The sequence below is a fragment of the Carassius auratus genome, unplaced genomic scaffold (assembly GCF_003368295.1).
Source record: "Carassius auratus strain Wakin unplaced genomic scaffold, ASM336829v1 scaf_tig00027763, whole genome shotgun sequence".
NCBI classification, from domain to species: Eukaryota; Metazoa; Chordata; class Actinopteri; order Cypriniformes; family Cyprinidae; genus Carassius; species Carassius auratus.
In genome coordinates this window covers 1-144179 of record NW_020525621.1, presented here as the reverse complement: position 1 = coordinate 144179, position 144179 = coordinate 1, and the positions used below count along the sequence as shown (strand labels likewise).

The following is a 144179-nucleotide window of genomic DNA, read 5'->3' as shown; positions in this document are numbered from 1 at the left end:
AAAAAAAAAAAAAAACACTTTAATAACACTAAGTTTATTAATGTTTTAAGTCCACATTCGTGTAGTTTAAGGATCTATGATATTTTCTGGTTATCACCTCTTCAGACATTTTTTGACAAATGATGTAACAACAAAATCAACATTTTCATTTCAATTGATTGGTTTTTGCGAGTGTAATCATTCTGCTTTGTGAACATGTGGAAGGGTTGTCATTTAGATAAAGGGAACATTTGTTTTTATTTCAGCAAACATCATTTGGGGTCTCAAAAGATCTTGAACAGCACATAAGAGTTAAACAAAGTGATTTTCATAATTTTGATTCTTGTCTGTGAATGTTACTGACCTCAATCTCTCCAGTTTACAGCGTGAATCCTTCAGTACGTCACATAAGTGATTCAGTCCTGTGTTTTTTATTTGATTCCCGCTCAGGTTCAGTTCTCTCAGGTGTGATGGGTTTGATTTCAGAGCTGAAGTCAGGATGAGACACTGTTTCTCTGTAATACTGCAATAACTCAGACTGAAGACAGAAAGAGAAAACACAATGAATCAGGCACGTTATGTTCATGTGTGAATAATTCATCATGTGTTAACACCATACAGTGCAATAAATAAAAGAGCACATGTTCAGAGTATGGGACACTATATTTGGCCACACGTCACATCCTTTCCTTCTCTTTTCCTGAAAGTAAACAGTAATCTTTAATCTGAATGTAAGTGCTGTAGAGTATAATGATACTAACTCTAGTTTCTCCAGCTTGAATTGTGTGTTCATCAGTAGATCACTGAGGTGTTTCACTCCAGAGTCTCCTAGTAGTTTATTCCCGCTCAGGTTCAGTTCTCTCAGGTGTGATGGGTTTGATTTCAGAGCTGAAGTCAGTATGAGACACTGTTTCTCTGTAATACTGCATCCACACAGACTGAAGACAGAAAGAGAAAACACAATGAATCAGACACGTTATGTTCATGTGTGAGTTAAATTAATATTGAGTAAACATCATAAAGTGCAAAAAATAAAACATTGCCAAAAACCTTATTATATGACCATAAACAAAAACAGAAGAAAAAAGATGAACAAACTAGACAAGGATGAACTACAGAACTACTTTAACATTAAATTGTAAAAAATGAGTTTAAATGTGAGAAATCAAGAACATTCTGTTTCTGAATTACAATTTACTTTACAATTTTAAGACATTTTAAACTTTTTTTTGCAATTGTCATTCTTTACTGTACATGTCTGAGTGAATAAAAAATAATTATATAAAATAATAATTTGGTCCATTAATGAGCTGGATTGCTGTGATCTCCGGTGATTGACTGAGATGAGACCCTCAAGCAAGAACTGAACCCCAACTGTTCCTCAGCACTGCAGGTGTGTGTGTGTGTGTATGTGTGTGAGAGAGTGTGTGTGTGTATGTGTGAGAGAGAGTGTGTGTGTGTGTTCATGGTGTGTGTGTGTGTGTGTGTGAGAGAGAGTGTGCTTGTGTCTGTTCATGGTGTGTGTGTGTGTGTGTGTGTGTGTGTGTGTGTGTGTGAGAGAGAGTGTGCTTGTGTCTGTTCATGGTGTGTGTGTGTGTGTGTGTGTGTGAGAGAGAGTGTGCTTGTGTCTGTTCATGGTGTGTGTGTGTGTGTGTGTGTGTGTGTATGTGTGTGTGTGTGTGTGTGTGTGTGTGTGTGTGAGAGAGAGAGTGTGCTTGTGTCTGTTCATGGTGTGTGTGTGTGTGTGTGTGTTAAATGCAGAGCACATGTTCAGAGTATGGGACACTATATTTGGCCACACATCACATCCTTTCCTTTCCTTTTCCTGAAAGTAAACAGTAATATTTAATCTGACTGTAACTGCTGTAGAGTATAATGATACTAACTGTAGTTTCTCCAGCTTGAATTGTGTGTTCATCAGTAGATCACTGAGGTGTTTCACTCCAGAGTCTCCTAGTAGTTTATTCCAGCTCAGGTTCAGTTCTCTCAGGTGTGATGGGTTTGATTTCAGAGCTGAAGTCAGGATGAGACACTGTTTCTCTGTAATACTGCATCTACACAGACTGAAGACAGAAAGAGAAAACACAATGAATCAGACACGTTATGTTCATGTGTGAGTTAAATTAATATTGAGTAAACATCATAAAGTGCAATAAATAAAACATTGCCAAAAACCTTATTATATGACCATAAACAAAAACAGAAGAAAAAAGATGAACAAAGTAGACACAGGATGAACTACAGAACTACTTTAACATTAAATTGTAAAAAATGAGTTTAAATGTGAGAAATCAAGAACATTCTGTTTCTGAATTACAATTTACTTTACAATTTTAAGACATTTTAAACTTTTTTTTGCAATTGTCATTCTTTACTGTACATGTCTGAGTAAATAAAAAATAATTATATAAAATAATAATTTGGTCCATTAATGAGCTGGATTGCTGTGATCTCCGGTGATTGACTGAGATGAGACCCTCAAGCAAGAACTGAACCCCAACTGTTCCTCAGCACTGCAGGTGTGTGTGTGTGTGTATGTATGTGAGAGAGTGTGTGTGTGTATGTGTGAGAGAGAGTGTGTGTGTGTGTGTTCATGGTGTGTGTGTGTGTGTGTGTGAGAGAGAGAGTGTGCTTGTGTCTGTTCATGGTGTGTGTGTGTGACAGAGAGTGTGCTTGTGTCTGTTCATGGTGTGTGTGTGTGTGTGAGAGAGAGTGTGCTTGTGTCTGTTCATGGTGTGTGTGTGTGTGTGTGTGTGTGTGTGTGTGTGTGAGAGAGTGTGATTGTGTCTGTTCATGGTGTGTGTGTGTGTGTGTGTGTGTGTGAGAGTGTGCTTGTGTCTGTTCATGGTGTGTGTGTGTGTGTGTGTGTGTGTGTGTTAAATGCAGAGCACATGTTCAGAGTATGGGACACTATATTTGGCCACACATCACATCCTTTTCTTTCCTTTTCCTGAAAGTAAACAGTAATGTTTAATCTGACTGTAACTGCTGTAGAGTATAATGATACTAACTGTAGTTTCTCCAGCTTGAATTGTGTGTTCATCAGTAGATCACTGAGGTGTTTCACTCCAGAGTCTCCTAGTAGTTCATTCCCGTTCAGGTTCAGTTCTCTCAGGTGTGATGGGTTTGATTTCAGAGCTGAAGTCAGGATGAGACACTGTTTCTCTGTAATACTGCATCTACACAGACTGAAGACAGAAAGAGAAAACACAATGAATCAGACACGTTATGTTCATGTGTGAGTAATTCATCATGTGTTAACACCATACAGTGCAATAAATAAAACATTGCCAAAAACCTTATTATATGACCATAAACAAAAAAAGAAGAAAAAAGATGAACAAAGTAGACACAGGATGAACTACAGAACTACTTAAAATAACATTAAATGTGAAAATTGAGTTTAAATGTGAGAAATCAAGAAAAATTCTGTTTCTGAATTACAGTTTACTTTACAATTTTAAGACATTTTTAAACTTTTTTTTGCAATTGTCATTCTTTACTCTACATGTCTGAGTGAATAAAAAATAATTATATAAAATAATAATTTGGTCCATTAATGAGCTGGATTGCTGTGATCTCCGGTGATTGACTGAGATGAGACCCTCGAGCAAGAACTGAACCCCAACTGTTCCTCAGCACTGCAGGTGTGGTGTGTGTGTGTATGTATGTGAGAGAGTGTGTGTGTGTGTGTGTGTATGTGTGAGAGAGAGTGTGTGTGTGTGTGTTCATGGTGTGTGTGTGTGTGTGTGTGTGAGAGAGAGTGTGCTTGTGTCTGTTCATGGTGTGTGTGTGTGTGTGTGTGTGTGTGTGTGTGTGAGAGTGTGCTTGTGTCTGTTCATGGTGTGTGTGTGTGTGTGTGTGTGTGTGTGTGTGTTAAATGCAGAGCACATGTTCAGAGTATGGGACACTATATTTGGCCACACGTCACATCCTTTCCTTCTCTTTTCCTGAAAGTAAACAGAAATTTTTAATCTGACTGTAACTGCTGTAGAATATAATGATACTAACTGTAGTTTCTCCAGCTTGAATTGTGTGTTCTTCAGTAGATCACTGAGGTGTTTCACTCCAGAGTCTCCTAGTAGTTTATTCCCGCTCAGGTCCAGTTCTCTCAGGTGTGATGGGTTTGATTTCAGAGCTGAAGTCAGGATGAGACACTGTTTCTCTGTAATACTGCAATAACTCAGACTGAAGACAGAAAGAGAAAACACAATGAATCAGACACATTATGTTCATGTGTGAGTAATTCATCATGTGTTAACATCATACAGTGCAATAAATAAAACATTACCAAAAACCTTATTATATTATATTATTATATTATAATAAACTAATAATAAACTTATCATATTAACTTATTTAAATATGATTTTAGGTAGTTCAATAGTTGATCCTATATCTGACTATTTTGTTAATCTTGTTTCTTCTGTTTCTGTTTTATTGGGTCAGTCGAGGTCTAATGGTGAGAGAGTCAGGCTTGTAACCTGAAGGTTGTGGGTTCGAGTCTCAGGTCCAGCAGAGATTGTAGGTGGAGAGAGTGAATATCCAGTGCTCTCTTCTACCTTCAATACCACGACTGAGATGAGACCCTCGAGCAAGAACTGAACCCCAACTGTGTGTGTGTGTGTGTGTGTGTGTGTTTGTTCATGGTGTCTTTGTGTGTGTGTGTGTTAAATGCAGAGCACAAGTTCAGAGTATGGGACACTATACTTTGCCACACGTCACATCCTTTCCTTTAAACAGTAATCTTTAATCTGACTGTAAGTGCTGTAGAGTATAATGATACTAACTCTAGTTTCTCCAGCTTGAATTGTGTGTTCATCAGTAGATCATGGAGGTGTTTCACTCCAGAGTCTCCTAGTAGTTTATTCCCGCTCAGGTTCAGTTCTCTCAGGTGTGATGGGTTTGATTTCAGAGCTGAAGTCAGGATGAGACACTGTTTCTCTGTAATACTGCATCCACACAGACTGAAGACAGAAAAAGAAAACAATAAATCAGACACGTTATGTTCATGTGTGAGTAATTCATCATGTGTTAACGCCATACAGTGCAATAATTGAAATGTTGCTCTCAAACAGCTATAAACTAAAACAAAAACTAAACAGGATTTCAGGATATTAGTTACATTTCAAATCTGAAGAACCTTTAGTCAGACCAAAAAAATAAAAAATAAAAAAAGCTTGTGATTTTGTAATTTAATTAAGATACAGGATCAACAAGTTTAAAATGTAACAAATCAAGAAAACTGTTCACAAATCAAAATTTACTGCAAGACATTTTAGGATTGCAGTTTACAGTCAACAGGTAAATTTTGTGATCATATTTCATTCTTATTGTGATTCATGTCTGACTGAAACAGTTTTTTTTGTTTTTAACTGCAGGTTGGTTATTAATTTTTGCTGAAAAGCTGATAATTGTTTGCTATTGCTGTGATCTCATGTGACTGACAGGTTTTCCCTCCTTCACATCATCAGACGAGAGAAGATATGTGTTTATGAGAGAAAGAGATAGTTATTTTCATTAAAATTCACAAGGGTACATTCATTTTTGGAAATAGATTATGTATGATAAATCAATCTGACTGTAAGTGCTGTAGAGTATAATGATACTAACTGTAGTTTCTCCAGCTTGAATTGTGTGTTCATCAGTAGATCACTGAGGTGTTTCACTCCAGAGTCTCCTAGTAGTTCATTCCTGCTCAGGTTCAGTTCTCTCAGGTGTGATGGGTTTGATTTCAGAGCTGAAGTCAGGATGAGACACTGTTTCTCTGTAATACTGCATCTACACAGACTGAAGACAGAAAGAGAAAACACAATGAATCAGACACGTTATGTTCATGAAGTCACAGCAGAACAACCTTCATCTGTCAAATCACAGCATCTTAATCTACATTGAGAGAAAGAGAGAAGATAGAAGAAAACTATTTAATAAAGTCACAATATTTTGATAAAACAAAAATTTGGTCTTCAAAACAGAAAAACAAATAAGTTGTTCATTTAATCAAATAATTGACACTTCTCATGATTTATGTAAAATTTGTCCTGATTCTTCATAGAAATACAACAAAGTTTTTATTTCTGTCACATAATTCCTTTTCGTATGGTACAACCAAACAAGTAAAAGTAAAAGTATTTCTAGAAACATTTACTCAAGTAAAAGTACTAGTCTGAACAGTTACTTGAGTAAGAGTAAAAAAAGTATCGGATAAAAAACTACTCAAGTAGTTAGTTACTAGTTACTCTGGATCATATACTGTATATCTATAGTCTATTTTTATTTAGTTATATAGATACAATTTATGTTATGTGTGTGTGTGTGTGTGTGTGTGTGTGTGTGTGTGTGTGTGTGTATATATATATATATATATATATATATATATATATATATATATGTATATATATACACACATATACATACACAGTTGTTAAAGTGGGATTTGTCAGGTGGAGGAACCCTCAAATTTTGTGTAGGTGCAACAGGGAAAAATCACACGCCGTGGGACAACATATTGAGTATCGTGGTATAGAATTTTTTTGGGACAAGAGTGTCACTGTGGCACCAAATATCACAATACTTATTTACTTGATATTTTAATGGTTTTATTTTTGTCCATAAAATTGCTGAACACCACAATATGTAACACAGCCTTGTTTATCACAATGTACATTTAAACATACAAATGGGAAGTTCAAACCTGAATCAAATTTAACACACCAAATGGCTGAAGACAACTATAACAGAAATAAATCACAACCTTTTGCAGAGTCTTAGTCAAAATGCAGAATCAAAAGTTTTGTTGCATCAAAGCATAAGAAACAATAACAACAACAAACAACAATGTATGATGGATAGTTTATTTATATTTGTTTATTTTTTATTTTGCAAACACGTTTATATATAGTTTTTATTTTATTTAGATTTAGTAATTATATTATATTATTTTGTTAGTAATTATAGTTTAGCAGAGCAAACAGAACACTTCTAGTGAAGACCAAAGCAAGACATTTAATAAGTGTATTAAGTTTATTAAGTTTGTGTGTGTGTCTGTCTGTTTGTGCGTGTGTGTGTGTGTGTCTGTCTGTTTGTGTATGCCTGTTTGTGTGTGTGTGTGTGTGTCTGTCTGTTTGTGTATGCCTGTGTGTGTGTGTGTGTGTGTGTGTGTGTTTCTGTCTGTTTGTGTATGTGTGTGTCAGTGTGTGTGTGTGTGTGTGTGTGTCTGTTTGTGTATGCGTGTCTGTCTGTTTGTGTATGCGTGTGTGTGCAGTGTGTGTGTGTGTGTGTGTGTGTGTCTGTCTGTCTGTTTGTGTATGCGTGTGTGTGTCAGTGTGTGTGTGTGTGTCTGTCTGTCTGTTTGTGTATGCGTGTGTGTGTTAGTGTGTGTGTGTGTGTCTGTCTGTCTGTTTGTGTATGCGTGTGTGTGTTAGTGTGTGTGTGTGTGTCTGTCTGTCTGTTTGTGTATGCGTGTGTGTGTTAGTGTGTGTGTGTGTGTGTCTGTCTGTCTGTTTGTGTTAGTGTGTGTGTGTGTGTCTGTCTGTCTGTTTGTGTATGCGTGTGTGTGTTAGTGTGTGTGTGTGTGTGTCTGTCTGTCTGTTTGTGTATGCGTGTGTGTGTTAGTGTGTGTGTGTATGTCTGTCTGTCTGTTTGTGTATGCGTGTGTGTGTTAGTGTGTGTGTGTGTGTCTGTCTGTCTGTTTGTGTATGCGTGTGTGTGTTAGTGTGTGTGTGTGTGTGTGTCTGTCTGTCTGTTTGTGTATGCGTGTGTGTGTTAGTGTGTGTGTGTGTGTGTATGTCAGTCTGTCTGTTTGTGTATGCGTGTGTGTGTGTATGTCTGTCTGTCTGTTTGTGTATGCGTGTGTGTGTTAGTGTGTGTGTATGTCTGTCTGTCTGTTTGTGTATGCGTGTGTGTGTGTATGTCTGTCTGTCTGTTTGTGTATGCGTGTGTGTGTTAGTGTGTGTGTTTGTGTGTATGTCTGTCTGTCTGTTTGTGTATGCCGTGTGTGTGTGTATGTCTGTCTGTCTGTTTGTGTATGCGTGTGTGTGTTAGTGTGTGTGTATGTCTGTCTGTCTGTTTGTGTATGCGTGTGTGTGTGTATGTCTGTCTGTCTGTGTATGCGTGTGTGTGTTAGTGTGTGTGTGTGTGTGTCTGTCTGTGTGTGTATGCGTGTGTGTGTTAGTGTGTGTGTGTCTGTCTGTCTGTTTGTGTATGCGTGTGTGTGTTAGTGTGTGTGTATGTCTGTCTGTCTGTTTGTGTATGCGTGTGTGTGTGTATGTCTGTCTGTCTGTGTATGCGTGTGTGTGTTAGTGTGTGTGTGTGTGTGTCTGTCTGTGTGTGTATGCGTGTGTGTGTTAGTGTGTGTGTGTGTGTGTCTGTCTGTCTGTTTGTGTATGCTTGTGTGTGTGTATGTCTGTCTGTCTGTTTGTGTATGCGTGTGTGTGTTAGTGTGTGTGTATGTCTGTCTGTCTGTTTGTGTATGCGTGTGTGTGTGTATGTCTGTCTGTCTGTGTATGCGTGTGTGTGTCTGTCTGTGTGTGTATGCGTGTGTGTGTTAGTGTGTGTGTGTGTGTCTGTCTGTCTGTTTGTGTATGCGTGTGTGTGTTAGTGTGTGTGTGTGTGTATGTCTGTCTGTCTGTTTGTGTATGCGTGTGTGTGTGTATGTCTGTCTGTCTGTTTGTGTATGCGTGTGCGTGTTAGTGTGTGTGTGTGTGTCTGTCTGTCTGTTTGTGTATGTGTGTGTGTGTTAGTGTGTGTGTGTATGTCTGTCTGTCTGTTTGTGTATGCGTGTGTGTGTGTATGTCTGTTTGTCTGTTTGTGTATGCGTGTGTGTGTTAGTGTGTGTGTGTATGTCTGTCTGTCTGTTTGTATATGCGTGTGTGTGTTAGTGTGTGTGTGTATGTCTGTCTGTCTGTTTGTGTATGCGTGTGTGTGTAAGTGTGTGTGTGTGTGTCTGTCTGTTTGTGTTTGTGTTCTGTTTTTCTGCTACTAGTAGTAGGCTACAATAGTTTTTTTTTGTTTGTGCTTGACAGACTTTTTTTCTGTTGCACTCGCATCTCTCACAATAAACAAAAAGTGCAGCGCTCAAGTTTATAGTTTAACTTCGGTCTCATTCTGTCTGCCACAGACGCATCCTTTATGATCAGCCGCTTAGGACTTACAACGTTAAAGAGATGTGTTCAAAGTTACGGTCCTTCATTGAGCGGTTAATCGCCTCAGCAGCTTCACGCGCGAACAGGCATTTCTTTAAACAGCCACAGTAAAGAGCTTATTAATAATGAAAACATCTATTGATTATTGTTAATTAATATTTAATTAATAATTCATATTTTTGTTTTAATTAATTTATTATCCCAGTTTAAGAAAAAAAAAATTGACCGATAGTTTAAGTCTTCGTTTCAGTTTTTGTTTACGAAAATATCCTTGGTGAATTCCTCATTGACTGGCTGATGAACAGAGTAGGGCTGGGATAAACGATTATTTTTTTAAACGATTAATCTAGCGATTATTTTTTTCAGTGCATCGATTAATAGCGATTAATTTTTCCAGACCGATTTGATTTCGATTATCTCCCCATTAATTGACTACTAACAATTTATCCATGTTGATTTACATATCTGAATGAAAAAAAAAAACATGAATTCCTTAACATTGCAATATATGTTTATTGCTCTTAAAATTACAAAATAAAAGACTGACTAAGAATGCATTACTTTGCACTTGTATAGAGATAGCTTTCAATAAAACCATGAAGCCTTGAAAACACATAGCTTACTGAATACATTGGGCCTAGCTTACTGAAAAAAAGTTATTCTTTCAGATGAAAATAATAACTTCATATCTAGCATTCAATAAGAAAGGTCACCTAAAATACTTGTTTAGAGAAATTGAAAGAATACAGTAACCAATGTAAACTTGAGGTCTTTAAGCTAATACAGAGAGTGCTTTTCCCCAAAAAAAAATAATATAAATACATGCACACATTTATTTGACCTACACGGACCTGTTATGAAGCTGCAGTGTTATTCGATTTTTTTACATTTTTGTACCATGTCCTCTGGTGTGACACCATGTCCTTTGAACTTTTTCGGAACCACTACAATTTTTTATGCTTTGTTGTACATTAATATGACACCCCTAAATTATATATATTTTTTATTAAAAAGTGCATGTTAAGCTACATAATCCTAGAAAATTTTGCAAATGTGTCTTGCTTGCCACTAATGACAGGTTAGCTTGGAATAGCAAGGTCCTTTGGTGTGATTAAAAAAAAAAAAAAAAAAAGTCCTCCATTGTGACACCTGTACTGTCACACCACAGGACAAAGTTACTTAAAAAATCATTTTAATAATTAAATAATATTTGTTTAACTCCTTTTTTTATACTTTTTAATGCAATAATTACATTCATTAAATTAAGCTCTGATCATAAAAAAATGAATCTTTAGAATATATGAAAATTTCACTTTTTAATAAAAAAATGAACTTTTTTCATGATATTCACATTTCCTCAATATGCACCTTATACACACACACACACACACGCACACACACATACACACACACATATGCATACACACACACACACACACACACACACACACACACACACATATATATATGAGTGTTCGTAAAAGCAACAATACAAAATCTTAAACTATAAAAGTGCCACTTTGTCCCACTATTATGTGCAGGCCTGGCATTTTGCACTGGGCTATAGAACTACAAAATTAATTTTAAATTAGCACTATCATAATTGAATGACATTTTGAATTATGTAGTGATCTAATTCTATCCACCAAGCAATTGTATGTGAATGTGTGAGACTTATGGTCATGGCTATAGGGATATAACAAGAACAAAGTGCAGTAAACGGTAAAACTGTTTGCACTACAAACCAGTATGTTCATAATTAAGACAATACATTAAAAATAACATGGTAATACAGCAGTTTGCAACAGTAAACAGCAAAACAAGCTGTTTGTACAGCTAATATAGCTGGAATGACACCGAAAGCCAGACACATTAAATTTACAAATGGCCGCGCCCCCTCTTACAGAAAAAAATTACGGGCATATGTTTATTCATATGTTTATTTATGTAACGTAAGAGTGTGACTTTTAATTCGTGACGTGCTTTCATGGGCGTGCGCGCGGACCGGATGGAGTTGCCATGGAAACGGAGCGCAACACTGCAAATGTCACGAGGAAACACCCCGTTTCTCGCTGATTTCACTGTTTTCAGGTGAGTTAAGTCCATAAAATCACACAAATATTACTTATAACTGTTGTTGACACTTCTCTTACTTGTATTTGACTCGCTTCTGTTGTTTATTTACTTTATAGGAATGGTTTAATGTCTTCGAAAAGCCCGTTAGCATTTCTACCGTTTTAAGACGACGTATCGTCAGGTATGATAACTCTATTGTGCACTCTCTGTATTAGCTTAAAGACCTCAAGTTTACATTGGTTACTGTATTCTTTCAATTGCTCTAAACAAGTATTTTAGGTGACCTTTCTTATTGAATGCTAGATATGAAGTTATTATTTTCATCTGAAAGAATAACTTTTTTTCAGTAAGCTAGGCCCAATGTATTCAGTAAGCTATGTGTTTTCAAGGCTTCATGGTTTTATTGAAAGCTATCTCTATACAAGTGCAAAGTAATAGAGTTACAGATCTTGGTCCCCATTGACTTCCATAGTATATATTTTTTCCTACTATGGAAGTCAATGGGGACCAAGATCTGTTTGATTACAAACATTATCTGAAATATCTTCCTTAGTGTTCAGCAGAACAAAGAAACTCATACAGGTTTGGAACAACTAGAGAGTGAGTAAACTATGACAGAATTTTCATTTTGGGGGGAACTACAGGGAGTGCAGAATAACTAGGCAAGTTGTATTTTTGAGGAATAATTTTATTATTGAACAACAACCATGTTCTAAATGATTCCAAAAACTCATTAATATCGAAGCTGAATATTTTTGGAAGTAGTTTTTAGTTTGTTTTTAGTTGTAGCTATTTTAGGAGGATATCGGTATGTGCAGGTGACTATTACTGTGCATAATTATTAGGCAACTTAACAAAAAACAAATATATACCCATTTCAATTATTTATTTTCAGCAGTGAAACCAATATAACATCTCAACATTCACAAATATACATTTCTGACATTCAAAAACAAAACAGTGACCAATGTAGCCACCTTTCTTTGCAAGGACACTCAAAAGCCTGCTTCTGGATTCTGTCAGTGTTTTGATCTGTTCACCATCAACATTGCGTGCAGCAGCAACCACAGCCTCCCAGACACTGTTCAGAGAGGTGTACTGTTTTCCCTCCTTGTAAATCTCACATTTCATGATGGACCACAGGTTCTCTATGGGGTTCAGATCAGGTGAACAAGGAGGCCAAGTCATTAGTTTTTCTTCTTTTAGACCCTTTCTTGCCAGCCACGCTGTGGAGTACTTGGACGCGTGTGATGGTGCATTGTCCTGCATGAAAATCATGTTTTTCTTGAAGGATGCAGACTTCTTCCTGTACCACTGCTTGAAGAAGGTGTCTTCCAGAAACTGGCAGTAGGACTGGGAGTTGAGCTTGACTCCATCCTCAACCCGAAAAGGCCCCACAAGCTCATCTTTCATGATAGCAGCCCAAACCAGTACTCTACCTCCACCTTGCTGGCGTCTGAGTCGGACTGGAGCTCTCTGCGCTTTACCGATCCAGCCACGGGCCCATCCATCTGGCCCATCAAGACTCACTCTCATTTCATCAGTCCATAAAACCTTAGAAAAATCAGTCTTGAGATATTTCTTTGCCCAGTCTTGACGTTTCAGCATGTGTGTCTTGTTCAGTGGTGGTCGTTTTTCAGCCTTTCTTACCTTGGCCATGTCTCTGAGTATTGCACACCTTGTGCTTTTGGGCACTCCAGTGATGTTGCAGCTCTGAAATATGGCAAAACTGGTGGCAAGTGGCATCTTGGCAGCTGTACGCTTGACTTTTCTCAGTTCACGGGTAGTTATTTTGCGCCTTGGTTTTTCCACACGCTTCTTGCGACCCTGTTGGCTATTTTGAATGAAACGCTTGATTGTTCGATGATCACGCTTCAGAAGCTTGGCAATTTTAAGAGTGCTGCATCCCTCTGCAAGATATCTCACTATTTTTGACTTTTCAGAGCCTGTCAAGTCCTTCTTTTGACCCATTTTGCCAAAGGAAAGGAAGTTGCCTAATAATTATGCACACCTGATATAGGGTGTTGATGTCATTAAACCACACCCCTTCTCATTACTGAGATGCACATCACCTAATATGCTTAATTGGTAGTAGGCTTTCGAGCCTATACAGCTTGGAGTAAGACAACATGCATAAAGAGGATGATGTGGTCAAAATACTAATTTGCCTAATAATTCTGCACACAGGGTATCCCTTTAATAAAATATTAATACATAACTCGCATGCCTTGGCAAGGTACAGTGGATTTATAGTAAAGGTAATAGGTTATGGTTCAATTAAAGGACTGAGACAAAACACTTGACTCCTGCACTGTATGTTAGAAAAAATCATGTTAATATTGCATGTGACAAACTAAAAATAACATAGCTTATGTATGCTGTAGTTGTGCTTGGAATCAAATAGCAAACTCAAAACATGCAACCTCTGTGCACACAAACAGTGGTGGGGAATAAATTATTCACATTCTTATTCACTCAAACTATATATAAGCTGGAAAATAAAACTTTACAAAATAAAACATTTAAGTGCAAAAGAAGAAAAGAGGGGCATGCCACTGCTAACCAAGTCTACTTTTTCCATGGATATTTTTGGCTACCCTTGACGGATTCAAGCAGTCTTTTGTACTTTTGTGCAGCCAGAGAAAAGTCCTTACATGACAGGTCAAAGTTCACAGTTATTTGAAGTTCATTTTTGATGAGCTCTGTGCTGCATCTGTTTCTTGAGTCTGACCATTTAATGTTCATCAGAGAGAAAATCCTCTCTACAAAGGCATTTGAGCCTGGCACACTGAGGACGAATGAAACAATCCTGAACATGTTGATCAAGTTGGCTTTCCCTAGAATTTGGAAAACTGTGACCCACTTCTCACTGGTGGATTTTGTGGTATCCTGTGTGGCTTTCTTCATTTCGTCCTTACTAGCACAAAACTCTTCATAGAGTTGGTCCATACTCACGGTCTCTGTCATTTTGAGGGGCAACCACCACCTGCTCCAGGTCAGTGAAGGAAAGCTCCTTATGTAGGCCGATTGGTTTCAGTTTCATCATTACATTTTCTGATGAGAAATCAAACCATTTGTCAATATATGCAATGACATAGTCATAAAACTTCAGAAAGTAATTTATTTTGCTTTGATCTCTGTGCTGCTGACACTTGTTTGTCCATCAGCTGCTTGGTCTGGTATCCAAAAAAGCTGTCTTCTTTCCGCTGAAGCATCTTCACTTTGAATTTTCCCACCTCCTCGTAAACATCCGTAATGCAGAGATTTGTTTCCTCCAGCTTTCTAACAAGTGTGTCAAACACACACCCCACGTTGTGGCAAAAGCACAGATAAATCTCAGCAGCTGCAGTTTTTTCTTCGTCCTCAAAAGTCCTCCTCAGTGCCAAAGGACAGGTCTCTCCAAGAGACCTGAAGTATGAGGTGAGAGCTGGCCAGTTCTGCAGGAGACGATTAACAGCTGGATGAAGAGACAACCATCGTGTGCAAACATGACGCAGAATTTCACGCCACTCAATGTCAACAAAGGCAAAAATTGCACGCAGTTCCTCTCTTCTGGAAGCAGATACTGAGAAGGGGCTGTAGATCTTTAAAACAAGTGACTCAATGTCCACTGAGAGCTGATCACAGGCGTGCTTGCAGGTGTTATGAGCTATATGAGCCGGGCAATTTGCTTTCAAAATGCGACTGTTGGCACTGCTCAATAACTGGTAAACAGTGGTGTTTTCCAAAGTTAACATTCGCATTATCTGCCGCATAGGCTGTGATGTTTTTTATGTCCAGTTCATACATTTTCAGGCAGTTCATCAGAGCTCGATGAATACCATTTGCAGTTTCATTATTATCTTCGTAAAAGTCAAGTAACTTGCACTGCACTCCATCAGAGACAGAAAAATATCTCACGCACACTGGAAACATTTTTCTATTTCCCTTGTTTGAGGCATCGGTGGCGACTGAGTAAAACACAGGCTCACCTTCAGATGGAGATAGATCATTTAGGATATCCCGCACAGTCTTTGGTCCTAAAACATTCATTGTGATCATCTCTGTTTTTGTTTTCCCCAAGCGCATCTTCTTCACAACATTTGAGTCATGAAACAAAGCACCGTTTAGCTTAACAAGACAGTCGCTGCTGTTATAGCTGAGTCCATGTTTGACGGTGTGATACAGGTAATAGCTTGCCGCAATTTTGTCAGTTTCCACAGTAGTTCCCACGAAGAATCCATAGATATTGCTTGCACATTTAGCTAGTGTGGCCTTCTTCTGCATTTCTGTTGAAGCTTGTTTAGTCAAGTCATTCTCACCTCCATGGGCAACTGAAAATTCCCTGCGACATAAACTACAGAAGGCTTTTGTTGAGTCACCGCTGACGGGCTTAATCCATATATTTTTTACTTCCCAATTTTTATTGTAGCTGCACAGTCTTTTCTTTTTTGCAGGTTTGTCCATATTTGCAGTTTTACCCACATGCCAAATCGATTATCGACTTTGTTTGTGTGTGTGTGTGTGTGTGTGTGTGTGTGTGGAGGAATTGGCGCATTTACAACGTATACTGATGTGCGTGAGAGGAGGGGGGCTGTGATTGGGTGATAATGATAGGTCAGGTGTGTGTTGCCATGTCGGGACGTCCCGCCTAATTCGGGACAGTTGACAACCTTAGTTTATCGATGACGTCACGTTATCAAGGAGCGCGAAAATTGGCAGAAAACTAAAGTTGTTTTGATCTTTTATGGTAAACCTAAAACTGTTCTGCGATTTCAAGAGTGACAAAATAATCCTTCTACAACAGAAGGGAGTGTCAATATTTCTGAAGGGAGCTGCTGACAGAGAAGTAGGAAGCGCTGAAAAGGTTAAGTAACCTAATATGCATTTTTTCACAACATATATCGCAATGAATCTGTTATTTTATTTATTTATTTTTTGCATTTCACCTGCTCTAGCTTGTTTCCATCTAATAAAACTGGAACTGCAGACTAAATATTGTTGGCTCTGTGTCAAATTGCTTGTTTTGTTCCTAGATTCTTCAGTGCTGATGGCCTGCTGCATCCAGCAGAGTCGCAGTGAACCTACTGTAAGACAACATCTCCAAGATGCTATTGACCACAAGACTAGTACAGTAAGTCAAACCTCAAATATACTGTACACTAGTGTTCAAAAGCTTGAAGTTGATACAATTTGTAATAATTATCTTCTGCTCACCTCTGTAGTAATTATTTGATTAAAATATGTAAAAAGAGTAATATTGTGAAATATTATTACAATTTAAAATAGCTGTTTTCTATGTGAATACATTATAAACTAATTTATTCCTGTGATGTGCAGCTGTACTTTCAGCATCATTCCTCCAGTCTTCAGTCTCAAATGTTTGGAGTCTATGTAACAACGAATCCAACAAAAAAATCATAATCAGAAATGTTTCTTGAGCAGTAAATCATCATATTAGAATGATTTCTGAAGATGTATCACTGAAGACTGGAGTAATGATGCTGAAAATTCAGCTTTGATCAAAGGAATAAATGACATTTTAACATAATATTCACATAGAAAAGAGTTGTTTTGTATTGTAATAGTCACAGTGTTACTATTTTACTGTAATTTGATTCAATAAATGGAGCCGTGGTGAGCATAAGAGATTTTTTATAAAGGCATAAAATATCTTATAGACCCCAAACTCTTGAATGGTTGTGTAAATTACAGTTATGATGTTCAGTTAAATTTTATTAAAATGTATTAAATGTTACTCTGGCATATGCAGTCCATTCTATAGAGACTGTGTCTGTTCCCCAAAAACAGACAACAAATAATATGTTTATTAAGGGATCTAGAAAAATTATTTCAGTTTAAACCTACTAGATTAAAAATAGTACTCAATGTACTCCATTGATGAAATAGTTAAAATTGCACATTTCCTGAAATGAAATGAACAGCAGCTATGCTAATCTTTCTCCCTTTGCCTTCCTGTTTCTGCAAATGTCCATCCCAGGGTTATTAGAAACTGCACAGCACAGGACTTGCAGGACTTGTGAGGACTTCAGATGATAACAGTACTCAAAAGACCTTAGATGATGGCAACTATAGATGGACATAAAAACTACCGCCACTGCAAAAAAGGTAATGTTAATTTGAAAGAGCTGTGTCACAGTATCAAGGGCTCCCTTATCAGTTCTGCTTTCAGTACTGGAGAGTAAAAGATACATTTTTTTTGTTTGATGTTTTTATTAGTACATATACGTTATCTTGCACATTTTATCTCCCCAACAGATTCTAATTTGAAAGAAGTTTATAATGCATGTTCGCTATTCCCAATTCAGAAGACTGAATCAGCCTGTGTATCTGAATGTTTCTCATACTCACTCCTCTCTGCCGCGTCTGAATTTGGGATTTTCCTTAGCTGTCAGTTATAAACGTCAAAATTAAAAGAAATAAACATTTGAAATATATCAGTCTGTGTGTAATGAATAAATATAATATAAAAGTTTCACTTTTTGAATGGAATATGGATAGTGAATTGAATTTTGAATAGTGAAATAAATCAACTTTTTGATGATATTCTAATTATATGACCAGCACCTGTATATCATTGCTCTTTTGTTGATTTTGATTGCTTCCATTGTCCTCATTTGTAAGTTGCTTTGGATAAAAGTGTCTGCTAAATGTAAATGTAATGTTAATGTGTATTTAACTATATTTATAAATATTTATTTGTATTTTTTTATTTTGTAATAATGTAAATGTATTTGTTTTATATCTATACATGCAGTTGTATTCATGTATGTATATTTATTTGTTTAATTTTTATATTTTAATAAAGCAGTTTAGACTACATGAGTGTTTTCTTTATTCTGGATGAATTACAGATTTTGCTTCGACGTATTTTTTGCGTCGACATCATCGATGACCTCGACACGTTGTCCCAGCCCTAGAACAGAGCCTTACCGCCCTGCAAATAATAGTCTAACTCGGAGTCTTGCTCGTTCTTTAACTTGTGTATGTTGCCCTGTCTAAATTATGGAAATTTGACATTAGCCTACTTCACCTTAGACTTTTAACTCCACTGCAACATCCACTAGCTCTGGCTAAGTGCAATAGGCAGTAAGTACAGAATATACAAGGTCTACAATATGTACAATAACTATACAGATAAGGCAGTACTATGCACATAATTTACAGATTTTAAATACTATCAGCATGATATACAGATAGGTGTACTATGAATATACTATACAGATGTATGTACACTATAGGCAGAAACTATGAACATATGAACATCATTTACACTAGTGCAATGGACAGTAAAGTGCATAGAGAATAGTTCAGTGTGTAAATGGATTACTCAGTGTTTTGGATGAAGAGACAGAATCAAGTTTACAGTTTTTTGCTTGTTTGTAAATAAATAAATAATCAGATCTGATGCAGTGATGATGAGGGGTGAGGAGTCTGTGTGTCTGAGTGCGGGATGTATTGATCATAATTAATTAATTTATCAGGTGTAGGGACCCTGTTGAAAGACACAAATAAACCTGTGAATCACCACAAGATTTCCACCACTTTACATTTCAGAGACATCTAACGCTCCTCCCTCCTAACCATTTTGCAAGTTGTAATTTAACTAGGAAGCTCCAGGCCTCAAAAACAAGGATCAAAGATCAGCGATAGCGTTTTAAAAGAACAAAGATCATTGTATCTGGAGAGGTTCCAGCGACAGACACCTCAGGACTGTCCTCACTTCCCCGTCCTTTCTCTAAATTCCCAAAAAACACACACTTTTCCTTTCTACAAACAAAGGAACACAGAACTCATATGAGTTCAAAAGACAATCATTTAAAAGTATGAAAGGGCAACTATATTTAGAGTTGCACGATTAATCGTTAAAAGATCGCAATCTCGATTCAGACACCCTCTTGATCTCATCGATTCCCAGAGCAGGGAACTACACTGGTGGCACTTGCGCAACTCATGTTTTAAGTTACTGGCACAAAACATGATTTGGTCACACAAATTATTTATAGTAAACCCCTCTGGATAATAATGAACAATAATAATTTTTATTTTACTTGCCATCTTTTTTAACCCAGGGCCGTAGCTGCTGCAGGTTGTACAGTGGGACCTGTCTGAAATTGCTTAATATGTACTGTATGTTCGTTCAATTCATTTATTTGTGCTATTTACACGTTTATGTTTTTTGTTTTTTTTTACGTTTGTAGGTGTCCAGAAACTAATGTAAAATAGCACTGCATAGTCTTCACTGTAAAATAAAATACACAATCAAACCAAAATGTATTCAGACACCTTCAACATTTCTCACATTATCACAGTTTATTTGCTGTAGTTTAGAAATTGGTAATAAAATATGACAAGAACTCATTAATCAAGAACAAATTAATCTTGATAATGTTGGATAACTTTGATAGAAAGATATGTAATGGAATCAACCAAAACTTCAGACAGCTGTCAGTATGACAATATTTACACAACTATCAATACTTTGTTGAACAGTTACCAAGCAACCAATGCTTAATTTGGTTCAGTCTGTGGTGTGAAAAGGTTGCATAAGCAATTAAAGAAAGAAACACTTAAGCAAAACATGGGCAGGTCTGTAATTATATATATATATATATATATATATATATATATATATATATATATATATATATATATATATATATAAAGAGTTCAGATGCAAAAGCCTCTAAATGCCATCTGAAATTTTCATCTAAAATTAGGATTTTTATCAGGCTCCTATATTTGTGTTCAGTTATTTCACTTAATTTGCCTGGAAAAGGACCTGCACATTGCCATTAAAGTAAAATGACTCAGCCTAAGCAGGAGCTAGATAAAAATCCTAATTTTAAATGAAAATTTCAGATGGCACTTAGAGGCTTTTGCATCTGAACTCTTCATATATCAATTTCACTAGTAATCTACAGTATGAAGAATTTTTGGGCATAATATTTCACAGATCACTGTATTTTGTTATACTCACTTACATAAATTAACTTGTGTCCTTACACCCACGAGTAAAACAATATAATCAGTTATATCTGATTTTTGGTTTGACTGTGGATAAATTCTTGTTAAAAGTATAAAGTAATTCAGGTCAAGAACAGTGAGTGATTTACTTTCATTTTCATACATTAAAGACACTTGACAGCAGAGCTAGTAAATTAGGCGCGGTCCCTTTAAGAGACAAACGCATCCATTATAATGATACACATCCGATATTTTATGCAACTCTTTACTTTCACTTAAGACATAACCACAGACTTTTCGAACACACTTTCGAAGACAGGTATTTTGACATATTTTGTATGTATTTTTTGTCGGTACAAAAGCAAGAAGACTTTGAGACGCACCTCTGCTTGCTCCCTGAACACCAGAACACCGCGCTGCTGAATTGAGCTCTTTCACATCCTTTTTTGTTTACTTAAACTGCGATTTGTATTTGTTCATTCAGGTACAGGAGGACACAAACGTCCTGAAGGAGAGCTCGGTTCAGTGTTGCGCAAGTAACCACCTGCTCAGTTCAACTTTCCCGCATATTGGGGGCTGAAGCCAACTTGATGTGTTGAATGCTCGGAGCACGTTATAAAACGTATTCTTAAAATACACATTTCTGTTTTAATAATTCTCATAGTAAATCATAGCATATTGCCTAAGGTAGGTACAAAAATAATCAGTGATACATTTGCGACCTCATAAAAATTAGGGTTGCAATGTCATTTCAAAAGGTCACATATGTGACCATTTTGGTTATCTTCACAAACTGTCTTTTCAACTACACATTATTATTTATGTCTTCCAGTCATTTATATTATCACAGAAATACTGGGATAAAGTTTATAGTTCAGATATAAACATTGATGTCTATATGGCAGTGATCAAAATATAGCAAATCCCCTTTTGAAAGTACTGCGCTTCAAATAACGTTTGTGTCTGTTTCGATTGCATCTTAAAAATGTATTTGTCAATGAATTAGTTTTTCATTCAAGAGAATCGTTCAAAAACGCTGATTCATCCAGTAATGAAACAAGGGAAGCAGGTTTATGAGTGAGTGAAAGCGATTTAAACAACTTTTTCATAATGTTAATATGAAAAATTGGGGTATTCAATATATTATATATACACGACCAGTCAAAAGTTTTTGAACCGTAAGATGTGTAATGTTTTTCAAAGAAGTCTCTTCTGGTCACCAAACCTGCATTTATTGGATGCAAAGTACAGCAACAGTAACATTTAGACATATTTTTTCTATTTAAAACTGCTTTCTACTTGAATGTATTTTGCAAAGATTAATTTTCAGCATCATTACTCCAGTCTTCAGTGTCACATTATCTTCAGAAATCATTGTAATATTCTGATTTGCTGCTCAAAAAACTATTATTATTATTATTATTGTTGAAAACAGTTGAGTAGATTGTTTTTTTCAGGTTTCTTTGAAGAAAAGTTCAGAAGAACAAAGTTTATGTGAAATTGAAATCTTGTTATAAATGTCTGTCACTTTTGATCAGTGGTGGGAAGTAACAAATTACAACTACTCACGTTACTGTAATTAAGTGTTTTTTTTTTGGGCACCTGTACTTTTTTTTAGTATATTTTTAAAGCTGTACTTTTACTTGTACTTAAGTACAAATTTAGCAAAAAAAATAAATAAATACACCGTTACTTTCAAAACGTAGTTCGTTACTGAGTACGCCCACAATTTGAATTGATATTCAAACATTTGACAGCACTTCAGTCACCAATAAAAAAATCAGATCGTGAAGGGACCAATGGGCTAGTTGCATATCTCCGCCATCTTGGATTTACGGTTTTGCGAGTGTGTGCAAAGATACTTCCGGTTGTGCTAAAGGTCAGTGCAGAGAACCGGAGAAATCCAAATATTACAGGATTTATAATATCACTTCAAATGCAAATAAGATATACACTGCTAATATAAATGTTAACTGAGCCAGTTCATTGGAAACATATGTCTGGGTCTGGTGAATGAATTAAATACACTACTGTTCACGAAATCAGCGTTGAACTCATGGTGTGTATACACAGCTACATAATGTATTTTTATCTTACCAATTATGTAAATGTACAAATTACTAATTTCTCGACAGATTTTTTTTAAATGAAATATTTACCTCGTGAGATGTGGGCTGCAAATTATCTTCATAAGTATCCATTACTCAATTGTGCACATACATCAGTTTGTTTCATCATTATTTTCACAACATATTTTATTATTTTACACAGTACAGTAATACATGACTCATTTTAATATCTGTTTTATCTGATAATTAATGCAAAAGAATAACAATATGCATGTGCTGCTCATAGATAGATGATTAATGCTGCAGATCTTCCACAAAACAAATAAACATTGATAAAAACACACATAAATGCAAATAGAGATGTTTTAATTAATGCAAACCTACAATAATTGCATTACGTTTAATTTTATAGTTATAAATTATCTTATCAAATAAAGTTAATAAAACATGCTTTATCAGAAATCTCTGCGTCTCGTTTGACACCTTGATTTAACATAACAGTCAGAACAAAACCAGATCTTCGAAAATGTAAAGTATTGCATATTTGAGTGTTTTGTGTTTGAAAGAAGAAATCCCTGTGGACTGAATAACCTGACACTGATCTGCATAATCAACAGAAGAATAAAGCAATCTCTGCATTGTTTCCTGATGAATTTCCGAACACAGAGGTACGCAATAATGTAGTCATGTAATCACAGGAAACCTGGATGTGAGCTCTCAAATAGGCCTAACTTATACAAATGAACTGCTTGAGCGCAGACTGTGTGCAGTTGCGATCTCTCCGTGCTTTTAAAGTAGAAATATGACACAAATACACAGAAATGTTTTAGATTGTGATTTTTGTAATGGTTGGGGGCATAATATTTATACATGTAAATAAAACCTATGTAAAAGCTTGAGACAGATGTAAATGTAAAACACAGTGAGACAGATGACCAATCCCAACACACTAGGACAGCTAACAAATCACAACACATTTTGTTTTTCGGAAGGCAGGTCTTCATCAAACCCATAACTAATTTAGACATTTGTAACATGCTGGAGTGAAAGGTATTGTAATAATGTAAATTATGTGAAAAATAACCCACCACAGATTTCGGTGCCCCATTTCGGTGCCTCTTAAATGCCTGAGCGATCGATTGAAATATTGGTCTTGGTTCTCCAAAATGTACACACGAAGCACGGGCATCGCTAGGCTTTTTTAGCGGGGCTTCATAAACTACACAAATTCGCTATCGCCTCGGAGTTAGTCCTCTCAAATGTCATATGAAAATGCCGGCAGACCTGTCTCCTCTCAGTCTCTCAGCTCGCTCTTCAATCCGCAGAACAGAAACAGAGGTCACTAGGTATGTGTTTATCGATAGATTGTTAGAATATCTGTATCTGTGCAGTTCTTTGTCATAAATAGAGTTTACAAAAGGACACGAGGGAGCAGTCGGTTTCTCATCTACTGTAAAGTCTTCGCTGTTCACCGCTCATCACACCACAGCCGTTTCCCCCAGCGACAATCTAGCCCTTAACACGTATAAACGAACACATACTTTAATTACACTTATGTAAATATACTTATTCTGATTATATATGTACTTTATACATAACTACTGTGCACAAGTCTTAGGCAGTCTGTTGTCAGACTGCTTGTTCATTCAACAATCAGACTAGATTATTATTCAAATTAATGGCAAATTAATGTTTGGAAATGTAAACTGATATTTCCTACTGACACACTACAAAAAATATATAACTGGCTTAAAACCCTTTTTTGGGGTGAAAATACTAATGGGCCTAAGACTTTTGCACAGTACTGTACTTTACAAATGACATTGTTGCTACTTTTTAAAGAATAACCATACAGAAAATATCAGAGTGATTGACAGAGATACAGTAGAAACATCATGTGTGGTTTTGTATTAAATAATGACCCAGATCATGAAATACATTTATTAGCCTTCAAGTAAGGGAAGCTTGGGAAATGAGAGCATCCAAGGAGCGTGTGAATGTTATGGATTTATTTTAAAAAAATTTTAATGTTCTTTAATATTATCATTTTTAGGCTTTTTTGATTTTATTTATTAATTTTTATTATTATCAGTTCAGGCACCGTTTATGCAACAGTACCATTTTAAAAGTATCGAAATGGCACCAGTATCGAATAAAACCTAATCGATACCCAACCCTGGTCAGGAAGACCATCAGGGTCAGACACTTTATGTGCATTCACCTGCTGAGGTAGAAGCACACCTCACTGGTTAAAAAAGAGAGAGGCAGGATGTTGTGTCGTGTCATATGCTTCTGTGTTTATACGATCAAAGCAAGCATTAAAGGGCTTCAGTGCATTTGGCTCCCAAACTCTGGAATAGCCTTCCTGATAATGTTCGGTGTTCAGACACTCTCTCTGTTTAAATTTAGATTCAAAACATATCTTTTGCCAAGCATTTGACTTAAATTGTGACTGCAGTAATATCTGATCAAATGCGCATTCTTATTCTTTAGCTTGGGTTAAACTAATTAATTTTATTTTGTTGGATCAACAGCTATGCTAATGATGTCTCTATTTGTTTCTATGTTTCTGCTAGGATCTTCATCCCGTGGTAACTAGGATTACACAAGCTCCAGTCTGGATCCAGAACACCTGAGAAGAGATGATGCTGACCCTCAGAGAACCTCAGATGATGCTAACCCTGAATCAACAAACAGAAATGGAAGCTTTAGCCTAAGTTCTGCCAGGAAGACTCAATCACTTGGTCACTAATTACCTTCATCATTATCCAATCACGTCTTTATACTCCTGTATACAAGATCGTACTTACACATGTTTGAGTTCGCAGATGCCGACGCTACAACAACCGCAGATTCCTACGCGATTGTACTTGCTCAAGCTGTTGAGTTTATTCATCTACTTGCTGTAATTAAGTTTGTGCCCCGCAAACTATCTAGAGTTTGACATTCCTCTAAGATGCACACGGGATCGTTGGCTTAGCTCCGTGTCGCGGTGATTATCTGCAGTCGTTTGCGTTGGATGATTTACAAGCTTTTCTCGGCAGAGAAAATGTGAACATTGGCGGAGTTCCGTGTGCTTCCAGGCCAGGGTTTCCAGGTTCTCAAAACCACCAGTTACTAATATTTAAAAAAAAATAGCCCAATCGCGTTCAAAAGGGATTTATCGGTAGAATTCACATTCTAGTGGCTATATATGACACTATTGGGGTCACCTCAAACCCAGGACAGAAATGGCAACCCACAAAAAAACGGTCTTGGCAATGCTGGTGCTTTCCGAGATGTCGCGTCAGTGCTGCTTGGGTCTCAACACCTGACTTCATCCGATTTACCAAGCTGATGCGTATATGGACCCTTTCTTAGTCGTAGGTAAGATTCGGCTCAATGCTCAGTCAGCAGGCATATAACTCCACGTGACACAAGTTGCTGCTAACCTTATTTCAGAGTAGTGACATATCTCCAGTTTAAACCGAATATTAATTAGAAGGCATGGTTTGTTTGCACTCCTGGTCTCCATCTCAAGGCGCGGTAACACTAGACTTTAAACATGCGAAATTATTACTTGGCAACGCTGGTGCTTTCCGAGATGTCGCGTCAGTGCTGCTTGGGTCTCAACACCTGAAAAGACTTTGGTCTCAATCAACAAATATTCATCTGTACGCTCACGTGAACCTGCACGAATGAAGTCTCTCCAGACCAGCAGACAGAATTAAGGCTGCCGGTCTCTTCGGCATCTCGCGTCCATCACTTCACAAGTCGACAGCATTATAAGTATCATTTTGTTCTATGCACTTGCGGCGCCTGGGCATTTATTTATTCTCCGCAAGAATTTATACTCACACGTTCAAATAAAGCACTGGGCGTTTCGTGCTTGTTTATCTAGCAGACTTGCACAGCATAATTAAGATATTGATCATAGTGCATGCAATTTTCTGAATAACTTCTTCGTAATTAGGCACTGTAAGGCTCATCATAAACGCTACAATCTTTATACTGAAAGATTTTTCGCATTTATAAAAAAAAGGGCTCTGTCTAGCACACTTGAGATTCGCTGTTTTAATCCTATGCTTTAATCTTTGTTTATTCAGTCTTTTTCATTTGCGTTATTCCTGAAAAGTTCATACTCTAATGGGATTCTATGGTTGCAGATGCAGGGAACCGCTGCTCTCACCTCATCTTCACATGGCTTTCTCTTGGACTGCATTATAAACACTGGATTTACCAAGCTGATGCGTATATGGACTCTTTCTTTTGAGTCGTAGGTAAGATTCGGCTCAATGCTCAGTCAGCAGGCATATAACTCCACGTGACACGAGTTGCTGCTAACCTTATTTCAGAGTAGTGACATATCTCCAGTTTAAACTGAATATTAATTAGAAGGCATGGTTTGTTTGCACTCCTGGTCTCCGTCTCAAGGTGCGGTCACACTAGACTTTAAACATGCAAAATTATTTCAAACGCCACTGCGAATATGGGCGGGAGCAAGATTAAACTCCCCTCAATTATCACAAGATGATTAATATGTGCTTGCTAGCACTGTGTCTTTTGCGACGGCGTCGAAAGCGTTTTATTATATTGTAACGTTACTCTGTATCTCTCTCTACAAATATATACACCCTAAGGGGAGGAGGGGAAGAAAAATTTTTTTTTTATTAAACGTTGTCATTCCAATGTATCATCTGTTCCCGTCGACACTACAAACCATGCAGCTTCTTTTCTTTTATAAATCTTTTAATGTATTGTAAAATAGGACGCTGCGCAACAGCTAAAGTTATATAGCGCTTCCTTCCTTTTTTGAATTTTTGTACAGAGAGGTCATGCAGCAATGTATCGCTCTTCTACTGATCCACATCCTCACGTTATGCAATTCCCAGGTCAGAGTTCACCAAACTTGAACTTTGGAACACAGCGAAATGCGAAATTTTTCGCATAAGCTTGCGTTTCCGGTCCGACGCATTCGCATGCGTATGAATGGAAGTCAATGGAGAGAAAAGTGCAGTGCGACCGCCCATTACTCATAGCTAACTAACGGCTGGAGGCGCGCGTTAAGGAGGTTCTGCTCATGCTGTCAAACTGACGTCATCAGAAAAATTATTCGTTACAGAGTGGAAATGTTCAGAATTTGATAAGGTTACGAAGACAAACAATGTTTAATTGTTTCCATCAAGATTAGCAATGTGTGCTAGTAAGCTTAAGTCTATTCGATTTATGCGTATTTTAAACTTAACCCCTTAACTGTCACTCCCTAATTTTTGAAGTTGACGTATCAAAGGTTAAGCTACAATCAAGGCTTGTTTATTTCGCGCATCTACTGGTGTTGGTTCATCACTCTTACTCGGCTGTTGCGGCTTTCACTTACACTTTTAGACTTTCAGACAGCTGTGCCATCAGCCAACCCGGATTCTTCAGTCTGCCCTCCGTTAGCAGACATAATACTAAACGAAGTGCTTACGTCAGCTGGAAATCACATTTCTAAGGCGTCGCTTCCTCTACAATCAAGCCTACACGTTTGCATGGTCCGCTTCTAATGTTTTTCCTTCCAATTTTTGCGTTCCTATTCTAATTTCGACCGTTGCTCCTTTCTCGTCATATAAAAAAAAAAAAAAAAAAAAAAAAAAATCGCTATCTTAAAATTTCTCTATTCGCAGACTCCTTGCCAGCATCTAATCCACGCTAAATTTATTATCAAATTTCCAAGCCTTTTGGTTATTCAGTTCTATTACTACTTGAGGGGTTAGCTAAATCTTCCAACAAATTAAAGACAAATGTCTGCCTATTACCCTGCCCATATTGCAAAAATAATTACTTCCATCTGCTACGGCCTTCCTTCAAAGTACCTCTATATTCTTCTCGAGGCAGTGTTTATCTGCCTTCTACGGGTTATACTTCCAGGGGAATTCCTTTCAAACTAATCAATTTGATCCTGCTTGCGGCATTTCCTTCGGATCTATGATTCGGACCAAAAAAAAAAAATAATTCTTCACACTCTCCTCAAGCACTCAAAAACCGATGTGCAAGGTTCTGGTGTCACCTTAATTCTAAAATCAATAATTAATCCTGTCCCTTCTCTGCATGGTGAAATTTCTTAAAATCCGACCTATAACTTCTAAAACGCACCAGCTCTATTTTTCCTAACGGAGCACCCCTTTCCGAGGCTGTTTAGAACTCTCTTAACCACTGTTCTCAAAGCTGCGGTCTATCTACTGGCCATTCATTCAGAATTGGGGCAGCTACTTCAGCAGCTGAATGAGGGATCTCTACGTCAGCTGTTAAGATCATGGGCAGATGGTCTTCCTCAGCATTTGAATCATACACCAGACTTGATTCAAAACCATTATTGAAGCTCAGCAAGCTCTCCTGTAACTAATCAGGTAAATAAATGCAATTACTGGTGGTGGTGTTACTATATCTGTATGGTCTATCAAGGCCTGTACATGTCTGGCCTTTGTGGCTATTTCTGTATGGTCTTCGAGGCCTGTCTGTGTCTGCCTATCGTGACTATTTCTGTATGGTCTATCGAGGCCTATCAGTGTCCGGCTATCATGGCTATTTTTCTGTACGGTCTATCAAGGCCTGTCCCGTGTCTGCCTATTGTGGCTGTCTGTGTCTGGCCTATCGTGGCTATTTCTGTACGGTCTATCGAGGCCTATCTGTGTCTGGCTATAATGGCTATTTCTGTACGGCCTATCGAGGCCTGTCCGTGTCTGCCTATCGAGGCCTGTCCATGTCCGGCCATCATGGCTATTTTTCTGTACGGTCTATTGAGGCCTGTCCCGTGTCTGCGCTTTTGTGGCTATTTCTGTACGGCCTATTGAGGCCTGTCTGCGTCTGCCATTGTGGCTGTCTGCGTCTGGCCTATCGTGGCTATTTATGTATGGTCTATCGAGGCCTGTCTGCGTCTGCCTATCGTGGCTAATCATGGTCTATCGAGGCCTGTCTTGCGTCTGCCTATCGTGGCTGTCTGTGTCTGGCCTATTGAGGCTATTTCTGTGTGGTCTATCGAGGCCTATCCGTGTCTGACTATCGTGGCTATTTCTGTACGGTCTATCGAGGCCTGTCCGTGTCTGCCTATCATGGCTGTCTGCGTCTGGCCTATTATGGCTATTTCCGTTGGTCTATCAAGGCCTGTCCGTGTCTGGCTATCATGGCTATTTTTCTGTATGGTCTATCGAGGCCTATCTGTGTCTGGCCATCATGGCTATTTCTGTACGGTCTATCGAGGCCTGTCTGCGTCTGCCTATTGTGGCTGTCTGCGTCTGGCCTATCGTGGCTATTTATGTATGGTCTATCGAGGCCTGTCTGTGTCTGGCTATCATGGCTATTTTTCTGTACGGTCTATCGAGGCTGTCTGTGTCTGCCTATCTTGGCTTTTCTGTATGGTCTATCGAGGCCTGTCTGCGTCTGCCTATCGTGGCTGTCAGCGTCTGGCCTATCGTGGCTATTTCTGTTGGTCTATTGAGGCCTGTCTGTGTCTGCCTACCGTGGCTGTCTGCGTGTGGCCTATCGTGGCTATTTATGTTGGTCTATCGGGGCCTGTCTATGTCTGCCTATCGTGGCTGTCTGCGTCTGGCCTATCGTGGCTATTTCTGTTGGTCTATTGAGGCCTGTCTGTGTCTGCCTATCGTGGCTTTCTGCATCTGGCCTATCGTGGCTATTTATGTTCGGCCAATTGGGGCCTGTCCGCGTTTGCCTATCGTGGCTGTCTGCGTCTGGCCTATCGTGGCTATTTATGTTCGGCCTATCGGGGCCTGTCCGTGTCTGCCTGCGTCTGGCCTATCGTGGCTATTTCTGTTAGTCTATCGAGGCCTGTCTGTGTCTGCCTATCGTGGCTATTTCTGTTGGTCTATCGAGGCCTGTCTGTGCCTGCCTATCATGGCTGGCTGTGTCTGCCTATCGTGGCTATTATGCCGGTCTATCGAGGCCTGTCTGTGTCGGCCATTGTGGTTGTCTGTGTCTGCCTATTGTTGCTGTCTGTGTCTGGCTTATTGCGGCTATTTCTGTAAAAATTTAAGTGTAATCTAACGTCATTATACTGGTCATGCTAACTCTCTTTCTATATTTTCCAGGAACCTTAGGATTCACAACTGGTGGGTATACTTCATCTACTTTTGGGGGGAAGGCTGGCCCTGTCTGGAGGTCTCATAATCCACCTAATTTTGGGGGTTGGCTGCGCCCCTGCCTTCGTCTTCAGGCAGGAAATGCAGATTCACTACCCTCGGATTACGAACCATGGACGGGGCCTTCCGCCAAAGAAATGTATAATTGTGCTCGCTGAGCTGTCAATAAATGTATGCTTTGTACATCCATCTATCTCCCGAGTCTTTCTGGTAGAAATGGAAGCTTTAGCCTAAGTTCTGCCAGGAAGACTCAATCACTTGATCACTAATTAGCTTCATCACTATCCAATCACGTCTTTATACTCCTGTATAAAAGATCGTACTTACACATGTTTGAGTTTGCAGATGCCGACGCGACAACAACCTCCACCCTCCCCACCACCACCAGGATGGTCCTGTCCTTACCTTCCAGGGGGGTTGGCTGCGCCCCTGCCTTCGTCTTCATGCAGGAAATGCAGATTCACTACCCTCGGATTACGAACCATGGACGGGGCCTTCCGCCAAAGAAATGTATAATTGTGCTCGCTGAGCTTTCAATAAATGTATGCTTTGTACATCCTTCTATCTCCCGAGTCTTTCTGGTAGAACTAACAAATATTGCTACAAGTGTGACTGCATCATATAATAATTATTTATAATATTAATAATGTTCAACATCTGGCTGACTGCGTCTTGTATTAATTTTTTCTACAAATCCTGTCATACGTGCACAAACTGACAGTCATCACTTATAAGCTATTACTAAATATTGTAGAAATGTAATTTTCTGCAAAGTTGCTTTGCAATGATTTGTATCGTAAAAAGCTAAATACAAATAAACTTGTAGTGAATGTTTTTTAAATTAGTCTTCAATCCTCAGTTTGTAGTCAGTAAACATGAAAACATTGAACAGTCACAGCAGAAGTTAGAGACAGAATTTAACTGAAGTCTATTCAAAAGTGGTATGAATCTTTTATAAGAAGGTTGAAAGCTGTATTAAACACAATAAAATATTGGCTGTTTCTAATGTGTTCATATTATTTTGTCCAACCAGTGTGCACTTAAAGGGATAGTTCACGCAAAAATGAAAATTACTCCATGATTTGCTCACCCTCAAGCAATCCTAGATGTATATGAATTTCTTCTTTCAGACAAATATATCAGCTGGCTCTTCCAAGCTTTATAACGTGAGGTCGGACTCAAATGAGAAAATAGATGACTGTAACATTACTAGTCATGTAACATGTGAAATGATGTAAGATACTCACTTCAGTGTGTTGAGTGTACAGTGTTTATCCTGCAGTAGAGCAGAGATCTGATTCACTCCTGTGTCTCCTAGTTTATGTCCACTCAGATTCAGCTTTCTCAGGAGTAACAGGTTTTTACCCACAATTCCAGTCACATACTGACAGCCTTCATCTGCAGCAGGACCCAAAAACCTGCAGAAGAGAAGTTGAAGCTGGAATCAGTTCAATGTGTATTGCATCACAAAACATTTAAAGATTGTCAAACATTGTTTGTAATGAAAACCTCTAGTTCAAGTTTAAACAGTTTTATATATACATTTTAAGAAAGACAAAAGTCAAAAGTAAATTATTTAAAATAAATTAAGTGGCAAAAGCTTATGATTCTCAAAAATCTGAAGATCTTTCAGGCTTTTAAGCAGGAGATGAGGAAAGTTAACAAAGAGATAACTAGCTTGTGACAGTTAAGCATTCATAGTGATATATTTAGTTGATCTTTTGATACCGGCTCTTCCTATTATTATGTAGCAGAATTCAGACAGGTGTGTGTGTGTGTGTGTGTGTGTGTGTGTGTGTGTGTGTGTGTGTGTGTGTGTGTGTGTGTGTGTGTGTGTGTGTGTGCGTTATCACTGATCCTCTCGTGACACACATCACATGTTTGTGGCCTGTGATAGATCTGCTGTAGTAGATCTACAGTGTTGTGAATCTGAACTTGATGGAAATTAATGTACATTGCATTCAGTAACATTTAAACAATCAGAATAACCCACACTAAATGTTTTTAGTATAGCATAGAATATTTCATATTTGATCATTTTCAACATTTTTGATGCAACAAATTGTATACCTTACTAAATTAGAGAAATAATATACTAATATTTATAATGTAAATAATTTACACGTGTATAACTTATTTAGTATTATTTCATCATCTCTCACCTAAGTGTGTTGAGTTGACAGTTTGGATGCTGTAGTAAATCACTGAGCTGCTTCACTCCTGATTCTCCAGGATCATTTCCTGTGAGATCCAGCTCTATCAGGTGTGAAGGGTTTGATCTCAGAGCTGAAGACAGAGCTTTATAACCTTCTTCAGTGATACTGCAGTCTGAAAGTCTACAAAGATATAAACTTGAATTGAAAGCAACAATTTGGTTCAAAACCATCCATTCATCCACTGCACAATCATATTATAAAAACAAGATCAATTAATCAATTTGTTATTTTAGTAGCATGAACAAAAAAAAAACTTTTTTTTGTCATCAGTGACAAGTGTGAGTTATGTCCTATTGCAAAAACCTTTCTAATCAATGAAGCTGTCTGGACTAAAAAAATAATCTTGTTTGAATAGTATCCAATCTGTGTACTTTAACATCCATTCTTTTTTTGTTTTGTTTTTTTAACCCAGAAATGAAAAATGAACTATGACGTCAATCAAACCCGGGTGCGAAGCCAAAGTGCTAGTGTGAAAGCACCCTTAAAAAGGGTGGTCTGGGGTATGGTTTAAGTTAAATATGGTACGGTTCACTACTGATGCGAATGCAATCGTACTAAATTTAGGAAGTGAACCACTATTAATGACATATTACTTAATAAAAATGTGTGTTTGTGTATGTGTTTCACTCACTTTCCTGATGAGTGTGACTGACACTTTGCAAATAAAGATCTGTACTAAGCACTATACTAACTGTACTATACTAAACAAGACCGTTGTTACTAAGCAATCAAGTAAACAGCTGCTGACTTGATGACCCAAACGAACTGTGGTTCAGACCCACGGGGGCAGCGGGAGCAATCAAACTCGGGCTCGGACCAAGCCATCAAACCAAGTGTGAAAGCAGAAAATGAGCTGGTTGCTGTTACAGTTCTTAATCACCTTAGAGGACTATTTACACAACTAATGTCCAGTAACTTGGAGAGGATTAAAGAAGCCAGAGTCATGGGTCCAACTCACTCAATGTATTAATGAAAGAATGAATTATTTTCTCACAATGTTAAAGGAACAATTTGTAAGATATTTGCAGTAAAATATCCAAAAACCACAAGGCTAGTGTTATATATTTTGTCCAGCTGATTACTAACAATATCTCTAATGTTTTCAACTACTTGTAAATCATGAGAAAATTCCCATTCTAAACAGTGACACGGCCATGGCGCGAGGACTCATCTGATCCGTAGTCTGATGGTGTTTTTGCATTGACTTTGTATGTAATCTACTCACGCAAATTGTTGAACTAGCATTTGCCATGTATGCCCAATTATTGTGTTTGAATGTACATGAGTGTATATATTGGTTGAACAAGTGGTAATCGTTTTCATATCGTCTGATTGATGGCTGTCAGCGGTTGGGTAGAAGACAACAAATCCCATCATTCCACGCTCCTTCTTAGCGTCATCAAACCATGCGATTATTATTGTTTTTGTAGTGCGCCTTCTAGTTGCAGGTCCTACAACCTGTACCTTTAACACAATGTAAATTTCACAATAAAACAGCATAGGCCTACGCAAAATAACCAAAACAATAAAACAATGTTCTTTGAATCAAAAGATACAATGATGTTGATGTAAGGCAGTGAAGTGGTGTTATTAAGAATACTCAGTCTTAACAAGTCCCAGGTTTCCAGACAAGGTCCACGTAATGAAAGGGAGGTTCAGATATCTTCAGACGTGATGTCATCACATTGGAACTCGAACAGACGGAATGCTAGTAGGGATCTTGGTATGATACTGATAGGGTTAATATGATGTGGTAATAACAGTGAGGCCTGTAGCTTCACCATTTTCACCAAACTCGCAAGACTTACGATTAAACTCTGGCTACTCAACAGGCGCAACACTTGAACAGAATACTGAACTACAATATTAAAATAAATGTAACTTGACCATTACCTTTTTCACAGAGAAAACTAAAGGGTTGTTTGACCTTGCATGCATGTAAACCTGTTGTAGAAAACTCCCAAAACAATACTAAGAACCTTAGAAAGGGTATAATAGGGGAATTTTAAGATCATAAAAATATTGACGCTAAATATTTTCATAAAGCACTTATGGTAGCCACGCCAGTAGAACAAGAGGCTACAAGCATTTGTTAAGCATCTGTTTATTTTATTTAATATTGAAATCTGAAAAATGAAAAAAGGCACATTTTTCATTTCTTCAACAAAACGAAAAATCAATGATTAAGGTTAATTTTTCATATGGGACAAAAAATAAAAATAAAAAAAACTACTTATCAATCTCTACATCTGAGCAGGAATGAAACACCCCTCTCTGCTGACTGGTCAACCAAACATTAAAACATCATAATAGTCCTTAAGACGCATAATAAGAGTCCTTTGCTTATATCGATTCCTAAAGTCCAAAGTCACAGAACCGTTGTGTGACAGACTCAGAGTAGGCACAAAGAGTGATGTATCATTCCTAAATGAATCAGAGTTTTTGAAAGATCCATTATTATAGACAATTCAATGACCAATTATTATAGACAGCCACTTGATTTTATTCCTGAATTAATGAATGAAGCATTTTCAATGAATAGACTGAATAAAAGCCTCCTTTATAAACACAATGAAATACTGTCTCTTGGTGGCGATATTACTTTCATAATTCAAGTATCATTAAACTTTGTTCATATTTCTGTATTATAAATATTGTATAAAGTTAATCTTATTTCATTATACATTTGTAATTGCTATGTAAATGTATGTATACAGCCGTCTGATGAGCATTAAACTGTAAATACATCTAAAATCATCTTCACTCGCAGGGTCTATATCTCTGAATACTGATTTAATTGGTAACAGCCTATTGTCATAATGATTCTTATTTATTTGATGTAAAAATGTAACATTAAAGATGACATACAAAAGGTAAAAGGTAAGAAAACTGAAAATCAGGTGCCCCTTATAAAATAGTTAATTTCTGACACTTATCTCTGGTTTATTGTTTGAAGTGTTATTTCAGGGTTTGGATATGTTCTTATAACTCAGACAAGCTCACCTTCAAATCATGATGTCAAATTCCCATTTAACTGAAGTCAATCACTCAAACAAGCAATCTGACAAACAAATAGTCCCATGCCAGTGGGATAACAACATTTGATTTTCTAAATCTGTATAAAGTGTTCTATGAATAAAACTCATAATAGAAAAAAACAGTGCTGTGATTTATTTTCATATCTATCATATTAAGTTCCTCCATAGTCCAAAACACAGCGAATTGTCTAAAACAAATTATATGAGGTACACGGATCGTATCAGCACTTTTTTTTTTCTTTGGTTCGATGAGTCAGTGAGTGTGTGTCATGCACTGAACAAAACTCTGGTATTTCCAGCACTGCCTAAACGAAATACTTCTGGATTCTCCACTACATTCATATGCTCAACAGAGATCATGTATTCAACTCCACTGTTAGATCCTTTAGAATAGCCAAATCAAGGTCTTGTCTCCGGCAGCTCCAGAGACCAGCACTGTGACTCAGACATCTCACAGACGTTACACACCACATGTGTCATCTGTACTCTACTCTAATGTTCAAGCTTCAACAGTGAATCTAATCACTAGTACACAGGCAAAAGTTCACTTAAAAGAATGAACAGTTGCATCAATTTATCTTTGAATGAAGTTGATTGAAAAAAACTAAGCTGCCAATCTTCCAGGCTAGTGTGAAGTGAGGACACACTAACATTTGTCCCAAATTATTGTTAATGCAAATTTAATGAAAAACTATACTGAACAAAATTATAAACGCAACACTTTTTATCACACAGCACAATGCCACAGATGTACGTAGCAAGTTTTGAGGGAGCGTGCAACTAGCATGCTGACTGCAGGAATGTCCACCAGAGCTGTTGCCTGTGAATTGAATGTTCATCTAGCCGTCGCCAAAGGTGTTTCAGAGATATTGGCAGTACATCCAACTGGCCTCACAACCGCAGACCATGTGTGACCACAGCAGCCCAGGACCTCCACATACAGCATCTTCACCTCCAAGATCATCTGAGACCAGCCACCCAGACTGCTGCTGCAACAATCGATTTGCATAACCAATGAATTTCTGCTCAAATTGTCAGAAATCACCTCAGAGAAGCTCATCTGCATGCTTGTCATCTTCATCGGGGTCTCGACCTTACTGCAGTTCGTAGTCATAAGAGACTTGAGTGGGCAAATGCTCACATTCGATGGCGTCTGGTACTTTGGAGAGGTGTTCTCTTCAGGGATTAATACTGGTTTTTACTGTACAGGACAGATAGCAGACAGCGTGCATGGTGTCGTGTGGGTGGGCGATTTGCTGATGTCAGCGTTGTGGGTCGAGTGGCCCATGGTGGTGGTTGGGTTATGGTATCGACAGGCGTATGTTATAGACATCGAACACAGGTGCTTTTTATTGATGGAATGTTGAATGCACAAGATCCTGAGGCTCATTGTTGTGCCATTCATCCACGAGCATCACCTCATGTTGCAGCATGATAATGCACGGTCCTGTTTTGCAAGGATCTGTACACAATTCCTGGAAGCTGAAAACATCCCAGTTCTTGCATGGCTAGCATACTTTCCAGACATATCACCCAGTAAGCATGTTTGGGATGCTCTGGATCGGCGTATACGACAGTGTGTTCCAGTTCCTGCAAATATCCAGCAACTTCACATAGCCATTGAACAGGAGTGGACCAACATCCCACAGGCCACAATCAACAACCTGATCAACTCTATGTGAAGGAAATGTGTTGTACTGCATGAGCCAAATGGTGCTCACACCAGATACTAAATGGTTTTTGGACATCCCCATACCCCCCAATACAGTAAAACTGCACATTTTAGAGTGCCCTTTTATTGTGGCCAGTCTAAGGCACACCTATGCAATAATCATGCTGTCTAATCAGCATCTTGATATGCCACACCTGTGAGGTGGATGAATTATCTCTGAAAACAATATTTGAGAGAAATATGCCTTTTGTGTACACAGAAAAAGTCTTAGATCTTTGAGTTCAGCTCATGACAAATGGGGGCAAAAACAAAAGTGTTGCATTTAGAATTTTGTTCAGTGTGAGTTGGTTGCGTTGTAGTTAATAGACACTGAAAGATTTTGAGTGATGCCCAGGGCTTAATTTGTTCCGGAACAAGCCGGATCCGGAACCTCTGAAATCCAATCCATCACCTAATTTTGCCAGGTCCCCCTCCTCACGTGCAAATGACCTATAGTGTGCATGTGATATAATGAAAATCTTCTATTATGAGCATGCTTGCCGCACTTCTAAATTTGAAATAACGAACTTTAGCTGGCAAAAGAAGCGACATGTGAACGCCCCAGGCTGCTGTCGTCAGACCAAATGCACAGATCCAATACTGATACACAAGCGGTTTTCTTCTCAACTGTTTACATTCACTTAAGACAAAACAGACTGTGTCTTTGATGTTATTTTGCATTTATTTGGATGGTTAAGCTCAACAAACTACAAAAAAAAAAAAAAAAAAAAAAAACTTGCAAGGTGGCTTTATACGCACAGGCCATGCTTTGATACTTTTGCACACTTTGGCTGTGAGCCCACAGAAAACCCACTTCTGGAGTATCGAATGGCTTAAAAAGACTTTAAATTATGTGCAAGTGATTCATTTTTGTGATGATGCAACAATGACCTGATTAGGTAATTGACAGTTCTGTCAACTGTCCCAGAATGTGAGTGAAAGCCTAGCATCGCAGTGTGGAGCAGCTCTTTTAGTGCGGACGAGATTGTGCCGATAAGAAGCTGCTTTGAGAGAGTCAAAGAGAGAAGACATGGTACAGCTGAATAACCCATGCTGTTCTAAAATGACAGATTTAATCTGATAGTTTGTGTGGATTTATTTACTCATCTATATTGAATTGAATGTTTTCAAGAATAACACAATTGCGTTAATTAGACTAATTATGGAGAAAAAGAACACGTTAAAATTAAGCCATTAGACGCACTTGCCCCGCCCCAGACCTATGTGGATCATTTGTCATTTCATACAGTCGATTGATGACTAATATGAGGCAGAGCAACAACTTACTGTGTGATGGAGCCTAGAGAATATCCTTAAAACTCAAGAAATGAGGCAAAATGTCCCTGTTTGAAATTTTGTCTCATATTTACATCATATAGTTAAAAAATATCACACGAGAAGTAGGCTAAGTGCAATATCAAACAAGTGCAAATGTGATACTTATCTTATACAACAATTCATTAAGAAATTTATATTGTGTTATTTTAGACACAATGTGTTCTGCTTTGCTCAATTTTGCCAACCAAAATGTAAATACAAATCAAAACTGTTCATCCCCAAGCAACCCACAGTGGCATTTCATTTCTTAATCCAATTTGTAGTGGCACTGCACAGACCGACATCAAAGTACCGCGACAGCGGACAAAAAAATCTTAAGTTCTCATGGTTCTTTGATGTCACACACCAGTCGATCTGATGGTGATCATCCACTTCAAATTGAACAAACCTAATGATTCAATTAACCATTCATAAAGAACCATTTACTTAACTCCTGAATGAATCAGTTATTTGAACGAATCAAATTTGAAGTGTTTGTTCTTTTATTATTGTTGTAAAGTCAATAATGACTTATGTGTTTCTACATGAGGTTAGTGAATGAAAACCACTGTCTACAACAAAAACAATATGGTATCATTAGTATTATGGTATTGTTAAATTGTTTTTACCACTGCAGCTGAACAGTTAAAAGATTTCTAATATTCCAGTGATTGCTGTGGTGTTGAGTGCAGCTGCTGGTGAAATGTACTCACTTCAGTATCTTCAGCTCACACACAGGGTTCTTCAGTCCCTCACAGATCTCTTTGACTCCTGAATCCAGCAGATGACTGTTGTTCAGGTTCATCTCTTTCAGGATGGTTTTGGAGGAGAGAACAGTAGCTAGAACTGAACAGCTTTTCTCTGTCAGCTCACAGTTATTCAGCCTGAACACAAAAACAGCATTTCAGTCATGACAGCTTTCCTCAAGTATATTTATTACAGTTATATTGCATCCTGTTAGTGTTGGGGTTGAAGGAGGGAGTTTGATTGTGAGCAGTTATGTGATGGAAGAGATGCTGAAAGAATATAATTAAATGGAGTGTTGTGATAAGTGTCAAGACTGGATTGGTGCGAGCTTGACTATTACACCATGCTTGATTATTATTATTCAGCACATATTCAACACACATCAGATCAAAAACTCTTCATATCTGATCACATGTGACTGACAATCTTTAATAATGAATAAACAAAGAGGTTTCAATGTATACATCATGTTCACTCACATTATTTTCTCCAGTTTGCTGTGAGAGTCCATCAAAAGAGCAGAGAGTTTCTCCCAATCCAGATCTCCTAATTTATCTTCACTCAGATCCAGTTCTTTCAGTAATAATGGACTTTTACCCAGAACTCCAGTGAGATACTCACACGCTTCCTCTGCAGCAGGACTTTTCAAAAACCTGCAGGACGCAGACAAGGATTTCAGATCATTAATATTTTTACATTATTTTTGACACAAATTCTGTTGTGTCTGTTGAATTTCTCTGAACTGCGGTTAAAAGAGGTGCTATTATACTTTTTTCACATGTTCAACTTTAGTTAGACTGTAATGTTGTTTTTTTTAGCATAAAAAATACCTGCAAAGTTACAAAGCTCAAAGTGCCCTTCAAAAGGAGATATTCAACAGAAATCACTTTACAAAAGCTACAATGAACGACTCGTTTTGAGGTTTCACGTTCATTCATTATTCTATTTCGGAATGTAAGATGACATTTTAAAAAGTGCACTGAAACGCCCCTTTCATCCCTTCTGTACTGCACCGACAAGCGGCAACTGCAAGCTCAGTTCTTCTTCAACTAGAGAGAAGCGGCAGACAGAGTTTATTAAATCCTGCGGATTCTTTGCTAGAGGTGCTTACAAGACACACACACACACACATATATATATATATACATACAAATTAATTTATTCAATGACATTTGAATTTTACTGTAGGCCTATATGATCTACAACGACATGAAATATGCTGATTTTTAGCCGAACAATTTTATTTTATGCCTATTTAAGAAAAACCTCACAGGTAGCCTAACATGTTTTCAATTGCTATTACAAACAACAGCAACTGAAGCTTTATCTTGTAGAGTGTAGTCTGCTTTACTTCTCTGATCGGCAGATACTGATCCACACTCATCCCAAGAACAGATGAAAGAGCTTCAGCTATGTTAGTTTGGTCGTAAGACACCCTAAATAACATTAAAACCTAACAAAACTCAACAGGATGTGCTTTCTGCCACCTCAGTCTACATAAACTTCTTTCTGAAATGTCAGAAAAGAACCAGGCTCATGCATCAGACGAACCATGTCTAGCTGGACATGTCTACTTTTAAAATAAGCCATTTAAATACAAAAGAAAATAATAATAATTTTATATTTAGGCCTATGTAATACATATGAAACCAACGAGAGGTGCAGTGTTTCCTGATGTCGCACCATTACTATATTCATACTGTTATCTACGGAATTTGTCAATTCAGTTTATGATTCTAAGTAGGCTATAACCTATAATTAAAAAAAATAATGTAGACTAATAATAGGGGAAACTTAACTTATTATAAATTTTATTATAAATGTGGGGTTGGGTTTTTCCCATTATTTTTTTTTCTGAAATGCCTATAATAAATAAGTAGGCTAAAAATTAGTAGTATATTTTATTCCATGTCGTTGTAGATCACAGGCTAAAATAAAATTCAAATGGCATTTTATTGGTTATGAATAAAGTTGTCAAGTCTGCTTTGTCAATAACATGCAGCAGGCTGAAAATATATTTTTTATTATATTATACATTTTATTAATTTATTATTATTATTGTTATTATTATTATCTTATTATTTTTCTTAATCTGCAGGATTAATAAATTGCTGTCTGCCGCTTCTCTCCTGTTGAAGATGAACTGAGCTCGCAGTTGCCGCTTGTCGGTGCAGTACAGAAGGGATGAAAGGGGCATTTCAGCTCCATCCACACATTCAAACAAATATTAAAGCATAATCTCATTTTTTACCCATAAACAAAAATACAAAAAAAATCTAACTACATTTTTGTTTTCAGTTTCTTAAAACGGAAAAAATCAAACAATTTCTCATTTATCTTTTTTTTTTAAAGTAGAAAATCAAATGACCAAAAGATACACGGACCATTCACTGACCTTTTTTTATTTTTTCGTCCAATTTTCTAACACTATTTGATGACAACAATGCATTTGGAAAACAAAATACAGCCATTTCTGCTTTTTTTTCTTTTAAACAAAAAACCAAGCTGTACCCTTTTTTAAATGTAATCTTTTATTCTGAAAGAGAATAATGAATGAACGAAAATGTACACAGATCTTACGGCCTTTCATTCTTTCAGGCAGAATAAGAGTCTTATAAGAGTAATGTCTGAAACCACCACTCACTGTTAATTAGCATAATTAAATAAAAAGCCAGAAATAATTTGTGTTATAGTATTGTGTGAATATTGTTCCACTGATAAATACAGTGAAAATAGTTCTGTCTCCTTTGATAACTGTCTCGTTTGATAAAGGGAAGTAGAAATAAAAATCAATAATAGACTGAATAGTTCCATGATGATTTGTCTGTAACATTTACCTCTCTCGTACTTGTACACCTCTGCATGCAGACACCCAACTGTACAAATTCATTTATAGATTTAAAACCCAGTCCTGAACCTGGAGAACCATGTTCTGCAGAGTTCAGTTACAACACACTTGTTTGGACATTGCTACTGATCCTGAAGACCTTGCTTAGCTTAAACTTTGCAGGACACTGGCCCTCCACAAGCAGGACTGAGAGTACTGAAATAAGCTCTTTACATTCATTGCATGTGATTTATCAACACCTATTACATCTTAAAATATACAGCTTATGAAAACTAAAATTTGCAAAAGGACAAAAATGAAATGCATAAACCAGTGTGAATAAACTATACCTTAAAAGAAATTTGGAGGTAGGTTGAAAAAGCCAGAATGGGAAGTTTTAAATAATTGTACAGCTTGAAGTGCGATGCTTAGTCTTGTACGCTGATATGGCATATGAAACTACACATTACATTAATGTGTTTATTTGTCATTTAAACTGATGTCAACAGAAAAAGAGTAGTCTGGACTTTTTAAACCTGTCATCTCCTCTAGTGGACATTAAGTATTAAGGCCTTCATTGCTCAGGTAACTTAAGTCAAAAGGATTTTTTGAGAAGGTAAGTCTGACCAGTTATACAGCAGACGAGTCTGAAGGTCTGAAACATTGAATTCTAGTCTGTGTCAATTACTCTCATAATAAATAATAATAATGTTTAAATACATGTTAGCTTTCTCAAGCCCAACAAAGAAGACTAAGGGCCTATCTTGCACCCAGCGCAATTGACTTTGTACACCGACGCATGTGTCATTCCTATTTTGCACCCGCGCAAAGCGCGCTTTTCCCTCCACAGAAGCACGTCGCTAAACTAGTGAATGAACTTGCGCTCCCTGGGCGGTTCAGCGCAAAAAAGGAGGCGTGTTCCGGCGCAAACGATCCCTGGTGCTATTTTGTTGTTCCATTAAACAATTGCGCCACTGACCAGAAAAAACCTAGTCTAAAGTCAGTGGCGCGTTGCGCGTTGTTCATTATGCTATTTTAAGGGCGCATGCTTGGCCATAATGTATAGCGTGCACAACGCGCATACACTTTGCTCATGTAATCTACACAGATGCAACAGTTATTTTTGCAAATCATAAATTGTTACACTAAAAAAATATTAACACATGAGATGACGGAAATCATTGTGGTGTGCCACGAAGATGTGAAAAAAATAGGCATAAAACTAGCTCACAAATTATTCAGGCTAATTATTCTCCCATCCCAAGAAAACATCAATCAATTTAGTATGTAATAAACTAATTTTTTAATTTATTTAATAAATTTAACCTTATTAATGTCTCACACATACCGAGTGCCTTTTGAGTTAGAAGACAAGAGTTGTAAATGTTACAGACATGTCATCATAGAACTGTTCAGTATTATTGATTTTGTATTTCCACTTCACTTTTATCAAAGGAGAAAGAACTATTTGCACTGTATTTATCAGTGGGACAACATTCATACAATACAAATTATTTCTGGGTTTTTAATTATGCTAATTAAGTGGTGGTTTCAGACATCACTCTTTTAAGACTCTCATTCTGCCTGAAAGAATGAAAGGCCATGCTGAAGGCGGAGCGATTCGACCAATCAGATGAAAGGAGCATTTCAGCTCCACCCACAAGCGTGAATGAAATACTGAAGCCATAAATCAATTTGTAAACCTCAAACAAAAAATTAGAAATCAAGCCAAAATCTAATTTTCCTTTGTTAAACTAAATGGAAAAATTAATAAATGAGCCATTTTTCTAATTCTTGTAATTGAATTCTAAATAGAAAATTAAATGATCAAAACGTACCCGTCCGTGTGAACGGTTCTAATTTCAATTTTTGGTTTTCAGCGTAGCATTTAAAAATACAATTATCGATAATTTTTAGTTTTTCCGTCATGGTAAAACAACGAGAAAGGAATGGACACAAAAGTACACGGGCCTTAGACTCGTTTCAATCATTCGGGTTCAAATCACGCTCAAATTGATTTGATTTTGACGCAATATTTATACTAAAGCTCGCAGGCGGGTAAGGAGCATGACATTTTCTGACCAGGAGACGAGTGGAGCCAATCACAACACACTCTGGCCCAGCTAACCAATTACAGCGCATTTTGTATTCCAGAAGGTGGGCCTTCATTTGATACAGGAACTATTCGAGTCATTCATGCCATACTGGGGAGAGTGGTGTTGTAATTATGTAAACTATTTGAAAAAGAATGTGTTTTTGAACAACCTTGTATGAGAGCCTGTTCTAGTACACCCCAAAACAAAATCAAGATTTGTAAAAGAGTATAATAGGACCCCTTTAATTCCAGTTCATGTCATTCCTATTCAATAATGGTGCATTTGACCCTACTATATATTTCCATACAGATGACTATTTAAATATTTTACAATGTTTTTTTTTTCACCTGATGGTCTTTAATGAACAGAGTCCATCCTGTAGTAAATCACTGAGCTGCTTCACTCCTGATTCTCCAGGATCATTTCCTGTGAGATCCAGCTCAATCAGGTGTGAAGGGTTTGATCTCAGAGCTGAAGACAGAGCTTTATAACCTTCTTCAGTGATACTGCAGTCTGAAAGTCTACAAAAATAAAAACATGAATTGAAAGTAACAATTTGGTTCAAAACCATCCATTCATCCACTGCACAATCATATTATAAAGCAAAGGTAAATTAATCAATTAGTTATTTTAGTAGCATGAACAAAAACAAACACTTTATCTGTCATAGGTGACTAGTGTGCATTATGTCCTCTTGAAAAAATAATTCTAATCAATGAAGCCGTCTAATCTAAACACTTCTGGATTCTCCACTACATTCATATGCTCAACAGAAATCTGTGTGATTGGTTGAAATGCTACATGCTTTTTAGGAAACACGCATAAAATGTTATCTGATATAACATCAGCAGGTCTAAATTAAATATTTTGCCCCCCTACTGTGAACTTGGTATGCCATTTCTGTGCAAAACCCTCATTAATTTTTAACCCTACTTTGGTTGTATATAATACATCCGTGACCTTGGAAAAAATATAATTGTGAACGAATGTTATGGCTACTTTATTATTGTACAATTGTATAACAATGACTTTTGTGAGGTTAGTGAATGAAAACCACTGTCTACAACAAAAACAATATGGTATCATTAGTATTATGGTATTGTTAAATTGTTTTTACCACTGCAGCTGAACAGTTAAAAGATTTCTAATATTCCAGTGATTGCTGTGGTGTTGAGTGCAGCCTCTGGTGAAATGTACTCACTTCAGTATCTTCAGCTCACACACAGGGTTCTTCAGTCCCTCACAGATCTCTTTGACTCCTGAATCCAGCAGATGACTGTTGTTCAGGTTCATCTCTTTCAGGATGGTTTTGGAGGAGAGAACAGTAGCTAGAACTGAACAGCTTTTCTCTGTCAGCTCACAGTTATTCAGCCTGAACACAAAAACAGCATTTCAGTCATGACAGCTTTCCTCAAGTATATTTATTACAGTTATATTGCATACTGTTAGTGTTGGGGTTGAAGGAGGGAGTTTGATTGTGAGCAGTTATGTGATGGAAGAGATGCTGAAAGAATAAAATTAAATGGAGTGTTGTGATAAGTGTCAAGACTGGATTGGTGCGAGCTTGACTATTACATCATGCTTGATTATTATTATTCAGCACATATTCAACACACATCAGATCAAAAACTCTTCATATCTGATCACATGTGACTGACAATCTTTAATAATGAATAAACAAAGAGGTTTCAATGTATACAGCATGTTCACTCACATTATTTTCTCCAGTTTGCTGTGAGAGTCCATCAAAAGAGCAGAGAGTTTCTCCCAATCCAGATCTCCTAATTTATCTTCACTCAGATCCAGTTCTTTCAGTAATAATGGACTTTTACCCAGAACTCCAGTGAGATACTCACACGCTTCCTCTGCAGCAGGACTTTTCAAAAACCTGCAGGAAGCAGACAAGGATTTCAGATCATTAATATTTTTACATTATTTTTGACACAAATTCTGTTGTGTGTCTGTTGAATTTCTCTGAACTGCAGTTAAAAGAGGTGCTATTATACTTTTTTCACATGTTCAACTTTAGTTAGACTGTAATGTTGTTTTTTTGAGCATAAAAAATACCTGCAAAGTTACAAAGCTCAAAGTGCCCTTTAAAAGGAGATATTCAACAGAAATCACTTTACAAAAGCTACAATGAACGACTCGTTTTGAGGTCTGTGTACTTTTTCGTTCATTCATTATTCTATTTCGGAATGTAAGATGAAATTTAAAAAAGTGCACTGAAACGCCCCTTTCATCCCTTCTGTACTGCACCGACAAGCGGCAACCGCAAGCTCAGTTCTTCTTCAACTAGAGAGAAGCGGCAGACAGAGTTTATAAATCCTGCGGATTCTTTGCTAGAGGTGCTTACAAGACACACACACATACACACACACACATATATATATATATATATATATATATATATATATATACATACAAATTAATTTATTCAATGACATTTGAATTTTACTGTAGGCCTATATGATCTACAACGACATGAAATATGCTGATTTTTAGCCGAACAATTTTATTTTATGCCTATTTAAGAAAAACCTCACAGGTAGCCTAACATGTTTTCAATTGCTATTACAAACAACAGCAACTGAAGCTTTATCTTGTAGAGTGTAGTCTGCTTCACTTCTCCGATCGGCAGATACTGATCCACACTCATCCCAAGAACAGAGGAAAGAGCTTCAGCTATGTTAGTTTGGTCGTAAGACACCCTAAATAACATTAAAACCTTACAAAACTCAACAGGATGTGCTTTCTGCCACCTCAGTCTACATAAACTTCTTTCTGAAATGTCAGAAAAGAACCAGGCTCATGCATCAGACGAACCATGTCTAGCTGGACATGTCTACTTTTAAAATAAGCCATTTAAATACAAAAGAAAATAATAATAATTTTATATTTAGGCCTATGTAATACATATGAAACCAACGAGAGGTGCAGTGTTTCCTGATGTCGCACCATTACTATATTCATACTGTTATCTACGGAATTTGTCAATTCAGTTTATGATTCTAAGTAGGCTATAACCTATAATTAAAAAAAATAATGTAGACTAATAATAGGGGAAACTTAACTTATTATAAATTTTATTATAAATGTGGGGTTGGGTTTTTCCCATTATTTTTTTTTTCTGAAATGCCTATAATAAAATAAGTAGGCTAAAAATTAGTAGTATATTTTATTCCATGTCGTTGTAGATCACAGGCTAAAATAAAATTCAAATGGCATTTTATTGGTTATGAATAAAGTTGTCAAGTCTGCTTTGTCAATAACATGCAGCAGGCTGAAAATATATTTTTTATTATATTATAAATTTTATTAATTTATTATTATTATTGTTATTATTATTATCTTATTATTTTTCTTAATCTGCAGGATTAATAAATTGCTGTCTGCCGCTTCTCTCCTGTTGAAGATGAACTGAGCTCGCAGTTGCCGCTTGTCGGTGCAGTACAGAAGGGATGAAAGGGGCATTTCAGCTCCATCCACACATTCAAACAAATATTAAAGCATAATCTCATTTTTTACCCATAAACAAAAATACAAAAAAAATCCAACTACATTTTTGTTTTCAGTTTCTTAAAACGGAAAAAATCAAACAATTTCTCATTTATCTTTTTTTTTTAAAGTAGAAAATCAAATGACCAAAAGATACACGGACCATTCACTGACCTTTTTTTATTTTTTCGTCCAATTTTCTAACACTATTTGATGACAACAATGCATTTGGAAAACAAAATACAGCCATTTCTGCTTTTTTTCTTTTAAACAAAAAACCAAGCTGTACCCTTTTTTAAATGTAATCTTTTATTCTGAAAGAGAATAATGAATGAACGAAAATGTACACAGATCTTACGGCCTTTCATTCTTTCAGGCAGAATAAGAGTCTTATAAGAGTAATGTCTGAAACCACCACTCACTGTTAATTAGCATAATTAAATAAAAGCCAGAAATAATTTGTATTATAGTATTGTGTGAATATTGTTCCACTGATAAATACAGTGAAAATAGTTCTGTCTCCTTTGATAACTGTCTCGTTTGATAAAGGGAAGTAGAAATAAAAATCAATAATAGACTGAATAGTTCCATGATGATTTGTCTGTAACATTTACCCCTCTCGTACTTGTACACCTCTGCATGCAGACACCCAACTGTACAAATTCATTTATAGATTTAAAACCCAGTCCTGAACCTGGAGAACCATGTTCTGCAGAGTTCAGTTACAACACACTTGTTTGGACATTGCTACTGATCCTGAAGACCTTGCTTAGCTTAAACTTTGCAGGACACTGGCCCTCCACAAGCAGGACTGAGAGTACTGAAATAAGCTCTTTACATTCATTGCATGTGATTTATCAACACCTATTACATCTTAAAATATACAGCTTATGAAAACTAAAATTTGCAAAAGGACAAAAATGAAATGCATAAACCAGTGTGAATAAACTATACCTTAAAAGAAATTTGGAGGTAGGTTGAAAAAGCCAGAATGGGAAGTTTTAAATAATTGTACAGCTTGAAGTGCGATGCTTAGTCTTGTACGCTGATATGGCATATGAAACTACACATTACATTAATGTGTTTATTTGTCATTTAAACTGATGTCAACAGAAAAAGAGTAGTCTGGACTTTTTAAACCTGTCGTCTCCTCTAGTGGACATTAAGTATTAAGGCCTTCATTGCTCAGGTAACTTAAGTCAAAAGGATTTTTTGAGAAGGTAAGTCTGACCAGTTATACAGCAGACGAGTCTGAAGGTCTGAAACATTGAAGTTCTAGTCTGTGTCAATTACTCTCATAATAAATAATAATAATGTTTAAATACATGTTAGCTTTCTCAAGCCCAACAAAGAAGACTAAGAATAGAAACATCAATCAATTTAGTATGTAATAAACTAATTTTTTTAATTTATTTAATAAATTTAACCTTATTAATGTCTCACACATACCGAGTGCCTTTTGAGTTAGAAGACAAGAGTTGTAAATGTTACAGACATGTCATCATAGAACTGTTCAGTATTATTGATTTTGTATTTCCACTTCACTTTTATCAAAGGAGAAAGAACTATTTGCACTGTATTTATCAGTGGGACAACATTCATACAATACAAATTATTTCTGGGTTTTTAATTATGCTAATTAAGTGGTGGTTTCAGACATCACTCTTTTAAGACTCTCATTCTGCCTGAAAGAATGAAAGGCCATGCTGAAGGCGGAGCGATTCGACCAATCAGATGAAAGGAGCATTTCAGCTCAACCCACAAGCGTGAATGAAATACTGAAGCCATAAATCAATTTGTAAACCTCAAACAAAAAATTAGAAATCAAGCCAAAATCTAATTTTCCTTTGTTAAACTAAATGGAAAAATTAATAAATGAGCCATTTTTCTAATTCTTGTAATTGAATTCTAAATAGAAAATTAAATGATCAAAACGTACCCGTCCGTGTGAACGGTTCTAATTTCAATTTTGGTTTTCAGCGTAGCATTTAAAAATACAATTATCGATAATTTTTAGTTTTTCCGTCATGGTAAAACAACGAGAAAGGAATGGACACAAAAGTACACGGGCCTTAGACTCGTTTCAATCATTCGGGTTCAAATCACGCTCAAATTGATTTGATTTTGACGCAATATTTATACTAAAGCTCGCAGGCGGGTAAGGAGCATGACATTTTCTGACCAGGAGACGAGTGGAGCCAATCACAACACACTCTGGCCCAGCTAACCAATTACAGCGCATTTTGTATTCCAGAAGGTGGGCCTTCATTTGATACAGGAACTATTCGAGTCATTCATGCCATACTGGGGAGAGTGGTGTTGTAATTATGTAAACTATTTGAAAAAGAATGTGTTTTTGAACAACCTTGTATGAGAGCCTGTTCTAGTACACCCCCAAAACAAAATCAAGATTTGTAAAAGAGTATAATAGGACCCCTTTAATTCCAGTTCATGTCATTCCTATTCAATAATGGTGCATTTGACCCTACTATATATTTCCATACAGATGACTATTTAAATATTTTACAATGTTTTTTTTTTCACCTGATGGTCTTTAATGAACAGAGTCCATCCTGTAGTAAATCACTGAGCTGCTTCACTCCTGATTCTCCAGGATCATTTCCTGTGAGATCCAGCTCAATCAGGTGTGAAGGGTTTGATCTCAGAGCTGAAGACAGAGCTTTATAACCTTCTTCAGTGATACTGCAGTCTGAAAGTCTACAAAAATAAAAACATGAATTGAAAGTAACAATTTGGTTCAAAACCATCCATTCATCCACTGCACAATCATATTATAAAGCAAAGGTAAATTAATCAATTAGTTATTTTAGTAGCATGAACAAAAACAAACACTTTATCTGTCATAGGTGACTAGTGTGCATTATGTCCTCTTGAAAAAATAATTCTAATCAATGAAGCCGTCTAATCTAAACACTTCTGGATTCTCCACTACATTCATATGCTCAACAGAAATCTGTGTGATTGGTTGAAATGCTACATGCTTTTTAGGAAACACGCATAAAATGTTATCTGATATAACATCAGCAGGTCTAAATTAAATATTTTGCCCCCCTACTGTGAACTTGGTATGCCATTTCTGTGCAAAACCCTCATTAATTTTTAACCCTACTTTGGTTGTATATAATACATCCGTGACCTTGGAAAAAATATAATTGTGAACGAATGTTATGGCTACTTTATTATTGTACAATTGTATAACAATGACTTTTGTGAGGTTAGTGAATGAAAACCACTGTCTACAACAAAAACAATATGGTATCATTAGTATTATGGTATTGTTAAATTGTTTTTACCACTGCAGCTGAACAGTTAAAAGATTTCTAATATTCCAGTGATTGCTGTGGTGTTGAGTGCAGCCTCTGGTGAAATGTACTCACTTCAGTATCTTCAGCTCACACACAGGGTTCTTCAGTCCCTCACAGATCTCTTTGACTCCTGAATCCAGCAGATGACTGTTGTTCAGGTTCATCTCTTTCAGGATGGTTTTGGAGGAGAGAACAGTAGCTAGAACTGAACAGCTTTTCTCTGTCAGCTCACAGTTATTCAGCCTGAACACAAAAACAGCATTTCAGTCATGACAGCTTTCCTCAAGTATATTTATTACAGTTATATTGCATACTGTTAGTGTTGGGGTTGAAGGAGGGAGTTTGATTGTGAGCAGTTATGTGATGGAAGAGATGCTGAAAGAATAAAATTAAATGGAGTGTTGTGATAAGTGTCAAGACTGGATTGGTGCGAGCTTGACTATTACATCATGCTTGATTATTATTATTCAGCACATATTCAACACACATCAGATCAAAAACTCTTCATATCTGATCACATGTGACTGACAATCTTTAATAATGAATAAACAAAGAGGTTTCAATGTATACAGCATGTTCACTCACATTATTTTCTCCAGTTTGCTGTGAGAGTCCATCAAAAGAGCAGAGAGTTTCTCCCAATCCAGATCTCCTAATTTATCTTCACTCAGATCCAGTTCTTTCAGTAATAATGGACTTTTACCCAGAACTCCAGTGAGATACTCACACGCTTCCTCTGCAGCAGGACTTTTCAAAAACCTGCAGGAAGCAGACAAGGATTTCAGATCATTAATATTTTTACATTATTTTTGACACAAATTCTGTTGTGTGTCTGTTGAATTTCTCTGAACTGCAGTTAAAAGAGGTGCTATTATACTTTTTTCACATGTTCAACTTTAGTTAGACTGTAATGTTGTTTTTTTGAGCATAAAAAATACCTGCAAAGTTACAAAGCTCAAAGTGCCCTTTAAAAGGAGATATTCAACAGAAATCACTTTACAAAAGCTACAATGAACGACTCGTTTTGAGGTCTGTGTACTTTTTCGTTCATTCATTATTCTATTTCGGAATGTAAGATGAAATTTAAAAAAGTGCACTGAAACGCCCCTTTCATCCCTTCTGTACTGCACCGACAAGCGGCAACCGCAAGCTCAGTTCTTCTTCAACTAGAGAGAAGCGGCAGACAGAGTTTATAAATCCTGCGGATTCTTTGCTAGAGGTGCTTACAAGACACACACACATACACACACACACATATATATATATATATATATATATATATATACATACAAATTAATTTATTCAATGACATTTGAATTTTACTGTAGGCCTATATGATCTACAACGACATGAAATATGCTGATTTTTAGCCGAACAATTTTATTTTATGCCTATTTAAGAAAAACCTCACAGGTAGCCTAACATGTTTTCAATTGCTATTACAAACAACAGCAACTGAAGCTTTATCTTGTAGAGTGTAGTCTGCTTCACTTCTCCGATCGGCAGATACTGATCCACACTCATCCCAAGAACAGAGGAAAGAGCTTCAGCTATGTTAGTTTGGTCGTAAGACACCCTAAATAACATTAAAACCTTACAAAACTCAACAGGATGTGCTTTCTGCCACCTCAGTCTACATAAACTTCTTTCTGAAATGTCAGAAAAGAACCAGGCTCATGCATCAGACGAACCATGTCTAGCTGGACATGTCTACTTTTAAAATAAGCCATTTAAATACAAAAGAAAATAATAATAATTTTATATTTAGGCCTATGTAATACATATGAAACCAACGAGAGGTGCAGTGTTTCCTGATGTCGCACCATTACTATATTCATACTGTTATCTACGGAATTTGTCAATTCAGTTTATGATTCTAAGTAGGCTATAACCTATAATTAAAAAAAATAATGTAGACTAATAATAGGGGAAACTTAACTTATTATAAATTTTATTATAAATGTGGGGTTGGGTTTTTCCCATTATTTTTTTTTTCTGAAATGCCTATAATAAAATAAGTAGGCTAAAAATTAGTAGTATATTTTATTCCATGTCGTTGTAGATCACAGGCTAAAATAAAATTCAAATGGCATTTTATTGGTTATGAATAAAGTTGTCAAGTCTGCTTTGTCAATAACATGCAGCAGGCTGAAAATATATTTTTTATTATATTATAAATTTTATTAATTTATTATTATTATTGTTATTATTATTATCTTATTATTTTTCTTAATCTGCAGGATTAATAAATTGCTGTCTGCCGCTTCTCTCCTGTTGAAGATGAACTGAGCTCGCAGTTGCCGCTTGTCGGTGCAGTACAGAAGGGATGAAAGGGGCATTTCAGCTCCATCCACACATTCAAACAAATATTAAAGCATAATCTCATTTTTTACCCATAAACAAAAATACAAAAAAAATCCAACTACATTTTTGTTTTCAGTTTCTTAAAACGGAAAAAATCAAACAATTTCTCATTTATCTTTTTTTTTTAAAGTAGAAAATCAAATGACCAAAAGATACACGGACCATTCACTGACCTTTTTTTATTTTTTCGTCCAATTTTCTAACACTATTTGATGACAACAATGCATTTGGAAAACAAAATACAGCCATTTCTGCTTTTTTTCTTTTAAACAAAAAACCAAGCTGTACCCTTTTTTAAATGTAATCTTTTATTCTGAAAGAGAATAATGAATGAACGAAAATGTACACAGATCTTACGGCCTTTCATTCTTTCAGGCAGAATAAGAGTCTTATAAGAGTAATGTCTGAAACCACCACTCACTGTTAATTAGCATAATTAAATAAAAAGCCAGAAATAATTTGTATTATAGTATTGTGTGAATATTGTTCCACTGATAAATACAGTGAAAATAGTTCTGTCTCCTTTGATAACTGTCTCGTTTGATAAAGGGAAGTAGAAATAAAAATCAATAATAGACTGAATAGTTCCATGATGATTTGTCTGTAACATTTACCCCTCTCGTACTTGTACACCTCTGCATGCAGACACCCAACTGTACAAATTCATTTATAGATTTAAAACCCAGTCCTGAACCTGGAGAACCATGTTCTGCAGAGTTCAGTTACAACACACTTGTTTGGACATTGCTACTGATCCTGAAGACCTTGCTTAGCTTAAACTTTGCAGGACACTGGCCCTCCACAAGCAGGACTGAGAGTACTGAAATAAGCTCTTTACATTCATTGCATGTGATTTATCAACACCTATTACATCTTAAAATATACAGCTTATGAAAACTAAAATTTGCAAAAGGACAAAAATGAAATGCATAAACCAGTGTGAATAAACTATACCTTAAAAGAAATTTGGAGGTAGGTTGAAAAAGCCAGAATGGGAAGTTTTAAATAATTGTACAGCTTGAAGTGCGATGCTTAGTCTTGTACGCTGATATGGCATATGAAACTACACATTACATTAATGTGTTTATTTGTCATTTAAACTGATGTCAACAGAAAAAGAGTAGTCTGGACTTTTTAAACCTGTCGTCTCCTCTAGTGGACATTAAGTATTAAGGCCTTCATTGCTCAGGTAACTTAAGTCAAAAGGATTTTTTGAGAAGGTAAGTCTGACCAGTTATACAGCAGACGAGTCTGAAGGTCTGAAACATTGAAGTTCTAGTCTGTGTCAATTACTCTCATAATAAATAATAATAATGTTTAAATACATGTTAGCTTTCTCAAGCCCAACAAAGAAGACTAAGAATAGAAACATCAATCAATTTAGTATGTAATAAACTAATTTTTTTAATTTATTTAATAAATTTAACCTTATTAATGTCTCACACATACCGAGTGCCTTTTGAGTTAGAAGACAAGAGTTGTAAATGTTACAGACATGTCATCATAGAACTGTTCAGTATTATTGATTTTGTATTTCCACTTCACTTTTATCAAAGGAGAAAGAACTATTTGCACTGTATTTATCAGTGGGACAACATTCATACAATACAAATTATTTCTGGGTTTTTAATTATGCTAATTAAGTGGTGGTTTCAGACATCACTCTTTTAAGACTCTCATTCTGCCTGAAAGAATGAAAGGCCATGCTGAAGGCGGAGCGATTCGACCAATCAGATGAAAGGAGCATTTCAGCTCAACCCACAAGCGTGAATGAAATACTGAAGCCATAAATCAATTTGTAAACCTCAAACAAAAAATTAGAAATCAAGCCAAAATCTAATTTTCCTTTGTTAAACTAAATGGAAAAATTAATAAATGAGCCATTTTTCTAATTCTTGTAATTGAATTCTAAATAGAAAATTAAATGATCAAAACGTACCCGTCCGTGTGAACGGTTCTAATTTCAATTTTGGTTTTCAGCGTAGCATTTAAAAATACAATTATCGATAATTTTTAGTTTTTCCGTCATGGTAAAACAACGAGAAAGGAATGGACACAAAAGTACACGGGCCTTAGACTCGTTTCAATCATTCGGGTTCAAATCACGCTCAAATTGATTTGATTTTGACGCAATATTTATACTAAAGCTCGCAGGCGGGTAAGGAGCATGACATTTTCTGACCAGGAGACGAGTGGAGCCAATCACAACACACTCTGGCCCAGCTAACCAATTACAGCGCATTTTGTATTCCAGAAGGTGGGCCTTCATTTGATACAGGAACTATTCGAGTCATTCATGCCATACTGGGGAGAGTGGTGTTGTAATTATGTAAACTATTTGAAAAAGAATGTGTTTTTGAACAACCTTGTATGAGAGCCTGTTCTAGTACACCCCCAAAACAAAATCAAGATTTGTAAAAGAGTATAATAGGACCCCTTTAATTCCAGTTCATGTCATTCCTATTCAATAATGGTGCATTTGACCCTACTATATATTTCCATACAGATGACTATTTAAATATTTTACAATGTTTTTTTTTTCACCTGATGGTCTTTAATGAACAGAGTCCATCCTGTAGTAAATCACTGAGCTGCTTCACTCCTGATTCTCCAGGATCATTTCCTGTGAGATCCAGCTCAATCAGGTGTGAAGGGTTTGATCTCAGAGCTGAAGACAGAGCTTTATAACCTTCTTCAGTGATACTGCAGTCTGAAAGTCTACAAAAATAAAAACATGAATTGAAAGTAACAATTTGGTTCAAAACCATCCATTCATCCACTGCACAATCATATTATAAAGCAAAGGTAAATTAATCAATTAGTTATTTTAGTAGCATGAACAAAAACAAACACTTTATCTGTCATAGGTGACTAGTGTGCATTATGTCCTCTTGAAAAAATAATTCTAATCAATGAAGCCGTCTAATCTAAACACTTCTGGATTCTCCACTACATTCATATGCTCAACAGAAATCTGTGTGATTGGTTGAAATGCTACATGCTTTTTAGGAAACACGCATAAAATGTTATCTGATATAACATCAGCAGGTCTAAATTAAATATTTTGCCCCCCTACTGTGAACTTGGTATGCCATTTCTGTGCAAAACCCTCATTAATTTTTAACCCTACTTTGGTTGTATATAATACATCCGTGACCTTGGAAAAAATATAATTGTGAACGAATGTTATGGCTACTTTATTATTGTACAATTGTATAACAATGACTTTTGTGAGGTTAGTGAATGAAAACCACTGTCTACAACAAAAACAATATGGTATCATTAGTATTATGGTATTGTTTAAATGTTTTTACCACTGCAGCTGAACAGTTAAAAGATTTCTAATATTCCAGTGATTGCTGTGGTGTTGAGTGCAGCCTCTGGTGAAATGTACTCACTTCAGTATCTTCAGCTCACACACAGGGTTCTTCAGTCCCTCACAGATCTCTTTGACTCCTGAATCCAGCAGATGACTGTTGTTCAGGTTCATCTCTTTCAGGAGAGAACATGGTTTTGGAGGAGAGAACAGTCTGAACTGCAGCTTTTCAGCCTCTGAACACAAAAACAGCATTTCAGTCATCACAGTTATTTATGAACATAAAAACAGCACAGTCATGACAGTGTTTCCTCAAGTATATTTATTACAGTTATATTGCATACTGTTATTGATGGGAGATGCTGAAAGTTTGATGAAGAGTTAAGAATAAAATTAAAGAGATGTGATAAGAATAAAATTAAATGCTTGGATTTTATTAGTGTCAAGACTGGATTGGTGCGAGCTTGACTATTACATCATGCTTGATTATTATTATTCAGCACATATTCAACACACATCAGATCAAAAACTCTTCATATCTGATCACATGTGACTGACAATCTTTAATAATGAATAAACAAAGAGGTTTCAATGTATACAGCATGTTCACTCACATTATTTTCTCCAGTTTGCTGTGAGAGTCCATCAAAAGAGCAGAGAGTTTCTCCCAATCCAGATCTCCTAATTTATCTTCACTCAGATCCAGTTCTTTCAGTAATAATGGACTTTTACCCAGAATTGTTATTATTATTATCTTATTATTTTTCTTAATCTGCAGGATTAATAAATTGCTGTCTGCCGCTTCTCTCCTGTTGAAGATGAACTGAGCTCGCAGTTGCCGCTTGTCGGTGCAGTACAGAAGGGATGAAAGGGGCATTTCAGCTCCATCCACACATTCAAACAAATATTAAAGCATAATCTCATTTTTTACCCATAACAAAAATACAAAAAAATCCAATCTACATTTTTGTTTTCAGGTTTCTTAAAACGAAAAAAATTCCAAACAATTTCTAATTTATCTTTTTTTTTTTAAAGTGGAAAATCAAATGACCAAAAGACACGGACCATTCACTGACCTTTTTTTATTTTTTCGCCAATTTTCTAACACTATTTGATGACAACAATGCATTTGGAAAACAAAATACAGCCATTTTCTGCTTTTTTTCTTTTAAACAAAAAAACCAAGCTGTACCCTTTTTTAAATGTAATCTTTTATTCTGAAAGAGGAATAATGACATGAACGAAAATGTTACACAGATCTTACGGCCTTTCATTCTTTCAGGCAGAATAAGAGTCTTATAAGAGTAAGTCTGAAACCACCACTCACTGTTAATTAGCATAATTAAATTAAAATCCAGAAATAATTTGTATTATAGTATTGTGTGAATATTGTTCCACTGATAAATACAGTTGAAAATAGTTCTGTCTCCTTTGATAACTGTCTCGTTTGATAAAGGGAAGTAGAAATAAAAATCAATAATAGACTGAATAGTTCCATGATGATTTGTCTGTAACATTTACCCCTCTCGTACTTGTACACCTCTGCATGCAGACACCCAACTGTACAAATTCATTTATAGATTTAAAACCCAGGTCCTGAACCTGGAGAACCATGTTCTGCAGAGTTCAGTTACAACACACTTGTTTGGACATTGCTACTGATCCTGAAGACCTTGCTTAGCTTAAACTTTGCAGGACACTGGCCCTCCACAAGCAGGACTGAGAGTACTGAAATAAGCTCTTTACATTCATTGCATGTGATTTATCAACACCTATTACATCTTAAAATATACAGCTTATGAAAACTAAAATTTGCAAAGGACAAAAATGAAATGCATAAACCAGTGTGAATAAACTATACCTTAAAAGAAATTTGGAGGTAGGTTGAAAAAAGCCCAGAATGGGAAGTTTTAAATAATTGTACAGCTTGAAGTGCGATGCTTAGTCTTGTACGCTGATATGGCATATGAAACTACACATTACATTAATGTGTTTATTTGTCATTTAAACTGATGTCAACAGAAAAAGAGTAGTCTGGGACTTTTTAAACCTGTCGTCTCCTCTAGTGGACATTAAGTATTAAGGCCTTCATTGCTCAGGTAACTTAAGTCAAAAGGATTTTTTTGAGAAGGTAAGTCTGACCAGTTATACAGCAGACGAGTCTGAAGGTCTGAAACATTGAAGTTCTAGTCTGTGTCAATTACTCTCATAATAAATAATAATAATGTTTAAATACATGTTAGCTTTCTCAAGCCCAACAAAGAAGACTAAGAATAGAAACATCAATCAATTTAGTATGTAATAAACTAATTTTTTAATTTATTTAATAAATTTAACCTTATTAATGTCTCACACATACCGAGTGCCTTTGAGTTAGAAGACAAGAGTTGTAAATGTTACCAGACATGTCATCATAGAAACTGTTCAGTATTATTGATTTTGTATTTCCACTTCACTTTTATCAAAGGAGAAAGAACTATTTGCACTGTATTTATCAGTGGGACAACATTCATACAATACAAATTATTTCTGGGTTTTTAATTATGCTAATTAAGTGGTGGTTTCAGACATCACTCTTTTAAGACTCTCATTCTGCCTGAAAGAATGAAAGGCCATGCTGAAGGCGGAGCGATTCGACCAATCAGATGAAAGGAGCATTTCAGCTCAACCCACAAGCGTGAATGAAATACTGAAGCCATAAATCAATTTGTAAACCTCAAACAAAAAATTAGAAATCAAGCCAAAATCTAATTTTCCTTTGTTAAACTAAATGGAAAAATTAATAAATGAGCCATTTTTTCTAATTCTTGTAATTGAATTTCTAAATAGAAAATTAAATGATCAAAACGTACCCGTCCGTGGTGAACGGTTCTAATTTCAATTTTGGTTTTCAGCGTAGCATTTAAAAATACAATTATCGATAATTTTTAGTTTTTCCGTCATGGTAAAACAACGAGAAAGGAATGGGACACAAAAGTACACGGGCCTTAGACTCGTTTCAATCATTCGGGTTCAAATCACGCTCAAATTGATTTGATTTTGACGCAATATTTATACTAAAGCTCGCAGGCGGGTAAGGAGCATGACATTTTCTGACCAGGAGACGAGTGGAGCCAATCACAACACACTCTGGCCCAGCTAACCAATTACAGCGCATTTTGTATTCCAGAAGGTGGGCCTTCATTTGATACAGGAACTATTCGAGTCATTCATGCCATACTGGGGAGAGTGGTGTTGTAATTATGTAAACTATTTGAAAAAGAATGTGTTTTTGAACAACCTTGTATGAGAGCCTGTTCTAGTACACCCCAAAACAAAATCAAGATTTGTAAAAGAGTATAATAGGACCCCTTTAATTCCAGTTCATGTCATTCCTATTCAATAATGGTGCATTTGACCCTACTATATATTTCCATACAGATGACTATTTAAATATTTTACAATGTTTTTTTTTTCACCTGATGGTCTTTAATGAACAGAGTCCATCCTGTAGTAAATCACTGAGCTGCTTCACTCCTGATTCTCCAGGATCATTTCCTGTGAGATCCAGCTCAATCAGGTGTGAAGGGTTTGATCTCAGAGCTGAAGACAGAGCTTTATAACCTTCTTCAGTGATACTGCAGTCTGAAAGTCTACAAAAATAAAAAACATGAATTGAAAGTAACAATTTGGTTCAAAACCATCCATTCATCCACTGCACAATCATATTATAAAGCAAAGGTAAATTAATCAATTAGTTATTTTAGTAGCATGAACAAAAACAAACACTTTATCTGTCATAGGTGACTAGTGTGCATTATGTCCTCTTGAAAAAAATAATTCTAATCAATGAAGCCGTCTAATCTAAACACTTCTGGATTCTCTACTACATTCATATGCTCAACAGAAATCTGTGTGATTGGTTGAAATGCTACATGCTTTTTAGGAAACACGCATAAAATGTTATCTGATATAACATCAGCAGGTCTAAATTAAATATTTTGCCCCCCCTACTGTGAACTTGGTATGCCATTTCTGTGCAAAACCCTCATTAATTTTTAACCCTACTTTGGTTGTATATAATACATCCGTGACCTTGGAAAAAATATAATTGTGAACGAATGTTATGGTTACTTTATTATTGTACAATTGTATAACAATGACTTTTGTGAGGTTAGTGAATGAAAATCACTGTCTACAACAAAAACAATATGGTATCATTAGTATTATGGTATTGTTAAATTGTTTTTACCACTGCAGCTGAACAGTTAAAAGATTTCTAATATTCCAGTGATTGCTGTGGTGTTGAGTGCAGCCTCTGGTGAAATGTACTCACTTCAGTATCTTCAGCTCACACACAGGGTTCTTCAGTCCCTCACAGATCTCTTTGACTCCTGAATCCAGCAGATGACTGTTGTTCAGGTTCATCTCTTTCAGGATGGTTTTGGAGGAGAGAACAGTAGCTAGAACTGAACAGCTTTCTCTGTCAGCTCACAGTTATTCAGCCTGAACACAAAAACAGCATTTCAGTCATGACAGCTTTCCTCAAGTATATTTATTACAGTTATATTGCATACTGTTAGTGTTGGGGTTGAAGGAGGGAGTTTGATTGTGAGCAGTTATGTGATGGAAGAGATGCTGAAAGAATAAAATTAAATGGAGTGTTGTGATAAGTGTCAAGACTGGATTGGTGCGAGCTTGACTATTACATCATGCTTGATTATTATTATTATTCAGCACATATTCAACACACATCAGATCAAAAACTCTTCATATCTGATCACATGTGACTGACAATCTTTAATAATGAATAAACAAAGAGGTTTCAATGTATACAGCATGTTCACTCACATTATTTTCTCCAGTTTGCTGTGAGAGTCCATCAAAAAGAGCAGAGAGTTTCTCCCAATCCAGATCTCCTAATTTATCTTCACTCAGATCCAGTTCTTTCAGTAATAATGGACTTTTACCCAGAACTCCAGTGAGATACTCACACGCTTCCTCTGCAGCAGGACTTTTCAAAAAACCTGCAGGAAGCAGACAAGGATTTCAGATCATTAATATTTTTACATTATTTTTGACACAAATTCTGTTGTGTGTCTGTTGAATTTCTCTGAACTGCAGTTAAAAGAGGTGCTATTATACTTTTTTCACATGTTCAACTTTAGTTAGACTGTAATGTTGTTTTTTTGAGCATAAAAAATACCTGCAAAGTTACAAAGCTCAAAGTGCCCTTTAAAAGGAGATATTCAACAGAAATCACTTTACAAAAGCTACAATGAACGACTCGTTTTGAGGTCTGTGTACTTTTTCGTTCATTCATTATTCTATTTTGGAATGTAAGATGAAATTTAAAAAAGTGCACTGAAACGCCCCTTTCATCCCTTCTGTACTGCACCGACAAGCGGCAACCGCAAGCTCAGTTCTTCTTCAACTAGAGAGAAGCGGCAGACAGAGTTTATAAATCCTGCGGATTCTTTGCTAGAGGTGCTTACAAGACACACACACATACACACACACACATATATATATATATATATATACATACAAATTAATTTATTCAATGACATTTGAATTTTACTGTAGGCCTATATGATCTACAACGACATGAAATATGCTGATTTTTACCCGAACAATTTTATTTTATGCCTATTTAAGAAAAACCTCACAGGTAGCCTAACATGTTTTCAATTGCTATTACAAACAACAGCAACTGAAGCTTTATCTTGTAGAGTGTAGTCTGCTTCACTTCTCCGATCGGCAGATACTGATCCACACTCATCCCAAGAACAGAGGAAAGAGCTTCAGCTATGTTAGTTTGGTCGTAAGACACCCTAAATAACATTAAAACCTTACAAAACTCAACAGGATGTGCTTTCTGCCACCTCAGTCTACATAAACTTCTTTCTGAAATGTCAGAAAAGAACCAGGCTCATGCATCAGACGAACCATGTCTAGCTGGACATGTCTACTTTTAAAATAAGCCATTTAAATACAAAGAAAAATAATAATAATTTTATATTTAGGCCTATGTAATACATATGAAACCAACGAGAGTTGCAGTGTTTCCTGATGTCGCACCATTACTATATTCATACTGTTATCTACGGAATTTGTCAATTCAGTTTATGATTCTAAGTAGGCTATAACCTATAATTAAAAAAAATAATGTAGACTAATAATAGGGGAAACTTAACTTATTATAAATTTTATTATAAATGTGGGGTTGGGTTTTTCCCATTATTTTTTTTTCTGAAATGCCTATAATAAAATAAGTAGGCTTAAAAATTAGTAGTATATTTTATTCCATGTCGTTGTAGATCACAGGCTAAAATAAAATTCAAATGGCATTTTATTGGTTATGAATAAAGTTGTCAAGTCTGCTTTGTCAATAACATGCAGCAGGCTGAAAATATATTTTTTATATATTATAAATTGTATTAATTTATTATTATTATTGTTATTATTATTGTCAAGTTCTGATCTCTTCCTTGTGCAATTCCCCACTTGAAAAGGACAATCACTCCACATGAAGCTTTTAACTGGATTTCACTCAATAAACAGCCATGGGAACAGTTGTTTGTCTTTTATTTACCATTCCTTGATAGCAGTAAACAGGTGAAAAACCTCAAAAGAAATGACAAATACCAGTTATTATTTGAGTTGACAGTCAAACTAAACAATTCTTCACATTCACCTCAGATAAACACAGTACTGTCATTACAAAATACAAGGTTTCCACTTTTAAGAAGTATTTTCATTGTAAAGAATTATTCTAAGGCATCATTGTAGCCACACAACTATATCCTTTACAAAACAATCAATTGTTATTTTAATTTTTAGAACCTTATCATCTTTTAACAAAGTATCTTTAGCCAAATAATTTTAGACTATACATTTTTAACTGAATTAAGAACTTTGTTTATTAAGATTTCTACAAAGTTGAAATTACTTTTAACAATTTCAAACACATTCTTTGTCAAACAATGAATTTGGAACTTGATTACCCCACAAACAACATTTGAAGTTACAAATACCACTGCAAAAGTCCTATCAAAGTCAACAAGAGTTCAAGAGTTTGTGTTTGACTGCTTAAGGCAGTCTAGCCAAACATGGCCAATATGGCGCTGACCGGCTGTCCTTCACAGTATTGTGGAAGGCTTGGTCTTGCACAGTCACCTTGATGACAAAGATGGTTTCCTTGGTCTTGTGGTGCCTTAAATGCGGTCTAAAGACAACAAAGCCAGGTACTGGCACGCTCAGATCACCTGGAAGATTTGTTCCACCTGGTTCACCACTGATTGAAGGAGGAGGAGTTTCACCACTGAGGAGCTCCCAGGCAGTTTGTCAGCACACCTCCCACTCGATCTTCCCATGGGAGCCGATGGAAAGATCGCAAATCAGCACCTGCTTACTGCCAGTCAGCTCAGAGTTTGGTCCTCAACTGGTAGCAAGACAACCAGGCGTCGAACATCTCTGTGCAGGACTGTGGTTTGGAAAGCTTCTTTCAGGACTTTGATCGATGGACGGTTTTAGTGCAGGTTTTGTGACAGGAAGGCAGGAGCTTTGGACCACTTTGACGATCACGTCTCGAACAATGCCCTTAGCATCTGGATTGACTCTCACGACCCGTCCTAGCTTGAATTGGCCCCTCACTGCATTTTGGTCGCACAACCAGACAATATCTCCGACAGCAACATTGCGATGCGAAGTGTGCCATTTACTTCTCAGAAATAAGTTTGGGCCGGCAAGCTGGCTCCAAGACCTCCAGAACTTGTTGACCTGGTTCTGCATCTCTCGGAGTCTCTTGTAAGGGTAATTTGCAAAGTCAAATGTTCTAATCTCACCACTTGAAGAGGCTCGGCCCAGGAGAAGTGTGTTTGGTGACACATACTGCACACTTTCTTCATGGGTCTGCACCCTGGCATCTATTGGGCATTCGTTGGCAAGGTTTGCAGCAAGTTGTAGTGTTGTCTGAAGCTCGCTGTAGCTGAGGCCAGTGTTGTTGCCCAGGCTCTGCAGTGCCTTCTTGAGAATGCGGACAGCGGCTTCAGCAGCCCCATTGCGGTGAGGTGAGTCAGCAGGGTGAATTGTCCACTCCCATTTGGTACCTTTTTGAGCCGACATCTCTTCTATTGAAGTTCTATTCTGAGCATCCAGGAACTGGTACAGCTCTCTTAGGACAGGTTTAGCGCCGATGAAGTTTGTCCCCGGGTCGGACCAGATCTTTTTTGGGTGCCCTCTTATTGCAGTAAAGCGTTGGTAAGCCATCAAAAAAGCTCTCTGTCGACATTGTGTTGACCAGGTCTGCATGAATTGCCCTGCTGGCCATACAACTGAAGACGACACCCCACACTTTCATGGAGACCCGTTTCTTGATGTCATCTTTGACAAGGTACGGTCCAAAGAGGTCGACTGTAGTGAACTCGAATGGAGCTGCAGGTTGTGGTTCTTTCAAGAGGTAGGTCAGCCATCACCTGTTTGCACCTTCTTGCTCTTGGACTTTTTGGCAGAAAGGCAGTTCTCCACTACATTTTGAGCAATTTTCCTCCCTTGGATGACCCAGGCTTTCCTCCTCATTTTCAGCAAGGTTGCAGCCACACCTTCATGACCTCATTCGTGCGCCTCCCTTGCCACTAAAGTAGAGACCCATGCATTGAAAGGCAAAAGGGGAACTGCAGCGCCAATAGTTCCATGATGATTTGTCTGTAACATTTACCCCTCTCGTACTTGTACACCTCTGCATGCAGACACCCAACTGTACAAATTCATTTATAGATTTAAAACCCAGTCCTGAACCTGGAGAACCATGTTCTGCAGAGTTCAGTTACAACACACTTGTTTGGACATTGCTACTGATCCTGAAGACCTTGCTTAGCTTAAACTTTGCAGGACACTGGCCCTCCACAAGCAGGACTGAGAGTACTGAAATAAGCTCTTTACATTCATTGCATGTGATTTATCAACACCTATTACATCTTAAAATATACAGCTTATGAAAAATAAAATTTGCAAAAGGACAAAAATGAAATGCATAAACCAGTGTGAATAAACTATACCTTAAAAGAAATTTGGAGGTAGGTTGAAAAGCCAGAATGGGAAGTTTTAAATAATTGTACAGCTTGAAGTGCGATGCTTAGTCTTGTACGCTGATATGGCATATGAAACTACACATTACATTAATGTGTTTATTTGTCATTTAAACTGATGTCAACAGAAAAAGAGTAGTCTGGACTTTTTAAACCTGTCGTCTCCTCTAGTGGACATTAAGTATTAAGGCCTTCATTGCTCAGGTAACTTAAGTCAAAAGGATTTTTTGAGAAGGTAAGTCTGACCAGTTATACAGCAGACGAGTCTGAAGGTCTGAAACATGAAGTTCTAGTCTGTAGTCAATTACTCTCATTACTAATCATAATAATAATGTTTAAATACATGTTAGCTTTCTCAAGCCCAACAAAGAAGACTAAGAATAGAAACATCAATCAATTTAGTATGTAATAAACTAATTTTTTTTATTTATTTAATAAATTTAACCTTATTAATGTCTCACACATACCGAGTGCCTTTTGAGTTAGAAGACAAGAGTTGTAAATGTTACAGACCATTCATCATAGAACTGTTCAGTATTATTGATTTTGTATTTTCCACTTCACTTTATCAAAGGAGAAAGAACTATTTGCACTGTATTATCAGTGGGACAACATTCATACAATACAAATTATTTCTGGGTTTTAATTATGCTAATTAAGTGGTGGTTTCAGACATCACTCTTTTAAGACTCTCATTCTGCCTGAAAGAATGAAAGGCCATGCTGAAGGCGAGCGATTCGACCAATCAGATTGAAAGGAGCATTTCAGCTCAACCCACAAGCCGTGAATGAAATACTGAAGCCTAAATCAATTTGTAAACCTCAAACAAAAAATTAGAAATCAAGCCAAAATTCTAAATTTTCCTTTGTTAAACTAAATGGAAAAAATTAAAAATGAGCCATTTTTGCTAATTCTGTAAGTGAATTCTAAAATTAGAAAATTAAATGATCAAAACGTAACCCGTTCCGTCGTGTGAGAGGTTCTAATTTCAATTTTGGGTTTTCAGCGTTAGCATTTAATAATGAGCGAGATGATTCGATAATTTTTCGTTTTTGCCGTTCATGGCGTAAAACAACGAGAATAGGGAATGGACACAAAAGTACACGGGGCCTTAAGACTCGTTTGCAATCATTCGGGGTTCAAATCACGCTCAAATTGATTTGATTTTGACGCCCAATATTTATACCTTAAAGCTCGCAGGCGGTAAGGGAGCATGACATTTTCTGACCAGGAGACGAGTGGAGCCAATCACAACACACTCTGGCCCAGCTAACCAATTACAGCGCATTTTGTATTCCAGAAGGTGGGCCTTCATTTGATACAGGAACTATTCGAGTCATTCATGCCATACTGGGGAGAGTGGTGTTGTAATTATGTAAACTATTTGAAAAGAATGTGTTTTTGAACAACCTTGTATGAGAGCCTGTTCTAGTATCACCCCCAAAACAAAATCAGATTTGTAAAAGAGTATAATAGGACCCCTTTAATTCCAGTTCATGTCATTTCCTATTCAATAATGGTGCATTTGACCCTACTATATATTTCCATACAGATGACTATTTAAATATTTTACAATGTTTTTTTTTTCACCTGATGGTCTTTAATGAACAGAGTCCATCCTGTAGTAAATCACTGAGCTGCTTCACTCCTGATTCTCCAGGATCATTTCCTGTGAGATCCAGCTCAATCAGGTGTGAAGGGTTTGATCTCAGAGCTGAAGACAGAGCTTTATAACCTTCTTCAGTGATACTGCAGTCTGAAAGTCTACAAAAATAAAAACATGAATTGAAAGTAACAATTTGGTTCAAAACCATCCATTCATCCACTGCACAATCATATTATAAAGCAAAGGTAAATTAATCAATTAGTTATTTTAGTAGCATGAACAAAAACAAACACTTATCTGTCATAGGTGACTAGTGTGCATTATGTCCTCTTGAAAAAATAATTCTAATCAATGAAGCCGTCTAATCTAAACACTTCTGGATTCTCCACTACATTCATATGCTCAACAGAAATCTGTGTGATTGGTTGAAATGCTACATGCTTTTAGGAAACACGCATAAAATGTTATCTGATATAACATCAGCAGGTCTAAATTAAATATTTTGCCCCCCTACTGTGAACTTGGTATGCCATTTCTGTGCAAAACCCTCATTAATTTTTAACCCTACTTTGGTTGTATATAATACATCCGTGACCTTGGAAAAAAATATAATTGTGAACGAATGTTATGGCTACTTTATTATTGTACAATTGTATAACAATGACTTTTGTGAGGTTAGTGAATGAAAACCACTGTCTACAACAAAAACAATATGGTATCATTAGTATTATGGTATTGTTAAATTGTTTTTTACCACTGCAGCTGAACAGTTAAAAGATTTCTAATATTCCAGTGATTGCTGTGGTGTTGAGTGCAGCCTCTGGTGAAATGTACTCACTTCAGTATCTTCAGCTCACACACAGGGTTCTTCAGTCCCTCACAGATCTCTTTGACTCCTGAATCCAGCAGATGACTGTTGTTCAGGTTCATCTCTTTCAGGATGGTTTTGGAGGAGAGAACAGTAGCTAGAACTGAACAGCTTTTCTCTGTCAGCTCACAGTTATTCAGCCTGAACACAAAAACAGCATTTCAGTCATGACAGCTTTCCTCAAGTATATTTATTACAGTTATATTGCATACTGTTAGTGTTGGGGTTGAAGGAGGGAGTTTGATTGTGAGCAGTTATGTGATGGAAGAGATGCTGAAAGAATAAAATTAAATGGAGTGTTGTGATAAGTGTCAAGACTGGATTGGTGCGAGCTTGACTATTACATCATGCTTGATTATTATTATTCAGCACATATTCAACACACATCAGATCAAAAACTCTTCATATCTGATCACATGTGACTGACAATCTTTAATAATGAATAAACAAAGAGGTTTCAATGTATACAGCATGTTCACTCACATTATTTTCTCCAGTTTGCTGTGAGAGTCCATCAAAAGAGCAGAGAGTTTCTCCCAATCCAGATCTCCTAATTTATCTTCACTCAGATCCAGTTCTTTCAGTAATAATGGACTTTTACCCAGAACTCCAGTGAGATACTCACACGCTTCCTCTGCAGCAGGACTTTTCAAAAACCTGCAGGAAGCAGACAAGGATTTCAGATCATTAATATTTTTACATTATTTTTGACACAAATTCTGTTGTGTGTCTGTTGAATTTCTCTGAACTGCAGTTAAAAGAGGTGCTATTATACTTTTTTTCACATGTTCAACTTTAGTTAGACTGTAATGTTGTTTTTTTGAGCATAAAAAATACCTGCAAAGTTACAAAGCTCAAAGTGCCCTTTTAAAAGGAGATATTCAACAGAAATCACTTTACAAAAGCTACAATGAACGACTCGTTTTGAGGTCTGTGTACTTTTTTCGTTCATTCATTATTCTATTTCGGAATGTAAGATGAAATTTAAAAAAGTGCACTGAAACGCCCCTTTCATCCCTTCTGTACTGCACCGACAAGCGGCAACCGCAAGCTCAGTTCTTCTTCAACTAGAGAGAAGCGGCAGACAGAGTTTATAAATCCTGCGGATTCTTTGCTAGAGGTGCTTACAAGACACACACACATACACACACACACATATATATATATATATATATATATATATACATACAAATTAATTTATTCAATGACATTTGAATTTTACTGTAGGCCTATATGATCTACAACGACATGAAATATGCTGATTTTTAGCCCGAACAATTTTATTTTATGCCTATTTAAGAAAAACCTCACAGGTAGCCTAACATGTTTTCAATTGCTATTACAAACAACAGCAACTGAAGCTTTATCTTGTAGAGTGTAGTCTGCTTCACTTCTCCGATCGGCAGATACTGATCCACACTCATCCCAAGAACAGAGGAAAGAGCTTCAGCTATGTTAGTTTGGTCGTAAGACACCCTAAATAACATTAAAACCTTACAAAACTCAACAGGATGTGCTTTCTGCCACCTCAGTCTACATAAACTTCTTTCTGAAATGTCAGAAAAGAACCAGGCTCATGCATCAGACGAACCATGTCTAGCTGGACATGTCTACTTTTAAAATAAGCCATTTAAATACAAAAGAAAATAATAATAATTTTATATTTAGGCCTATGTAATACATATGAAACCAACGAGAGGTGCAGTGTTTCCTGATGTCGCACCATTACTATATTCATACTGTTATCTACGGAATTTGTCAATTCAGTTTATGATTCTAAGTAGGCTATAACCTATAATTAAAAAAAATAATGTAGACTAATAATAGGGGAAACTTAACTTATTATAAATTTTATTATAAATGTGGGGTTGGGTTTTTCCCATTATTTTTTTTTTCTGAAATGCCTATAATAAAATAAGTAGGCTAAAAATTAGTAGTATATTTTATTCCATGTCGTTGTAGATCACAGGCTAAAATAAAATTCAAATGGCATTTTATTGGTTATGAATAAAGTTGTCAAGTCTGCTTTGTCAATAACATGCAGCAGGCTGAAAATATATTTTTTATTATATTATAAATTTTATTAATTTATTATTATTATTGTTATTATTATTATCTTATTATTTTTCTTAATCTGCAGGATTAATAAATTGCTGTCTGCCGCTTCTCTCCTGTTGAAGATGAACTGAGCTCGCAGTTGCCGCTTGTCGGTGCAGTACAGAAGGGATGAAAGGGGCATTTCAGCTCCATCCACACATTCAAACAAATATTAAAGCATAATCTCATTTTTTACCCATAAACAAAAATACAAAAAAAAATCCAACTACATTTTTGTTTTCAGTTTCTTAAAACGGAAAAAATCAAACAATTTCTCATTTATCTTTTTTTTTTTAAAGTAGAAAATCAAATGACCAAAAGATACACGGACCATTCACTGACCTTTTTTTATTTTTTCGTCCAATTTTCTAACACTATTTGATGACAACAATGCATTTGGAAAACAAAATACAGCCATTTCTGCTTTTTTTCTTTTAAACAAAAAACCAAGCTGTACCCTTTTTTAAATGTAATCTTTTATTCTGAAAGAGAATAATGAATGAACGAAAATGTACACAGATCTTACGGCCTTTCATTCTTTCAGGCAGAATAAGAGTCTTATAAGAGTAATGTCTGAAACCACCACTCACTGTTAATTAGCATAATTAAATAAAAAGCCAGAAATAATTTGTATTATAGTATTGTGTGAATATTGTTCCACTGATAAATACAGTGAAAATAGTTCTGTCTCCTTTGATAACTGTCTCGTTTGATAAAGGGAAGTAGAAATAAAAATCAATAATAGACTGAATAGTTCCATGATGATTTGTCTGTAACATTTACCCCTCTCTTACTTGTACACCTCTGCATGCAGACACCCAACTGTACAAATTCATTTATAGATTTAAAACCCAGTCCTGAACCTGGAGAACCATGTTCTGCAGAGTTCAGTTACAACACACTTGTTTGGACATTGCTACTGATCCTGAAGACCTTGCTTAGCTTAAACTTTGCAGGACACTGGCCCTCCACAAGCAGGACTGAGAGTACTGAAATAAGCGCTTTACATTCATTGCATGTGATTTATCAACACCTATTACATCTTAAAATATACAGCTTATGAAAAATAAAATTTGCAAAAGGACAAAAATGAAATGCATAAACCAGTGTGAATAAACTATACCTTAAAAGAAATTTGGAGGTAGGTTGAAAAAGCCAGAATGGGAAGTTTTAAATAATTGTACAGCTTGAAGTGCGATGCTTAGTCTTGTACGCTGATATGGCATATGAAACTACACATTACATTAATGTGTTTATTTGTCATTTAAACTGATGTCAACAGAAAAAGAGTAGTCTGGACTTTTTAAACCTGTCGTCTCCTCTAGTGGACATTAAGTATTAAGGCCTTCATTGCTCAGGTAACTTAAGTCAAAAGGATTTTTTGAGAAGGTAAGTCTGACCAGTTATACAGCAGACGAGTCTGAAGGTCTGAAACATTGAAGTTCTAGTCTGTGTCAATTACTCTCATAATAAATAATAATAATGTTTAAATACATGTTAGCTTTCTCAAGCCCAACAAAGAAGACTAAGAATAGAAACATCAATCAATTTAGTATGTAATAAACTAATTTTTTTAATTTATTTAATAAATTTAACCTTATTAATGTCTCACACATACCGAGTGCCTTTTGAGTTAGAAGACAAGAGTTGTAAATGTTACAGACATGTCATCATAGAACTGTTCAGTATTATTGATTTTGTATTTCCACTTCACTTTTATCAAAGGAGAAAGAACTATTTGCACTGTATTTATCAGTGGGACAACATTCATACAATACAAATTATTTCTGGGTTTTTAATTATGCTAATTAAGTGGTGGTTTCAGACATCACTCTTTTAAGACTCTCATTCTGCCTGAAAGAATGAAAGGCCATGCTGAAGGCGGAGCGATTCGACCAATCAGATGAAAGGAGCATTTCAGCTCCACCCACAAGCGTGAATGAAATACTGAAGCCATAAATCAATTTGTAAACCTCAAACAAAAAATTAGAAATCAAGCCAAAATCTAATTTTCCTTTGTTAAACTAAATGGAAAAATTAATAAATGAGCCATTTTTCTAATTCTTGTAATTGAATTCTATATAGAAAATTAAATGATCAAAACGTACCCGTCCGTGTGAACGGTTCTAATTTCAATTTTGGTTTTCAGCGTAGCATTTAAAAATACAATTATCGATAATTTTTAGTTTTTCCGTCATGGTAAAACAACGAGAAAGGAATGGACACAAAAGTACACGGGCCTTAGACTCGTTTCAATCATTCGGGTTCAAATCACGCTCAAATTGATTTGATTTTGACGCAATATTTATACTAAAGCTCGCAGGCGGGTAAGGAGCATGACATTTTCTGACCAGGAGACGAGTGGAGCCAATCACAACACACTCTGGCCCAGCTAACCAATTACAGCGCATTTTGTATTCCAGAAGGTGGGCCTTCATTTGATACAGGAACTATTCGAGTCATTCATGCCATACTGGGGAGAGTGGTGTTGTAATTATGTAAACTATTTGAAAAAGAATGTGTTTTTGAACAACCTTGTATGAGAGCCTGTTCTAGTACACCCCCAAAACAAAATCAAGATTTGTAAAAGAGTATAATAGGACCCCTTTAATTCCAGTTCATGTCATTCCTATTCAATAATGGTGCATTTGACCCTACTATATATTTCCATACAGATGACTATTTAAATATTTTACAATGTTTTTTTTTTCACCTGATGGTCTTTAATGAACAGAGTCCATCCTGTAGTAAATCACTGAGCTGCTTCACTCCTGATTCTCCAGGATCATTTCCTGTGAGATCCAGCTCAATCAGGTGTGAAGGGTTTGATCTCAGAGCTGAAGACAGAGCTTTATAACCTTCTTCAGTGATACTGCAGTCTGAAAGTCTACAAAAATAAAAACATGAATTGAAAGTAACAATTTGGTTCAAAACCATCCATTCATCCACTGCACAATCATATTATAAAGCAAAGGTAAATTAATCAATTAGTTATTTTAGTAGCATGAACAAAAACAAACACTTTATCTGTCATAGGTGACTAGTGTGCATTATGTCCTCTTGAAAAAATAATTCTAATCAATGAAGCCGTCTAATCTAAACACTTCTGGATTCTCCACTACATTCATATGCTCAACAGAAATCTGTGTGATTGGTTGAAATGCTACATGCTTTTTAGGAAACACGCATAAAATGTTATCTGATATAACATCAGCAGGTCTAAATTAAATATTTTGCCCCCCTACTGTGAACTTGGTATGCCATTTCTGTGCAAAACCCTCATTAATTTTTAACCCTACTTTGGTTGTATATAATACATCCGTGACCTTGGAAAAAATATAATTGTGAACGAATGTTATGGCTACTTTATTATTGTACAATTGTATAACAATGACTTTTGTGAGGTTAGTGAATGAAAACCACTGTCTACAACAAAAACAATGGTATCATTAGTATTATGGTATTGTTAAATTGTTTTTACCACTGCAGCTGAACAGTTAAAAGATTTCTAATATTCCAGTGATTGCTGTGGTGTTGAGTGCAGCCTCTGGTGAAATGTACTCACTTCAGTATCTTCAGCTCACACACAGGGTTCTTCAGTCCCTCACAGATCTCTTTGACTCCTGAATCCAGCAGACAACTGTTGTTCAGGTTCATCTCTTTCAGGATGGTTTTGGAGGAGAGAACAGTAGCTAGAACTGAACAGCTTTTCTCTGTCAGCTCACAATTATTCAGCCTGAACACAAAAACAGCATTTCAGTCAGGACCACTTTCCTCAAGTATATTTATTACAGTTATATTGCATACTGTTAGTGTTGGGGTTGAAGGAGGGAGTTTGATTGTAAGCAGTTATGTGATGGAAGAGATGCTGAAAGAATAGAATTAAATGGAGTGCTGTGATAAGTGTCAAGACTGGATTGGTGCGAGCTTGACTATTACACCATGATTGATTATTATTATTCAGCACATATTCAACACACATCAGATCAAAAACTCTTCATATCTGATCACATGTGACTGACAATATTTAATAATGAATAATCAAAGAGGTTTCAATGTATGCATCATATATACTTACATTATTTTTTCCAGTTTGCTGTGAGAGTCCATCAAAAGAGCAGAGAGTTTCTCCCAATCCAGATCTCCTAATTTATCTTCACTCAGATACAGTTCTTTCAGTAATAATGGACTTTTACCCAGAACTCCAGTGAGATACTCACACGCTTCCTCTGCAGCAGGACTTTTCAAAAACCTGCAGGAAGCAGACAAGGATTTCAGATCATTCATATTTTTACATTATTTTGACACAAATTCTGTTGTGTGTCTGTTGAATATCTCTGAACTGCGGTTAAAAGGGGTCATATTATACTTTTTCACATGTTCAACTTTAGTTAGTCTGTAATAATGCTGTTTGAGCATGAATAAGATCTGCAAAGTTACAAAGCTCAAAGTCAATTTCAAACAGAGTGATTGACTTCAGTTAAATGGGAATTTCACGTCATGATTTGAAGGTGAGCTTGTCTGAGTTATAAGAACATATCCAAACCCTGAAATAACACTTCAAACAATAAACCAGAGATCAGTGTAAGAAATTAACCATTTTATAAGGGGCACCTGATTTTCAGTTTTCTTACCTTTTACCTTTTGTATGTCATCTTTAATGTTACATTTTTATATCAAATAAATGAGAATCATTATTACAATGGGCTGTTACCAATTAAATCAGTATTCAGATATATAGACCCTGCGTCTGAAGATGCTTTTAGATGTATTTACAGTTCAATGCTCATCAGATGGCTGTATATGTACATTTACATAGCAATTACAAATGTATAATGAAATAAGATTAGCTTTATACAATATTTATAATACAGAAATATGAACAAAGTTTAATGATACTTGAATTATGAAAGTAATATCACCACTAGGAGGCAGTATTTCATTGTGTTAACCCTTTGAAGTCGATTAACGCATATATGCGTTTTGAGTCATTTTCTCCGGATAACCCTGAAAAGAACTTAAATTACACTCTCAGTTTTAATCGTACAGATAAGAGCAATACATCAATCGAATCTGTAAAGGGTCTACGTTTTTGGATACAGACATAATAACAACAAAACTTTGTGCACTTATAAAATAAAGATAACAAACAAGGTGCGCTGTCTGCAGCCTTTGTGTGCGCTGATCTTCATTTACAAACACGTTGTTAAAATGAACTGTAACTCCGTGAATATTCAACGAAGAGACATGAGAGAGATATCTATAGAAAGCCTGAAATGTCTACTTTTACAAATATTCTGAGATAAAGTAATCCATATGAAAACGCGATTTCTATTTTTCAAGTCTCCCTTCATTATATCTAATGTGACCACGCCCCCGAGCTTAACGCGCTTTCAGATTCAAACTGAAGCGCGCGGCTTGAATACACCCACACAGAAGAAAAAGCAGCCAGACTGTTCTTCAAGTTTTTATTTTATTTTACTGTTTGCTTCGCGATGAGAGGAATAAGACATAAATCATTCCAAAAAGATGTGATGTGGTTGAGGATTTGAGAAATGGTTTTCCTCAGAAAAAAATTAAGCACTTTATTCAGCAGAGATTACAAACATGAGTAAGTCTCTTTTTATTTATTTGTACTAGTTTTCACATAACGTGTAAACATTTTACTAGTTAGACTTTTTCCAAATACTTTTTCCAAACTATAATTCCTGACTAAATGTATAATCAAGTGAAACATTATGAAGTTTCAATAACAATATACAATACTATACCAATCCAAAGCTTGATGTAAATAATATAAATGTGACAAATAGAGATAACTCTAACAAATGTAAAAACAATGCAGTTCTTGCAATTTATTCCCCCTAAAAAAACCTGAAAAATATTCTCAGCTCTTTTTAACATTAATAATAATAATGATGATGATGATAATAAATGTTTTTTTTTTGTTAGAAAATAAGATTGTTAAAAGGATTTCTGAAGGATTTTGTGACTGGAGTAAGGATGCCTAAAAATTTGTTTGAAAGTCTGCTTTGATTGTTCCTAATAAACTGTTTAACTGCGCCCCCAAGTGGATATTAAATTATGTTGTGGGATATTTAAATATATTCTTAATAAACTTCAAACATAAAATTATATACATTTATTTTATTCTCACATTCTTTCTTATAACTCCTCACTCAGTGGCACAGCTGAATGAGAGGCTCATTATGCAGCTCATTATGCGGGCCTTTGTCTTCTCAGGTGTAAATGACAATGATATCCATGATAGTTGAAGCCTACTCGCATATGACTTTTACCAACAAAAAGTGTCTTAGAAAATTAAAATCAATATATTGTTTTCTGTGAATGAGTAAAAAAAAATGATTTTCACATAATTTAGAAAGAAAAATTCTAGGCTACAAGCTCCAGTTCTCAACAGTCCTGGAAACCAATGTTATGTATGTGTTTTATGGCCTTATTCAAGTGATTTAACATTTTTAGTTTTTCACTAACCATGCATAACATTTTCTCAAAAATACAATCATGTACATGCATGCATTTCACATATTATTATAGCCCAGTTTGTGCTGATTACAGTGATATTAGACTTTACACATTTAGATATTTATAAGAAACTGAAAAAGCACAAATATCAGGGCATGTCAAAACTTCTTCAGGCCCCAAAAATACCCTTAGACTCCAGAGGGTTAATAAAGGAGCCTTTTATTCAATCTATGCATTGAAAATGCTTCATTCATTAATTCAGGAATAAAATCAAGTGCCTGTATATAATAATTGGTCATTGAATTGTCTATAATAATGGGTTTTTCAAAAACTCTGATTCTGGAATGATACAGCACTCTATGTGCCTACTCCGAGTCTGTCACACAATGGTTCTGTGACTTTGGTTTAGTTGGCAGAGAAAATAACTATTTTGTAAGCCATCAGTTAGCTGGCCAATACTCAGGTTTAATTAAAAAAAACTCAGCTTATTGTCTTAAACTACCTATGTTCACATAAATTAATATAAATTTGAATGCTTCAATAGAAGGGTTGCAGAATTTTTACCTACACAAAAGATATTTCTGTCTAGGTTCTGCCTCGGTATGTTTTGTGTCAAGCCATTCGTTAATCTGGCTGTTGAAGAGAAAGAGACAAAATCTAGTAGAAATAAACATGTTATGAAACCATGAAAGACAAGGACTCTTATTATGTTTTTTAGGACTATTATTATGTTGTAATGTTTGGTTGATGGTTGACGAATCAGCGGAGAGGGGTGTTTCATTCCCGCCCAGATGTCGAGATTAAATATACAAGATTTTATTCATTTTCTGTTATTTTATTCCATTTCTGTCCCTGAACGTAAAGTAAAAAATAAAAAATAAATAAAAAAGGTTTTATTTTTACAAATGAATTAAATTTTTCAGAATTTAATATTAAATTAAAAAACAAGGCATACAAGCTTAGAGTGGTTACAATCATCCGGGTTCAAATCACACTCAAATTGCTTAGATTTTTGGGGAAGTCGTATCCTAGTGGTTAGAGAAATTGACTCCTAACCCTAAAGTTGTGGGTTCTACTCTTGGGCTGGCAATACCTCGATTGAGGTACTGAGGCACTGAACCCCCAACTGCTCCCCGGCTACCCACTGCTCTGGGTGTGTGTTCACTGTGTGTGTCTGTGTTCACTTTGGATGGGATAAATGCAGAGCACGAATTCTGATTATAGGTCACGCCAAGTGGAGCCATTCACAACACACACTGGCCCAGCTAACCAATCACAGCACATTTTGTATTCCAGAAGGGCGGGCCTTCATATGATACAGTAACTATTCGAGTCGTTCATGCCAGACTGGGGAGAGAGGTGTTGTAATAAAGTAAAATATCTGAAAAAGTGTGTTTTTTGAACAACCTTGTATAAGAGCCTGTTCTAGTACACCCCCAAAACAAAATCAAGACTTTGTAAAAGAATATGATAAGACCCCTTTAATTACAGTTCATCTCATTCCTATTCAATAATGATGGATTTGACTCTACTATATATTCCCATACAGATGATTAGGCTTGGGTATCGAGTATCGAGTGGAACCATGACTAGCTTTGCGATTTTCCCAGAATCGGTTAAAAGTATAAATTTTGATTCCTAGTTTCGATTCCTAGTCCACCGACCGGAAGAAGAAACCGCTGAACACCAAAAAGAAGTGTACACCTGAGGTGTTGGCATAATCGAGCGAGTCCAACATGGATAGTGTGTGTCGGTGGTCCTAAGTGTGGTTTCACTTTCCTAAACAGAACGAAATCTTGGCAAAATGCAACATTTGCATTAAGATTGTTTCGTGCATAGGAGGGTGCACGTCGAACATGATAATGCACCTCCAAGTCCATGGAGTAGAAATAAATATGTGCCCCATCTTTGACGCGCTACGCAGACCATCCTCTGCTGCCTCTTTTTTCTCCTAAATATGCGTTCAAGCTTATTCTACACCCGGTGAATGTGTTTTCTCCACAGCAGGAGAAAATAAAGTTATCTGTTCAGAACGTTTGCGCATCCGGCCTCAGAAGGCAGATATGATAATTTTCCTAAACAAGAACTGTTTCTGATTTTATACTGTACCTGCTGCTAATCTATACTTGGTTTTACAAGTTGTATCTTACTGCAGGACCCTATGATTTCCGCGATGCTGAAAACGCGGATGGAATCGTGGAATCCAGTCATAAAAACGCAATTTATAGTTTAACGCGGAATGTCACAGAATTTGCCAAATTTTGAATGAATTAATCAAAAGTTGGTCATTGCACTTACATCAAATAGCAATATGGACCAGTATCTGTAAATATTAAGCCAGAAAAGTTTATTTAAATATGAATCCTGAATGTTCTGCGTGTCTGTGTAAATGAATGGCGCAGAAGCGCATCTTCATTCATCACACACGGAAACACGCGTGACGCTGGTAGTGATTTCAGAGTCTGTAGTCTCTCTAAATAAGTAAAAAAAAGTAAAAAGAAAAAAGTAAAAAGTTATAGAATTAAAATTTATGAAAAAGGTCAGACTATTTCCTTTAGAAAGGCCATTGGTTAGTTAGATCATTTCAAATATCCTAAATTTTTTTGACTCTGCCTCTTAAAAGAATCGGAATCGAGAATCGTTAGGAACCGGAATCGAACCAAGGAATCGAAATCGGAATCAGAATCAGAATCGTTCAATTTCAAACGATACCCAACCCTACAGATAATTATTTAAATATTTTAAGTTTTTTTTTCACCTGATGGTCTTCAATGAACAGAGTCCATCTTGTAGTAAATCACTGAGCTGCTTCACTCCTGATTCTCCAGGATCATTTCCTGTGAGATCCAGCTCTATCAGGTGTGAAGGGTTTGATCTCAGAGCTGAGGACAGAGCTTTATAACCTTCTTCAGTGATACTGCAGTCTGATAGTCTACAAAAAAAAACATGAATTCAAAGCAACAATTTGGTTCAAATTCATCCATTCATCCACTGCGCAATCATATTATTAAAACGAGATCAATTAATTAATTCGTTATTTTAGTTATATCCTCTGGCAAAAACCATTCTAATCGATTAAGCTGTCAAGACTGCAAAAAGAATCTTGTTTGCATCGTATCAGCACTTTTTTTGTTTGTTTCTTTGGTTCGATGAGTCAGTGAGTGTGTGTCATGCACTGAACAAAACCCTGGTATTTCCAGCACTGCCTAATCTAAACACTTCTGGATTCTCCACTACATTCATATGCTCAACAGAAATCTGTGTGATTGGTTAAAATGCTACATGCTTTTAGGGAAACACGCATAAAAATTGTATCTGATATAACATCAGCAGGTCTAAATTAAATATTTTGGCCCCCTACTGTGAATTTGGTATGCCATTTTTGTGCAAAGACCTTGTTAATTTTTAATCCTACTTTGGTTGTGTATAATACATCCGTAACCTAGGAAAAAATATAATTGTGAACAAATACTTTATTATAGTACAATTGTATAACAATGACTTGTGTGAGGTTAGTGAATGAAAACCACTGTCTACAACAAAAACAAAATAGTGTTATTAGTATTATGGTATAGTTCAGTTGTTTTTACCACTGCAGCTGAACAGTTAAAATATTTCTAATATTCCAGTGATTGCTGTGGTGTTGAGTGCAGCTGCTGGTGAAATGTACTCACTTCAGTATCTTCAGCTCACACACAGGGTTCTTCAGTCCCTCACAGATCTCTTTGACTCCTGAATCCAGCAGACGACTGTTGTTCAGGTTCATCTCTTTCAGGATGGTTTTGGAGGAGAGAACAGTAGCTAGAACTGAACAGCTTTTCTCTGTCAGCTCACAGTTATTCAGCCTGAACACAAAAACAGCATTTCAGTCATGACAGCTTTCCTCAAGTATATTTATTACAGTTATATTGCATCCTGTTAGTGTTGGGGTTGAAGGAGGGAGTTTGATTGTGAGCAGTTATGTGATGGAAGAGATGCTGAAAGAATAGAATTGAATGGAGTGCTGTGATCAGTGTCAAGACTGGATTGGTGCGAGCTTGACTATTACACCATGCTTGATTATTATTATTCAGCACATATTCAACACACATCAGATCATCAGCTCTTCATATCTGATCACACATGTGACTGACAATCTTTAATAATGAATAATCAAAGTGGTTTCAATGTATACATCACATATACTTACATTATTTTTTCCAGTTTGCTGTGAGAGTCCATCAAAAGAGCAGAGAGTTTCTCCCAATCCAGATATCCTAATTCATCTTCACTCAGATCCAGTTCTTTCAGTAATAATGGACTTTTACCCAGAACTCCAGTGAGATACTCACACGCTTCCTCTGCAGCAGGACTTTTCAAAAACCTACAGGAATCAGACAAGGATATCAGATCATTTATATTTTTACATTATTTTTGACACAAATTCTGTTGTGTGTCTGTTGAATATCTCTGAACTGCGGTTAAAAGGGGTCATATTATACTTTTTCACATGTTCAACTTTAGTTAGTCTGTAATAATGCTGTTTGAGCATAAAAAAGATTTGCAAAGTTACAAAGCTCAAAGTCCCCTTCAAAAGGAGATATTCAACAGAAATCACAAAAACTACAGTGAATGAATTGTTTGGAATACAACGCATATTTTCTGGGATTTGTGATATCACAAGTATCGACGAATGCTACTAGACCTGATTGATGGCATTAGAGAAGACAACATGTTTTATTATTATGTCAGAGACATGGTCCGTGTAACTTTCGTATTATTTGTTTTTTAATTTAATATTGCAATCTGAATAGTGAAAAAATGGCACATTTTTCAAGAAAATAAAAAAAAATCAAGAATTTGCCTTCATTTTTCATTTTGGGACAGAAAATGAATAAACAACTTGAACATTCAATCTCGACATGTGGGTGGGAATGAAACGGCCCTCTTCGCTGATTGGTCAACCAAACATTACCAAACAACCAACGCGGAATGTCACAGAATTTGCTAAATTTTGAATGAATTAATCAAAAGTTGGTCATTGCACTTACATCAAATAACAATATGGACTAGTATCTGTAAATATTAAGCCAGAAACGTTTATTTAAATATAAATCCTGAATGTTCTGCGTGTCTGTGTTAATGAATGGTGCAGAAGCGCATCTTCATTCATCACACACACGGAAGCACGCGTTGGCAGTGATTTCAGAGTCTCTAAATAAGTTAAAAAAAAGTAAAAAGAAAAAAGTAAAAAGTTAAAGAATTAAAATTGATGAAAAAGGTCAGACTATTTCCTTCAGAAAGACCATTGGTTAGTTAGATCATTTCTAATAGCGTAAACCTTTTTTGACTCTGCCTCTTAAAAGAATCGGAATCAAGAATCGTTAGGAACCGGAATCGAACCAAGGAATCGAAATCGGATTCAGAATCGTTCAAATTCAAACGATACCCAACCCTACAGATAATTATTTAAATATTTTACGGGTTTTTTTCACCTGATGGTCTTTAATGAACAGAGTCCATCCTGTAGTAAATCACTGAGCTGCTTCACTCCTGATTCTCCAGGATCATTTCCTGTGAGATCCAGCTCTATCAGGTGTGAAGGGTTTGATCTCAGAGCTGAAGACAGAGCTTTATAACCTTCTTCAGTGATACTGCAGTCTGAAAGTCTACAAAAATAAAAACATGAATTCAAAGCAACAATTTGGTTAAAATTCATAATATCCTCCACTGCACAATCATATCATAAAATCAAGATCAATTAATCAATTAGTTATTTTATTAGCATGAAAAAATGAACACTCTATTTGTCATCAGTGACTAGTTGGAAGCTGTCTGGATTGCGAAAAGAATCTTGTTTGCATCGTATCAGCACTTTTTTGGTTTCATTGGTTTGATGAGTCAGTGAGTGTGTGTCATGCACTGAACTAAACTGGTATTTCCAGAAATACCTAATCTGAACACTTCTGGATTCTCCACTACATTCATATGCTCAACAGAAATCTGTGTGATTGGTTAAAATGCTACATGCTTTTCAGGAAACACGAATTAAGATTTAATCTGATATAACATCAAGTATAAATTAAATATTTTGCCCTCTTACGGTTAATTTGATATGACATTTTTGTGCACAAACTTTGATTGTGTAAAATACATTCGTAACCTAGGAAGAAATATAATTGTGAACAAATGTTATAGCTATTTTATCATTGTACAATTGTATAACAATGACTTGTGTATCTGCGTGAGGTTAGGGACTGAAAAACACTGTCTACAAAAAAAAAACATTTTATTATTATTAAATTGTGGTACTCTCAAACTCAGTCTCTTAAACTCCACATGACTTAACTTAATAATCAGGAAGATACCAAATATACTGACATTGACACTTGCACCCAGCAGTTTCTATAATTTTTAATTTTATTGATTTACTTTTTACCTCTATTTTTACTATTGCTGCTATGTAAATACCCTGTATAACCTGTTTGCACATTCTCCTCTTGTACATTGCTGCCCATCTTAATATTTATTAAGTATACTGTATACTGTCATGCACATTTTTATTTTAAAAGCTTTTTATTTTATTCTTATTTTTTTAATCTTACTTTTTCCATATATCTTATTATTTTTTATAATTTTCTTGTGTTTGTATTCTTTAAAACTTGTTTTCTGAGTGACATTCACACAATAAACCTCTTCTGATAAGCCATGTTCTGGATGAATAAAATATTGCTACTGAAGAATAACCAATGCTTGTCCACTGGGTGGCTTGTGCACTTGTCCCTCTGGATTGCGTCCCCTCTGTTTATATATATATATATATATATATATATATATATATATATATATATATATATATATATATATATATATATATATATATATATATATACATAACAAGTTTATATATATATATATATATATATATATATGAAGAGTTCAGATGCAAAAACCTCTAAATGCCATCTGAAATTTTCATCTGAAATTCGGAATATTATCAGGCTCCTATATTTATGTTCAGTTATTTTACTTTAATAGCCTGGAAAATGACCTGCACGTTGCAATTAAAGTAAAATGACTCAACCTAGGCATAGGAGGTTGATAAAAATCTAAATTTTAGATGAAAATTTCAGATGGCACTTAGAGGCTTTTGCATCTGAACTCTTCATATATATATATATATATATATATATATATATAACAAAAAATGACAAGTTTACAGAACAAATTTGCATACAATTTACATTCAGAAACAAATTTTAAAGGGGGCTAAAGTTAATACAAAAAAATAAAAAATAAAAATAAAACATTCATTTTTATCCGTAGTTACAAAATGTTACAAAATGTACATAATATCATATCCAAGTTATGATATTATGTAAAAATGATTGTCTAACAGACATTTCTTCCTGGATGATGGACCATCACTTCAACTCAACCTTGCCAAGACAGAACTGCTTGTGATTCCAGCAAATCCATTGTTTCATCACAATTTCACCATCCAGTTAGGCACATCAACCATAACTCCTCCAACAACAGCCTGAAAACTAGGAGTTATGATTGATGATCAGCTGACTTTCTCAGACCACATTTCTAAAACTGTCCGATCCTGCAGATTTACTTTATTTAACATCAAGAAGATCAAGCCCTTTCTTTGGGAACATGCTGCACAACTCCTTGTTCAAGCTCTTGTTCTGTCCAGGCTGGACTATTGCAATGCCCTCTTGGCAGGTCTTCCAGCCAATTCTATCAAACCTTCACAATTAATCCAGAATGCGGCAGCAAGATTAATTTTTAATGAGCCAAAAATAATACACGTCACACCTCTGTTTATCAATTTGCACTGGCCACCCAATTTCTTAAATAATGATGCTGGAATTTTAAACCAAAAACTCTCTGAATTGCATACAAAAGCTTGCAACCATTTTAATTTCAGCATACTACTCAACTGTTCAAAATCAATTATGGTTTAAATCACCCAGATCATAAAAATTAACGATATCATTTTTCATAATAAAATGAGTCTTATTTTTCCAAAAAACCAAAAGACTGAAAAGCATGAAATAAAAAAGGGTGCTCTAACATATCAAAAGCTTTTTTGAAGTCCAAAAATAAAATAAATCCATCATCTTCTATCCACTCACTATAATCCAACATATCCATAATCAATCTTATATTATTATGAAAGGAGTCCCCTCTGTTTGTGCTCTGAGGCAAAACACACCTTTTACATAAATGCGCTACATTGCTGGCTACTCGCATCTGTATGCACGCTGTGATTGGATTGCCCAAGCATGGTTTTAGTTACGACTCCAACATCCATTGGCAGAGCTTCTCAAACATTTTCAGGATCAATGAGCTGTCTGCGCACTACCCGATTGGTTCGTCATGTTGCTCAAATATAGAGATAAGTGCCTCGTTGCTTGGCCTGACTGTAACATACATTTTTATTTATTTTTTTGTAACATACAATTGGTAGAGCTTCCAAAGTATTTGCAATGACCTTGGATAACAATCATTGTTGGTTCCGGCAACAATGGTTAATTTCCTTTAGCAGGCTCCTCACCTAGTGGGTGGTGTCAGGTTTTGTATTACACAATTTATTTGAACTACTTTATAAAAAAAACTTTTCTAATCTTGACAAAACACAGTCTCACGGTCCCATCTGCCAACTGTTTTTTGATATTGAGACTGAAATGTATAAATTTAATACAGGAGAATGCATAAAAAACACCCAGTGGCTATTTTTGGTACAATGCCTAAAAATATCATGGGAAGTTACATTTTATGATGTCAAATTAAAATTTAGAACACAAATTGGTTAAACATATGACTTTGATTTGATAGTAATTTTAGAGTAAAAATTATTTTGTAAAACATATATTTTATATAAAATATTTAGAGTACATTTGATTTACAGTAAATGTAATCATTTTTTGAAGTTACTTTATCTTACAACCATTTAAATTTAGTGTAATGTTACGTATATTCTCAATATACTCAATATTATCTTTTTTATACCCTTAACAGGCAAAGTGACTCAGGAGTCACATACATTTCAAAACATGCTAAATAATAAAATAAACAACATATGACTAGTTAGCAGTAATATATATTTTTTCCAACAGAAAAGTAAGTTTAATATATAATGACCTACCTCAAAATCTGAATGTTCTCTACCACTGGCAGCCATGTTGGATTTAGAACAGGCTGACTAATAGATCACTGAAAACTTGAAGTAAATCATGTGACCAGCATACTTGAGACAGACCAGGCATTGATAAATGATAAAAGGATTTAATAAAAAATTGTTCTTATGCCCCCAAAAAGACTATAAAAACTATGTGACTCGTGGGTCACTTTCCCTGATTTAGGGTTAAATAAGGATGTGACATTTTCCATGTTTCATGAAGTTATGAGCCTCATTTGAATGCCACATCAGTATATTATTTACATATGGGTCTTGCAGGGCTTAACTTACAAAAACTCGCTTTTTTTGTAAGCCCAAAACAATAAGGCTTGTTGTGTTCTACTCCGTGAGACCTTTCGAATGACATGACACATGACTATATGAGCTGTATGATGCTTTTGACACATTGCAATACATAGTAATTTCCCCTCCCTCGTAAATTATAAAATATATTATATTATATTTATTTGCAGATAACTCCGCACTACTTTGGAGATAATCATAATGGCTACATTAATTGTCAAGTTTAGACTAAGCTTTAAAATTATATCTATTTTGTGTTGATCAATGCAGTAGATTTGAAAAATATGACAATTATTTTTTTCATTACTAGGTGGCGCCCACCAGCAGTACTCTTCGTTTTAAAGAGATCGCTCATTAGGAGTTAAATAAAACACACAGATGAACTGAAAAGAAAAGATTCTAAGCTTTAAAATGATACCTTTATTGTGATATTACATTCAATGGTTGCTTAGTAATTTAATAATGACTTTTTTTCATGGGGGATGGGGAGAGTGTATCGTCGGCACAACACTACTGGTTTAAGGATTTAATTTGGGAGCAAGAACCCCCATAAGGAACCATACCGCCAAAGAAAAATTGTGTTCAATAAACTCAAGTAACTTGCCAAAGTGGTCTTGTCTGAACTACAGTTATAGGTAAAATGTCACAGCTCTTTAGCCTTAGCACATTCTTTTTTGAACAAAAATATAATATAATCTGGAATAAATAGTATGATCTTCGGAGTAATATGTAATCTCCTTAATCTGTGGATGCATGAAACTCCACACATCATTCTAATTTTCCTCTCACTAATACATATCTTCCCTAAAATTAAAATGTTTCTTAATATTGCTACTCCTCTTTTTGCTGATGTAAATAATGATGTGAATACTTGAGCTCCAGCCAACTATTCAAATTATTTAATGTTGTTCTTTATTTAAATGTGTTTCTTGCTGAAAAATTATTTCCCTTTATCTCTCTTAAATTTCTGGAGTAACCTCTCTCTATTTATTGAATTGTTTAAACCATTTATAATTACAGTTTTATAAACCCCTTTATTTCCTTTTTACCCCCTGCCTTTATTTTTATCTTCCTCTTCTTCTCCCTTTCTCCCCCATTAATAATATTTATATCATCATGAAGGTATGCATTAAACTCTTTCACCTCATTTCCCTCTCTCATAATCACAATCTCAAATAATTATTATAATAAAACCCTCCCAAATAGTGAAAAAACAAAAATGTACATAGATTCACTCTTAACAATAGATGTCCAACAGTGGCATCCTTCACAAGTTTGCCTTAACTTGTCCATTGCAGAGTTGATGTTATACACTCGTTCAATGAATCGCTGGCCGACTCCATGATCAGCCATAAAACAGTGAATCTGTCCAAATTCCCTATAAAATCATACACGATTCCCTTTGCGCTAAGTTTACCACTTTCCCTTACACTTCCTTATCAGGAAACAACTAAAAAGAGGTGCTCCAGTTGTAAGAAAAATTACATTAATGTAGAAAAATGAATATTAGAAAAAATAATAATAATAAAGCTGTAAAAGCTGCAATTTTTGGCTGCTACTTTGGGCTCATTGCTAAAAATCTTTTCTATGGCTGTCTGTGTGCGTGCGCTTCATGGCATCGATACATTGTATCGTTAGACATTTGATCGATGTATCAATGGATTGTTACACCCCTAATATTCCAATCCGCATTGCAGATTTTCCAACTGATAAAAATATTTACTTTTCCTGAGTTTCCTAGTTTATTCCTGCTCTATAATGTTATGATTGATGCATGTCAAATACTCACATCAGTGTGTTGAGTTTACAGTGTTTATCCTGCAGTAGAGCAGAGATCTGATTCACTCCTGTGTCTCCTAGTTCATGTTCACTCAGATTCAGCTCTCTCAGAAGTAACGGGTTTTTACACACAATTCCAGTCACATACTGACAGCCTTCATCTGCAGCAGGACCCAAAAACCTGCAGAAGAGAAGTTGAAGCTGGATTAAATTCAGTTCTCTTCTTTTTATACAATGGACAACATATAAAATATTGCTTAAAACCCAAAGTAATTTTATTTTCTTTGTTAACTCTGATGCAGCAACAGGTTGTTCATCATATTATATAAGTATGAAAATAAAAAGTTCACCTACACATAATTTATTTTGTATTATTTCATCACGTCTCACCTCAGAGTCTTGAGTTGACAGTTTGGATCCTGTAGTAAATCATTGAGCTGCTTCACTCCTGATTCTCCAGGATCATTTCCTGTGAGATCCAGCTCTATCAGGTGAGAAGGGTTTGATCTCAGAGCTGAAGACAGAGCTTTATAACCTTCTTCAGTGATACTGCAGTCTGAAAGTCTAAGGAAAGAAAGAAGGAAGGAAGAATGAATGAATGAATAAATACATAAATAATACACCATTAGGATATTAACATTTTCCATTTGTGGATTTTTTTGTAAGTAGATCTACACCAATACACCAATTTCACATTACTGACCCAATCCTTGTGACACAGCACCAGTTTACAGACCAGCTGGAGCTTTACATAGATTCATGTTTAGATTAACCAAATTCAGACCTGAGTATCTGTAATGTCTGTGAATTTCTCAGCAGACTGGAGATTTCTGTCACTCCAGAGTCTCCTATTTGATTCCTGCTCAGATCCAACTCTCTGAGGTTTGAATTAAACGCTGATGCCACAACTAATTAAGATATATATATATATATATATATATATATATGCTAGGGCTGCACGATGTGTCGTTAAAGCATCGATATCGTGATGTACTAATCCATGATAGTCACATATAAGTGTGCTCACCCCATTTTTGTTTGTAAGAAAAAATATCGCAATATATATCGTAGAAAAATAAAATATCGCAATGTCATTTTTTCCCAATATCGTGCAGCCCTAATATATACACACACAATTACACAAATAGCAGTTTTATCTACTACTTTTATCCACCAATATGATATTTGCATGATAATCACACTGTGGATTTTTTTATTGGATTATTATAATATTTTGTATTTTACAGTACAGTACTTAAACCTAAACTATACTTACAACATTAGAACAAGCAGCTTGAAGAAGGATTTCAATTTTGAAGGATTAAATGATATATTTATTATTGTAATTCTTGTCTTAATATCTTTACGTTCAAATTTTAAGCCCAAAATTAGACCGTGATCTTTAAGTTTTTGTTTAGTTCACAACAGGTTTCTGGTGTAATCTGTTAACATCATCTGCCAAAAAATATTGGAAATTACTTTAATATAAAATTAAGTTAAACTTCCAAATTCATGTTATAACCTCAAAATAACTCGCTCACCAGAAATTTATTTATTTAATAGTCATTCAGAACTTCTTCTAGCCAGAACAGAAATAAATTAACATTACCAAAAACACATCTTAGATGAAAATACACTGCTAAAAAAAAATAAAGGAACACTGAAAACTCATCAGATCTCAATGGGGAAAAATATTATGCTGGATATCTATACTGATATAGACAGGGTAATTTGTAAGGAATGAAAAGATGCCACATTGTTTAATGGAAATGAAAATTTTCAACCTGTATCATGCATGCTGCATATCACTGATATTAACTATATGTCTCAGCGTACCTGTCTGGGCAGAACTATTGTTCCAGTCACCAAAGACAGATTCGCAAATAACCTGCCTGATTTATCTCAACTGCTCTTTGTACTCAAAAATACACATGAACTAGACGGAACGACTGGCAATATGGGCACTATTTTCTCTAATACATTAGAAGCTGTTGCCCCCATCAAATTGAAAAAGGTTGGAGAAAAAATTACTGTTCCATGGTATAACAGTAATACTTACTCTCTCAAGAAAGAAACTTGTAGTCTTGAATGCAAATGGAGAAAAAAATAAATTGGAAGTTTTTAGAATTGCATGGAAAAACTGTATGTCCAGCTATAAACAGGCTCTAAAAACTGCCAGGGCAGAGCATATCCACAAACTCATAGAAAATAACCAAAATCGAAGGTTTTTATTTAGCACAGTGGCTGAATTAACAAATAACCAGACACCACCTGATTCAAATACTCCATCAACGTTTAATAGTAATGACTTTATGAATTTCTTCACTGATAAAATAGATATTAGAAATACAATAGCGAATGTAGATTCTACAGCATCTAATACTTCAGTTCCATCCATCGCACCCAAAGATAAACTGCAGTGCTTTACAACTATAGGACAGGAAGAGATAAATAAACTTAGCACTGTATCTAAACCAACAACATGTTTATTAGATCCTGTACCTACTAAATTACTGAAAGAGTTGTTACCTGCAGCTGAAGAACTGCTTCTCAATATTATTAACTCGTCTTTATCTTTAGGTCACATGCCAAAACCATTTAAGCTGGCGGTTATTAAGCCTCTTATTAAGAAACCAAAACTAGATCCTAGTGACCTGGCAAATTATAGGCCCATTTCAAATCTTCCATTTATGTATAAAATTTTAGAAAAAGTTTTGTCTGCTTAGTTGAGCTCCTTCCTGCAAAAAAAAATTATTTGTATGAATAATTTCAATCAGGTTTCAGGCCCCACCATAGCACAGAAATAGCACAAATTACTTGCTTCTTGCGTCAGATCAAGGCTGCATCTCATTGCTAGTTTTACTTGATCTTAGTGAAAGTGAAAGTTGTGACATTTGCCATTTGCCAAGTATGGTAACCCATACACGGAATTTAAACTATCCAAGTGCACAAAGCAGTGAGAAGTGAACACACCGTGAACACACACCTGGAGCAGTGGGCAGCTATAGATCCAGCTGGGGGTTCAGTGCCTTGCTCAAGGGCACTTCAGCCATGGGTATTGAGGGTGTAAGAAAAAGGTGTTGTATTGTGTAGGTGTTGGTGGAAGAGAGCGCTGTTCATTCACTCCCCACCACCTACAACTCCTACCAGCACCGAGACTCGAACCGGTGACCTTCGGATAACTAGTCCAAGTCTCTAACCATTTGGCCACAGCTGCCCGTGCTGCGTTCAACACCATAGATCATGACATACTTCTAGATAGATTAGAAAACTATACAGGTATTCAAGGGCAGGCTCTAAGTTGGTTTAGATCCTACCTGTCTGATCGCTACCATTTTGTTTACTTAAATGGGGAGTCATCTCATTTATCACCAGTAAGATATGGAGTGCCACAAGGATCGGTCCTAGGTCCCCTTCTATTTTCAATATACATGTTGCCCTTTGGTAATATCATTCTCCCATTAAATTTGGATAAGACAGAGATATTAATTATTGGACCAAAAAAACAGTACACAGAATCTTGTAGATTACAATTTGCAACTTAACGTTTGTACTGTTACTTCCTCTAGATTCAAAAATCTGGGTGTTATATTAAACAGCAACTTGTCTTTTGAAAATCATATTTCCCATGTTACAAAAACTGCATTCTTCCATCTTAGAAACATTGCCAAGCAAGGAAACATGTTACTCTGTTTCTGATGCAGAAAAGCTAGTTAATGCATTCATGACCTCTAGACTGGACTATTGTAATGCACTTCTAGGTAGTTGTCCAGCTTCTTCAATAAACAAACTACAGGTAGTCCAAAATGCAGCAGCTAGAGTCCTTACCAGGTCAATAAAATATGATCATATTAGCCTAATTTTACAGTCTCTGCACTGGCTACCTATTATGTTCCGTATCAGTTACAAATTATCATTACTTACCTATACGGCCCTAAATGGTTTAGCTCCTGCGTACCTAACTAGCCTTCTACCACATTACAATCCATCACGCTCCCTAAGTTCACAAAATGCTGGACTTTTGGTAGTTCCTAGGATAGCAAAGTCCACTAAAGGAGGTAGAGCTTTTTCACCTTTGGGTCCCAAACTCTGGAATAGCCTTCCTGATAATGTTCGGGTTTCAGACACTCTCTCTATTTAAATCTAGATTTAAAATGCATCTCTTTCGCCAAGCACTTGAATAATGCATCTCTTAAATTGTGACTGCAGTAATATCTGATCAAATGCGCATTCTTATTCTTTAGCTTGGGTTAAACTAATTAATTTAGCTTTTTTGGAACAGCAGCTATGCTAATGATGTTTCAATGTGTTTCTCTGTTTCTGCTGGGATTTACATCCCGTGGTAACCTGGATTTACACAAGCTCCAGTCTGGATCCAGAACACCTGAGAAGAGATTATGCTGACCCTCAGAGGACCCCAGATGATGCTAACCCTGAATCAGCAAACAGAACTAACAAATGTTGCTACAAGTGTGACTGCATCATATAATAATTACTGTTAATAATGTTAATTGCATGGCTGAAAACGTCTTGTATTAATTTTTCTGAAAAATCCTGTCATATGCGCACAAACTGACAGTCACCACTTATAAGCTACTACTAAATACTGTAGAAATGTAATTTTCTGTAAAGTTGCTTTGTAATGATTTGCATTGTAAAAAGACATTCAATGGTATCAATTCCTTCATCCTCCTGGAACTGACTGCATACTCTTGCCACATGAGGCCGGGCACTGTCATTCACCAGGAGGAACAAGGACCCAATGCAACAGCGTAGGGTCTGACAACAGGTCCAAGGATTCATCCCGATACCTAATGGCAGTAAGTGTGCCATTATCTAGCCTGTAGAGGTCTCTGTGTTCCTCCATATATATGCCTTCCCAGACCATCACTGACCCACCACCAAACTGGTCATGCTGAACAATTTTACAGGCAGCATAACATTCTCTACCACTTTTCCAGACCCTTTTACATCTGTCACATGTGCTCTGGGTGAATCTGCTCTCATCTGTGAAAAGCACAGAGCGCCAGAGGCGGACCTGCCAATTCTGGTGTTCAATGGCAAATGCCAATCAAGCTACACTGTGCCAGGCAGTGAGCACAGAGCCCACTAGAGGACGTCAGGCCCCCAGGACACCCTCATATAGTCTGTTTCTGATTTTTTTCTCAGAGGCATTCACACCAGTGGCCTGCTGGAGGTCATTTTGTAGGGCTCTGGCAGTGCTCATCCTGTTCCTCCTTGCACACAAAGGAGCAGATACAGGTCCTGCTGACGGGTTAAGGACCGTCTACTGCCCTGTCCAGCTCTCCCAGAGTAACTGCCTGTCTCCTGGAATCTGCTACATGCTCTTGAGACTGTGCTGGGAGACACATCAATCCTTCTGGCAATGGCCAGAATTTTATTAACACAAAAGCAACTGAACTGAATTAACAACCCCCTCTGCTACGTAACTGACCAGATCAATATCCCAGAAGTTTAATTTACTTGATGCTATACTCTGATTAAAAAGTGTTCCTTTAATTTTTTTGAGCAGTGTATATTTCATATTAAATATGATTCTAAATTATTGAATGCTTTCAGTTTTATGACAAATAAACAAAATGAAAATAAAACAATTCTCAATAACTTATAAAAAAAGCATTTATTTTGTTTTTTATTTCGAAATATAGCTCAGCTCAAAATGAATGTTTAGTAGTAAACATTTTAAAGATTAACGGAGAGGCTGTCAATTGATAAAGTGATAATTTTTTTCTTCAAAAACATCTGTGTACTGAACTCTGAACTGTTATCCTTTAAAGGGTTAGTTCACACAGATAGCAAAATTATGTAATTAATAACTTACATTTGACTTGACTTGACTACCATCATGTTGTTCCAAACCCGTAAGACCTCCGTTTATCTTTGGAACACAGTTTAAGATATTTTAGAATTAGTCCGAGAGCTCTCATTCCCTCCATTGAAGCTGTGTGTACGGTATACTGTCCATGTCCAGAAAGGTAAGAAAAACATCATCAGATTAGTGCATGTGACATCAGAAGATCAGTTATAATTTTTTTAAGCATCGAAAATACATCTTGGTTCAAAAATAGCAAAAATTACGACTTTATTCAGCATTGTCTTTTCTTCCGTGTCTGTTGTGTGAGAGAGTTCAAAATGAAGCAGTCTGGATTTCCGGTTCGCAAACGAATCATTCAGTTCACCAAATAGAACTGAATCGTTTCAAATGGTTCGCATCACTGAAAATGAACACCGAGCCGAGCCAGATAACTAATAAAAGACTGACTCGTTCACGAGTCAAGAACCGGTTGCATTGGTTTTTGGATCACAAGTAGTTCTTTCGGACAGTTCGATTCAATAAACCGGTTGAAGAAAACGGTTCACCGGTTCTTTTGTGCTCTACGTAATGGCGTCATTTGCGATGATTGCCCTTGATAAAAGCCTTCGGTTTACCCGCACTCATAACACTAGCACAGAATCAGTTCAGAATCAATCACCAAAAGAATCAGTTTGGTTCAGGCGCTCTGTGTGTCAGTCTGCTTCACGCTGAATCACACATGCGCAGTATCATCAGCTCCACGATTCTTCTTATCTGGCTTGGCTCGGTGTTCATCTTCAGTTCTCTCTTCACAGCAGTCAAGTCAGTTTACTGTTTGAGTACATGAATTACTCCGAGATATTGGTTTATTTGAACTCAGAGGGAGTGTCAGCCACATTAAAAAAGTTAACAGCTTAAGTCATTTGTGGATTAATGCGTATTAGAGATGCGAACCGTTTAAAACGATTCCGTTCGATTTGGTGAACTGAATGATTAGTTCGCGAACTGGATATCCAGACTGCTTTGTTTTGAACTCTCACACAACAGACAGGAAGAGAAGATAATGCTGAATAAAGTCATCGTTTTTGCTACATTTGGACCAAAATGTATTTTCGATGCTTCAAAAAATTCTAACTGACCCTCTGATGTCACATGTACTACTTTGATGATGTTTTTCTTACCTTTCTGGACATGGACAGTATACCGTACACACAGCTTCAATGGAGGGACTGAGAGCTCTCGGACTAAATCTAAAATATCTTTAACTGTGTTCTGAAGATAAACGGAGGTCTTACGAGTTTGAAAACAACATGAGGGTAAGTTATTAATTACATAATTTTGCTATCTGGGTGAACTAACCCTTTAAAAAAGCCAAATCGAGGTCTTGTCTCCAGCAGCTCCAGAAACAAATACCTTGACTCAGACATAAATAATGAACACAGTTTATTTTAAAGACATGGTGCTTCTTCAGTGTACTGAGGCTAAATGTTTGAGTGTAATTGTTGAAGAACAAGATTTAAATACACTTCACTGTTAAGCATGTGCCACTGCAGACTATATATAAATTAAATTGCAGCCTTTTGTGATATGATAACTGCACTAACCCATATCAACAATTTCAAGTTTATTTGGATTAATTGTGACGTCCTGAAGAGGAGTGTGAAATATTTTCACATTTATGAAATTGTGGTGGGTCACTTAAGTCTGGGTAATTAATGTGATACACTTTTTAAAATACTTACTTCAGCTTTTCCAGTCTAAACTGTACATTTTCCAACAGAGTCGAGATGATCTTCATTCCTGGGTTTCCTAGTTTATTCTCACTCAGATCCAGCTCTGTCAGATTTGAAGGGTTTAAATTTAGAGCTGCAGCCAGAACATGACAACCTCCTTCTGTGATACAGTTGTTCTTCAGACTGCATAAAGAGAAAACACTTCAGTTTTAATCTGAATATTTACCAGTGTGTTTTAGCTGACAGATGACCAATACTGGTGGATGATGATAATGAGGGTGACAACCACATTACAAAAGTCACATGTTTTTATTCAGTCAGCAATCTTTTATGCAATATACACAAAAATCACCCAGCAGCAAGAATTTAAAATTGTCCTTGTAACAATGAAAAAACTCACATCAGTGTGTTGAGTTTACAGTGTTTATCCTGAAGTAAAGCAGCAATCTGATTCACTCCTATGTCTCCTAGTTCATGTTTACTCAGATTCAGCTCTCTCAGGAGTAACGGGTTTTTACCCACAATTCCAGTCACATACTGACAGCCTTCATCTGCAGCAGGACCCAAAAACCTGCAGAAGAGAAGATGAAGTTGGAATCAGTTCAATGTGCATTGCATCACAAAACATTTAAGGATAATCAAACATTGTAACAAAAAGCTCTAGATCAGGTTTAAACAGCTGAACATTTAAATATAAAAACGAATCAAAGTAAATTATTTAAAAGAAACTCAGGGGCAAAAGCTCACTAAAGCATGATTCTCAAATATCGGATGATATTTCTGGCTTTTAAGCAGGAGATAAGGAAAGTTAACAAAAGAGATAACTAGCTTGTGACAGCTAAGCATTCATAGTGATATATTTAGTTGTTTTTTTGATGCTGGCTCTTTCTATTATTATGTAGCAGAATTCACCAAACACTGGATTGCTGATCCACTAACAGAGAACATGATCTGGGTTCAGACCACCTCTGGAAAGTTTTATTCAACTGTGTTGATGCAACAGTAATTCTGCTCATTATGATAGAAACTGCAGGTTCAGTTTGTGTGTGTGTGTGTGTGTGCTGAATTATCACTGATCCTCTCCTGACACACGTCACATGTTTGTGGTCTGTGATAAATCTGCTGTAGTAGATCTGCAGTGTTGTGAATCTGAGCTTGATGGAAATTAATGTACAGTGCAAGTATATGCCATACTTATTCAAACAATCAGGATAATAAGTCAAACTGAATATTTTTCATGATAAATGTCCAAAATAACACAATCATAAATGTTAACTATTGAAGCACCAAATTACTGAATACCAGCACATCTAGTGACCCAAAATGTGTGATTAACCTGTAACTTTTAACACAACTAAACTGTGCTGACATTTATCATCAAAACAACAGCAGCTGCAGCATCTGATCTTTCATGTTTGATAATTTTGAACATTTTTGATGTAACAAATGTTGTACCTTACTGAATCAGTGAAATAGTAGAATAGAATAATGTAAATAATTCACATGAGTATTGTTTATTTTGTAATATTTCATAACGTCTCACCTCAGTGTGTTGAGTTGACAGTTTGGATCCTGTAGTAAATCACTGAGCTGCTTCACTCCTGATTCTCCAGGATCATTTCTTGTGAGATCCAGTTCTATCAGATGTGAAGGGTTTGATCTCAGAGCTGAAGACAGAGCTTTATAACCTTCTTCAGTGATACTGCAGTCTGAAAGTCTAATAGAAAATATGTTATTCGTCCTTAAAGCACAGATTGTTACAGTTGCACTACAGTATTTATGACCTGAATGGACTCTTTTCACAGTAAAGCTGGGTAAAGTTATATACTGGTCAACGTAAACTACAACAAATGCTTTTTTTTCTTTTAATTTTCCACAATTATAACCTACAGTTGCAATAAACATTTCTCAAAGTTATATACTGGTCAACGTAAACAACAACAAATGCTTTTTTTTCTTTTAATTTTCCACAATTATAACCTACAGTTGCAATAAACATTTCTCAACCCCTCAGAGACTGCAGTAATTTACAAATAAAAGCTTTTCTGAAGATCCACAATAAAATCAAAATTGCATCTATAACAGTTCACTGGCTTACTAAATTAATAATGTAAATATATAATGTAATATTTTTTGTTATAAGATGTTTTTAATAACACAGCTATGCCATACTTATTCAAACTCTTCAACATTGCTGTTTTTAAGTCACTTATTTGCATGGTGGGTAGCAAAAGTGTCTCAAAACACAATTAAGGCTTTAGAAACTCTATTAAAACAGAATTCGCTTGAGCTGTTATACATACATAAAGTTAGCCCATGCATGTGCTAAAGTCAATTAGCAAAAATATCAGCAAGAGATCTCACCAAAGCTATAGAGAAGCCATAGAGAATAAATAATTTTATTACTTTAGAAAGTCTATAATGAAAGCTCTCAGACTTATTCCTTAGCTTAAAGTGTGTTGTATCAGAAAACATTTGAGGGTGCTGAAGAAAAAGCATAATTTCATAAAATGTTTAATCAAGCAAATGAAAAAAACCTGCAACGTACATCCAAATATTTGCAAGATGACCCGATGGAAAGAGGAAAACCATTTCAATGCAGTTTGTAAGAAGAACACTAGACAAGTACGGCCTTCGTGCTGAAACATCTTGCAGAATACCACTCTTGATCAAGATGAACAAAAGGCAGACATGAACTAGCTAAAATGTATTTGTGTAGACCTGTGGAAGTCTGGAAGAATGTTTTATGGAGTGATGTGACCAAGGATCAGCAGTATGTCTGCAGCAAAAAAAGCAAAGCTCATAAGCAGAAGAACACCATCGTCAAACTTGGAGGGGGATCAGTCCTGTTAAGGGGTTGCTTTACTGCAGCAGGAAGAGGAAATCATGACATCATGGATTCTTTGAAGTATTTTGATCAATGGACTTTTCTGCAGGACAGTCATCCCAAAGTATATATCCAAATCCACTTCTGCTTGGTTCAGGGATCACTTGAGAATACACTTGAGTGGCTTATTCAGTCTCCAGGCTTAATTCTCATTGAAAATATCTGATTGAATTTAAAGAAAGCAGTGGCAATGTGAAAACCAAAGATTATCAGTGATCTGGAAGCTTATTCAGGCGAGGAATGGACCAAGACTGTAGTAGATAGAGAACAGCAGCTTCTTAGCACTTACAGGCAGTGTTTATTGCTGATTTAAAAGAATACATTCTGATTTAAAAGAATACATATTCTGCACAAAATTTGACTTTTTGATGGATTTAATAATTTAGAAAATTAATGTTTAGAGCCAATTTGAATTTCATCATAATTCATCAATGTTCCATTCTCAGAATAACTCCAAAGTGTATTCAACTTCTCTTATACTTTACTGATGTCTTTGTTGAATTGTTTTCATAAAATTTTCCACAGCAAAATGTCTTGCAGGTTAAGGGGGTTGAATAATTTTGATTGCAACTGTACTATAACCTTCTTCAGTGAAGCTGTAGTCTGAAAGTATGCAGAACGAATAAATATATAAAAACATTTATTGCACCATTAAGATATAAACATTTTCATCACCTCAAAAAAATCTGTTTGTCAATATTTTAAATGCATCTACACAAACACACCAATTTCACATTACTAACCCATTCATTGTGACACAGCAACAGTTTACAGACTAGCTGTAGCTCTACATTGATTCTTGTTTAGATTAACCAAATTCAGACCTGAGTATCTGTAGTGTCTGTGAATTTCTCAGCAGAGTGGAGATTTCTGTCACTCCAGAATCTTCTATTTGATTCCTGCTCAGATCCAGCTCTCTGAGGTTTGAATTAAACGCTGATGCCAGAGCAGCACAACCTTCATCTGTAATACTGATGCAGTTTAACCTGTAGAAGAGAAAACACAACTAATTAATCTATTGATACAGTTATGCAAATAGCAGTTTAAACTACTACTTTAATCTGCCAATATGAGATTTTCGTGATAATTACAATAACATTATATAGTTAATTTGATAATTATAATATTTAGCATTTTACAGTATAATATTTAAGCCTATTAACGGGAAACTATGCAAGTTGTTTTGTAGTTCATGGCCACTGACAGATTTTGAGTAATGCCACCAGTGTTTGAACACACATAGAAAACGAAAGATATGAATTTAAAAGACATGGTGCTTCTTCTCCAGTGTGCTTGATGATAAAAGTTGGAGGGTACTGGTTGAAGAACAAGATTTATTGATAATAACTATCGATCTGCTCACATTTAAATGCACTTCCCTCTTAAGCAAGTGTCAAAGTAGGCTATATATTTAATTAAAATGCAGCCTTTTGTGATTTTATAACTGCATTGAGAAGTGTGAAATATTTTCACATTTATGAAACTGTGGTGGGTCACTAGAGTCTGGGTAATTAATGTGATATACTTTTAAAATACTTACTTCAGCTTTTCCAGTCTACACTGTACATTTTCAAACAGAGTCGAGATGATCTTCATTCCTGGGTTTCCTAGTTTATTCTCACTCAGATCCAGCTCTGTCAGATTTGAAGGGTTTGAATTTACAGCTGCAGCCAGAACATGACAACCTCCTTCTGTGATACAGTTGTTCTTCAGACTGCATAAAGAGAAAACATGTCAATTTTAATCTTAATCTTACAGGGGTCATATGATGCGATTTCAATTTTTCTTTCTCTTTGGAGTGTTAAATGCTCTTGGTGCATAAAGAATATCTGTAAAGTTACAAAGCCTAAAGTCTCAAATCCAATGAAATATTCTTTATAAAAAGTTAAGAACACATGACACCCTCCTAAAACGGCTCCTTCTAACAAGCCCCCACATGTCTATGTCACTATGTGAGAAAATTTGTATAACACAGCACAAATATTCATGCAAAGAAAGAAGGCGTAACTTTGATTATCATTGTAGCATTGTTGACGCTGCCGTCATGTCATGGAGATGCTGTGTGTTTTGTTGTGAAAGCGAAACTACTTTGTTTGGCCTTCCGGAAGAGAACACAACTAGAAATCAGTTTTTAAGTTGTATCTACAACAACGTTCCAAAACAGTTCAACCCAAATATTCAGATAGAGCAGTGCATTTTACAGAGGATGAGAACGGTTTCCCGAGAGAGCAGCCTACAATGCTGGTGTCTGTTTCTATAAAGTTGGGCCATTCAACTTTCCAAGGACAGTCTGGCACTTCTGACTCACAGCCTGTAAATATGTTTACATATTTAAATAATTTGCCACTGACGACTCAAACTTAAGTTTTGAGCAGTGTAGAGCTTGTTTTTTGTCGTTACTCAGATCACAAATGCAGACATCGTTTTATTTTTATGCAGCGTGATACACAATGCAACGTGTAAAAAGACAGTATAAAGTAATTATCATCAGTAAATATAGCTGCAAGCAGCAATCACGGGGCCAAGCACTCCACCGGCAAATTGAGGAGCTAAACTTGGCATTGAGCATCACACCAAATGCAACAATGACCAATTACAGCAATTTTAGGATGATTGCAATTGAAATGGCGAAAAAAATCATAAATACAACCTCTCGTAGCATGATTTATTGGCTTATTAAGTGTGATCAATAGGTGGCGCTGTTATAAAATTGATATGGTGTGTTCTGTTTGACTGATATTGACACACTAAATTTAGTGTCAATATAGTACAGACCAAAAGTTTGGAAACATTACTATTTTTTATGTTTTTGAAAGAAGTTTCTTCTGCTCATCAAGCATGCATTTATTTGATCAAAAATACAGAAAAAATAATGTAATATTGTGATATATTATTACAGTTTAAAATAATTATTTTCAAATTTATTATAATTTAAATTATCATTTATTTCTGTGATGCAAAGCTGAATTTTTAGGATCATTATCACCTGATACTTTAGAAATCATTCTAATATGATTCATTATCAAAGTTGGAAAAAGTTCTGCTGCTAAATATTTTTTCAAAACGTGATACTTTTTTAGGATACTTTGATGAATAAAAAGTATATAAAATTATAAATTTACAATTTACACTACTGGTCAGTAATTTGGGTTCAGTAATTTTTTTTCTTTTTTAAAATAAAATCAATACTTTTATTCAACAAGGATGTGTTAAATTGATAAAAAGTGATAGTAAAGAAAATATATTATTAGAATATATTATAATTTTTATTTTTATTTTAAATAAATGCAGTTCTGTTTAACCTTTTATTCATCAAATATATTAGACAGCAGAACTGGGGCCCGTTCTTCGTACATCGCTAACTAAGTTAGCTGGATTTGATTGTTGACGATTTGGCGTGATCTTGGATCGTTTGGTTCTTCGAAACTCATCCCGGAGCTGCTGTCATAACAACAGATCCAGGGACAATAATTTTCATATAATAGTCCTTAAAAAATTATTTAAAAATAATATAAAAATGCTGTGTAATCCATAACAGCCTACTATAGACAGCTAGTTTTACTCACTGAAACATTTATTTGTCATAAAATTATTACTTCATGATTGTATTAGAGTCTTACACACATGCTATACAGATAATAGAGTCGTGCATTATTTTGAGTGATGACTGCTATTATAAAAGTGGCTTGATGGAGTGCAGGAGATGCAGATAACATGATATTGACCCTTAAGAAACTTTCATTAATGCTGTCACGTAACAAATCTGTCCATATATAAAATGAAATGAATAGATAATTTCTACATTGAAATAAAAATGTAAAGACTGCACAACTATTATAAATTGCGAATATAAATAATTGGGAATCATGAAAAAAACTAATAAAATAAAACATGTATCTATTATCTGTTTCATGTATCTATTATAACATTAATTTAGTTTTGTTTGCTTGGCTGTTTCCTTATAAAAGTCCAGAAATTTGTCAAGTTTTTCGTCAGGTTTCGTTTTAAATTATATGACGTCATTACATTGCCGTCTTGCCAGCAGCCAATCGCTGCGACGCTGATCATGGTTTCGAGTATCGATACATATCCCCTTTTAAGCCAACACATGAACGCGCAATTATCTCAGATCACTCAATCCAGCGATACTAATCATACACAACAGGTGTGTTCGAAGAACCCAATTAGCCGGATCAGGATTAGCACGATGATATCATCTTGGATGTGTCATTTGATCTCGGATGTAATAAGCGACGTACGAAGAACACGCCCGTTTCCAACACTCAAATAAATCAGAATATTAGAATGATTTCCAAATGATCATGTGATAGACTGGATGTTACATGTGACCCAAAGAAAATAAGGCGACCATTTTTATTTCAATAGTCTAATCTATTCAAAAGTTATTAGCATTTTTTTGATATTTCATTATAATTCTTGACCACAAGGTGGTGCTGGCACCAAACTTTTTGAGTACCTTCAGGGCATGGAGTCGAATATTTTTGTAATTATTTTCGTAACAATATGATAATGCATAAAAAATACAGCATTTTAAAACAATTCAAAATGGCTGACACCTAAAATGGCTGACATTGGGGAAAACTGGATATCATTCGACTCACTGAATCGAAAGAGACCAGTTGTGTGATTTTTGGCCAAACCATTCAGAAGTCATAAGGCAAAATATGCATTTTTCATATCTCCTGACCACTAGGTGGCGCTGTGTCGAAACACTGCAGATAATCTCAGGTCATGGTTATTATAACACACAAAGTCTGTTCTCAATATGCCAAACCGTTGCTGAGATATAGCCTCACATGCACTTTTGTGTGCTTTTCATCAAATTTGTTCACGTGTCATTCGAGAAAGGTTGGATGAATCAATTTGAATTCCATAACTTTTTGCTTTTTTTGTCTGAAGATGATCTGAGCCAATTTTCGTGAAAATCGGACAAACAGTCTAGGACGAGTTCGAAAAAGTAGGTTTTTTCAAAAAATTTAAGATAGCAAAAAAACTAACCCTTGTGATTTTTTAATTTAGGGGTTAATTCGACTTGGCATGAGCCAAGGGTTCAGAGGAAAAGGATTCAAAGGATTCAGAGGATTCATTTTCTGGCTTACAGTTCAAAAGTTATTAGCATAAAAATATTGAAACTTTGGACAAGTGGTGGCGCTAAAGAGTTGGAGTTAAGAGACTTCAAATTTGCTATAGTTAATGTTGGGACTGTCCTCTATCAGTGTGCTTAAATATACAACTTTCCCACAAGCGTTTCTATGGGCTGCCATAGACTTGTGGCGCAAGAAAAAAATTATGCTAATGGTTACAATAGGTGCCTTGCACCTTCGGTGCTTGGCCTCTAATGATGTCCCCACTGGATGCAATTGTAATGGGTTCTATTGGTTTTTGCCTTGTCGCGCTGGAACACACAGCATCACATTATGTTAAGGGGCATAACATTTCTGTCACACCCTTGAGGAATTCGGCCAATCACAATGCACTGGATAGCTGGCCAATCAGCATACACCTCACTTTTTAGAACAATGAGCTTTGTAACTTTTCAGAAAGGCGGGGCATAGAGAAGAGACAATGTACAGTACGTGGAAAATAATCTGTTTTTTTTTTTTTTAACATTGAACGGCATAAGCACATTGCATTAAACCAAATACACTAAATAATGTTCTTTTTAGCAACATCATATGAAACCTTTAATATTTACAAGTATGTTTTAGCTGACAGATGACAAATACTGGTGATGATGAAGAAAACCACATTACAAAAGTCATATATGGTGTTTCAGTCAGCAATCTCTGAAGACACATAAAAAAGACCCAGCAGCAAAAATTTAAAAGTGTTCTTTTAACAATTAAAAATCATACACAAGTGTGTTGAGTGTACAGTGTTTATCCTGCAGTAGAGCAGTAATCTGATTCACTCCTGTGTCTCCTAGTTCACGTTCACTCAGATTCAGCTCTCTCAGGAGTAACGGGTTTTTACCCACAATTCCAGTCACATACTGACAGCCTTCATCTGCAACAGGACCCAAAAACCTGCAGAAGAGAAGATGAAATAAACTTCATTTCAGAAATAAACAATATCTGACGCTAAAACACTGCGAAAGGCACTGCGAACACTGGGAAAGGCAATTTATCAATTTTACATTAACTGTATTGATGATTTTTTTAATAAATAAATTGCATGCATATCATTAATTTTGCATTATTTCTTCATGTCTCACCTCAGTGTCTTGAGTTGACAGTTTGGATCCTGTAGTAAATCACTGAGCTGCTTCACTCCTGATTCTCCAGGATCATTTCCTGTGAGATCCAGCTCTACCAGGTGTGAAGGGTTTGATCTCAGAGCTGAAGACAGAGCTTTATAACCTTCTTCAGTGATACTGCAGTCTGAAAGTCTTTATAAAATGTTTTTATATTCAAAGTTATATAATTAATATGACTAAAAAAGGTTTATATCATTCTTCTTCTTCTCATAAGAGAAGAAAAAAAACATATCATCTGACAGGAGTATGTCTTTGCTTTTTTAGATAACTAAAGTAATATTTTCATTTTGACCAAAAGAGAACATTATTATTAAAACCAAATAATGGTTCTTTACATTTACCTGAGTTTTTCTAATGTGCATTGTATATTTTCTAATCCTTTCTGGAGTTTCTTCACTCCTGAATCCTGCAGATTATTCTTGCTCATGTCAAGCTCTTTCAGCCTGGAGTTTGATCTCAGGACTGTAGCCAGAGCTGAACAGCTTTCCTCTGCTAGACCACAATCATACAGTCTAAAATTATGAACATGAGAGAGAGAATTTATAGACACAAAGTACTTCATAAAAAAAATTAAACAATTACTAAAGATTAATGTGTTTGTCCAGTCCACCTTATTTCCTAAAGATACAGTAAACACATGACAACTGAAAACAACCCTCACATCAGTGTGTTGAGCTGACAGTGTTTATCCTGCAGTAGAGCAGAGATCTGATTCACTCCTGTGTCTCCTAGTTCATGTCCACTCAGATCCAGCTCTCTCAGGAGTAACGGGTTTTTACCCACAATTCCAGTCACATACTGACAGCCTTCATCTGCAGCAGGACCCAAAAACCTGCAGAAAAGAAGATGAGGCAAGATTCAATTCAGTTCTTTAACAAACTTTGTGAAAACATCATCTGATTATGAAACAACATAAAATTCTAATTTAGGATTTACTTTATTGCAACACTGAAATAATATTTCTATAAATTATTCTGCTGAATATAACTGCATTATTTCAACATCTCTCACCTCAGTGTCTTGAGTTGACAGTTTGGATCCTGTAGTAAATCACTGAGCCGCTTCACTCCTGATTCTCCAGGATCATTTCCTGTGAGATCCAGCTCTATCAGGTGGGAAGAGTTTGATCTCAGAGCTGAAGCCAGAGCTTTATAACCTTCTTCACTGATACTGCAGTTTGAAAGTCTAGAACAGAAATAAAAATTTAACATTTAACAGATTCATGAGAAATTCTAGAAATTACCTTTAACCCACAATGATCAGGCTTTGTGGACAACAAAGGAATGGCTTTTGCCTTCAGATAAACAACACCTCTTATGGAGAGGGGGGTTAAAATTAACATACAGGAACCTCCACTAAGGAACTGCCTTGTTGGGGTTTTTTGTTTTTGTTTTGACACATGAGGCTTCTCATATCACAGAGCAGGAAAATTCAAATGTGGGCCGACACAAAATCTTGCAATGCCACAGAGCTCCATTCACATAGTTTTTCATTAAATTACATTATATTTGTCCCACATCGTTAATGCACATAATGACTTTAACCTAAGCTATGAATTGTGCATTTTTCAGTGAAACATTGTCCTTCTGAGGTTCTATCAAAGTATGCTTCATTAATTAAGCTGTAATATAGATCACACTTTCTCTTTCCATTTGACTTTTTTTTACACTGAACAACTCATCTATGCCATACTTGAAATATACTTTCGCCTGTTTGGTGAATAAATCAACTGTTTTAGATTTTAGATGCTGTGTGTGTGATACCTGTGTGTGCGAGTATACAAAAAGTGTGAGTATACATTCAATATCCATACGTAATTTCAATGCTATAGCCTAGGTGTAAATATTAAAAAATGGCCATAGCACCGTAGTGTTGTATACAAATTTATTATGGTGTTGGAGCCATAAAGAGGAACGCAGTCATGGGTGAAGAGGGAGTAAAGGAGAGGGCTCAGTATGCAACCCTGTGGCATGCCGGTGTACAGGTTGATGATGGAGGAGGAGAGGTTATCTTAACTGAGGTCTGTTAGTCTGAAAATCTAGAATCCAGTTGCAGATGGGTGTGCTGATTCCTTTATGAATTTCTTCACTGATAAAATAGATAACATTAGAAATACAATAGTGAATGTAGATTCTATAACGTCTAACACTTCAGTTTCATCCATCGCACCCAAAGATAAACTGCAGTGTTTTACAACCATAGGACAGGAAGCACTAATAGTTTTTGTTAATAGAGAAGATGCGCAAATCCACTTCATTTTCAGCATTTTTTTGGCGCATCTTCTCAGTTAACAACGGCTCTGTGTAGTAACAGCTGCTCTATGTGAAATCACGCACCTGATGGAATTAACAGCTGATTAGAGAACCGGCTATACTGATGAGATGCGCATTAACGATCGGCCGATCGTGATTGGAGCACCTCTAAACAACATGTTTATTAGATCCTGTACCCACTAAATTACTGAAAGAGCTGATACCTGTAGCCGAAAAACCGCTTCTCAATATCATTAACTCGTCGTTATCTTTAGTTCACGTCCCAAAACCATTCAAGCTGGCTGTTATCAAGCCTCTTATTAAGAAACCAAAACTAGATCCTAGTGTACTGGCAAATTACAGGCCTATTTCAAATCTTCCATTTATGTCTAAAATTTTAGAAAAAGTTGTGTCTGCTCAATTGAGCACCTTCCTGCACAAAAATGATCTGTATGAAGAATTTCAGTCAGGTTTCAGGCCCCACCATAGCATAGAAACTGCACTTTTTCACATTACAAATGAGCTGCTTCTTGCTGCATCTCATTTCTAGTCATACTTGATCTTAGTGCTGCGTTCGACATCATAGATCATGACATACTCATAGATAGATTGCAAAACTATACAGGTATTCAAGGGCAGGCTCTAAGTTGGTTTAGATCCTACCTGTCCGATTGCTACCATTTTGTTTACTTAAATGGGGTGTCATCTCATTTATCATCAGTAAAATATGGAGTGCCACAAGGATCCGTCCTAGGTCCCCTTCTATTTTCAATATACATGTTGCCCCTTGGAAATATTATTAGAAAATACGGAATTAGCTTCCACTGTTATGCTGATGATACTCAGCTATAGATCTCAACGAGACCAGATGAAACTTGTCAATTATCTAAGCTAATGGAGTGTGTTAAAAATGTAAAAGATTGGATGACAAATCATTTTCTTCAATTAAATTCGGATAAGACAGAGATATTAATTATTGGACCAAAAAACACTACACAGAATCTTGTAGATTATAATCTGCAACTAGACGTGTTGTCTGTTTCTGCTGCAGAAAAGCTAGTTCATGCATTTATGACCTCTAGACTGGACTACTGTAATGCAGTTCTAGGTGGTTGTCCTGCTTCTTCAATAAACAAGCTACAGGTAGTCCAAAATGCAGCAGCTAGAGTCCTTACGAGGACAAGAAAATGATCATATTACCCCAATTTTACAGTCTCTGCACTGCCTACCTATTAAGTTCTGTATCAGTTACAAATTATCATTACTTACCTATAGGGCCCTAAATGGTTTAGCTCCTGCGTACCTACCTAGCCTTCTACCACACTACAACCCATCACGCTCCCTAAGGTCATAAAACGCTGGACTTTTGGTAGTTCCTAGGATAGCAAAGTCCACTAAAGGAAGGTAGAGCTTTCTCACATTTGGCTCCCAAACTCTGGAATAGCCTTCCTGATAATGTTCGGGGTTCAGACACCTTCTCTCTGTTTAAATCTAGATTAAAAATGCATCTCTTTCGCCAAGCTTTCAAATAATGTATCTCTTAAATTGTGAGTGTAGTTGCATCTGATCAAAGGCACATTTTTATTCATTAGCTTGGGTTCAACTAATTTTACTTCGTTGGATCAGCAGCTATGCTTATGGTGTCTCTATTTTGTTTCTATGTTTTGCCACGGGATTTAAATCCCATGGTAACCAGGATTTACACAAGCTCCAGTCTGGATCCAGAACACCTGAGAAGAAATGATGCTGACCCTCAGAGGACCCCAGATGATGCTAACCCTGAATAAACAAACAGAACTAACAAATATTGCTACAAGTGTGACTGCATCATATAATAATTGTTAATTAATAATATTAATAATGTTCATCGTCTGGCTGACTACATCTTGTATTAATTTTTCTAAAAATTCTGTCAAACGTGCACAAACTGACGGTCACCACCATAAGCTACTACTAAATATTGTAGAAACATAATTTTCTGTAAAATTGCTTTGTAACGATTTGTATTGTAAAGAGCGCTATACAAATAAACTTGAATTGAATTGAATTCCAAGCTGGCTGAGCTTGGAGATCAGCTTGGAGGGGATAACCATATTAAATGCAGACATGAAATCAATGAACAGCATTCAGCAAAGTGAACTGCCATTGAGATGGCATCCTCAGTTGATCTATTGTGGTGATGGTGATAGGCAATTTATAATGGGTCTAGTGTAGCAGGGAGACCAGATTTAAAAGTGGGATGCAACCAGTTTCTCAAAGCACTTGGCAATGATAGGGGTGAGAGCAACAGGACAGAAGTCGTTAGGGACCGAGGCAGTGGAGTGTTTAGGTACTGGTAAGATGGTGGAGGCTTTGAAGATAGTGGGGACAGTTGTTGGGCCAGGGACAGATTGAAAATGTCTGTGAAGACCTCAGCTAGCTGCTCTGCACAGGCTTTAAGCACACGACCAGGTATTCCATCAGGGCCAGCTGCCTTCCGTGCATTCACTTTACGCAGAGTGGAGTAAACATCTGTTGTGGAGAGTGTGAGAGGTAGTTCACTGGGTTGATGCTCAGCTTTGAGTGAGATCTCTTTATTATTTTGACCAAAACGAGCATAAAAGTGATTGAGCTCGTCGGGGAGAGAGGCAGAGCTGGAGGGGGCACAGAGTTAAGTTTTTTTTTTATATCTGTGATAGATTGTATGCCTTGCCACATATGCCGGGGGTCTGAAGAATGGAAGTGTTCTTCAATCTTCTGTTTATGTGTGAGTTTGGCCTGGCAGATACTCTTCCTCAGGTTGGCTCTGGCTGAGCTGTAAGCCTCCCGGTCCAGACGGGAGAGGGGAAAATTTAATTTTTTTGTGTGTGGTCACTCTGCTCACACATCTGTTGATGTGATCCAGGACAGAGTTGGTGTAAGTGTCATTGTTATTCTGAGAGTTTGTGGTGGCCAAGGCAGCAAACTCACTCCAGTCTCTGTGTTGAAATTGATGTTGAAAAGTCAAGTCAGCACATTCCAGACAGATTTTAACAGTCCTTATTGCAGGTTTTACACATTTGATGACCGGGTATACTTGGGGAGCAGAAACAAAGAGAGGTGGTGAGACTGACCCAGGTAGGGGAGGGGTATGACTTTGTAGGCAGTCAGTCACATTAGTATAAATGTGGTCCAATGTTTTATGTTTGTAGTGGAGGAGACATTTTGATAAAATGTAGGGAGAACAGATCTTAAAGTGCAGTGTTTGAAGTCCCCAGCAACAGTAAAGGCTCCTTTTGGGTGCAGGGTTTGTAATTTGTTAATAGCAGCACAAAGTTATTTCATAGCCACATTAGCATTAGCGTCTGGAAGTACATAAACTGCAGCAGCAACAATGCAAATAAACTCACATGGCAGATAGAATGGCCTGCACATGATAATCAGGAAGATCCAGATCAGTAGAGCAGTAGGTATCAATAATGACCAGTGTTGGGAAAGTTCACTTTCAAAGTTCAATTCACAAATTTAAAAATGAACTAGTTCAGTTCATAGTTCAAACAACAACATTTTGAACTAAGTTCACACAGTTCCAAAAATGAACTAGTTCATAGTTCTTTTTTCCATATGTTGCTGTGAGCTATTATTTTTCAAAATTATTGCAACAGCCCATATAGAATCACAGACAGCAATTATTCTATCAGTTTTAACAATGAAGCTATGAGTCACCGATTTCATCTTCATATCCAATTTTGAATCCTTATCTAACCAGGCTTTACACTAGCATTGAGGGTACAGTATTTCACCCTTGTTGCTTTAATGATTTGTCTCCCATTCTCACTGACCTTGTCATAAACATCATAAAATTCTTTTAAATGATCATACGCCTTCTTGCTACATGCTGCTGTCACCTCCATGCTTTTTTTTTTTTGATGACGCATCATGCATGAGGCGGACGGCGGCGTTCACGTTCATATGAACGAGTTCATGAACTATCATTCAATGAACGTCTAATTCAATGAACGCGTTCAGGCACAACACTGACAATGACAGAGTCTTTACACTATGATTTGTTTACATAAATGCATACTCCACCACCCTTGTTTTTACCAGAGGATGCTGCTTCTCTGTCAGCCCTGAAGAAAGAACGCCTCTCCATATGCACCACTCTGTTTGGGACATCATTGCAGAGCCATGTTTCAGTGAAAAACATAACATTACAGTCCATAAGCCATTTCTGTGTGAGGGTCCAGATCTTTAGTTCATCCATCGTGTTCATCAGAGACCATACATTAGCAAGGAAGATGCTGGGCAGAGCTGGTTGATGTGGGTTTTGCAAAAAGGCTAGCAATAGCAAGCTAGCTTTGTAAAATCACTTTACAAAGCCACGCTTCCTCCAAAACACATGAATGTACACAGGCATAATGAAACGGTGTCAGATATCATGTCTGCGTGAACAGGGTGTGCAGAGGTATGCAAATACATCTTTTGATAGACAAGTAGGACAGCCCATCGTAATCTTCATACCGGATAATCTAATTGGATGAACTTTTTATGGTCCTTTGCCTTCCACAGATGATATAAATACATTTAGACCATTAGTGACTGCTATCAGGATGTGAAGAGACTTTTAACCAGAATAACAAAAATGTATTTACAAATGCATATTAACATATAGTAATGTATATAACTTTTTAAAAAAAATCCAATCTGCATTGTGTATTTTCCAAGAGACAACAGATATTAATTTTTCCTGAGTTTCCTAGTTTATTTTCACTTAATAACGTTAATATTAATGCATGTCAAACACTCACATCAGTGTGTTGAGTGTACAGTGTTTATCCTGAAGTAGAGCAGTGATCTGATTCACTCCTGTGTCTCCTAGTTCATGTCCACTCAGATTCAGCTCTCTCAGGAGTAACGGGTTTTTACCCACAATTCCAGTCACATACTGACAGCCTTCATCTGCAGCGGAATCCAAAAACCTGCAGAAGAGAAGATGAAGCAAGATTCAATTCAGTTCTTAACCAAACTTGGTGAAAACAGCATTGGATTCTGAACCTACGTAAAATTAAAATTCTGATTTTACTTCATTGCAACACTGAAATAATATTTCAAAAAATTATTCACTTGAATACAACTTATCTGGCATATCTCACCTTAGTGTCTTGAGTTGACAGTTTGGATCCTGTAGTAAATCACTGAGCTGCTTCACTCCTGATTCTCCAGGATCATTTCCTGTGAGATTCAGCTCTATCAGGTGTGAAGGGTTTGATCTCAGAGCTGAAGCCAGAGCTTTATAACCTTCTTCACTGATACTGCAGTTTGAAAGTCTAGAACAGAAATGAAAATTTAACATTTAACAGATTAATGACCTATTCTATAAATTACCTTAACAATATTTTTCCACAAAGTGAATTGTGCTCCTTGTCAGTTTACTGTGTAATTGAATGTAAAACTATACCCAAAAGGCCTAGATACCTTAAATAGTTTACACATCAGCTCACCAGACCACCAGTATACAGTTACTGAAAGGGGTCATGAACTGAGAAATTACATTTTCCTTGATTTTTTTGACCCCAATGTACTATACAAACATCCTGTAAGTTTCAGAACTCAAAACTTCCTTGTTAGTCCAAAAACAGCTTTTATTGAAACCAAACTCAGAAAACGACTTGTTCTGGAATGTCACATCATGATAGTCTGCTGAAGATGATCAATGCCTGCTTCGATATTATTACCTCTTTAGCCCTGACCACTGATTCGTACATGTAATGGGGAGAGAAATTACTAAAGAGAAGCAAACACAGGATTACTCCAACAAAACCATATGCCTCTGAGGATTCTAAGATGCTGTTTAGTGTAAGTTGTGAAAAAAACCCAGTCTCTGAATTGCCTTCCTTGTGATCCTAACATCTTATCTACACTGGTCACAATCGTGAATCCTTTTCTCTCATGTCAGAAGCAGTGCCAGCACTTGGAACACATCAGAAATAAAACAACATCAGTTTATTTTCAGGGATTTGTCATGTCAATCCTTTCCACATCCAGTGTAGTCATATATCGGGCCACAGGGGTGGCCTTGCTACTGTTTTTAAATGCACTTTTCACTGTTGTTCTCCATCTAGTGGCTCATATAACAATTTTGAGGTGCAACTTTTACAGTTATTCTTGGTACAACCCATCACTATAGCTCGGTTACAGTTTTTTCAAACCTGTCCTGGAGGCACCCCTGCCCTGCACACTTTGGCACAATCCCAATTCTATCCCTTAGCCCTTCCCCTTTCCTGTCTTGATTCCATAAATTGGCACATGAAATATGATTTTTTTTAAAAGAAAAAATAACTTGATGAACTTAATTAAATCTAAATAATTTTTTTATGATTCAACTTCTCACAACTTTTTGATATATATTTTGTGAATATATATTTAAACAATTTTTTTGTCAAAGTTAGAGTTTGTTGTTGTTATCTAACATATTTTGAATTATCTGCTTATGCAAATTTCTCAGAGTGCAAAGGTTCACCTGCATTTCATCTTTCTATTATCTGCCCTTTCTCTGTGTGCGTGTGTGTGTGTGTGGGGGGGGGGGGGGGGGGGGCATGCTTGTTCCATGTTGCATGTTAAATTTTTCAGATTTATGCAATTTTAGTTGATTTTATGCCAGTTTAGTTGATTTAGGGAAGTCGTGGCCTAGTGGTTAGAGAGTTTGACTCCTAACCCTAGGTTTGCGGGTTCGAATCTCGGGCCGGCAATACCACGACTTAGGTGCCCTTGAGCAAGGCACTGAACCCCCAACTGCTCCCCGGGCGCTGCAGCATAAATGGCTGCCCACTGCTCCGGGTGTGTGTGTGTGTGTTCACTGTTCGGGGTGTTTGGATGGGTTAAATGCAGAGCACAAATTCTGAGTATGGGTCACCATACTTGGCTGAATGAATGTGTGTGTGTGTGTGTGTATTTGGTGAATGAGAAAGAAAGTTTGTTCTACTTTTTAATTATGCTCTAGGAACAGACCTGTTTATGTGTAGAAAATTTCAGATTTTTAATGGATTTACTTTTATTTTTTGACAAACAAAACTTTAAAAAAGTATTTTTTTATTTTACCATCCATTTTCAATGTGGGGTCATTTTGACCCCAAACAACTTAAACGGTAAAGAAAACTACACAACTTTAGAACAACCACAAAAGTCACAGAGTTTTATGCCCCTGAGATGAATGTAACACTTTTAAAAAAATGAAGGAAAGTCCAGTGGGGTCAGTATGACCCCAAACAGTGATTAAGGTTTGAGAAATCTATTTTTACAAATTGCTAGAAAACTGGGATAGTTACCCCAGTCTTCAAAGCATGTGATCCACTAAATTTAGCAAATTATAGGCCAGTCTCATTTTTTTCAGCTGTATCTAAAATAATAGAAAGAGTAGTAACTGAGCAAATTGTAAAAATTTTTAGACACAAAATAATTTATTGTGCTCTATGCAATTTGGGTTTCGTAAACAGCACTCTACAGAAACTGCTGTATGTTATTTCATTGAGCAAGTGCGATTAAAATTAGATAAGGGTGGGGTTGTGGGTACGATGTTTCTTGATTTGCAAAAAGCATTTGACACTGACTGAATTCTAACCAAACACTGGGGGTTTTCACAAAACTTACTTCAGTATCTCTAATTTGCAGTTTATATTCTTCAGTCCAGTGCAGAGTTGCTTCACTCCTGAATCCTGCAGATTATTATTGTTCATGTTTAGCTCTTTCAGATTGGAATCTGAAGCAAAAACTGTAGCCAGAGCTTGACAGCTTTTGTCAGTTAAGCCACAATCATTTAGCCTAAAAGAGAAATAAATCAAATCACAGAGTTAAATGCATGTAATATATCTGTTAGATACAAAAAATTAAGTTTACAAATTATTTTTACATGAACAGTAATATACTGCATATAGGTTAGAATTTTATTGACTCAAATTTCCTAGAAAAAGCAAACTAGAATGCTTGAATAAAACTTCAAATATGTAAATGAATAATAGGCTTGTATCATTAATGGCAGTGAGTTACACATTTAAAAGTGCTGTTCTGTTATATTGATGAGTGTCTTGAGGTGGAGAATCTGGAGGTTAATCATTTATTCATTGAGGTTATGCAAGAGTACATCTCCTATATAGCAAAAGTTTAAGAAGATTAACTGCATATTGGAGTAGAAATAACTATGGAACAATGTGTTCTATAACAACATGAAGTGCTTCTTACTGCAGCTAACTAAACAGCTTGTTTTGCTGAAAAGAGATATTTCTACATAAAACCCCTGTAAATCTAATAAAATGGCATTGCACTTTAATTCCAAAGGACTGACATCCTTAAAGAAAAAAAAAATAGATATATACTTAAAATTGGTATATGATTAATAATCACTATAGATCAGAGGTATCCAAACCTGGATCAATGTAGATTAATGCAATTTTAAGATGAGAACAAAACATGAAAAAGTACAATAAATAACTTACAGAGCTCTTTTAGAGGTTTTGATGACTGCTGATAATCTAATGAGACACTCGTCTGATTTCTTGAATTTCTGAAGCTCAAACTCCTCCAGCTCCGCCTCTGATGTCAACAACACAAAGACCAAAGCAGACCACTGGGCAGGTGAAAGATCAGCAGATGAGAGACTTCCTTTGCTAAGGTGGGTCTGAATGTCTTTCACCAGAGTTTGGTCATTCAGTTCATTCAGACAGTATAATAGATTGATGGATCTCTCTGGAGACAGATTAGCTTCAAATTTCTGCTTGATGTACTGAACTATTTCTTTTTTGTTCTGGTCATTGTCATCTTCCTGTGTCAACAGACCCTGTAAAAGTCTCTGATTGGACTGGAGTGACAAACCAAGGAGGAATCGAAGAAAAAGATCCAGGTGTCCATTATCACTCTCTAGTGCCTTGTCCACAGCGGTTTTGAGCAAATCAATCATGTTTTTTTTGGACTGGAGTGACAGTCCGAGATGGAAATGAAGGAAATAGTCCAGATAAACACTGCCACTCTCAAGCACCTTGACCACTGCAGTCTTGAGCAAATCAATCACAGTTTCATTTTTGTTTTCCTGTTCTGTAGAGTCTTGATCAAACACATATTTCTTGTTGATGTCTAGAAACAGATGTGCATAAAGGGCTGCAATAAACTCTTGAATGCTCAAGTGAACAAAGCAATACATGGTACCAAGAATGATCCCCGTTTCCTCCTTAAAGATCTGGGTACACATGCCTGAGTACACTGATGCCTTACAGACATCAATACCACAGGCTTCCAGATCTGTGTCATAGAAGATCACATTGTTTCTTTCCAGCTGATCAAATGCCAGTTTCCCCAGTGAAAAGATGGCATCTTTATCCCAGGAAACATCGGGGGTATCTTCTCCATCATACTTTCGTCTGCTCTGCCGGATCTGAAATCTGAGGAAGTGTGTGTACATTTGTGTCAGAGTCTTAGGAGTGTCTTCAGTATTTGACTCCTGCAGTGTTTTGGAGGCATCATCAGCCTGATTGTTTTTCACAACATTATTTCTTTTCTCCTCTAAAATGTTCTGGAGAACAGTGGCTGAAATCCAGCAGAAGACTGGGATGTGGCACATGATAAAGAGACTCTTTGACTGTTTAACATGATCAATGATTTCTTTGGCCTGATTCTCATCCGTAAATCTTTTTCTGAAGTACTCCTCCTTTTGTGCATCATTGAATCCTCGTATCTCTGTCAGCCGGTCGATACAGTCAGGAGGAATCTTACTGGCAGCTGCTGGTCTGCTGGTGATCCAGATGAGAGCAGAAGGAAGCAGATTTCCCTTGATGAGGTTCGTCAGGAGAACATCCAGAGAGACTGGTGATGATACATCAGACCACGTCTCATTATCCTTAAAGTTTACAGGAAGTCGACATTCATCCAATCCATCAAGAATGAACAAGACTTTGAATTGATTTCTTCTTGTAAGGTTCAGTCCTTTTGTATCTGGGAAAAACTGAGTTATAAGGTCCATCAAACTTAGTTTTTCTTGCTCCTTTATGTTCATCTCTCTAAATGGAAGAGGAAATATGAAGCTGATATCTTGATTTTCTTTTCCTTCGGCCCAATCTAGAACAAACTTCTGCACAGAGACTGATTTTCCAATGCCAGCAACTCCTTTTGTCAGCACAGTTCTGATCGGCTTGTCTTCTTCAGTTGCTTTAAATAAATGTTTGCACTTAACCTGTATCTCCTGTGATTCATGACGTCTGGAATTAACTTCAATCTGTCTCACCTCATGTTCAGTATTGACCTGTTCACTACAACCCTGAGTGATATAGAGATCTGTGTAGATGTTCTTCAGAAGTGTAGAGTCACCTTGCTTTTCAATTCCTTCAAACACACATTGATACTTCTTCTTTAGGCTACACTTTAGCTGATGAATGAAGATCAGCTCATCTAAACACAGGAATTAAATACACAGTTTAGTCTCTGGGATTGTTATGTACAGAAGAGAATGTGTAAGTCTAAAGGAAATCTGTGATTGGAGGATACGGCAGGTTATGAACAAATAATATGAGAGTCATATGAACAGCAAATAATCTCCCTATAAGTCATAACCGTTATTGTGGAAGAGAAAACAGATTGACACAGCGTTAGAAGCAGCGTTGAGTCTTTTACCTTCTAGAGTATCAGCAACTTCATCTTGCTTCATCTCTCTCAGGAAGTAGAGCGTGAGATCAAGAGCTGCTTCTTTAATACTGCATCTGTTCTCATTAAAGTAATTCACAAAGTATTGCATGTCCTCTTTTTGTAAAATTTTCTTAAACATGTCCAGCTCATTTTTTAGAAAATTGGTTATTTCTTTCTCAAGATCCTACAAACAAAGACAAAAAAAGAAAAGAAAAAAAGAACAAAATTAAACCAAATTCACATTCATTTAGTCCAAATTATATATTCAGTAATTAAAAATATTTTTAAACAAAATAAGAAGCATTGTCAAGTAACTGATTTGTTTGTTATAAACATTTATGAAATCTTTTTCCTACCTGGAAGATTCCTATGAGTTTGACTGTGAAATTCTTGTGTTTCCTGTTAATCTGGAAGTCTGAATCTAATGTCTCATATTGCAGCCTGTTAAAATGGTGAATAAAATTAAATGTGGTTAAGGCAAAATATTAGCGAAGCTCTTGCTATTTTTTAATTGAGGACAAATAGCTATAAGCTGCAGCTATTGTGCAGCTTTATTATAAGTAGTGGTGGGCCGTTATCGGCGTTAACGTGCTGTGTTAACGCAAGACTCTTATCGGGCAATAAAAAAAAATATCGCCGTTAATCTATTCTCAAAGTTGGGTTGGGAGCTGGGTCTATACTAAGCAAGCTATGATGACTTTCACCTTGATATTTTATATAACCGACTGGCTGGGGCCGGCCTAAAAGGATGCTCAGGACAGTTGACGGGCCACTGCTGCACATCGTCACGAAAGCTTATCTTTTTCACATGTTTTTAAGCCTTACAGCTTGTCGATTTAAACATTAAAGCATCCAAAAACAAGACGCGGAAAAGCTGAACAGAGTAGCTGGTTTCTCGCGCTGTGTTTGGTGCGGAGAGAGAGAGAGCCGCGTATCACGGACAGTAACACTGAACCGAGCTCTCTTCTGCGAAGTTCACCTCAAAGTCCCTCCTGCACCTGAATGAACAAATACAAAATCGCAGTTTGAACCAACAAAAAGATGTGAAAGAGCCCAAATAAGTACTCGCGTTGTTCTGGTGTTCAGGGCTAACGCAGAGAAAGGCATCTCAAAACACTTGAACATCGAATTTTATTTTTGCTCTTGTGCCGACAAATACATACAAAATGTCAAAATATCCACCTTGGAAACTATGCTTCAAAAAACTGTCAGTTATTTCTTAAGTGAAAGTAAACAGTTGAGGAAAATAATGGGATGTGTATTATATTGGATGCGTTCATCGTCTCAAAGTGACCGCGTCTAATTTAGCTACTGGCTGCTGTAATGTTAATCCAAGAAAATGAAAGAAAGAAAATCACTCACTGCTCTTGACTGAATATCTTTGTAGTTTTAACAGTCAAACTAAAAATTATTCAGACACCAGATATAATTTTTGATATATATAGCAAAACTGTAATAATGTGAGAAATGTTGAAGGTGTCTGAATAAAGGGTTTGATTGTATATTTCATTTTTACATTGAAGACTATCCAGTGCTATTTTACATTTAATTATTTGGTTTCTGTACCTTGACACCTACAAACTTGAAAAAAAAACATAAACATTGGTGTGAAACAGGCGTAAGGTTTGCACCTTGTGCGAGGTGGAATTAGTTTACAGCTTTTTCAAGCACTCTGTGATGCATTTTGGAAATAGAAGATGAGCCCCTTTTCTAATGCACCACCTAGCTTGATAAACCCCTTCTCAAAGACTTACTGTTTGTCAATTTTATTTGGGTAACACACATATTATGAATGCTTTCGGCAGTTCAGCCATTTTAATCTAGATTAATCTAGATTAATCTAGATTAATTTCAAGATCACAGTGAGATTAATCTAGATAAAAAAAAATCTATGCCCACCACTAATTATAAGTTAATGTGGTTAAAGAGAAGTTTCTATTTAAGTACTAGTTTAGTTTAAGTTTTTCTGTCCTATAAGGAGAAAAGTAATTACACAAATAACAGAAAAAACAACAGGGGGCTGTTTCATAAAATATGCTAAGAAAAGCAGAGGATTCAAGTCCAAAACTTGACTTGAAATAACCTAACAAATAATTTGGGACTATAGCGGTTTCATAAACGACAATTTGACCCGGGTTCAATGAGTCAGGATAATTTGATGTGCAAGCTTAAAAGGCTTCTTAAGCAGCCCATAATGTCGATCATGGATCAAATCGATCCACAATGGCAAACAGCGAATATTTGTGCTGTTTAATGCATTTGAGATGTTGTACTTTCCTCGGTGCATAACTGACACATCACAGGTATATTTTTCATCTGTAAATGTTAAGAAATGTTCCACTTTGACATTTTTGCTCATTATGATTTTTTTCTGTCAATACTGAAACACGTGTGCACTACAAAGCCTATTTTACCTAATGAATAACAGTTAAGCTTCAAATGGGCAACATCACTAATATGGAAATGTTTGGATTAGTCCCGAATAAGAGGTAAGCCCAACCTTACCTTTTGTTTCGCTTTAACTTATTATTATTATTTTTGTTTATAGCTAAGCCTATATTATTATATACTGTGATTAGTGAAGTGACATACAGCCAAGTTTGGTGATCCATATTCAGAATTTGTGTTCTGCATTTAACCCATCCAAAGTGCGCACACACACAGCAGTGAACACACACACACAAACACAGTGAACACACACCCGGAGCAGTGGGCAGCCATTTATGCTGCAGCGCCCGGGGAGCAGTTGGGGGCATTGGATAGTAGCCGCATGGTTAGGGTTCGGTGTGTACACGGGGAAGTGGTGAATTATCCTATTTTGCCTGTGGATATTAAATTTAGGGGAGAAAAACATAGAATAGAGGTGGCAGTTAATCCGCACCTCAGGCATCCGATAATTTTGGGTACGAATTGGCCCGTGTTTAATAAATTATTGGGGTATTTGTTTTCGGATGTCTCTTGGGGGAAACAAGAGAGGGCTAGAGTAGCGGTGTATAACATACTAGTGTATGTTATGTAAAAAAAAATTATGTACACTTGTCAGTGTTTGTCAACACTTTTGCACACCAGTTTAACCTAGTAAAATTTACCCAGGATCTGTATTGTCTTTTGTTGAGTCATGCCTTGGTGCACCACTCGCATCAGAGAAAGGCACAAAAACCAGCAGAGCAGTGCCAAGGGTTTTGCTCAGGGATGAATCCGCGAGAGTGGAAGAGTTCTGGAGAACATCTGCGGTTTGTATCGATTCACCTTACGAGAGCATAAGACCAAGGTAAAAAATAGATGTACGTTTGTCTGTGTTTGTGTCAACATTTTTGCACACCAGTTTAACCTAGTAAAATTTACCCAGGATCTGTATTGTCTTTTGTTGAGTCATGCCTTGGTGCACCACTCGCATCAGAGAAAGGCACAAAAACCAGCAGAGCAGTGCCAAGGGTTTTGCTTGGGGATGAATCCGCGAGAGTGGAAGAGTTCTGGAGAACATCTGCGGTTTGTATCGATTCACCTTACGAGAGCATAAGACCAAGGTAAAAAATAGATGTACGTTTGTCTGTGTTTGTGTCAACATTTTTGCACACCAGTTTAACCCTCTGGAGTCAACTAACGCGAATACGCATTTTGTGGCTTATTTTCCTGATAAAACCGATTGAATTTAAATTGTTCGGGCGCCAGACAAGCAAAACTTGTCAAGAAAAAAAGATATATTAATTTGATTAATTTATTTATAATGTGTATATATTTTCCATGCAAGTACAGAATTATTATTAGTTTTTTTTTTTATATCAGAATACAATTCATTTCAGAACTACATTACAGAAGGTCTTAGGCTGCGGCTATTTCCCTTGCTGAATTGACATGCCTGTGTTGGTGTTTTACAGATTACTTTTCATGCAGTTAACATTATTTGTGGATGTTTTCAGCCAGCAACACTACAGAACATTTAATGTTCTCATGTCTCACACAACACGCCAATATCAATAATTCTGTGTCACAGCTGAATGGATGATGCGGCTTATCACTTTACATTGTTGCGCAAATGCAGTGCTGAGCGGGAGACTCTGCTCTTGCGTGCAGCTGGCGGATGCAGTGCGTAGCGCCACTTCACACTTTTTTGGCAGTTTGGTGTAATTTAGAAACAGTGCCTAATGTGGTAGAGGTTTCCCTCGCTTCGGCGATCAGCTCAAGGTTCGAATATTAGTCTTAATTCCAAGGAAGTGTGAGCAGTTATTACAAAATATTGTAATATTCAACTTAATAATTGTTGGTTTTAGGACAACTTTGAAGAAAGGTTTTGATCCAATTCAAATGTTGACTACTGTATAGTGCAATATAGTTTATTACCATATTTTTCCGACTATAAGTCGCACCTGAGTATAAGTCGCATCAGTCCAAAAATATGTCATGACAAGGAAAAAAACATATATAAGTCGCACTGGATTATAAAATCGCATTTATTTAGAACCAAGAGAAAACATTACGGTTTACAGCCGCGAGAGGGCTCTCTGTTTTCAGTGCAGACTACAGGATGCCTGAGAAGAATACAACCCGCTCTTGGCTGCAGACGGTAATGTTTTCACTTGGTTCATGTCAAATTAATTTTTATAAATAAGTCACACCTGAATATAAGTCGTAGGACCAACCAAACATGAAAAAAAGTGCAACTTATAGTCTGAAAAATACAGTAGTTACTTATCATTACTTAATTTCAGAAGTTGTCTTAACTCAAAAAAAAAAATTTTTTGTTGCGTCCAAACAATATTTTTTAGAATGTGAAATAAATTCTCACAGAATGTAGCCTATTCATTACCAATATACTGAACCATCTCTTTGTTTTTCTAAACCCCAAACAGAGTCCAGAAAATCTGAAAAGTATCCATCTATGAACGTGTTTTATAGGCTGAAATACAAATGCGTGACAAAAAAAGAGCTGAGCTTTTGGGAGACAACATATTATGTAGACTTTCTGTGATTTACAATGCACATACCAGAAGCAACAATATCTGCAGAACGGAGAAGGGTTGGCCATTCTCAAAAATAAAATAAAAATTTTATTAAAATTTTTGTTTTTGTGTTTCAGAGGAAAAATCTATGTTAAGGCATCTTTCCATTACGGACTGTTCTGAAAGCAGAATTTATGCAAACACATATAAAATGCTTTAAAAACTTTAAAAGAGATGTCTAGAGGGTATTTAATAAGTCTGCCCCCCAGATTTTTCTAGTTACTAGAGATGTCTGGAGGGTATTTAATAGGGCTGCTTATTAAATACCTATTAAATCCCCTCACAAAAGATTTTTCTAGTTACTAGAGATGTCTAGAGATGTGAAGCATTCTTTGATTATTGATTAGCATTTTGTTGATTATTATGAGCGAATTTGAGTTTAAACATGACATTTCAGTGATTTAGCTAAATTGTGCAGGTTTCATTTATTAATTTCTTGTTTTAATTAGGCCTTAACAACGGGAGCAAAATTATACAGTGCCTCACGTTTTACTAAAATAAAGGAAATAATTTATAAAACATGCAAAACTTTCTTAGTCTACAGACAGATTTTGGCAACAATACATTTAATATAGTCAGTTTTAGCCTATTTTTTATTTTATTTTAAATGATTATTTAGGTTGCATTTTCTGTATACTTTTATTTTTGGACTAATAATAAGAGTCAACTAATTGTAGTCTATGTGAGAGAGTCAGTGGTAATATCAATGCGTTCCTTATGGTCAGTCATAGAGGAGCTCATTTTAGCCTGACAGTAAGTCTGCTCTGGACCAGGTTAGCTTCCCAGCATAAGTTGCCATAGTGACTGAGCTTGAGCTATGGTAATTTTGTTTTATGAAACCAAATCAAGTGAAAATAAGTCAGACTAACTGAAATAAGCCTGGCTTATTTGGTAAACTTGTTTTATGAATCAGCCCCCAGGAGTTCTTCAGTCTCATTTGAAATGTTTAATGCTGCGAATGGTAATTAAACAGATGGAAGGACATATTCATGTCTCTATGGTGAATTTTTGCCTCCTTGCTGCGGCTTGTGTAACTGTATTACTGGAATGAAGCTCCAGACTGACTTCAATACACAAGTAGATATTATGATCTGTGATTTATTGTTTTATTTAGTTAATTTCTATCAAAAATATCCCAGTGGTGAAATTAGCTAATGCGATGTTTTAACACAAAAACACATGAAATACCTTTCAGTAGCTGATGGTGTTTCCTTACTGAATAACGGTGGTTCACCTTTTGACCAGTCACTCTTCACAGACATATGTGAGCCTGATCTTACACTGATGACACGAGGGAGAGAGAGAGAGAGAGAGAGAGAGAGAGAGTCTCATTTGAAAAGGTTAGCTAATGCTATGTTGTAAATGGTCATTTCTGTAGATAGATGGAAACATTCATGTTTGATTGCAGACATATTTTCCAGAGTGAATTTATGTTCTCAGACACAGTTTAATGAAGTAACAAGAAGAAACTCTGTGATTTATTGTGTCGTTTAATTAATTTCCATCAAAAATATCCCAGTGGGGAAATTAGCTAATGCGATGTTGTAACACAAAACACATGAAATACCTTTCAGTAGCTGATGGTGTTTCCTCACTGAATAACGGTGGTTCACCTTTTGACCAGTCACTCTTCACAGACACATGTGAGCCTGATCTTACACTGATGACACGAGGGAGAGAGGGAGGGAGGAAGAGAGAGAGTCTCATTTGAAAAGGTTTAATGTTGTAAATGGGCATTTCTGTAGATGGACACATTCATGTTTGATTGCAGATGTATTTTCCAGAGTGAATTTATGGTCTCAGACACAGTTTAATTAAGAAACAAGCAGAAACTCTGTGATTTATTGTGTCATTTAATTAATTTCTATCAAAAATATCCCAGTGGTGAAATTAGCTAATGCGATGTTTTAACACAAAAACACATGAAATACCTTTCAGTAGCTGATGGTGTTTCCTCACTGAATAACGGTGGTTCACCTTTTGACCAGTCACTCTTCACAGACACATGTGAGCCTGATCTTACACTGATGACACAAAGAAAAGGAGGAGAGCTTTTTTGAATACAAAAAATAAAATAAAATACTAAAAAGAAATTATGCAAAAAAAAAGAGAAAAGTAGCATCCTCATGTAACACATTCAGCTACATTCTCCTCAGTCTCAGTCGTTTCACTTCTCTCACCTTCCTCATTTATATCTTCTCTAACGATAGTGACACTGACCCCAGCTTCAACACTCACCCATCCTTTCGTTATTTACAGCTTCAGCATCAAACTTTCTCAACAAGTACACTTCTTATACAGATACAGAAATGGAATTCAAACAGTATCTTTCCGGAGCCGGACATTGTTCTGACTGTTATACATACGATTTTTGCTGTATTATTAGTACCAGTTTAATGAATGCAATGATGCCCATGATCACAGACAGACTTGTTACATGAGGAAAAATTAAGACACATTCAGCAAGATATGTTAAATAATTACAGACCTGGATCCAGAATCAAGTCAGTGAGGTTCCTGTGTAATCGTTAAAAAACTATATAGCTCAATGCAATCTAACAAAGTTATGTTATAATCAATCAAGCTCAGAGAGAGAGAGAGAGACGTTTGAATCTATTTATTTGTACAAAAAAAGAAACTTTTTTTTTTCTTTCTCAATTGAATAAATACATGTCACAAAATCACCACATATATCATAACACTCCAAAGTTAATAACATCTAAATAATGTAATTAAAAAAAAAAAAAAATCAAAAAAAAAAAAAAAAATCGCTACACAACATATAAAAAAAAAATTGCCTACCATCATATTTAACTATTTAGAATTAGTTCTTCCTCATTATCTATAGAACACAAGACTTCACTTAAACCCCATGTTTCCATAAAAACAACCAGATTTTTAGTCAATTTAAAAAAAAAACGAATTCTGCTCTGATCCTTGAAGTCACAAACCCTCTTAACATTCTCTCTGGGTCAACTAAAGTATCTTCTTTTATCATTCTTTTCCTTGTTACCCATATTGCCATTTTAGTCTCCGCTATTAAAAAAAATTATTATGCCTATTCTTCTCTTTTCAGAGACCTTATATTTCAGTCCATAAATGAAAATGGTGTCATTAAACTCTTCGCCTAATTCTTCAATCCAGGTTTTTAATGTCCGAAAAACCCCGCTCAGTCTAGAACAATATAAAAACAGATGATCAGTTGATTCTTCTAAATCACAGAAAGGACATTTCTTTTCTACAGTGGGATCGATATGCAGTGTCTGTTTGTAGCTACTGCCCAATGTATTATTCTCCATTGTAGGTCTGCAGTTCGTTTTTCAATGGGAGATTTATACAATGACCTCCAGCATCTTCTAGGAGAAGAGTTTGGCCCTAGCACTTCCGTCCACTTTGTTTCCCTACAGTTCTTCAGAACTGACTGATGAGCAACTTTAATGCAGTTCAGATACAAACTTTTCTTCGAAGCCTCTTTAAAAACATGTATCTGTGGAGTCTTAAAAGTGAGGATTGATTCCTCTTGTGGTTCTTCTTCCACTTGAGCTGAAACAGGAAGATCAGGAAAATTTTTCTCTTCCTCCCTTTTCATTCAAAATCCCTTCTCCTGGGTTCCGATGATAGGCATAAGGAAGAGATGAAAAAAAAAAAAAAAAAATCACATCCATTACATGTTTCATAAATCTGACGGACTTGATTCCTGTCAGATCACTCATTTCCTCTGCACTTTTCCACCCGTCATGATGCTTTAAATCCTTTATCCTAGTGCATACAGCTCTTGCCATTGTTTTCTGAAGACTTTTTTAATTAAGCACTCTTGCCTGAAATAAGGGATTATGAAAAAGAGGTTCTTCCTTTATCCAGAATTCAGAGTCAGACCAGTTCCTTTCCAATTGAAAATTTGATGTCCATGTTTTCAGCATTGTTTTATAAAAAGCAGAAGTGTCTTTTAAGTCCACTACTGTCAGATTCATTAAAAACAACTGTAGATCATATTTTAAAAACATCAACTTTGTGCAACAGGGCTTTAGCAGTATCAGTCCAGCACCTCTTTGAATACAGCAACTTCTGTGCCGCTTGCAGTCTGAAGGTTTTGATTCTGCTTTTAATGTCTACTAACCCTTGTCCACCTTCATTCACTGGCAGGAAAAGTATGGCAGCTTTAGTCCAATGTTGTCCAGTCCAGAAAAAATCCACCAATCTTTTCTGCAATTCCTGAATGATGTCATCTGGCGGATCCAAGACGTTCATTTTGTGCCACAGTGCCGAAGCTGCTAGATTGTTGGTCACCAAAACTCTTCCCCTATAGGATAGCTGTGGTAGCACCCACGACCACTTAGACAACCGGCTACACATCTTCGCCACCATTCCTTCCCAATTTTTTGTCTTAAATGTTTCCGTCCCTAAATAAACCCCTAAACATTTAAAGCCATCTTTACTCCATTTAACACCACCTGGGAGCACTGGTGGATTTTTTCTTTGTCCACAAAAGAAACCTTCACACTTTTCCCAGTTAACTCTGGCTGTTGACGCATTTTCATAAATTTTCAGTGTTTCCATTAAAACAGACACATCTCGTTCATTCTTAATAAAAATTGTAACATCGTCAGTGTATGCAACAAGCTTAATAGGCATCTCAACTGTAATCCCTTGGAGTGTCTTCCTTAACTTGCAAAGAAGGGGTTCAATGGCCAATGAATACAACATCCCTGAAAGCGGGCATCCTTGTCTGATTCCTCTCAGCACTGCAACAGGCCGACTGAGCCCACCACCCACTTTCAACATGACAGAAGCATCCTTATACAGCATTTGAATCCATGAAATAAAACTCTGACCCACACCAAAAGCTTCAAGCGTTTTAAACAAGTAAAAATGGCTAACTCTGTCAAACGCTTTCTCCTGGTCAATTGAGAGAATGCCAACATTTTCACTGTTCAAATTTGTAATGTCTATTATGTCTCTTACAAGAAACAGATTGTCCATTGTTGTTCGATTAGGAATACAATATGTTTGATATTCATTGACCATATATTCTAAAAAAAAGGGTTCAATCTATTAGCAAGACACTTTGCCAAAATTTTGTAATCTGTACATAACACAGCCACAGGTCTCCAATTTTTTAACATACCTAGATCACCTTTTTTGGGTAAAAGAGATAAAACTGCTCGTTTACAACTAGTAGGCAATTCATGTTTTTCATAACAATAATTAAAAACTTCATACAAATCGTCTTTCAGTTGGTTCCAGAAATGTTTATAGAACTCAAGACGGCAGTCCATCGATACCAGGTGTTTTTCCAGTTGAAAGTTTCTGAACAGCTTCAGACAGTTCTTTTACCTGAAGGCCAGAGTCAAGCTGTTTACTCTGTTCATCGGAAAGAGTCATTATGTAGTAAAAAGTCTTTATGTAGTTCCTCAATGCATCCCTTATCACATTGTCCTTCTGCAAATAAGTCTTTGTAAAAATCCAAAGCAATTTTTCTCATTTCATTTGGATCTGAAATCACATTCCCATTTAAATCTTTCAAATGCAACATCATTTTTTTTTCTCTTTCTTTCTTCAAGATTAAAAAAGAAGGAACTAGGTGCATCTATTTCTCTCACAAATGCAAAGCGAGCTCTAATTAAAGCCCCCTTTGCTTTCTCATGAAATAAAGAAGCTAAAACTCTTTTCTTTTCTTCCAGCTTTCCAACTGTCTCAACATCACCAACAATTAATTCACTTTCAATCTGTTTTATCTCTTTTTCTAATTCAGAAACAGTTTTTTCTATCCTACCTTTTGTGCTATAAATATAATTTTGACAAAATATTCTAATTTGTGCTTTTCCTATATCCCACCACTGAACAATATCATCATAATTACTTTTCTGTTTTTTCCACTCCATCCAAAACACATTAAACTTCTCACAAAAAAGCACATATTGTAGCAATTTCACATTAAAATGCCAGTTATAGCTATGGCTTTGTGACTTTTTTACATTTATATCAATTATACATAAATGGTGATCAGAAAACCCATTTGGACAAATTGTAGATTTTAAAATTCTATTACTTTTACTTGTATTAATATAGAATCGGTCTAATCTGGCAGTCCTAATATGGTCATGAGAAGCCTTTACCCACGTATACTGTTTAACTGTAGGGTGTTGCTATCTCCATACATCAACTAAATTAGAATTATTAATAACATCCTGTAAACATTTGGCAGAAGAGGGGTGAGGTTCTTCCCCATTTCTGTCCAAAGTAAAGTTTTCTGTACAGTTCCAATCACTCCCTAAGATCACCCATGCATTTTCATCACACCTTTCTTTAAAAAATTAAAAAAAAAATTAAAACCGTGTATCCTCTCTGCTCCATTATTTGATGCGTACATGTTAATAAAAACAAAAACCAACCCATTTATACTTGCTTGAACAGCCAAAATTCTTCCTCTTTCTATTTCATTAACAGACACATTAGTTATATCAATCGTCTTTGAAAATAAAATAGCAACTCCTCCACTAACATTTGTACCACGACTCATATATAAATCGCTTCTCCACCCCATTTTCCAATCCACTTCAATTTTCACATCACTATGCATCTCTTGTAAAAATGTTACATCAATATTTTTGTTATGTATATATTCATTTAAACATGCTCTTTTCTTACAATCTCTTCCCCCATTGATATTAATAGTTCCTATTCTAAGGCTCTCCATGAAAAAAGAGGGAAGAAAAAGGGAAGAAAGCGAAAACAAGACAAAAAGGGGACCCACTTTATATTAAGTGGCCTTAACTACTATGTACTTACATTTTAATTAATAATTTAGTACAATGTACTTATTGTGTACATACATGTTTTTACATTGTACTTATATTTAAAAAAACGACAATAATTACATCTGTATTTAATTTCTGTAATTACATTTATAATTACACTGTTGACCCATACTTTACACTTTAACCCACCCTTAAACTTACCCATACCTCCAACCCTCTCCCTAACCTTACCCCATCCCACCTCAATAGCAGCAAAAGTTTTTTACAATACAATATGAACACAATAAGTACATTGTACTTTTTTGTTTATGTAAGTACGTAGTAGTTAAGGCCACCTAATATAAAGTGGGACCCAAAAAGGGATACATAGTTCACCATTTGTGCTTCCTTCATATCTCAACTATAAAGAAATTAAAATAAAATTTATTTTCTCAAGTTTGTTACCATTTTTTTTCAATCTGAATCTCTTTCTTCTGCTTAGCTCTTCATAACCGACAGCCTTTTGTATTTTAAATCACTGAAGCCAAAAACTTTTTCACATCAGGGAAAAAATCTTTTACTTCTACTTTTCTTCCAAATGTTTCATCAAGGAAATCATTTCTCTCTTTACAGTATACAACTCATTCTCGTCATAATTGGAGGGAATATCTGACATTTCAGAAATACGATCATCTTCAGCCATCTCTTCATTCACATCAGTGCTTTCAGAGAGCTGAGACAAGGGTATATCAAGTTGATTCTCAACAGTGTCGAATTCAATCAAACCTTCAAGAAGAGATTTTTTCGCGTCACTAGTCCCTGCCTCTTCACAACTCCTCCTCTTATTTTCTCCCCCACAATTATTTTTTTTCTCTTTTTTCTTCCCTGATTCCTTTTCAGCCGATTCCTTTTAGCCTCTGTTTTCAGTAACGCTATGTTCGTTTTGTTCATGAGTTTTCAATTCACTTTGTTCTTTATCGGTTTCATTTGTCTAAGTTTCTTTACTTTTATCCGCTTCACCCTCTACCGCCTGTTCACTTTCATTTGTTTTATCAGTATTGTCCACGGCTTGTGTTTTTTTGTGGGCAATCCATTTTTTTATGCCCGACAAAACCGCACTTGAAACATTTCAAATGATTGGTATTCGCATAGATCATATACGATTTGTCTTCATGTTTAATCCGAAACGACATGTCCAACGTCGGCGATTCTAAAACCATAAAACACTGCCGCCTAAAAGACAGCACATGTTTTGAAGTTTCCATTTTACACCCAAGTGGAATTAAAGTCATTCCACTCACTATTTTCCCGAACCTCTGCAGTTCATTCTCAATGCTCGTATTGGGTATATATGGTGGACAATTCGAAATGTTCACTCTTGACGACTGCGACACCAAAGGTGAAACAATAACAAACGATCCACTTACCCGGACTCCGCTCACGATGATTTTACTCACAAAACTTTGATCCTTTAGGAACACTACCACGGCCTTGTTCATCCTAGAAGCGGATACAATATTTTCGAATCCAATTTGTTCTCCGATAGCGACTAGCACGTCCTCGACTGTCACACAAGCGTCAGGTACACACCTGACTCCATGGCGGAGCGACCCAGATGGAACTTCCATCTCTGCCCTCTGCCTGACATGAGAAAGACTTTTACCTGCCGACTATTTTTCCTCAAAATCTAAATTATTCAAATTAAACCTTTAACTAAGAAAAAAAAAAGAAAAAAAAAAAAGAAAAAAAGAAACGGGAATAGTAAAGGAAAACTACCCCCAGAACGCTCCTCTCACCTGTGAGACGCTCACATTCCCCCCAAAACCCCCAGCATGCACCGAGAGAGAGAGAGAGAGAGAGAGAGAGAGAGAGAATTTGAAACACCTTTTATTACAAATAGATCACATTTTTTAGTACACTTGCTACAACACTTCTAACTGTTAAATCATGTCACCAAAAAATAATAGCATTGAAATAAAAATTACATCAAAGATGTAAAAGACAACTCTTCTTCAATAACTAAGCACAAAGCTCCTTTACCACACCATTTCTTCTCAAAAGTGTCTAAATCCTTCGTAGACTTATAAAAACAAAAATCAACCAACACTCTTGATTTCACCAAATTTAAAAACAAAACCACCACATCGTCACCAGACAATCTCTCCACCTTGTTTTTCCTGCTCATATAAATAGCTAATTTAGCCTGCCCTAAAACAAAATTCAAAAGCTGACATGTAAACCTGTTACCTCTAACAAATTTAAAAACAAAAACAAAAATTTTCATGAAAAACAATTCATTAAAAGAAATGAATTTTTTTTCCAAACATAAAAATAACGGTTTCAATCTGTTACATTCCATGAAAGCATGAAACACGGTTTCTCTTTTTGAACAAAAAGGACAATCAGACAAAACTTCATGACTAATAACAGAAATAAAAGCATTTACTGCAATGGCGCCATGAAGAAGTCTCCACTGCATATCCCCTGACCTTTTGGGTAACGGTGGCTTATACAGTGACCTCCATTCAGGTTTCACACTCTCTTCTATACCCAATATTTTGCGCCAAGATGTGTCAACTTTTCCATTCAAAACCTTTTTATTAAAAACTTTAACACATATCTTATAAAAAGCCTTACCAGTTGCGGTCAAAAAGTCCAAACACAAACAATTTCCACCATCCAGAAAAGGTCCCTTACAACCCTCTAATTTGGGAAACAACGTAAAAAGAGGGAAACAGTCTTGTAAAATGGGAGCATTTATTACTCCATTAGTGTACAATAACAGTCTTTTTTCTTCATCATTGACCAGTGACTTCCAACTCATTAGCATCCGTTCAACAGTCCGCATAGACTTGATCTTTAAGCAGGAAGCCACTTCTGTATATTTAAAGTCCACCCCGGCATTGTGAATCAAAAGTCCCAAAGTAAAAATTTGTGAATCCAACAATAGCGCATTTAGTCCATGAAAGGATGAATTGTCCTTCGTTAAATCAAAACTAGCTCCATTTATTAAAGGCTCTTCCAAAAGCCAGTGGATAGAAAGGTGTCATCTCATTCCTCCTTAAATTGAAAAGATTCCAAACTTTAAACAGATTTTCATAAAACACTGGCAATATGCTCACATTCAATTTGAGAGGATCCATTAAAAACAAGGATTTACCCAGCCCCACCCCTATAACACTGTGTAAGATGGAGCATGCAACAGCCCGCCATCCATTGTTCTACTGATCCATACAAAAATCTTTGTAAGAATTGCAAACGAAACGCTGCTAATCTACTTTTCAATTGTACCAAACCATGGCCACCTTCCTCCTTAGGTAAAAACAACACACCCTGTTGCACCCAATGCAAGTTGTCCCAGAAAGAATTGACCATCATGCCCTGAATTTCAACTAAAATTTGTGAAGGAGGATCCAGACAAGCCAGCCTATGCCAAAGACTGGAGGCTACTAAATTATTCAAAATTAATACTCTCCCTTTATATGACATCTTTGGTATTAGCCATTTCCATTTTTCAAGCTTTCCTTTTACCTTATCAACAACCCCTTCCCAATTTTTCTGAAGGAATGTTTCATCTCCCAAGTACACTCCCAAATACTTAAAACCACCTGTTCCCCAATTCAGGCCATCAGGCAATTTTGGTTTCCTTTTTGACCAGTTTCCAATTAAAATCACCTCACTTTTATTCCAATTATTTTTTGCTGATGATAAAGCTTTAAAATCCTCTGAAACTTCCATTCCATTATGTTTATCATTTTGGCCATCAATTAAAACCACCACATCATCAGCATAAGTAGATAAAATTATATTGTTTCTACAAACAGGTAAATTCAAACCACAAACTTTTTCTCTTAGTTGTTGCAACAAGGGTTCTATAGCAAGTGAATATAACATTCCAGACAATGAGCAACCTTGTCTTATACCCCTACAGACCTTGAAGGGAGTGCATAAGCCACCGTTTATTTTTAGTACACTTTCAACATCACCATAAAGTACTTTCACTTTATCAATAAAATCCTGACAAATTCCAAAAGCTTCTAAGGTTCTCCACAAATAAGGATGTTCAATCCTATCAAAAGCCTTTTCTTGATCCAGTGAAACAAGTCCAATATTAAAACCGAGCAACTTGGAGACATCAAAAATATCCCGCATAAGGGTAATATTATCAAAAATAGACCTACCCGGAACACAATAAGTCTGATCTGAATGCACCACCTGATCTATTACCTTCCTTAACCTATTAGCTAAAACCTTAGAAAGCAATTTATGATCGGAGCATAGAAGCGAAACAGGACACCAGTTTTTGATTTCTAAAAGATCCCCTTTTTTAGGGAGGAGTGTAATGACAGCTCTACTGCTTCTCACAGGCAACCTGCCTGAGGCCAAACTATCGTTAAGCACAAACAAAAGATCCTCCCCTATTTCGGTCCAAAAAAAAATTATAAAATTCAACTGGAAGTCCATAAATTCCTGCCACTTTTCCAGAATCCATACTATTCAGGGCACTAAACAATTCCCCCATGTTTAAAGCACCTGAGAGATCTGCATTGCCCCCCTCTGACACTTGACCCAGACCTACAAAAAACGGACTCTCAGAATCCCACCCTGCTCCCAACTCATTCTTATACAAATTTTCATAAAAATTACAAGCTCTTTCACATATTCCTGCATGACTAGTTAAAATATTTGTCTCAGAGCGTAAAGCATGCAAAAAATGTTTTTGCCCATTTTTTTTTTTCAAGACTAAAAAAATATTTAGATGGTGCATCCATCTGTTCAAGACTTAAAAACGAGAACGAATCAGAGCTCCTTGTGTTTTCAACCCCAGCAGGTCTGCTAAATGTGTTTTTCTACTCGAAATCATCTCTGTATAATTTTGATTACTCGATGCATCAGCTAAGTTCTGCAATTTAATTATCTCTGTTTCCAAGGTTTTCATAGAATTATCTAACTCTTTGGTGACATTGCAAGTGTACTGTTGACAAAACTGTCTTATTTGTACCTTTCCAAAATCCCACCACTGCTTTAAATCTTGAAACGAACCTTTTTCCTTTTTAAAATCTTCCCAAAATACCTTAAAGAACTCCTTAAATTCCTTATTATACAAAAGATTTGTATTAAAATGCCAATAGGCACTCCGAGACTTAATCTGATTTAGAAAACTTACTGGACAAATAGTTTTTAAAAATACCCAAATGATGTTTAAAACTATAAAAACGATCTAATCTTGCAAGAGACACAAAACTATCACGAGCATGAGCCCATGTATACTGTCTCTGACCATCATGAAAATGCCTCCAAATATCACACAGATCATTCAAGTGAAAGTGAAGTGACATTCAGCCAAGTATGGTGACTCATACTCAGAATTTGTGCTCTGCATTTAACCCATCCGAAATGCACACACACAGAGCAGTGAACACACACACACTGTGAGCACACACCCGGAGCAGTCGGCAGCCATTTATGCTGCGGCGCCCGGAGAGCAGTTGGGGGTTTGATGCCTTGCTCAAGGGCACCTAAGTCGAGGTATTGATGGTGGAGAGAGAGCTGTTCATGCACTCCCCCCACCCACAATTCCGTCCGGCCCGAGACTAGAACCCACAACCCTTCGATTGGGAGTCCAACCCTCTAACCATTAGGCCACGACTTCCCCATGTTCATGTTCATGTTTATAAACTTAAGACATGCACGAGAAGCCATGTGAGGCTCAATATGATTCCTGTCAATATGACTCTCTGTGCAGTTAAAGTCACCACCTAAAAATAGATAGTCTTCAGTATTACAGTTTTGTAACGTGGAACCTAGTGTACCTAGGAACAACAATCTTTGCATTGGTGATGTAGGAGCATAAACACAGATATTTTTCAAAAATTGCTCTTATTTTTAAGAGTCTTCCTTTCACAATCTCATCAACTTGATATGAAACTGGACAAAAACTTTTTGAAAATAAAATTCCTACACCACCACTTAGTGTGGTGTTGTGACTCAGAACAGAAAACCCATCCCATTCCTCATCCAGTCTGCCGCATTTTTAATATCACTGTGTGTCTCTTGAATAAAAGCAACATACATTTTTTTTTGCTTAATAACTTCAAACAATTCAGTTCTTTTTTTGCTATTTCTTGCACCATTCACATTTAAGGATGCAATACACACTTCAGTCATGCTCAAAAATAAAAAGCAAAAAAAACAGACAGCTTTGAATCATATTCATTGCATTAAACTTTTTCACTGCCATCATTCAAATCCACGTTGAGTTTCCTCACTATTTTCTTTAACAGATACACTTCTCGATTGAAAAACGCCCTTCAGCCATAAAACATTTCGTTTTTTCCACAAACTGGCCTACATCTGGGAAATACTCATTAACTAAAACTCCTCTCTTATTTTTCGTTGACTTAAGGAACATTTTTATGTCATCTACATCATAATCGCGGCTGGAAAACTCACTTTGTGACAGAATAACACTCGAGTCAGATGACTCACTATCACTCTCTGAGTCGACATGATCAGAGGCACCTTCAACATCCAATTTCTTCAAATGCTGAAAATCACAAAACTTGTCTGACTTCTTCCTTTTCAATGGCACCTTAAACACTGTTTGTTCCATACCAGTTTCATTAGGCCCACCATCAACCTCCCGAACATCCCCCATATCAGTTTCAACAACTCTTATCACTTGACTCACCTTGGTCTCCCTCGTCTTCAACTTCTTTTGAACTTTGGATTTCCTCCTGCACTGAAACCACTGTGTTCACCGCAGTCCCAGCACCACGAGCGCCAACACGGTTGCTCACCTGTGCCACCGCTGCTTCCACCGCGGCTGCTTCATCGGCTGGCGGCTCACCGCCGTTAGCTGTGCCTTCCGCGCTAGCTGTTCGTTGTTTGTTGGGACAGGCTCGGGCCAGATGGCCGGCCATGCCGCAGCCGTAACATTTAATCCTGTCGGTGGTTATAAACAGTGTTGAGTACTCGAGACTCGGACTCGGTCTCGAGACCGTATTTTAATGGTCTCGGTCTTGTCATGGACTCGTGTGCATTTTGACTCGGTATTGACTCGGACTCGAACATATTAGGAATCGGACTTATGCCCGAGTCCACTCGAGTCCCAATCAAAATATTTCATGATTATTACTGTATGTTAATGTTTATTTAAATTGATGTATGATTGACACATCCAATGACTGGTGATTTTCTTTTGACGTGAGACGTTAGGCCAGCGACACACTGGATGCATGGCGCAAGCGTCTCAGCTGCGTGGCGTGTCTGTTTTTAATTCGGCTCCCATGTAAACAGGTTAGAGCTTGCAGACTGCCTGCGTGAGACGCACGGAAAACCCGTGCATGCTAGAAATAGAACCGACGCCTATTTTTCACGCGACACGCGTGCATGTTGGAAGCGTTTCCAGGCAAAATATACTAGGAAAATATGTGTATATGTCATTTTGTACACAAATACATATTAATTCATGACATTTTGATAATTGAAAGTCTATAGGTTGACATAAATTCAGATATAAATGTAATTTTAAAAATAAATTAATAATGATCGATTTTCAAATATTGCACCTGTCAAACATACTCTATTTTGCCGTCAATACTGTTGATGGTGTCTTATCAGTAGGTGTGTAAAAAAATAAAAAAATTAATTTGATATTGTTGTCATGAAGACAAGAGCCTGGTTTTTTGGCGGCCTCCCTCTATGTCACCTACAGCCGCAGCAGTGCGCCAAGCGCCGCGTGCAGGCACGCTTCTGGTGTGTAAAGACACAGAAAACGCGAAGCAGCCACCACGCTTCTGGCACGCAGTAGAGACGCCACGCAGCCAGTGTGTCACCGGCCTTAAGTTACCCTCCTGCCATCCGCCTGTAGTGATCCCGCTTTCCAGAAAGCCACATTGCTACATTATTTCTCTCAACTGTGTTATTTTTTACAAAGTAGGACAAAATGGTCACAGAAAAAAAAAACAAATATTGTTTAATTAAATTATATAATGAATACAGACACAGACTGACTGTCTCAACACTAAACATCTCCCCCTCAAAAACAATGTCTGACAGAATGCATTGAACTTATATGGCATTTGATCCAGCTTTCTTCCCCTGGCACATACACACTTTTGGATGAAATTTTCCTGGACAGTCACTCGGCTCTTGTGTGTATGCCCTCCGTAACTAAAAAAAATAGTGTGTATTTTACCCTGCATTAAAACGCACCATCCAGGGAAATTAGCATTAGATTATCCGTTGCTGTTACAGAAAGTGATAAAATGGTGACTGTTGTCAGTCCCCGCTTCCTCTGCGCCAGTAGAGAGAGTTTTTAGTTGGGGTGGATTGATCATGAGACCACATCGTGCTCGGTTGGGTAGCAGGATGTTCTCCTCACTTATTTTTTTGAAAAGTAATTATGCCCATCTCTAATCTTCACAACATCTAAAGTGCACATAATCCAATACATTGTAAGGATATTAGCAGTCATTAGTTAAGCTTCAATGTTAAAAGTTATGTAAAAGCTGTTACAGTTGAACATTTACAGGTATAGTGGTACAGTAATGTTACTTGTTCTAGAAGTGTTATGTAGAATTACAATATAGAGTCGTACAGTAATATTATGTGTACTAGAAAGGTTATATGGATGTGTATAGTGGTACAACAATGTTATGTGAAAATGAGCACTTAATATTGACAAGTAACACTTCATAATACTAATAAAATTACCTTTACACCACATACTATGTGGCCCTTTTAACCTTTATTGTTTCCACCAAACATTTGACATACTCTTGAAGATTTCTTTAGGTCTTGTCTCAGACCCAATCTCTCTGGTCTCGGTCTTGACTCGGACTCGACCCTTTCTGAACTCGGTCTTGACTCGGACTCGACCCTTTCTGAACTCGGTCTTGACTCGGACTCGACCCTCTCTGGACTCGATCTGGACTCGGACTCGAATGAGCTGGTCTCGACTACAACACTGGTTATAAACACCACATAGTCAAAATCATCCACTCGGAAATTCAGCTAGGTCAGCGTCATTGTTCACAATCATGTAAACTGAGCGTCTGAATTTTTTTAAACGAAGAGACCACTTTTCCATGGCGAGACAAAACTTGTGTTAATACCTCATCACTAATAAATGGCGGTACGTTCGAGAGAGTGACTCTTTTTGACGATAATGAAAGTGGTAAAACAGGGGTAAGAACGCCATCACTTACAATTCCTCTCTGAACTAACTCATTTCCTTTTTCTACTGTACTTAAAAAGATAACGATAGAACTATTCATCCTTGAGGCAGACAATACGTTCTTATTTCCCACAACTTCACCCACAGCTAAACAACAGCTCTCCACGCTCACAGCAGACGCCACCTTTACACTGTGACGACGCGTGAGTGAGCTCAAACCCCGCACACCTGCATCCGCCATGCTCCCCCACACCCCAAACCACCCCCTACAAAAAAACAAACAAAAAAACAAAAAAGAAAAATCTCAAATACACACACACACATAAAAAAAATAAAGAAAGAGGAAAAAAAAAAGAAGAGGAAAAGAAAAAAGCAACTCAAACAGGAGAGCCACCAAGCACGCTCCCTGGCCACGCTCATTCACTCCCAGAAAGCAATGCAGAGAGACAGAGAGAGAGAGAGAGAGAGATTACAGCAAATCACTTTACAGCAAAAGATACTTCATTTTGCAATGATTATTTTGACTTGCTTAAGTTACCATATTATTGAAATTTTCGATCCACAAAAAGTACAACCTGAAACTAAAATTCAAAATATTGAATATTTTAATTCTGCGGTTGAAGTGGGAGTTATCACACATGTTAATTCCAGTGTTGGGCTAGTTACTCAAACAATGTAATATATTCTTCATTACTAGTTACTCATTTCAAAACTAATATTGTTACTTTACTTATTACTTTCTGGCAACAGTAATTACAGTACTAGTTACATGACTTTTTCTTCACGCCCCACAGAAGTTGTAACTGTGCATCTTCCACATAAAATTCTAGTGATTGATAGTGACATTCAAATAGAAGTCTTGTATTAATCTCATTAATTTTCATGTGTCATGCTTGAATTAGGGCTGCACCATTATGACAATTAATCCCTTGAAATTGTATTTGCAATTATTCATTATGATTATTACAATTTACATCCAATGCTGTTTATCATTGTTTGATGCAACTGCATACCATATTTTATATGAAAATAAACAAGCTGAAAAAAACTAACTCAAAAACTTTTCTATGTGCTTTTTTATAGTAAAATATACATTGGATTGGTTTCTTCTTTAAATTATAAAAAAGTAAAAATATGAATGGTATTATAATGTTATACTAAAACTAAAACAATGGAAATGGAAAATGGAAAACCCTTAAGATAAGATGTAGAAAGAAAGAAATAACATCTTAAGCATGCAGAGTAACATAAGTGGACTATTTATATAGACGATTATATAATTGTGGCATCCATAATTGTACTTGATATTAAATTAATTGTTCAGCCCTAGATTGAATCTAATTGTAATTTCTCCATTACCCTTGGGTACAATTATATTTTATTAAGTCTGTAAGAAACTTTAATTCTCCAAAAGGATTTTTCATTATAGCAATATAATGTACCACGTGCTGATCAGAGGGACACAACTTACACAACAATGTTCAGATCATCATTTTCCCTGACAAAATCAATATAACGCAATATTTCTGTCTGCTGAATGTGAGCTTTTCCATATTCCAAGCTTGCCTGCTGCACTGGGAACTACTTTTTACTTGATAGTAATTGTTATATTATTACTGAATTTTTATTAGTAATTACTTACACTAGTAAGTACTAAAGTAATATTAAGTAACTAAGTTACTAGTTACTGCCCAACACTGGTTAAATCAAATATATTTAACTAGGTTAAATATTTCTGTGTTATACATTGAACAAGTTTCAAGCTGTTTTTATCATGTGACATTTTAAAAACATTTATAGGAACTTCTACTTGATTTGCAAATCATTTGACATGACAATAGTGAGAGAAAATACTGCTTGTTGAAAGTGTTGTTTTTCTGTGAAAGCAGACTCAGTCTTACCTCTGTTTGTGTGAGAGACTCATCTTTCCTCTCTTCTCTGACATACTGCAGATGAACAGCTCAACACTGAGATCTTTGTGTCTCTGAAGACGATCAGATGCTCATCATGACCTGGACATGACAATCAGATCAAGATCATGAGAGTTCAGAGGAACAAATGATGAATACAATAACTAGCGTTGAATGTTTGTGTAACACTATAAAAACTTCACAATCACCGGAAGGAGGAGGCAGGAACCGGCGTGCATTCAAAATGAAGTTTTAACAGAGGTGGAAAGAGTACAAAAATATTCTACTCAAGTAAAAGTACCATTACATGAATGAAATTTTACTTAAGTACAAGTAAAAGTACCAGTCTAAAAATCTACTCAAGTAAAAGTAAAAAGTAGCTTGTTTAAAATTTACTCAGAGTAAAAATTACTTAGTTGCATTTTAACAGTGATGGGGAGGCAAAAATGGGACCAAGGGTGTCAGACTCAGTTCCTGGAGGGCCACAGTCCTGCACAGTTTAGATATAACCCTAATTAAACACACCTGATTCAGCTAATCTAATCATTTTAGGCTTATTTGAAAACTACATGATATGTGTGCTGGAGCAGGGTTAGAACTAAACTCTGCAGGGCTATATGGCCCTCCAGGAACTGAGTTTGACACCCCTGGCACAGGCCTATTAATCTCAAACTAGTTGTTTTTAATTAAAGAAATCAGTTATTTAGAATAATAAAACATTTGGGCTGTTACCAGGCAAATCAGTATCAACAAACTCATCTTTTAATGCAGAGGAAATGCAGAAGCTTCATCGGAAGTGGCATTTAGAATGTATTTTACACACTGTTTAGTGCAGGACAAGAATGCATTTAACCTGCAGTTACAAATGCATGAATAATGTTTTGATATACAAGGCATAAAATATTGAATACTCATTTGAAATGATAAGAAATAAATGATTTAAAAAAAAAAAATCAAAAGATACTTTAATTGTGAACTTTAAAATGGCCAGTATGTGTCAGCAAGTCACTGTTAATAAGTGAGTCATTGCGATTGAACCGAATCATTTTAAAACGGTTGTTCATTCAGGAACTAAACCAGTCATGTTGCTCAGAGATGCAAAACTGTGCTTTGGTGGCTATGTTTGGAATTATTTTTTGTTGTAAAAATAGAGCAAAAACAGGCAATATGGGTATCTAAAACGCAAGTCTCTTAATTAACTTGTTTACTGACCTGTTGTAAAATATGTATATTATATTAAATTGTATTATATATATAATCATGGATGATTTTTGGAGGAAAGACGATTCTTTGTGTGATTTTGATTTACTATATGAAATTATATATGTAAATGTGCTGCCCCTATATCTTCAATTTTGTGATCAGTTTAAATGCATTTTAACAGACTGAATCACACAGTGAAAGAACGCACTATAAATGCGCGCGCACATTGTTTAAAACAACAATATTATAGCAGACGATAATCCCAGATATATCGCACAACTCCGCCACCAGTCTTTTTGCCTAATTTGTGCAAAACCTCTTGCTAAAATGTCAAAGCTTCATTTTAACCACCAATGCAACGTTGCAATTATTTAGCTTACCTCGTACATGCTTACGAAGGGTTGATGTCGAGATTTTATAAGCTGCTAGTTTGGTGTCTCTAGGTAAGCACAGTTTACACTGCATTAGAGCATAAATATGGCCAGGGGTTCACTTCATTTCCTTCGAGTTCAACTTCAGAATATGACTGGGTTTCGTTTTCAGCGGTGTCTGCACCACTAACGCCTGTTTTGTCCGTCTGCATCTTTCTTGTGATTTAGCGCCAGTTTGTTCTCCTGCCCATTATTACTGACGTAGTTTCCAGGGAGCGAATTATTATTATTATTTTTTATTTTATTTTTACTCAGTAATTAATGTGTTTTAAAATGTAGCGAAGTACCAATACTTCAAACAAAATATACTTAAGTAAAAGTAAAATTACAGATTTTAAAAAATTACTTTAAAAAGTAGAAGTACACAAAAAGCTACTCAATTACAGTAACGCGAGTAAATGTAATTCGTTACTTTCCACCTCTGAGTTTTAATAATAAAATAAACACAAAACAGTGTGACAGCCCCTCACGGACAACTGCCGCGCAACAAACAAAAACCCAAAAACTAATTAAAATCCAGGCCTGGTCCTTTCTTGCCTTCACTGTCGTCGCTCCTCTTTTGTATCCTTCCGATCTCCTCCGTGGGATGCGAGACCGGTGAGTGGTGCAGGTGTCGCTCATTTCCCAATCAACTCCACCGGCCTCGCCTCATTCCACGGCTCTGGCCCCGCCCCACTCGTCACATGCCCCTCGCAGGCTGGGGGGTACCCACGAAATTGCGCTCTACTCCCAATCCTCCAAAATAAAAAATAAAATATGCTACAATTATTAGAGCTGGTAAATCGATTTTATCGATTTAACTCGAATGTGTAGTTTACATCTATTTTTTTTTAATGAAAATCGGTTTTCTTTTAACATCCGCCAACGCTCCACTCAAGCTCCAGTTGTTCCCTTGATAGCATACATTTCCGGGCCTCATCAGGGCCAAATTATAGCACATATGGCTAGTTCTGGCAGAGGTCATTTGGGCCAGATTTGGGGTAGCTGTGGCTTAATGTTTAGAGGGTTGGACTTGTAACCGAAGGTCGCAGGTTCGAGTTGTTGGTGCTGGCATGAGTTGTAGGTGGGAGGGAGTGAATGAACTTCCACCCTTCCACCCTCAATACCCATGGCTGAAGTGCCCTTGAACAAGGCACTGAACCCCCAGTTGCTCCCGGGCACTGGATCTATAGCTGCCTACTGCTCCGGGTTTGTGTTCACTTCTCACTGCTGTGTGTGCGCACTTGGATGGGTTAAATGCAGAGCACCAATTCCGAGAATGGGCTACCATACTTGGCAAATGTCACGACTTTCACTTTCATTTGACCCACACACATCAAGCAAGCTTTAGTGTCAATTCTTGCCCATGTGTGACAGACCGGTTTTTAGGTTGTGTTCTGGTTTGTTGTATGTGCGTATACCAGGTGACCAGATGTGCCACTTTCCAGGGACAATATTGTCACCTTACTTTATCAGTCAGTGGGTACTCACTTTGAGTACTGGACCCACATAATATTTCAGGACAAGTGGTGGGCCGTTATCGGTGTTAACATGCTGCGTTAACGTGATACTCTTACCGGGCGATAAAAAAAATATCGGCGTTAAACTATTCTCAAAGTTGGGCTGGGTCTATACTAGACGATCTATGATGACTTTCACCTTGATATATTAGCGCGGACGTATACCTAGCTGAATCTGTAGGGGCGAGAACGAGTCTTTAAACCTGTGTGTATGCCTACTGTGAAATTACCACATCAAAACGTGACGTGCTAACATGGATGCAGCTGAAGCCGCCGGGCTTGCTTCAGAGATTTTTTTTTTTTTAAGAAGCTTCCCAATGGAAACCTCGACAAGCTGTTTCACACATAATCTGTCTGCAGTGCGTATGCAGTCCGTGTGCATTTCGATTGTGGTGCATACAGAAATGTTCAGCAGAATGTACATAGCCTACTACTAGTACTACTACTA

The 144179-nt window shown here is 36.4% G+C and overlaps 3 protein-coding genes across 3 annotated transcripts; all 3 read right to left on the bottom strand.

The window, feature by feature from the left end:
• Positions 1-39339: 39339 nt before the first annotated feature.
• Positions 39340-57681, bottom strand: LOC113079356 (ribonuclease inhibitor-like). The gene is made up of 10 exons (XM_026251606.1): positions 57597-57681; positions 56887-57040; positions 52536-52700; positions 51710-51883; positions 51197-51367; positions 46847-47011; positions 46015-46188; positions 45502-45672; positions 39857-40030; positions 39340-39514 (listed from the first exon to the last, which is right to left on the bottom strand). The coding sequence occupies exons 1-10, from the start codon at positions 57679-57681 to the stop codon at positions 39340-39342; spliced, it is 1608 nt and encodes a 535-aa protein (XP_026107391.1).
• A 2555-nt stretch (positions 57682-60236) lies between these two features.
• LOC113079352 (NACHT, LRR and PYD domains-containing protein 14-like) lies at positions 60237-61258 on the bottom strand. Its single transcript, XM_026251603.1, has 2 exons — positions 61120-61258; positions 60237-60436 (listed from the first exon to the last, which is right to left on the bottom strand). Exons 1-2 carry the CDS (start codon positions 61209-61211, stop codon positions 60259-60261), a joined length of 270 nt encoding a protein of 89 aa, XP_026107388.1. The 5' UTR covers positions 61212-61258; the 3' UTR covers positions 60237-60258.
• A 6200-nt stretch (positions 61259-67458) lies between these two features.
• LOC113079353 (NACHT, LRR and PYD domains-containing protein 12-like) lies at positions 67459-140742 on the bottom strand. The gene is made up of 21 exons (XM_026251605.1): positions 140590-140742; positions 124702-124794; positions 124338-124430; positions 123959-124051; positions 118127-118211; positions 117759-117954; positions 116134-117536; positions 115595-116022; positions 114753-114923; positions 112259-112432; positions 105554-105724; positions 104851-105024; positions 97668-97675; positions 97272-97437; positions 88571-88744; positions 82404-82577; positions 79688-79861; positions 73157-73330; positions 68830-69003; positions 68317-68487; positions 67459-67636 (listed from the first exon to the last, which is right to left on the bottom strand). The coding sequence occupies exons 1-21, from the start codon at positions 140631-140633 to the stop codon at positions 67459-67461; spliced, it is 4518 nt and encodes a 1505-aa protein (XP_026107390.1). The 5' UTR covers positions 140634-140742.
• Between the last annotated feature and the right edge of the window lie 3437 nt (positions 140743-144179).

Excerpts from the sequence above, each read along its gene's own strand:
- LOC113079352 (XM_026251603.1), bottom strand. The coding sequence starts at position 61,211 with ATGAACCTGAACAACAGTCATCTGCTGGATTCAGGAGTCAAAGAGATC. Across the intron at positions 60,437-61,119 it reads TGTGAGCTGAAGATACTGAA|ACTTTCAGACTGCAGTATCA; the intron begins GTGAGTACATTT and ends TTATTTTTGTAG.
- LOC113079353 (XM_026251605.1), bottom strand. The coding sequence starts at position 140,633 with ATGTCAGAGAAGAGAGGAAAGATGAGTCTCTCACACAAACAGAG. Across the intron at positions 116,023-116,133 it reads TCAAGACTGCAGTGGTCAAG|GCACTAGAGAGTGATAATGG; the intron begins GTGCTTGAGAGT and ends GCTGTGGACAAG. Across the intron at positions 73,331-79,687 it reads TGTTCATTGAAGACCATCAG|ACTTTCAGACTGCAGTATCA; the intron begins GTGAAAAAAAAA and ends TTATTTTTGTAG.
- LOC113079356 (XM_026251606.1), bottom strand. The coding sequence starts at position 57,681 with ATGCCCCTTTCATCCCTTCTGTACTGCACCGACAAGCGGCAACTGCGA. Across the intron at positions 45,673-46,014 it reads AGCAAACTGGAGAAAATAAT|GCTGAATAACTGTGAGCTGA; the intron begins GTGAGTGAACAT and ends TTTTGTGTTCAG. Across the intron at positions 39,515-39,856 it reads AGCAAACTGGAGAAAATAAT|GCTGAATAACTGTGAGCTGA; the intron begins GTGAGTGAACAT and ends TTTTGTGTTCAG.